Source organism: Gobius niger (genome assembly GCF_951799975.1).
Source record: "Gobius niger genome assembly, chromosome: 13".
In the NCBI taxonomy this organism is placed as follows: Eukaryota; Metazoa; Chordata; class Actinopteri; order Gobiiformes; family Gobiidae; genus Gobius; species Gobius niger.
The window spans coordinates 17,055,439-17,199,617 of NC_136864.1; the positions used below are offsets into that span (position 1 = coordinate 17,055,439).

Here is a 144,179-nt window from a genome sequence, read left to right on the forward strand (position 1 = left end):
ATTTTTGTTCATCTTTTCAGTGAAGCCCAACCATTTTTATGAGTTTTCAGCGTTTACAGAAGCATTGTACATTTAAAAAAATAAAATAAAAATAAAGTGCTTGCAATGTTATTTTTTCGGTGCTAACACTAGATGGAGACAAATGCTAATTTACGGTCAATACGCGCGCCGATCATTTTGAACCTAGATGGTGGACGAGACTATGGGGCAATGGAAATGTTATATTTTCTTTTCATACATTTTTTTTTTTTTTTTGAGCAACATGTCACTCAAGACCCTGGTCAGTGCTGTACAGTTCAAAGAAAATAATTGAAAGTAAAAGTTGCATCGTTTTTGCCAAATTATTTGGCACAACACGGACTCATTAACATGAAACACTACAATAACCCGCAGTCATTTTAAGCTTGTTGGTGTTTATAAAAGCTATAATTCACTCATGTCTAAAACAAAATATGAAGAGTAAAAGTAAATCCACACTAGTTCTTACTCAAATGCTATTTGCTGTAGAATTTCTTTTACCAGATGTCCAGTAGATGCTGCAATTACATGCAGTCTATTCTTTATTTTTCTTCCAGATTTTCCTTTGGGATTCCAGTCGTTACATGTGTTTCCTAAATGTACAGATAATTTTTACCCAACTGTGACTGTCTCACTTACACTTGCCATGAAAGTCGAACTTAAGTCAACACTCTGAGGTCATCTCATCTACCCCCTAGTGTTGTAAAATATACATGTTTTTTGTAAATTTATTGGGGACCCACAACCATTTATTGTGCCCAAATTACCTGGAGGGCTGGGAGCATATAAACAATTACATCAGCAAGACATTACCCAAGTAGGCATGAATTACCAACTTCAAGAAATGAGTAATGCAGAAATTTGCTAGAGTTACTCAACATGGGGCAGTAAAATGAAACCCATGTGTGGGCAGTAGTGCATTAGGAGCAGTTTGAGGTGACCCTAACTGTGGGGAGGTTCTGGTGTATGAGGGGCGAAGGCAAGCTAATCATAAAGGAGTGAGTGCTCGCTGAGAGATTTATGTTTTCATGCATCAGGGCCTCCTTCTTCCAGTTTTGAGGAAATCATAAAATTAACCCAACATAAAAAAGTAAAAATGTGGAAGTCAAGGGTAGCCATTATGAGCAGATAATACAACTGCATCTGGACACGCAATTAAATATGATACACTGGGAATTGGTGCTTAATGTGGGATGAATTACAGGCGAGGACTATTCTTGAAACCAAAATGTCCAAATGACACTTTTTCAAAACATTAATAACTTTGTTTCTTTTTTGTTTGTTTTGTTGTTCAAACAAAAGGAGCACATAAAATAAAGTTTCAGATTTGATCCAAACTCATTGCGAACGCCTTCCTAACATCCCAACTGTTCACAGGGATGCGTTCATAAACTTTTTTCATGACTTTCAGAGAGCAGCACAAAGCGTTTTTGTCCAAGTTAAAGTAATAGTCTGGAAGTGTAAATGTTTGACAAATTTTATAAAATGTGCCAAATCAACCACCTGGTCTTACATTTTGATGTAAAGCAATAATATATGTCCATTATTTTGTAAAGTCCCTCCTTCCCAGATCTCAGCCCCTAATCAGAGTTTAGTATCCTCCTGTGTTGACCAATGAGATGAGCTTTCCCTGTGATCCATCCTGTCAGGTCCAATCAGGAGGGAGGGGGAGGAGCTTGATAGTTTAAACCACAATCCAAAAGCTTGTTTAGTGTCAAAGACTTCAGAGTTAAATCAGTCTAAGTCCTGAGTCCTTTGTCCACAAGTGGAGCTGCTATTGAAAAAATAATAATCACGATTATTTTGGTCATAATTGAAATCCCGATTATTAAAACAATTATTTGTTGCCTTTAAAAAAAAAAAAAAGTATATCTTTATTTTATTTATTAATCAAAAAACTATGCCGAATATTTTATGTTTTTTGAACAGTCATAAAAGTACAAATGATTTCAAGAATGCCTCGATTAAGGAGAGGTCTCTGTTTCACACCTGCCCCGTGCTGGCCAGCCCTCACACCTGCGCAAGTAAACTGAGCAGTGCGGCCTGATGACATCATCACACAGCGCAGTTTGTTTTTGAGCCATGGCACATGAAATGCGAAGGGAAAATAATGAAAATAAAATTGATTCTTTTGTTGTTTAAAAAAACATACAAAAAATCAGATTATGTTATTTTAATAATCGCTTGGTGTAATAATCGAAATTGTAATCGAATTTTGATTAATTGCACAGTCCAGGTCCATGTCTTCTAGCCTGAGCCTGAGTCTCAAGTTGAGTCACTTGAGTCACGAGTCATTGCTACTCAGAAAATAACTAGTCCCAGAAATGACTTGGAAAATGAGTCACACATCTGAGTTCAGGATTCAGGTGCTACTTCTCTGACTAGAGCTTGTCCCAGCATCTATAGACTTTGGGTGGAGAATACTGGGCAAAGTCATTTGATTTGTTATAAGCGATATACAGACGCAGTAGATTTACACATGCTGCTATTGAACCAAACCAATTATTGGACTATACTTTTATTCTTGAAGTATAATTTCACTGAATACAATTTTAGTTAACATTTCGCTGTGTTTAAAGTCAAGGGTCAGAAAAACAGCATCGTAAATGAGGCCAGTAGGTCAGGAAATCCTTCAGGTTCATGAGTGCATGTGAGCGTACAGCCTCTTCTCACGTGCACAAAGCTCAGGAGAACTTACTTTGCATGTTGAGGTCAGAACGTGTGTGTGGCTGTTTGGAGCTTTTTTTTTTAATGTGTAGGTTATCGCTTCTGGCTTGAGAAGCCGAGTGAATTTTTCAAAGGTCACTGGTGACGTTTTTCCACCTTTTGTGCTTTAATAGGTCTAAAAAGTCCCAGAAGATTGATGTTGACGTCTTTGCTCCTTTTGTCATTAAGGTCAGAAAAGCTTTAACCTTTGTGTTACAGTTGTGGCCAAATGTGCTGTGGCTGAATCACAAATGACATGTGAAAGTGGATGTTGCCAAAGCATTTTTAGCCCTGGGAATGCTAGTAGTTTTACTCGATACTCTAGATCCCTTGCAGCTGGTACAAGACTCTGAAGTCACTGCAATAATAAGAACCTGCTAAAATAAACATGGTATTTCAGGTAAGTTTGTTCCATGAAAGTAATGGTAATATGTTTCTTTTAAGACAACATTATATACGCAAAATCAGCCTTACTTACATTTCAAGCTCCATGTTTTTTAATGGCTGATTGAAATATACTTGGATAGTTGTAAAAGCTTCTAGTTTATGTTTTATGGTTGTCATTTGATTGGTGGCTATATTACTACCACCCCCATCTGTTTCCAGTTATGGACCTACAGCGAAATGAAGCGACTGTAAAAAGATCTGGTATGTATGCAGAGGCCCATTTACATCCTGTAATTGTGCCGTGTTTATTCAGAGCATGACGGAGAACACAGTCTGAAGCACAGAGCGTGAGAAGCATTTGAAAAAGTCCACGAATGTATCATGACACAACCGCAATGATTTTAATACACCGTTTCCCAATTCAAACGCCAGTCCTAAGACGAAATAGACTAAAATGTATGTATTAATGCTTGACGCCTTTAGTTTAAGAGAATATTTACTGTAAATGCTCTTCACGTTTTCTTTGTGATATGCAACCACTGCTCTTATCTTTGTTTGATACTGGGGAAGCCTATTAGATGATGGAAACTTCAAGAGAGAGATATCGTATCCAAAAAGTAGAGACGTATTGGTGCTATCAGATGAGCAGCACTGAGACCTTGATTGGAAGTTTGATAGGAGGGGTCACATGAGCCTTGTAACATTCCTGTGAAACATCTCCAGGGACTGTTGTTGTGGGGAGCGACTGGGCTTAGTTCTAGTGTCTCCATTTGTTCAAGTAAAACCAAGCTGTTTCTAAGTTTAAGCCCTGGGAAATGAGTCCACAGTGGACAGTAAGGTTAAGTATATCCAAGGACTTCTGTAAGTCTTCTGCCACACAGTTTACTGCTTTCTGTGTTTGACACCAGAAAAATGTCAGGCTTTTTGGTCCATTCAGGAGGGGAGGGACCTTCAAATTTCACTCTCGTTCTCTCCTTAAAATTGAGCCCAAACAATCAATTTAAGTAGCCTATATCGCAAAAGTGTGCTGTGTATCAATCCATCCATCGATTTTCTTCCACTTATCCGTTGCCGGGTCGTGGGGCAGCAGTTGGAGCTGCCCAAATCGTATTGCACCAGCCCCCTTATGGCTCCTCCTGCAGGTGGTGGCTCCACAGAAGGTAACATTGTGTAACTAGAAATGCAATGGCTGCGCCATTGCGATTGACTGCGGAAATGCGGGAAGCGAATGCAGAAATTGCATAAACTCTTCAAATTGCATAATCAAATTTGCATAAACTGGTAAAATGCATAAAATGTCATGTTGCATAAACTGTATAAACTGCATAAAGTGGTAAAATGCATGAATGGGTTAATTTGCATAAATTATGTAAATTGCATAAAGTCTTTAAAATTCATAAATCCTAAATGTCATAAACTCTTAAGTTGCATAAACGCTTTAAAATGAATTAACTGGTTAAATCCCATAAAGTGGTTACTTTGCATAAATTGTTAATATTGCATAAACTTTTCAAACTGGTCAAACTGTTGAAATGGCCTCAGTGCTTGATTGGCAGAAGCTGCACAAATGGCTGAAAGTCCTGGAGTCTCCCGATTGGCTGGATTCCCCCCATACACACTAATGCGACAGGTCCACATACACACCAATGCAAAAATTTCAAACTCCCGTATAAAAAACTGGAAAACTGCAGAAGGCCAATTTTTTCTCAAAACCCACAAGTTGCAGAAGCTGAACATGCACAAAGTGCAGAAATTGCATAAAATGCAGAAAAAAGTGCAGAAAAGCATGGATTTGCAGCAGCCCCATTATAAGTCAATGGGAAAAATCTCCGACATTTTGGCCGATTGCGGAAAAAACGTAAGTTGCAGAAGTCCCAAAAGTAATAGCACCCTTCTCCTCAACATGCGGAACATTTTGATGCATAACTTGCATAAATTGCACAAAGCATGAAGGTGCTGAAAGCTCTAGAAAATCAGGAAAAAGATGGAAGAGGAATAATAACTAGAAATGCAATGGCTGCGCCATTGCGATTGACTGCGGAATTGCGGGAAGCGAATGCAGAAATTGCATAAACTGTTTAAATTGCATAAAATGCTTAATTTGCATAATCATATTTGCATAAACTGGTAAAATGCATAAAATGTCACGTTGCATAAACTGTATAAACTGCGTAAACTGGTAAAATGCATGAATGGGTTAATTTGCATAAATTGTGTAAATTGCATAAACTCTTTAAAATTCATGAATCCTAAATGGCATAAACTCTTAAGTTGCATAAACACTTTAAAATGCATAAACTGGTTAAATTCCATAAAGTGGTTCATTTGCATAAATTATTAATGTTGCATAAACTTTTTAAATTCCATAAACTGGTCAAACTGTTGAAATGGCCTCAGTGCTTGATTGGCAGAAGCTGCACAAATGGCTGAAAGGCCTGGAGTCTCCCCATTGGCTGGATTCCCCCCATACACACCAATGCAAAAATGTCAAACTCTCGTATAAAAAAACTGGAAAACTGCAGAAGGCCAATTTTTTCTCAAAACCCACAAGTTGCATAAGCTGAACATGCACAAAGTGCATAAATTGCATAAAATGCAGAAAAAAGTGCAGAAAAGCATGGATTTGCGGCAGCCCCATTATAAGTCAATGGGAAAAATCTCCGACATTTTGGCCGATTGCGGAAAAAACGTAAGTTGCAGAAGTCCCAAAAGTAATAGCACCCTTCTCCTCAACATGCGGAACATTTTGATGCATAACTTGAATAAATTGCACAAAGCATGAAGGTGCTGAAAGCTCTAGAAAATCGGGAAAAAGATGGAAGAGGAATAATAATAAAGAACATGAAAACCAATAATTGACTGCGGAAGAATTCCGCAGTCAATCAATAAAGAACATGAAAACCAATAATTGACTGCGGAAGAATTCCGCAGTCAATCAACTAAGTATTTTTAATGATGGTGAACTAGCAGACTGTGGACCAGATCTTGTGCCTGGCGCAAGGACAGCTTAAGCTCCAAGCGCAATGGTTATCTTCCATGTGCGCAGCTGTTGCGCTATGAGCCGGCGCCACTTGCAAGAGAGTCGCTTATAAAAAGAGAAGAGGTTGACTGTGCATTATAGGCTCTCACAGGCCCTCCACAACCCCTCTCCCTCCCCCTCGCCCCTTGCCACTAGTCTGGTTCGAGGAAAAAGGCTGTTGTATATAACATCGCCACTGGCCATGGGTTTTTCTCCACCCCACGCACTTTCCACTTAAATGCGCTAAGTCTGGAGTGGCAAGATCTCAAAGTGCGCTCCGACTAAGCGCAAAATGTTATGCCCTGTACTGCTTAAAAAACAAATCTCTGTGAAGAAATGGGACGTCAGAAATGCGAAGAGAAAGGATGGAAGGAATGAGTTTGGAGCATAACAATTCAAAATATATGTACTGTATGTGCTCCCTGTTTCAGGTATTGGGCCTTTATCAGGCAAACAACATGAAGGAATGTCTCTTATTGTAGCCTCTCTTTATCAATGAGTCAGATATGTGCCTGGTCACCAGCTCTTAAGGAATTCTCCACAACAACCCCCTGCTGTTTCACTATTGTGGCTCCATTTCTGCAGTTTAAGCACTTTGGGAGGAGGGAGATCGGACTGACCCATTCCACTGATCTGTCTGGAGCTGGTCTCGGCTCCCCCACATTCCTGCTGCTAGAGGTCAGACACCGATGAAGGAGTGAGAGGAATGACTGGATGCAATCGGCTCATTATTCCGCTCAGAGCTCCCATGATGCTTTGCCGTAAGTGAGCGTTCTCCTGAGACGTGCTTTCACTGGTATAAATGTCACGAGCCAGTGCCCAGAGACTGAAGGGACAAAGGAAAGGTCAAGAGCTGTAGGTTGGTTGGAGCTGATATTTGATCCCATCTGTAAACTGTAGCCAGTCCCGTATCATGTTCAGCAACTTGGATTATGAACGTGCTTGACGGACATTTTGAGTTAAGTGACCGTAGATTGGATTTGGCATAATGTTTGTCTTTATGTATCTAGCTTTGTCAGTGTGACAAAATGCAATGTGGACTGATAAATCCTGCACCCTGCTAAAATGGCCATGGTATGATCGTATATATGTGGCAGTGGACTAAAACTGGACAACCATTGCCTCTGTGTAATCCTGTGTAATTGGCCCATTTAAGTGTGAGCATCATTACACTTTGTAAAGAGACTTAAATCCTCTCCTATACCTGGCAAATAATCAAATACAGTGCGCGCCGGCTGCCCACTAAGCATACAGCCCACTTCAAAGTCTGTGTTTGATGAAGTCAGCCTCGGGATCTGTCAGCAGTATATTCCTCTTGGCCGTGATCCCAGGGGGCTCCTCACTCACACATGGAATTCATTTGTAGGAAATCTGTGGAGAGAGGGGTAGGAGAGTCTGGGGATTTGGGAATTGAGGGCTGGCATCGGTTTGAGATGCAGTTTGTGACTTGGGGTGATGAGCTTCATGAGGAAGCTGTGGAATATAGAGAGTAACAGGTGGAAGGTGGAGTTTCTGAGTCAAAATGCAAAATAAAAAGTCTAAACTACCACATACCACATAATATTGTCACATCAGCAGAGTGATTGGAGTAAGGCGTGCTTTTCCACGTTTTTATTTCTTTTCTTTTTTAGTATTCTAACTTTATTCTTGTACCTGTCTTCAGTTAAAGTAAAAAAAAAAAATGTTGCAGAAGCTTGTTGCGTGCCATGAGCAAATTCCAGCACAGTCCAAATAGTCGGCAAGCGCTTGGCATCACGTTAGTCTCCAGAGAGGGCAGCCATGATGATGGTGGAACATTAGACAAACACAGCGTAATGAGGTCACACTTATCAACATCGGGAGGTTAGAGTTTCACTTCCCCTCGGCTCCATCTATCTGTCAGCAGCCTGCACACAAATGACCTCAGCCAAAACAGTGCCAGTGATGTGGAGCCAGACTTCATCATGTGGACAAAACAAATTCAGCCAGACTCAGTTTAAAGTCTTGTTGTTGTGGCTGATGCTGAATGAAGTATGTCACTAAACGGTATTAGCTGCAGAGTTTTCAACTGTTGTCAAAGGGCAAGGTGTTTAATGCCAACAACAATTATAAAACATTTTAAAAGTTGAGGCTACATACTTACATAACATAGCATCTGTTCATATACAATTCATACATTGGTAACATCTGAGTGTCCATCCTGTGACGTGCACAATAAAGATTGTGGTGCAAGGGCAGGTCACAGTACGAACAGACGACATTATATCATCAATATCAATATGTACAGTTGTTATATACAAAGCAGCACCTGCGCGGGGGATCCTGACACAGTTATTAGTGTACTGTACCTATTGTAGACTTTTGTGGATAAGTTTTGAACGTGCCTATAAAGTCTTCCCTGTGAAGAGTTGGGATGCCACAAATATGTTGAGGTTGGACCACAAACCTCTTTCATTGTTTGTCATTAAAAAGCAACAACAACATATATAGGGCCTTTAATCTTTGATGTATACATCATGGTACAACTGTCACATGGCTAAAGAGGAGGAAAAAGTGTTACAACTGCTCTGTTCGGGGCCAGGTTTGTACCAATAAATGTAAGACGATTGCTCTACCACCTGAGCCGCTGTCGATATTACTACAATAGGTCCTACTCTTAGCTATTTCTACGTGATTATATGTAGGATTTTGATACGATGAGTCGAGAAACTGATTTACATTTTTTGTGTAGACGCAACAGATTTGTAAACGGAGGGGGGGGGGGGGGGGGGATATTTGAACCCGCACTGGGGCTAATTACTTCTGAAATGTGGTGGGAAACACAACAGTTTTCTGTGTGTCCAAACCACATGAAACGGATTCCTTTATTAGAACGTTAAGCCTCGCTGATCAAGAAAGCCTCTTTGGAAAATGGGTCCAGCTCGAAACGTGAACATGCAACTGCTGACAGCAATTTCTGACATGAAAGCCAAAAGTATTCACAGCATCACAACAAAATCATTTTCAATTGCAGTGTAAGATATAGAAGATATGTGTGTAAGTGTTCTGCAAGCCTCGCACCAAATACAGACAGTTTTAATGGATACACTTTTTGTCTTTTCTATCTTTGCTTATGTCATTTCTCTGTATTCAAAGTGTGACTCTGTCCCCCGCATTGTGACTGAGTGGTTCAGGGAGCATGAGACATCATTTTCACACATGGATCGGCCACCACTGAGACAGAACCTCTGGGATGTGATGGAGAAGGCTTTGAGCAGTGGTAGCCACACTCGCCCATCATCAGTACAAAATTTAAGTGAAACACTGGATAGAAATAAATCTGTTAAAGGAACAGGCCACCATTTTTCCATCCTGAGATATGTTCTTACCTTAGCTTAGACGAGTTGATGCGTACATGTCTGGTCTTTACGCGTGCGCTCAGTCACGCAAAATAGACCAAGCGTCTCCTCCTCTCCTCTATAGGCCTTATTCCACAGAGAGGCGCGTATCAGCCCAATGCCTGGTCAACCCAGTTTGGCGAGCATTTTCATAGCAGAGACCTGGGTCAAACCGGTCTGACCAGGTATAGCTTACTTTCATAGTTGGTAACAAGTACATTTCTCCATTGTGAGATCGATAAAGACGATCTACATCCCGGATTATCATCTCACTGCCCCCCACCCTGTCCCCACACACACCATAGGGAACTTGAAGTGTCTTGCCCAACGACAACCTCAAGAGCTGAGAACCTAGTCTTGCACTTGTTGGGTTTGTGACCCCCACCCCAGTTGCTAAATAATGAACCCACCTCAGGGTTAGGGTTCAAAGCATGGTGAAAGATGTGCTGTATAAGAAATTCTACTCAGACATGTAGTTTCTCCTTGCACTTTTTGAGCAAGGGCAAAGGAGGGTTGTACTATTTTTAGGAGAAAAAACATAGTTTAAAGTTGTGTCATAGGAAATAGGTGTGTACTAAACCAACAACCCATACTCAAGCCTATGTTGCACCTTCGTAAGGATTCATTTTGGTGACTTCAAATTGAACACGCCTTTCATTTCATTTGAACTTACATTTTAACACTGGACGAAAACATTTTTGAAGACAATCATTTTTTATAGAACTAGATGTCGGTGCTTCCCTGTTTTTTTTTTTTTTTCATAGAACTAGATGTCGGTGATACCCTTTTGATGTGAATCTAAACTGAACTTGATCTTCTCTCTTGGAGGTCAGAAAATGAGCACCTCACTCTGTCACGTGCGTTCATTCATGTAAAAATACTACTGTTGTTTTAGCCCAGCCTGGTCTCCATATTAAAAGTATCCGGTACAGACTATTTTAAATGTCTGTGATCTAATGATGCAGAGAAATGTTAAGGTCGAAAAACACCACATATACCTTAAGTATTCTCATATGTGAATGGGCTCCACCAGTTTGCCGTAGCCTGTATTATTTCAGAGGGCCGTAGGGGAGCAGGGTTGAAGCCAGGAATGTTCACCATTTCCCCCCAGGAAGCCACGCATGGAAGTGCCCACCGCTCCACACCCAAATCTCTCCATCGCTGCCACTAAATCATTGACAAAAAACAGACTTTCTCCTCACAGCATTCTTTTTTCTTTTACTCGTTTATTTATTAAACTTTTCAAACACCATACATGTTCTTTGTACAAAATTTGACACGGTCTTATAAAAATACAACTTTTAATGTACCAAAACTGTATGGCGCTTTATTTTGAAAGGATGAAGCCTGTGGAGCAAAGCAGCACAATGACATATACACAGGTCGAATAAACACATATTTACACAAATATAAAGCGCAAGGCTCATCAGAATGAGTACAGATCCTGCTTGGATGGAGAAACCTATAAATTGAGGTATGATGGTGCCTTCATTTGATCAGTGGTTCTCATTTGGCTGGACTTTTCATATTTCTTATCACAAAATCCACACGCCTTTTTTTTCCTGTAGGCATCCCACTATTCTGACATTTTAACATGAATGACACAGAAAATTTGCCTAGCATGTTTGGATGTCTAGTGTGGCATGGGCATTAGGAACTAGTTAATAAAACGTGTACAAAAGAGGGAGTTTATATTGTTTACAATGTCAGGGACCATTTGTGGTAAAAACAAAAATGTCACTTTCTTCTTACCTAGACATCAAAATAAAATGTTGTTGATAGACCAATTTAAAATGAACATGATCAAAATCTAATGATGCAGGAAAAAGATGTCATCTACAACTGCGCATTGGAGGCATGGACTATTGAATCAGTGTCTGGATTTGAACCTGCACCTGTTGTCAGGCTGAAGAAGGTCACAGACCATAAACATTGACATACAGAGACATGACATTAAAACTGAACGCATTGACGTAATGGACTCACACAAGTACGCACAACCCTGAAGGGTCATTGTGGTCTAACACTGGGAGCGCAGCCTGCTATACTTTAAACAGACAGACATTTCATTAAGTGGCTCAGCGGGGCCTCGTTCTAACCAGCAGAAGGAGACCCACCTTAAATACACTTCAGCACATACATACATTGTAACCGTCACCGATTCTGTAATATGCACTAAAACATACATACGGTGAGTTCAGGAAGCCTTCGCTCTATGGACACTGCGATGTTGATGTCTGCAAAGAAAATTGTTCTTTAAAAAAAAGGGACATAGCTGCAACTTTCTATATCAAGGGAGAAAACTTTCTGAACCCACAGTAAGGCCTATACTGTAACCAATGTGCATTGAAACATATACAAAAGACAACAAATAAAAGGACAAACTAATATAAAGCTTATCAAAAGCTTCACTTCAGGTCATTCAAGTGGTGACACAGCACTGAGGTTAGCGAAAATACATTTGTTACAGTTTAAAATCCTTCCTGAAATAAAGGAATTTGTTGTCTGTGATTCTTGTCACATAGCAGTAAAAACAAAAAGTGGCAGAAAATCTCACGCGTGTACGAAAACACGCATGGTTGTGTTCACAGCTGTTATTTTTTCCATAAAGTGACCTCAACAGAGATCCTCCAAAACAGAAACTTCGGTGTGGAGTAAATATATATATAAAAAGTGTGTTTTAAAATGTCTCTGAAATGTCTTAAAGTTCACAAGTGGGAGCTTTTTATCCACGTGGTTTAGCAGTGTTTGGAAATGGCACACGTCGAGTTGCCAACAGTCACTTCATGCCATTATTAGAGGGTTACTTCTTTCTCTAATGTCGGGAGGAGGAACTATATCTTTCTTCACTGGCAAAGGAGCTACTGTAGATCGTCTGCCTTTTGGTTTAAACAGATCTGAAACGTAAAACACCTGCAAGAAAGAAACAATATTACAAACACATTTCTAAAAGATCCATTATCGCCGACTATTATTGGCAACACTTACAACGCAGTACGCCACCAGCGCCCCTTGGAAAAACCCGGCCAGGACGTCTGTGGGGTGGTGCTTGTGGTCGGACACTCGGGACAGGCCCGTGTAGAAGGACATCATGATGAGGGTGAACTGGGTCAGCGGGCGCAGCAGGCGGGCCCCGTGCCAAGTGAAGCGAGACTGCAGGTAAAACTGTAAACAATACAAAAGGTTGAACTGAGAGATCAGGTCAAATATAGGTCTACCTACTCGTGCCAAGGAAAAGAAACAAATATGTTTAAGCGGATTGAAAGTGTTACCCCTAAAGCAGAGGGCCTCTTAAGTCAAGCGTTAATCTAGTTATTAGTTGACATAGTTTACCAGTTTAAAATATCACTAAAAGTGTGCGTTACAGCTGCATAATTTTGGAAACTGACAAGTATTAGAATTGACATTTTCAGCACATCCAAGAGCCTTAACATTTAACTGGTACAAAAGTGCATTGCAGACATACATAAAACCTAATGGAGACAAGAAACAGAAGTGAGAACATTCTTAAAGAGGGGGTATTATGCTTTTTTCAATCACATAGCACCAGTCAATATCACACTACAATGATGACCAAACCTTCTGTTGGTCTGTAAATGCACTAAATTAGAATAACTGCCTTGTATAAAATTGCTCTCTCAAAATGGCTGTAGCAAATGCCTTGAAATAGGCCTCTGTCTCTTTAAGAACCTCTGACCCTTTCCGACACGCCCCCTCCACACGCTGTCTGTGGCATCAGTGGGGAGGGGGTTCTGCTGAGGAGCAGTGGTTGGTTACTTGGCTGGTGACGAAAGCTCAGAGGCGTCTCCAGGAAGTGGAGGCGTTCCTAGGAGGATTCAGGCAAACCTATCCCTAAAATGGCTGCCATCAGAGTTTTTACAGATTACTCAAAAATACGTGAATGTGCCAAGGCGACACTTCAGGCATGTTTTTAATGAGGGAATGACATAATAACATGATGTAAAGCTTGAAAAAGTCCATTTTGCATAATACCCCCCTTTAATAATTAATGATTTTGATTAGATTAAAGCAACAACTTACCACCAGGTAAAGCATGGTGTACATGGAGAATGACGCATGTCCAGAGAAGAAAGACTTCCTAAAGAGAGAAAACAAACATTACTAACCGCTTCTATAACAGTTCATGTAAGCGATATTAGCGATCAAGCCGTTTTGCTGCTGTACCTGGCCTCTTGTACTTTACTCGCCGGCCCCTGACACTGGTAATCTGTGATATATCCCAGAGAGCAGTTGATGATGCTGAAGTCAGGTTTGCACACGTCCAGGAAGTGCGGCCTCATGCGTCCCACGGACACTTTGGCGATGTCGGTGAAGGACTGGCTGATGGCACAGCCGAAGATGAACACGCCCACCTGCTTGTAGAGCGCGGAGATGTATGGGTTCCCCACGAAAGACTTGGAGCCTTCGTGCAGGAAGTAGATCCTGTAGCTCTCACCAATGATGATCTGTTTTACATAATAGACATGTCAGTGAAACCATTTGGGCAGGGAAACACTTATGAGCATTGGTTGACAAAAGGTTAAAATGTATTTTTGTTGACTATACTTTGTCTAAGCTTTTAATTTTATTGTTTAACATGTGTCATTGTTTAAACTGTTCACACAGCATAGCAGCTATGCAAATAATCACTAATTTTAAAATTGACGGCAACAAGTTTAAACAAGGGACTGTGATTATAAATAAATTGTTGAGCATAAGAGTCTTCATAGGAACCTTTTTTCTTATGTTTAATGCACTGCTGTTTTGTACTATTGTTTGACGACAACAACTTGCATACTGCTTCAATTTGCAGTGTTTTAGCGCTGCATGGTTTGATTTTTTGCAGAGCAGCATCTACTTTGTTGAATCTTGCATCTCTGTTTCAGTGGATTTGTTTATCTACAACGTGAACCGAAAAAAAATCTTCTAAACATTTAAGCATAAAAATCACAATTCTGGAATAAACGTAGCCGTCTCATGTGAAGTGGGCTCCTTGATGTCTGTACTTTCCATGTCTCTGAATGAAGGAAAACAGTGAAGCGACGTGGGAGGGAACCCAAACTGTCCAGTCTGTATAGTTTTGCGCGAGTGTGTAAATAAACCACAGACTAAACCCAACGATTGACACGGCCTGTGCACTTGGGAGGGGGAGGTGTCCGGCCATAACTCATAACAGCTGTTCAGGCAAAACGCCCCAACCCCCGTCCTCGTATTGTCCACACGCTCACAAATGGTAGCAGTCAAAATAGAGAAAAGTGTGAACAAAGCACTGGAGGAATGCACAGCACAATTCTTTAGAAGTTGTTTATGTCTGTAAGCAGTGGCTCTAAATGTACTGGGATTATAAATACTATATTTCTTTGTGTTTGACACGAAGGTTTTGCCCAAACTAATGATTAGAAAGATTTCTAGAAGTGTCCCTAGGTGAGATTCACAGGAGAGTTAAGATTGAGAGTAAGCACTTCCTTTTCTGAAATAATTTGAACATTAATCCTCTAAATTGTCCCTGTCCCAACTTTGTTTGTGTTAACTTCCAAACACCAAGTAAAAAAACAACAACTTTTAAATCAATCAATCAATAACACATGCAGGTGCTGCACCCAGTGCTTTTCTTGATCCAAAACCGCATAAGACTTTTATGCCAGATTGAGATTCTTCAATCTTTCTTGGAATTAGGGCTGGGTGCTGTTAAACAATGCCAGTATGGTACTGGAAAAAAAGGTTTAGGTACTACTGGTATCCAAAAAATAAAAGCATCAAAAGCAGGTACTGAAAAGAAATATAAAATCTTTGTTCAAATTTTGATGCTGTTTGTCAAACTTTTAAAGAAACTAAAACTGAAACATAAGTTGAAAAAAAATTGAAAAAAGGGGAAAAAACAAGTGAATTTTTTAAATATATATATATATATTTTTTTTTATTTGTGAAAAATGTGGGGGGAAAACTGAGAAAATTTGTACACAAAAATAAGTACATTTCGGGAAAATTTGGGGAAAAAAAGTGGAAAAATTAGGGGGAAAATTAGGGGAAAAAATAAGAAAAAACACGTTTATGTTTTATGTAGGTGCTCAGGTATCGGTATTGGAAAGCAAGTATCGTTAAAGTACCGGTATCGGAATTTATTTCAACAATACCCAGCCCTACTTGGAATGCCTCTTGAGATGAAGCATCTGATTTTCTAGGGGATCCATTAAGAAATGAGTAAAGCAATGCATGTTATATTGTCTTTTCCTCTGTCAAACGACAAAAAAAAAGACTATTGGTAAAATATAAAGAAGACTGTGGCTTTAAAACAAGAGACGTAGAGATGGAGTGTGGATGAACTTAAGGGAGGCTGGATTTCTGTTTTCAATCAGGAAAAACGCTGAGCTGGTCTCATTCTTGGGGCCAGACTGCAGCAGGCGCACGTCAGGGGCACCGCTGTGTTTTTCGTGTCTCTTTAACTGCTCGGATTTCACAAGGGACGTCTGGCTGTTTTCAACTCTATCTCGGTTTCATCGGACATTCTTGCGAGGGGCGCAGAAATGAGCCTGATTCTCGGAAACACTTTGCAGAGAGAGGGATAACCCCAAAGGAGGTTTAACGCGCCGATAGGTTTCCACCATCCAGGCCTTTAGAGCCGGCTCCGTTCGGCCCGGTGGAATTTATGGGCGAACGAGACACATCTGGTTCTCCTTGAGTCAAACATTTCAACTTCTCACATTTAGTGCTGCTCGGAGTAGCAACGGACATGCAATAAACAGGAATCTGACAATGATATAAAATGGTGACAATTGATGCCAACTAATTTTTAAACAGTCCCTTTTTAAACAGTATTGCATTACTAGTATTTGTTTAGAAGAATACAACAAGAAAGAAACTTATTTATTAGTGCCTTTATTGTTTTTTTACAGCTTGGGTTAATGGATGTCCTTTCTCCATACTTTTCCTGAACAACCAAACTATAAATTATGGAAACATGGCCCAGCGCTGACCACTTTTTCTCACTAGGAGCAAATTTACTGTTAGTGTTTTCTGGTTGACAGAACATCAGGTTCAGCCAGGATTACACAGCTGTTAAGTCTAAGATTTTGACAGGGTAAGTGCAATGTGTGGCAAAGTCCTCTTGTTTTGGGCTTTTACCACAACTCCGCTCTTATTTGACCAAAGAGCCATTGCGTCAACCATAATTACACGCAGGGACAGGAAGCCCTCTCACTATGACGGCCAATGTGACCATACAGTACATGGAGGCTGCATGTATTGGTGAAAAGTGCAAATCGAATGTAGCAGCCTCTCTGGAGATGCTGGACACATAGAGGGTATTTGCTACTGTGTATTTTCAATGTGTGGCTGCTGGTCTTGTGAGGAAGGAGGAGGGAGGGATATCAGTCACTTGTTTGCTTCCACTCCCTCAACGAATAATTGTCCATAAGTCTCTAAGATCCAAAGTATTTGTCTAGCTGACTTTTTCATTTCGTAAAAGCTCCAAAGGCCCTTGAAATCAGCTGGCTCTGGTCTGCTGGAAGATGATAAAGCCATGTTTGACTTCTGTGCTCGAGATCAATGTTACACATCATATTAGTTTAGCTTTTTGTTGTGTTTGATAGCTGCCTTGCATTTTAGGGATTTTAAAGGGAATGCTAATGTTTTTGTTTATTTATCCAGGGGTTTCAGTCATATGACCTTTTCCAGTTATGGGTGTTATTTTGGCCAATCAAAAGATCATTGGTCCTAATTTCTACCACTTGGAAACCCATTGATATTCCGTTTGCCTATACCTGTCATTACAAAGAAATGCATCATTAAGAAACACACTTTGAATACAGACAATTAATAATGTGTTGTGGAGGCGATCATGTTAGTGCGATGAAAAGAGACAGGTGACCATCTAGACTAGAGTCGGTGCGAGGGGTGAAGGCGGCATTGAAAGGCTGTGACGATGGCATTAGTGGGTGAGGTGGCGACTTACAGACAGGATGGTGATAAGAATCCCGGCCGCGCTGAGCACACCGTCACTAATGGTGTCTCCGCGTTTGGCCGGGTACTTGATGGACTCGTCATCGCAGTAAAACCCTCTGCGGTAAGGCTGCACAGCGCTGGTTTCAATGACCAGGAAAGGCAGGCCGGCTGCAGGGTGATGAAAGCGTGAGGGGATGAGAGAGAGAGAGGAGGGGGGACAGGAGTGGGGCGGTGATGGGGAGAGAGAGAGAGATGGAGGTGCTGGGTTAATGACACACAATTTACTGAGGTCACAGGGACACGCAGGACGACCAGGGAACATCTGGGAACCGCTCAATACATTTTATGGCTGTTATCTGGGGCCAGCGCTGTTCTGGCTATCTGTTAATGTGGACGCCATTCCAGCTTGTTAACCACAGATCATGACCTTTTTGAAGAGAGAAATGCCAACGCAATCAGAGAGAACATAAGCTTTGACATTGACAAGAATTATTTATTGTAATGTACAGTATACGTGTAGATTTTTTTTCCCTTTAAGTTAGAGTTAATGCCAAATCCTAAGACTATGCTAAACAGATGGTAAGTATAAATATTCACATACATTTAAAGCAGAACTAAGCAACTCTTGCCCCTAGAGGCCATAAGTGCCACTGCAGGTGTTGTAGCATGTTGCGTTTTTGTACTATACTACGCTGACAGAAAAAACAAAGGGAGAGAGGGATATTGTACATCCAATTACACAATGGAGATCATTATTTTCACTCAAACCTGGCTGTTAATACTGTTTAAGTGGCGCTAGCCTGCAGTTAGCTTTGCCCATTAGCCTGCTAGCTTCTTCTTTGTGATTCCATTAGTGTGTATTTGTGGCTCCGACCCGGAGTCAAGCAAATTGTGGTTTTCTGGCCAGAGACACCAGAGGGAGATGAAAGACACCCCAATTGTCCCATTAACACCTGTATTACCCCGAGAGGGACTACGAAAAGGACTTACTTGTACTGCTTTAAATGGCCATTCAATATTTTCAAACTGTGTACACTTGAGTCTACAATATTCAAGATTAAATTGATAAGCTGCTTTAATGGAAATAATTGGGGGACTTTGTGGAAAGCTGACCACATTTTGGTTTTGGCCATTGCTCTGGCAGCAGAGTAGAGAGGTCATGATTTACAGTCAATGAGGCTCGGCATGTGTGTGTGAGAGAGAGAGAGAGAGGGGCTGTACAACCCCCTCAGGTCTTTTTGAAGTGCCACTAGTCGCCCGTGTGATGTATTGGGTGGTGCGGGCTGGTTCCCTGGTCCTTCTGCTGCTGTCCCTGGCAGAACTTACTGAGACCACAGGCACAGAGACGCCCACGGCCGCCAGCACTTTGGTGGACACAGTGCTGTTCTTATAGGGAAGGCTGATGCCGCTGTCACCGCAGAAGAATCCACGTTGGTAGGGCGGGAAGGGGCATTTGTGCAAAAACGCAGCGACAAGCAGCACTGTGACACACACACAAATAAACCAAACTCACCCGATATAAATATGAAATCATGCAAACATAACAAAAACCTACAGTGATCTTTTGAATCTAAGCCCATGGCAGTATTTAAAGTGTGTACAGATGAGAAACGCGTTCACAATCATTTTGACCTTCCCATTTAGCTTTAAGCACACTTCAGACAGACTCCTTGTGATGCCCGAGGGATCCGTCTGATCAACTTACTGTCTTTCAGCACTTAAAAGTGGAGCACCGATCTCATTCGTCTCTTGACAACAAACATGGATGGGTGTACACCGAAACCTCAGCCAAAATGGACACAGCGTTACTTCCTCTTATTAACCAAAGCCTCAATAGGGGACTTTGAAACTTGATCGCAGTATTCCCAGGAGAGACTTCAAATCACTGGCAGAATTTGCAAAACACACCGGGAGCCTCACTTCAAAAGCAGCATTTAGAGTCTTTCAAGTTTCCCTTTGAATGATTTTGAGATCTACAGATGAAAAGAAAAACAACATGTGAAATCTAAAAAGTACCGGGTGTCGAGGCAGGATGGTGGGAAAGGCTGGAGGTGGGATGATGGCGGGGCCGAAATGTCAACACAGTTAGTATTAAGCGCTTGCACAACACGCGCAGCTGACTTGGCTTTGAATGTCCAGCTGGGGTTGAGATCGGGTTGTGATCTGAATCTAAATCCCCGCAGCCTGATGGGAACCTTGGCCTTTCCCTCAATTCAGCACATTAACATTTTCGTTCTTTCTGTTCAAACAAATACCTGTCTGGCTCGCTGTCCGCTGGTGGGAGTGAGCACAGCAATGTAGTGATCTGAGCTCCCTGACAATGAAAATATACTGAACCTTGAGGAACCCTAAAGCCACGTTGATGCATTTGCTTAGACTGGCCCAGCAGCCAATATGAAAACATGATCACAGGATTGAGCCAGGATGTATTGACTACAAAACCAAGGTTCGAGTAGGACAGATTTGAGAACTGGATGGTAGATCAACTGTACTGCCAAACCTTACCAACACAGCTTCACCCAATCAAATGTATTTTTCTTACAGGTTTAAGATTCAAATGTAGACAGGACATAACAGGACGCTGTGAGCTCCTGTTTTCCCAAAGATCTGTCAAATCATTCCCCGCTCGACCCCATCCATCTGAACTGTGCAGCATCAGCATGGGGAATAACTGTCTGACTCTGGGGGTTTTTCCCTCCACCTCCGGCTTTCTTCCCGCCAGTAAAGCGACGGTGAAGCAACGGGGAGGGGGCATCTGGTCGGCCAATGACAACACCAGTCAGCAGGCGTGGGGCTGTGTTTTGCATTACCTCAACACGATCTCCAGGACCACAGAGAAACACATAAACATCTACTATGTGTGTATAGAAGCAGTAGGAGACATGGTGCCCACATTTCAGATGTGAAATAGAACTGTTCAATTCAGATAAATAAATATTCAAAATCGTGCAGCTCTAGTTTGAAGAGCTGTTGTATGGATATTGGACTAATGTATCTAGGAAGAGTTTTCTAAGCTTTCTGTGTAATGTCAGTGCCATTACTCTGCTGTTTATGGAAACTCAACGTAAAACATTCACGCTGTATTAAATCCACCGTATTTGGGAGGGCATCATCAGCCTAAACAGCCAAAAGTGTGACTGCAGCTAAAATAAACAGAGGCACGTTTTCCACTTGTAAGGATCTGTCTGGCAGTGCAGTCCACACTGGATTAGTCCATACACAGACGCCAATGTTTTTACTAGAAGCAGTGGACCCCCAAGAGCCGCTGGTGTTAGACTCCCCTGTCTAGTTTAAAAAACTGTGTGTGAGACTCTGACTTTGAAAGTGCGCAGGAAAGAAACGCAAAATTCTGTACGCGAAAGTAGCAGCAGCTCCTGCAGAGGTGACGCAGGCTCGAGGATCTCTCTGCTTCTCTGATCACACACATCTTTTTGTATATTCCATCAATAAAACTTTTCACATTTAGAATGTAAAGAAGAGTGAGGTGAAGAAGAGCCAATAGTGAGGTTTGGGTTTGCCTATAATCACATGATAAACTGTGGGGCATTTCATTCATCCAAACTCCAATTAAAACAAATTATTTATAGTAACCTGATAGATGTGATCTGCTTTCAGGTTCAAAGTTAAATTTGCAAGAAATGTCATGTCTGGTTATGGTAGTACTAGTAAGTTTATTAAGTAATACCATTAAGAAATTTGTTTCAGCCAAGTGGATAAAGTATGTACTATTTACCCTGATATGTAGTTTGAAACAAATTACAAAATTGACTTCATTGGTCATTTGTTTATTGTGTTTCTAGTAGGATTGACCATAATGTTCTAGAGGGATTTGTGAGTAGGCGGGATGTGTGGATTCCCTGGAGAGGGCGATCAGAGTGTGGGAAGTGAGGGGTGCCGATTACTCGAACTCGGCCCCATTTCCTCCTGTGGTCAGTGCAGTAAACCACACGGCCTGAGAACACTGTGGGTTTGTTGACAAGCATCTCCAAGGAAAGACTGTCCATATGGAGCAATTCCCTGGTAGCACCCATTAGCTACTGGAAGAAAAAGGAAAGCTGACCACAAATTGCCAGATCAGACATGGTAAGAGCCGATGAACGGTTTTTCCCACACTGATATGAGAGATCTAAGCAGAATAAGAGTAAACCTACCTTTACCTCAAGGGATTTTTGTCAAGGATATTTCTAAACTCAAATGAGATGTAAAAATAAAAGTAAAAACGTTGTGTTTTTTTAGAAGAATAAATACTTATATCAATTAACTGTTTACACATCGTTGTAGCAGGAGCAAGAACACAAGTTACAAAGAAAGTGGCCTAACTGGTGCCATAGCTGGTGTAACTAACTCGAGTCTACGCTATGAAATGTATGCAAATACCACTGGCAGTGAAGGACAGAAAGCCAACATTTGCTAGTGAAGAGAGAAGCAGTTTGCATGAAACTAAAAACAATAGTCGATACAGTCAAACTTAAAAAAAACAGTGGAGGTAATTTGAGCACTGAGATGATTAGAATGAGTCGGACAAAGCACATCAGCACATGGTTTTTCTATGTGCCAATGTGCCAGTCAGACAGGTGTTGATGGGCATTTGAATTCTGAAGACAAATGAGACAAAACGCAACTCCACTTATGTTTTATTGCTGAAAGACACATAATCGTGATGTGTCAAAGGCTTATATGTCTTCATTTTGCCTAATATCTAAAGTGATCTGCCTGTAAGTTCTGCTTTTTCCACTTCATTTTGCAGTGTTTTTACTTCGGATTGTCCATCAAAACAGATTGAGAGTTTTTTTTGATGGAGTAGTACAATAAGGGTTAAGCAACTAGTCCGGATAAACAATATTTGCCCACAATGTAACACTCGTGCTTACTGAAATTAACCTTAACCTCTAGTCCGCAGCTGTTGAATGTGACGCTGAACATCCAAACACAAGTCTGACCTTTCCACCACTGCTCTTAATTACAACACCACACCACAAATTCATCCAGCCAGATGTGGACATCAAGAGCATTCCTGCTGCCGAGGAATGGACGACTTTCTGGAAAATATAATGAGCTGAAATAAGAGGTAGAGCAGGACAGGTGTGGCTGGACAGCAAAGAATTACACACACATCGGGGGCCATCGATCAACCATTTTCCTCTTTGTAAGCACATTTTTCTGGGATAACAGCTTATTTACGCAGGCACGTGGTGAACACTTTCAAGACAAGGATTTCACCACTTGTACTGCTATTCTCACACATTCCCAAAATAACAGTTGCATCTTCTTTACACAGAAAAAAAAGGGGAATGCAACAACTTTATGAGTGTCAAATCTTCAAATAGTCTGCACACTCATCAGAAATGCAATAAGCACATTTCAAACCACAATAATCCGTATGTCCAACAGGCGAATGTAACCAGCAAAGATGGGAAACTGTTGCATTAGTTCGCAGGCTCATTTGCATATAGTGCGCGCTCGCCATGCTGCAAGTCTGATCTTACCTAAAAACAGGCAGAAGAGGTCCACACCGATCAGCAGCTTTCTCCGACTATGGTCTTTGCCATTGTTATTGTTGAGGGAACTCCCGCCGTTCCTCGTCTCGGCCATCGTCTTCTCATAGATCAGGCAGCGTTGCATTTAAAGCCTGTTGTCTTGTCTGGTTCACAAGCAGAACAAAATACTGGATCACTAAAGGCTAAACTACGAGTGACTTCGTTTTCTACAGCTACGCGTTCATTACAACTCCAGATAAGGAGCAGTCACGGTTTTGTTTTTATATTTAAACGCCGGACTCTTCCACTTCTACAGACTAACCTACTCCAGCTCACTTTCTCAGGACCTCTGACCATCCTGCAGCCGCGCTCCTGCAAGTGAGAGCCCTTAGGCCACGCCCCGAGCTCCGCCTCCATCAAAACCTCATGGGCAACTTTCGTGATTTCTATGAGCTTTAAGATACATAAATAACACTGGAGTCTGATACATTATCTTGTCATTCATCATTCTAAAAGTCACTCAATGCAAACAAATTATTTCCACTATGAGCTGTATTTAGGCAATGTATAATGTGGCCAGTGCTTCTCAAAGTGTATGATAGGCCCCCCAGCGGGTTGCGGGCACTAAGCTGGGGGGTCCCAAGATGATTTTAAGATACATAAAAATATTGATAGTGTAATATAATTGAGTGAATTGACATTAAATAACAGAGTAAACCATGTAACTTCATATTACAAAACAAGATTCAATTATTAAAGAATAACCAAAGATTACAATGTTTTGCTATGAGGGGTCAAGGATTGCTTAGATGGTTATGTTTGCAGTCCCAGCCTGAAAGGTTTGGGAACTTGCCTAACCTATTACTTCGCTCACCACCATCATTTTGGCACTGGCTCCAGGCGGATATTCAGTTCACTCTCTCTCTCTCACACACACACACACACACACACACACACACACACTTTCCACCACCAATATCATTCAATGCAAAAAAATAAATTAAAATACAACTACTGAGTATAATATGGACATAAACAATACTAAAATTGGTATTGAAAATGTAATTTTATTAAACTTAAAATTATGGCAAGATGAGCAGAGGACCAGATTGCATAAAATATATTGTATATGGAAACGAGAAGAGTATAACAAGTAAACATAGCTAATGATGTTTGTTAGTGCTTTTGGGGATGCTGCGTTCATGTTTCATTCAAGTTTAAAGCCACAAAGGCCATGGAGCAAAGAGGTACAAAAAGAATACACCCAGACTGAATGTAAGGACCCCAGTGTAAAGAATACAAAATAACATTAAAACGTCATAATTCATTGTATTTATTTGCAACATTTTCACTAAATATAACCCATATGTAACAATATTTTAAGGATATCAAACTTAGCATGTGATAAGCCTTATGTCAATGCCCTTTGTACATAACGCATAATTAAAAGACAGACGTGCCCAAACTAAGTCTCAATCAGTGATGGTGGAGAAAAATGCCCCAACAAAACAAAAGCAATATCCCAATGCACAAAACATATTTTAACAAGTCCCTAGTTGTCAAAATGTCTTTGTCGATGGATCAGAAGATGTCTGCGTATAACGGCGGAGGAGGGAGAAACTCCATTTCTGTGAAGTCGATCTCCTGCTCACTGCAAAAACATGCCACCAATGTTATTGTGCGAATGTTAGAGTAAGGTTTGAAAATGATCTCAATAAGTGCTTTAATCTTTATGAGATACTTCTTAATTCAGTGTAAATATCCTTTTTTCATTTGATTTAGGATATTCTTGAATACTAATACACAGGTTCATAGCCATTAATATCCCGCTTGACATCAAAGTCTGAAGTTTTCCTTTCTGATATGATAAGGAACACTTACGGTAACGGTGGCTCCTCGACATCACACAAGTCTGCAAGAAAAGGAGATAAAGTCGATAAATATCTTTTATCCTTCAGTTGTGTGTCTGCCGACATGTCATCAGCTGTCCTGAACAAGTGATTTTCCATCACAAACAAAGACTAAACCAGGAATGAACTCTGGGGGCCTTAAAGTGGGGTGCTTTCATCTCACTGCAACCCCTATCAGTGAATGAGTGACAGAGAGATAGAGAATGAGGGGAACTTACTAGGCGTCTCCAAGCTTAAGAAAAGGGGAAGACATGAGAAAAGCATTAGTAGAGTTTGTTCAGGGCTTTTATTCAATAGTACCTGCTGTCTTTCCATTGTGTGAAATGTACCTTGTAACAGTTTCAACACTGTCGTCATTGACCTCCTTGTTTCGCTGAAAGAAAACAGCCAATTTCTGCAATGCCTCGTGTCTTGTCCTACAAAACAAATAAATAAAAGCGCACGTCAATGTGGAAGACCTCCCTGTGCACATACTGTATTATCTAAACAATCAAACCTTTATTAAAGACATGAGGTTTAAAAGGTTAAAACGCCTGTCATGGTATCCCTCTCTCAGCTGTGTACCGTCATCTGTACAGTCTTCCCTTAACACTTGGTAAAACGCCATAAAGCCAGGCATGTGCTTTGACACCTGTGTGTAACTCACTGAGTGTGCAGGTCCTCCAGGCTGGCATCGCTCAGAGTGTGCTGGGCGCCGACATGACCACCTGCTGTCAACAAAAACAACACATGTAGAGGTACAGGAGGGCAAGATGCAGACTGAGGCAAGTTATGCAAAGTCCAAAAGACAGAGGAGGGAGGGAGGAAGTAAAAACCCCTCTGTAAAAGTAAGGATCAAAGGCTTGTTAGTCTGTCATGTTGCCCAGAATATACAACAACCAGAGGCAGAAACCCAGAAGGCTGCTCACTTCAAAAAGGAGCGGATGTAGAAATGACTTACACATCTCGGGCGGGCGGGCGGGCTGCTGTGGAAAACTTCTGCGATGAATAAACAGAAACAGAATGTAAACAGACATGTACATTCAATTGACCTTTCATGTGGGAGATCTGATGAACAGTGGGAAACATTGTAAAAAGGGTTGGGGTTATTGATCTAAGAGCTGCTTAACCACTTGGAGCAGTGCATCGCAGTCAGACTCACAGGCTCTCGGAGGGAGAAAGGGTTTCATCTTCACAGGCCCACTCCTCACTATCGTCTGTAACTGAGCAGAGGCACATTAGTTTGACTAATCCCAGAGCAGTGTTGAGAGATATGAGGCAGGCCAACATTCTCCATTTACTCAGAATCTTACAAAAATAATGGGAATTTAAAACGGGTAGTAATTTGTCCAAAGATGGAAAAGTACGCTATACCATTAGAAACTTGAAAGGAATTTTCCCATTTACTTTAGTTACTTACTTAAAGCAAGTACAGGTATAATTTGAGTCACAACGGATCAAGAACAAGTAGATTATTAGTTTGTAACAAAACGTGTCTTGTCCTTTGTATTCCACTGTAGGGCTGCTCGATCATTGAAAAAAAATAATAATCACGATTATTTTAGTCATAATTGAAATCACGATTATTTGTTGCCTTTAAAAAAAGTCTATCTTTATTTTATTTATTTGTTAGTCAAACTATGCTGAATATTTTCTGTTTTCTGAACAGTCATAAAAGTACAAATGATTTCAAGTTTGCCTTAATTGAGGAGAGGTCTCTGTTTCACACCTGCCCCCTGCTGGCCAGCCCTCAAACCTGCACATTTAAACTGTGCAGCACAGCCTGATGACATCATCACACAGTGCTGTTTGTTTTTATGTCTGGCAAAAGCATGAGCCATGGCACATGAACTGCGAAGGGAAAATAATCCCAGCGGCATGAGTCTGCTGTGCAAAAAATATTATGCTAATTTTGTAATAATTTACTGTAATAATCGAAATCATAATCAAATTTCGTTTAATTGCACAGCCCTACTGTAAATATTAGATCAGTGGACCATTTCCCCAATTTGGCTATAATAAAATAAATAAAATAGCGTTTTCTTATCTTGCACTCACAGCTGCTTGTCAGCACATGGTGACTTGAGGATCTGTAAACAAAGCAACATTGTGAGCACATTTAAAAGCATAATATACATCCAGATAGTATCAAAGTATATGCATCTAATACACATCATATATGCTTGCAACACTAACTCCATACTGATGGTATCCGCCTCAATGTTGCCTCCTTTTCCTGCTGCCTGTGCCTTCTTCCCAAGCTCCAGCATCTCTTTGATGTTCAACTCAACGTTCATGACCGAAACATAGCCATCTAATAAGAAAAGAGCTGTTACAAAAACAATATTTTGACGTTACATTTTCAGTTTTACTCACACTTATGGTTTGCGTCTCGGGCTAGCCACTTCCCTTTGGGGCAGCTGGTGGTGCGGATAATGCTGACCGTGTCCCCACTTGTTACAGGAAGATCATTTTTGCGGACTTTACTTGCCACTGTTACTTTGGCATGGTACAGGGGCTCCTCCCCACCAGTCACCTAAAAGCAGATCTCAGCAGTTAACAAAGGAAGAAGTGAAATATGTTTTTCAAACTGTGGGTGTATCCACATTTCAACATCTAAACTCACCTTAAATTTCTTTTTCATTTCATTTTCCTTCTTCTCTCGTTCCTTTAGTTCTTTTTTCTCTCTCTCGAGTCTCTGCTTCTCCCTTTTCTTCTGTTCTTTGAAGGCATAGGTGTTTGGGCTTTGGCATTCCTTACTACAAGAATGATTCGACTTTAAAACAAACTGTTATATTGTGACTTCTAAATGACAGTTTGTTGTACCTGTTGATTTGACTGTGGGACAAATAACCAGGATCTCCTGCGCTCCTACAACAAAACACTAACATTTTTATATTCATTTAGCAAACGGGATGTGCGGGAATGTTCTAAAGAGCATCTTAAAAGAACTTACCATGAACTCTTGTGCCACACGTTATGAGCGGACTCCTCCTTCTTAAAACAAAATATAACAGATTTAATCAGATTTTGAAGAGCAAAATATGTCTCTATTAATATATTCATTTAAATTACCACTAGATTGTTATCTGCATATGGATCTGCAGGGGAAAAAAAGGAAATATGCCTCAGAGGATGATGACGGCTTTGATTTCTTCACAAAAGGGATAAAAACTTACTCTTGAGTCCTTTCCATTTACGAGAGTTTTGAGTGAATGTGATTTTGCTGATGTTTTCAACATCTTCATACACATTATCACATGGCATTGGATCAATTTCTTGTTGATAGATGCTAGATAAAACAAATCTGAAAATGTTTACATCATTTTGAAAAAAGCATTTTCTAAAAAAAAATTCCAGAATAAAACTCACCCAATATCAAAGTTATTAGCGGGGTCTCCCTGGCCGGTGTCCTCTGCCAAGGAGTAACAGTCTGCAGGTTCTTCAGTGCAGGAGGAGGGGTCTGCGGTGGGCTCCTCGCTCCGACTCCATTGTTCTAATGACCCTGGGAACTCACTCAAGTTTATTGGTTCTGGAAAGCTGGGGGGATTGGGGGGCATTACGTTTGGATTACCAAGATTTACTTCCTTCTGTACAGATTTTAGGGAGTGAACGGACCAATCCGGGAGCGGTTCAACAAAGTCTGAAGGGCCAGTGTCATCCGGAGCAGGTAGATCTAGAGGCTCCAGGTCTAACGCGACGATGTCCGCAGCTTCACTCTCCACTGTTTCAATCTCAGAGGTTTCAAAGTCTGGGAATTTAGGAGCGTCTATGACTGTAGCTGAGGGAGAGTGTTCCTGTGGCGCCACATGGTCCACTGCAAATGCAAGCAAAAACACACCGAGCAAAATGGATGCACTGAGGTCAGATCATATTATTACTGTGGATGTAGAAATACAGGTGTAAATGATGATGAAAATCTTGGGACTAATACATGTCCAGAAATCTATATAAATTACTTATATTTGCTGTAATACTTTTTCTACATTCATACAAACATGTCCACCTCAGTATAAATACAAGTTCGAAGTCATTTTGGCCTTGAATTTCTGCAAGCTTAATATATGCAACTGCTGTATTTAGCTACAAGCATGTTAGCCTCCCAAATTCTGCAAATGAATGACTCACCTGGATTCATCTGTAGCATGTGACTGCTAAGGTCTACTGCAGGAGGTCTGGGGGGCTTTTGGGGTTTTGGTCTCAGAGCCCAAAGTTCTGGTAGTGCCTTCTTTTGGGGAGATGGAGGAAGGGGTTCTCCAATTCTGGCAAATGGACGATTAGCTTTGTCCTTACTGAAGTGTTTCTCTAATGGAGACTCTGGACATAAAAAAAAAAAAACACACACAAAAAAAACACAGTACAGTAATCACTCCACATATAATTAAATTGTAAAACATAAGATGAAACAGATAAAGACGTATATGAAACATACTGAATGTGGTGGCGCCTTTACAGAATGGCCTGGCTGAGATGTAAATGAAGTTGGGGAGGTTCAGTGCTGGTGGTATGGGTGGGGGCACTGGTAAATCAGTGCTGTCGGCGCTCTGAGTGCTCTTTGTGGGTGAATCCTGAGCTTTGCCTTTAGAGCCTTTCTCTGGTGAACTACACTTAGGTTTAGTGGACATGCCGTGTCGACGGGAGAACTTTTTTTTGGCTTTCTCCAGAGTGCTGAAGACTCTGCTCTCTGAGTCAGCGTGGGTCTCTGCAGAGGGAGGGCTGATGGTGACATCCAGGCTTGAGAGGGTGCACTCACTCACGCTCTCACTGTCCTGGAGCGAGGCCCTGTCGTCCGTGTTGATTCTCTCCACAGAATGCAGCTCTCCTGGTGCACTAGCTGGCCTGTAGGTTAAATCAGCATATGTAGGCTCCTCTCCATGTTCTGTGCTACTTTTTGCAGATCTAGTAGACTTGAAGGGCAGAAGCATATTTTTTTTCTTGGTTATAGTTTGTAGCAAATTTTCCCTCTCCAGTTTTTGATCTCTGCTTAAACCGTGGACAGCTTTATACTCTTTAGGTAAAACTGGAAGTACTAGTGGCATGTGTCTGTCTTTGAAACAGTGCCATGATGGGGCATCAGCATCAGCCGTCTGAGGATTAGGGGGGAAGGATATTGGCCTCTTCCCTCCTGAGGTTCTTAGTCCGTCTCTAAAGAAGACCCTGGGGACCACTGGAGTCTTGTGCTCTACAGCCATGTGAATGCTGCTGAGCACAGTGCTGCAGTGGCCTCCTGGTGGAGGAAGGTGCTTGGGTTTTCCAGCTACAGTTGGCCGGCTGGCTCTGGACTCGGCCATCAGAGCCTCCTCCTGAAACCTGGCTCTCAAAGCTTTGAAATTGATTGATGTCTCCTGCAAAGAATAACAAGTGAGCGAACAACATATAGGGCTGATAAAAGAATAGTGCAGGTTTGGAGAGACAGATAGGCCAATCCAACAGTAAAGTAGCCTCGAAGTGTGTTTTGTGCTTCCCACCAATGCACGTGAGTCAGCACTTACATTTAACTCAGACTTAGCAAGCACAGTGAACAATGCCTTGATTTTCCTAGGTAAGGATTATTGCAACAAGAAACGACATTTACCTCCTCCATTGTAACTCATTCATCACTGTTCGTGGTCTACCTGTTTAAAAGTCAGAAACGTAGCCTACTGACGACATAAACTGAGCGTTTATAACCAAACAGAGAAGAAACATTCTTCAACTCAGAGAGCTACATTCGTCTGATGCGCGTTTACAGAAGCTGGACCTAGACAAAAAACAAACGCTTTAAATCCACCGCCATCAGCCTCGAGAGCGCGCACGCGTGAGCGGATGGGGAGCGTGATCAGCGTATCTGGAGCGCCCCTCTCTGGCGGCCAGTGTCTGTGCGCTCATAGGGGGTAATGTTGGGCAAACCTTATTTACCAACTGTGTTTGGAAATGAATTGGCTCATACGGCTGGTTTTCTGTAAGCGCATGTTTACTCTTCATCAATCATTCACTTTATTGATTGGATTGCATTAGTACGCTGCACACACAGACACTTTTCTGAGCGATGGGACTTTTCAAATGGTCTGTCACAAGTTATTTTTACGATGAGATTGTTTATTCGGTTCCTCTCGAGCCTTTGCGTTCTGTTTATGTTTTTTAATGTTTTCAACTGCCAGTGGCCTGTCGATGACCCCAGGTGATGCTTTATGTTCAGACACAAGCTCTATGATGTGCTTGAGATTTGGCCAATGGAATAAGTTTTTGCAATCTTTATGATTTAAGTGAAATTGTAAAACTGTTTTTGATCAACAGCGTTTCAACGAGGCGAGCTAGAGATGCACCCAGACCTACGTCCATAAACTGCAAGCTGGGCAGATGGTCGTCTTGGAGCCCATGTACCTCCTGCACAGAAAAAAGTGTAAGTTTTATAATCATATGGCATCAGCAATGGCATCACAGCCTTGTGTGATCTAGACCTAGACTTGATATGCCTAACAGAGCGTGTGTGTGAGGCTAGTTATTTTGTTATTTACTCATCCTGGTGTTAGTTTCGTGCAAGGCGCCTGGAGAAGCCCTCACAGTTTGGGGGCAGCCAGTGCATTGAGACATTGTGGGAAAAACAAAGGTGCCCTGACAGAGATGAGCCATGTATGGTGATAGATTACTGTGGAGACAAATTTACATGCAACAGCACAGGTATGCTAGAAATATAATAAGAGTAAGCCCTAACCCGTGATTGTTTACCCTTATACTGTTTATCATCTTGCAGGGCGTTGTATCAGCCAGTCTCTTCGCTGTAATGACGTGAGAGACTGTGATGACTATTCCGATGAAGATGGCTGTGTAGAAATTCATCCAAGAGAAGACTATTGTTCTTCCTTACTGTCTATCCCTGGAGCAAAGGATGGCATTCAAGGGTAAATCAATGCTGTGGGAAGAAAGTACAAATGCCTTCTTTACTAAGAGAAAACTTTTTAAAAACTTTATCATATTTTGTTAGCTACAACATGTTGACAGGAGAATTTGTGGACCCCATACTTGACCCAACGTATTACGGGGAACCGTGTGAATATGTTTACAATGGCGAATGGAACAAATTTACATATGATGCCTTCTGTGAGAAACTGACCTACAATGCAGCAGAGAAGAACTTTCGGAAACCGTACAACTACCATACCTATCAGTTTGCGGTATTGTTTTTTTTTTCTATTAGGATTTACAACCTAATGTTTGTATCTGTGTGTGCACACAAGTTCACATATTGTATCAACTTGTGCCAGGCGGAAGCGGCGTCTGAAGGAACTCATGAGTACTACGAGGACGTGGCATCTTTACTGAGTGCAAGAAAAACAGAGATGTCTAGAAACGCTGGGGTTTCAGTGGGAATTGCGTATGTGGAAGTGGGTGTGTCTGCAAGTGTGGAGACTCAGTTTGTCAAAAACGTCTCACAGTTTAAGAGTCAGGTAAAGTGCAAAATTGCAAATATACTAATCTAACTACTATCTAACTACTGCTAACACATTCTGTATTTTTATGGATGAACATTTACAAATTGTGAACATTTTGTAAAGCTATGGTGACGAAATTGCAGCCAATGATGCATATTTACTTTATATTCATTTTGTTTTGTTTCAGGAACTTGGATTTGTTCGTCTTTTCTCCAAAATCCAAACTGCTCTGTTTAAGATGAGGAGCAGTGACTTGATGCTTCACGAGGACATGTTACTGGACCTGATGGCTCTGCCTGAGGTGTATGAGTACGGGATGTACTCACGCTTCTTTAACAATTACGGCACCCACTTCGTCACAGAGGGAACGATGGGAGGAACACTGGAGTACGTCGTGGTGATCAACAAAACCAATACCGAAAAATCAAGTAAGGCAGACTGCTTGGGTTCAGCTTCGAGAATGGATATGACTATAGTAAAAGGGGAACAACTTCCTGACATTTATTTGGTTCATTTTCGTTGTTTGGGTGTTTATTCTCTTATGTGTCAACAGTCCTAGAAAGTGAACTGATTGGAGGTTGCTTGGGAGCCTCCATTGGCATCGCGGCTCCCTTAAAAGGAGCAGGAACGCTCGGCCTAAAAGTGAAAGGCCAAAAGTGTCATAAACCAGGATCAGGTTCCCGAGGTGAAAGATTTGAAGTTCATCTTGCCGGAACATCTCGAAGAACTGTGTTGAAAAAGTGTTGTTTTTAGGAATCCATAGAGCTAAAGTGGACATTAAGGACATCATTTCTCTGGTGAAGGGTGGCGTCACGGTGACTGCTAGCGGCGTTATGGTCATCAAGGATCCAGAGACTTACAGAAAATGGGGAGCATCCCTCAAATACCATCCGGTGCTTATCGACTATGAGGTAGTCCAATTCAATTCTTGTATGTCCTGCTATGCTAGGGCTCCCTTTATTCCTCCAAATTCAGAACTCCCCCCAAGCCCTATGCTACGCCCATCCAAAATGTGTCATCTGTTAGCCTTACCTTCTCCTCTGCACAAAGCACTGTCTCCTCTTAGAAAATGCTATATGTACATACTATGAACAGAGTTACACTTTCACTTTCCTTTTGGCTCAGGTCTTGCCCATTTTTGAGCTGGTGCGTCGAAGTACCTCGGCTGAGCACGTGGGTCCGAGGATAGCCAACCTTCAGAGGGGCTTTGACGAGTACCTGCAGGAGTTTGACCCCTGTCGCTGCTCTCCTTGCCTCCATAAAGGGTTCCCCATCCTGTCCGAAATGTCCTGCACATGTCAATGCAGGTTAGGGTACGAAGGAGACGCCTGCGAACGGACTCTACGACCAGGTTGGTGTGACTTTAAATAATTAAAGGTCATATATTGTACTTTATTCAGGAATTTAAACTTCCTTTCTACTTCTAACACTGGATTGGCTCTATAAAATTATGATTGGAAGGTCAATCATTTTCAGATATTGTGTTACTGTAGTTCAGTAACAGTTGTTTTATGTGTACAGACAGGAGAACCGATGGGGCCTGGTCGTGCTGGGGTTCATGGTCTACTTGTGCATCGGGCCGGAAAACCCGCTCAAGATCTTGCAACAACCCGCCTCCAAGTGAGGGCGGAGTCACCTGTCTGGGCTCCTCCTCTCAAAGTCGACCATGTTAAAGTGAGTTGCTCATTTTAATAAATGGTCAGTGACTTTACGCCACTGAACCTCTTCAAGATTTGACAAAGAAATTGGAAGCCGCTGCGTCAGTCCCACACATGTTACAGTGTATAATCAGTTTGAATAAAGGCAGTGTGCAAAATAATTGTTGACTCATTCCTATAGCAGCTTAAATGAGAAACGCCTGGCCATATAGAAGTAATAACTAGAGATGCACCGATCCAGCTTTTTTGCTACCAATACCGATACTGGGGTATGAGTATCTGCCGATATCCGATATTTACCAATACCAGGATCACTGGACTTTTCTACACGATAATTAGTGTGGAATATGTGGGAATATGACAGGCTTTAGTTTACATTAATATAAGCAACTCACATGAAGTGATCTGATCATTGCAAGTATGTTCAGTTATTTCTTAAAATAACACTTGGCTTCAGCAATGGCCAATTGTATTTTATTAGGCTACTTTGCGTATTTCTTTCACAGTTTCTTACCCTGCCTTGATTAGTTTCCATTAGCATTAGCATGCTCCCGCTAATTCAGCGACTCAACACTCCAGGTTCTGAGCTTCAAAATGTTATACAGCATGCCCATATTCACTTAGATTTTGGTGCTATCAGATATTTGTTGCCGATACCCGACATCCGATACCAGTATTGGATCGGTGCACCTCAATAACTGAGTATAAGTGATGCGAATAAGCACTCCAGCCAGTTGTAGTGTTTTTAGTTTAGCTTTATTATAGAAAGGTACATTAAAAGCACTGAGTAGATTCTTGTGGGAGTCCCCTGCAGGCCATTCCCCCATTACCGGGCGCTGGATTGTTACACTGTCGACTCCTGGTCATCCTGGCTCCACTACAGGACGACCACGAGCCCCAGCAGCTCCAGCTTCCATCTATACCTAAAACTAACCGAGAGATAAAACTTAGAGACATAAAAGTCCAAATGGATTTTGTTTTTTAATGCAAACCTGTCGGTCGCTGGGTGATCTCACAGCCTCTTCCACTGTATCCAATTGGGCAAATACAGTCACATCTCGTCCCTAGTCACAAAGGAGTTTGATTGGACATTTTGGTTTTAGGGATGAAGAATTGTATGTTGTAGGAGGTTCAGGCTTGCTGAGATCTCTTGGATTGGAGCGTTTAACACTTACTATATACTACAAATTCTCATCTGTTATACCTTTGAGAACAGCTACTCCATTGTTGCGACAAGGGGCACATCGACATGGACTGGCCTCAGCGAGGTACTCGTACAGCGCCCTCCTCAGGTTTCTCTTCAAAACATCACTCTGGGTGAAGTCTCGGGCCGTCACAAGCTCATACAGTGGTTTGGTCTGTTTGCAAGGACAGATCATGAAGCCACATTCATTTGCTGTAAGCCATCAATCAATAACTTTATCGTCTGGGGCAAAAATATTGATCTCTCAGAATGTGCATTTTGTTAAACTTGAGTTTGTTTGTTGAGTGGGATAAATTGGTGACTAGAGAAGCACTCACTGTTCTTCGGATAAAGTCAGGGTTAAACCGCACTCCTTGACCCCAAAGCCTCATCAGGTTTGGATCGGGCAATTTCTTAGACACAAGTCCTGTTATGGATTCACTGCTTCCACCTTTTACCACAGCAACAAAATCTTCCACCATACGTCCATTCACGGTGTCCTCTAAACATAGAGACAAATTGGTTGACTTATTAAGTAAAATATAAATGGACTCATTGCTTTACACCATAAAAACGAGTAGACCAGTTACGCACCTCCCATCTCATTCAAGAGTCCATCGCAGCCTCCTGCTTCCACACCTCCTGTGACATAGATGCCATTTATGTTCGCACCTACTCTGATGCCAACCTGCACGCATGTCTTGTAGTCATCCAAGCTGTAATCTATCAAAACAGAAAACATAACTAATGCCTGTTGGGAAAGCAATTGTTGAACTATACCAACTTCATCATGTGGTGACAGTCACCTGTTTTCTCCAGCTTCTCTTTGTCTATGATGATGGTGTGTTCGTAGCTTCCTCCGAGTGCTGCCTCAGTGATGTAGTGAGTGCCGTAGTCCCTGTAAATCTGCCTGTACTCTCCATACACATAAGCCTGTGGCAAAGACCGAAGTCTGTGCAGAAACTCAGAGTGTAGCATCAGCCCTTCGGCCTTAAGGATGTACTGGGCCAGCTCTAACTCTGCTTTTGCCTTGATAAAGCTGTTGGTCTGAATGTAGAAATGACAAAATTAAAGTTCTTTTAAGGAAATGCCAACAGGACAATTATCCATTAATGTAGGGACTTACTTTAGCACTTGCCCGGCGAAATTTCCTTTCCGACTTTGAGTATTTAGATTGAGCGTAGTTAAAACCAAACTCAGCCACACCAGGGACAGCAAAGCCGATGGAGATGGATGTTTTTGAAGAGTGCTCTTTGATGGTGTGCTCCATAAACATGGCGTATGTGTCAAAATGCTCGAAGGTGAAGTCGTAAGAACCACCAGTCTACAGAAAAACATAAGTATACAAATGCAACACAGCGTGAAAGCCAAATAACACTTGTGATAAAAACAATTCAACTGGTTGTATCCATAAACTACTTAATTGATTTAACTTAAGGTGTCCCACAAGGATCCATATGTGGGCCTTTGTTGTTTCATCAATGGTACTGCGGTGAGTCATTGATTCACAAGGCGGTGTCCTGGCACTCAGCAGGATGGCCTGGCTCTCAGGAGAGTGGTCTGCTTGGCAAAAAGGATCCTGAAGATCAGTCCACCTCAAATGAAGAACATTTACATCCAGAGATTGCGATGCAGAGCCGAGAGGATCGTGAGGGACACCAGCCATAACCACCTGTTGTCCCAGCTCCCATCAGGGAGCTTCTATCCTCAGGCAATAAGAATGCTTAATAAACCTGACACCTAGCTGTCTTGCGTTATACAGTATGTTGTTGTGGCAGCTGGACGGCACAAAATAAATCTCTGTATCTGACCAATAAAGTACCATAAACAAACTAAGTCACTCCTGACCTGCTAAATGCAGTTAAAAGAAGTCATTGACTGGAATTGTGTTTTCTTTTACGCTCAGTTTACAGTGGGTGTTACCTGTAGAGTGTACTGTTGCAAGTTGTAGGGCTTCCTGAAACGGTCATTTTGGATGTAATGGGGAAGGCAGCTGCCAGCATAGTATCTGTTATCTAGCACCACCCCTTCCAGCTTGCTGTTCAAGATGTTGATCCTGCAAACAAACACAACCAAACAGTGGGCAGAAGTGGTTTGTAGAGGAGGACCTGTGTGCTTTCTGATCTAATGGACCAACCCCTTGGCCAGGTTTTCAATGCCCCAGTACTCCTCAGCATACTCCCTGCAGGGATGGATGTCCCGCCGGCAGCCCGTTTCATCTGAGTTATCCCCGCAGTCGTCCTCCCCATTGCACTGTAAGGTTCGGGGGATGCATCGACCTGAATGAGAACATATGCAGACAATACAGCATTTAAGGTATGGCTACAATAGAGATTTGAAACATAGGGTTTTCTGTGGTTTCAGCACTGGTGCCGCTGATGGTACAGCTATTTGAAATCCAACTAGAGCACATGTCAAAAACGCATACCATGGTACATCACCACATAACACTTTTGACTTTGATCTTGTCTATCGGAATGTCATCCCTATTACGTGACTTGATTCTATATATTCAGACAGAGGAAGATAACAATAAACCAAACACAAACCTGTCTGGGGGCAGAGGAAGCCCTCACACACCGGGATGTTGTTGCAGGTGTAGCGTGCTGGGACAGTGCAAGCCTCCTCCTCCTTGTCATGAAAATGACATGGCTCTCCGCCAAACTGAGAGGGCTGTGTGAGCTTAGTGAAGCGATACTGGAGACGCAGACAAACATAAACAGTAACAATATACAGCTGCTGTGGCCAATAAGGGAGGCTGAGGAGCTGCGAGGCTGCTCTGGGGGACTATAACAGCTACAATCAGATTAGCCTCCTGTTCGCACTTCGTCATGTCAAGGTTATTAATCCGGCCCAGAGTAAAGTGGATGAGATGGAGTGCAGGGAAACAGCAGAGGAGACACAGGAGGGAGTACACAAATAAAACAGCACCAACAGAGCGGCCCTTAATGGTCAAGTCTGCACTATTTAAGAGTGTAATAAAGAGTGTAAGAGTGTAATTCATGAGCGTACAGGAAAACTTACATTTGGCACTAGTCAACATTAAGGAACTCAATGCAAAGACTCACAAGTACTTGTGGAAAAAGGAAAATACTGTACTACTATATACTGTACTCTAATACTGTATACAGAATTAGATCCCAGAGATTGATACTACTTTATACTTTTTCCACCCAGACTGTTGGTAAAGGTCTTTTTCAATAAAACTATAATGTGAAGCCTCTACAGGTTACTTTTTATTTGTGGATGAGGAAATCTTAATTTATTATAGTTTTATTTAAAATGATAAAACAAGAACAATAACTACATATTTGTTGTTATTATACTTACCCTTTTTTTCTGACAGACGTCACATCTCGACCACTGGCTCCACTCGGACACAGCACAGTCCACTGGATGAACTACATTACTGGAGGGAGCTTGGCGAACAGACACATGTCCTGTTTTTGTGGCTGATGCAGCACTGGAAATACATCATTTTGAGATCTTATACAGAGCCAAGTGCTCACTAGATTTACTCGGAAAAGGAAACCAGACCCATAACATGCCAAATCAAAATTAGTTTTATATATGTGTCCTTCTTACCTCAGGATGCTGAAGCCCAGTAAGCAGAAATGCACACTGCAGGCCCAGTGTAACCCTTGGGAAAGCATGGTTGTGTATTAAACCTGACAGAGGGGCGACACTGGACTGCTGTCTGTGTCAACAAAAAACAATCGATAATGGCCCAGATATGAACTCCGTGCCGGGATTAGAAGAGGAGTTCAAACACTTGCAAGTGGTGAGGTTGCACCTTTAGTCGATGGGTTGTGATTTATTGACAAAAGATGACATCTTTGCTAAAATGTGTTCTATTGTTAGATATTGTTAGATATAGTGAATGGTCGGTCAAACGGGGGAGAAAATATAACAGAAAAATCAATCGCTCAGAGCTATGATGAAACACATTCCCGTTACGGTACCGTGACCTATTGACCTGCAAACATTTACTTTAAGCAAATTATACACTGACAGTGGAACAATTTGGTCAAAAGAGATACAGAATTTCCAGTGGTTTGATGTTACAAATCATCAAAAATAAATATTTGTAACATTCATATATTAATTTTCCATTAACTGTGTGCAATGGATGTTGTAAAAGACAGAATGCAGCACCATGCCTTTCCAAAGAACAAAAACTAGTTTTCAGATAAGTATAACTTACACAGTATTTGTTAAAGCTACAGTAAGCTTTATCTTTAGTTAGGTTACCTCAGTTTAGTTTAAATACTCTGTTATGAAGGCGTTATCATTCAATATGTAAATGAAACTGGTGCAGATGGGAATCACGTGTTATTTTATTGTGATGAACATTAGCATGGGTACAGTGAATGGGGAGGTCAAAGACGTACAAAAGTCTCCTTCATCTTTTCATGTCAGCTCTTGTTTCATAAATAAAGTGTACAAAAACATTTGGACTCATTTTCTTACACAGACAGAGCTAAAGTTGCAAGTCTTTCATTTGTTTTCTCTCTAGTCCTGGTTGATATGAAGTCATTTTCTGCTAATTACAAAGAGCTGTTTACTTTATATTGCAGCGGTCAAATAGTGAACACAAAAATAAACATGATAAGGCAATGACACTCTTTCTCTGACCTCCATATCTTCAGATAGGACTCAAACACAACTCAGAAGTCGAATGTAAACATTACAGTGGTATAAACAATAATATGCAGGAAACCCCTGCTATTTATTATAAAATATTTATTACAACAAATGAGACATGTTTTATTTCAAATGGCCATGTAACACAGATTCACAAACAGAAGAAAACTTGGAAATGGCAGCGATGCTAAAGGACATCCAGACGTCTATGGAGGTGCTGGTGGGACACACAGTAGATGGAAGAGGCAGAGAGCATATGGCACAGAGGCTCAGGGATGGGGCACTGGGACGATTCTTATTTACAAAATAAATGTTTGGCAAATCTGATTAAAGGTTGATGTCTCAAAGTCATCTGATAACGTGACTGACTTTGTGCCATCAATAATAATTCACAGCTTAGAAAATATTGAGGACAAGCTCATTTTGATTTGTTCAAATCCTTAGAGGAGACGTTCACAGTAGAGTCCATTCATGCAAATGGATGAATCAGGAGCCATGTGATGAGAGCATTTGGCAGATCCATGGTCCATTCTTCACTGGGACAGCAGGCACAGCCAACAATGTGAGGGTCAACTGTAAAGATATGGTTTCCTCACTAATCCTCCACAGGACCAGCCTTGTACTGAGCCAGGAGCACCAGCCATAGTTCAAAGGGCACTTCCTGATAGACTGGTGAATTGCGGAGGAATACAGTATGTGGCCTCTTGCGGAAAGCTGATGCAAAAAGTCCTTTTAAAGGTTGATAAACAGAACACAAGTCTGTAAAGATGGCTGCTCCAGGTGCAGCAGTTCACAGTCATTCATCTATCTCCTTTTCTCTCATTTGTAAAATGGCCTTTTCAGTGTCCTTCATCTGAAACATGAGAAAGAGACAGAATCCTGAGCTGAATGGTGCAGCCTCACACCACACCACCAGGGGGCAACATTAAGCCTCATTGCATTTCATTGAATACAGTGAGTTATAACTCTGTTCCAATTTGCAGTAAACCGAATGACTGAGGTAACGCACACATTAATCTTGTAAAATCAAGTTAATTTACCTGACTGTGCTGTACTCTAGCTGTCTTCGTCTGGACAGCCCTGATCCTTTGTTATATCTGCACAAAGCTCAGGAGACACTGACCTCAGATCAGTGGAGCCCTGTGAGGGGGAGAAATACACGTTAGCACTGGTGACTCTATACAGTTTTTATGAAATATAAGACCTTGATTTTCATGTGCTAATCCTCACTGGGTTATTTTTCTACATGCTTTTAATTAATCACAGTGCAATTTTCCCTATAGCGTATTTAACAATACAAGCAATTGTTCCAAAAAATAAATGGGGTCAGAACCAAATATTGCAAATTGAATGCAGCGGCTGACAATTTAACAGACGGATAAGAGCTGCAGTTTAGCTAAGCATAATTACATATGATCTAATCAAAACTCATAAATTATCTTTGACCTTTAACTCATAATTGACTTGACATTTTTTCTGGGCTGAAATCAATCCACATGACATTCTGCTGGGCGCATGATGTAAACTCCAGCTGAGAAGTGATGAGGCCTAAGACACTAATAGATGACAGCATTGTGCCAGTCAATTCAGTCTATGAATCCTATAGACTGAAATTAACCAGGGGAGTGCGTACCGAGTGCTCCTCTTTGCTGCTCTCAGGGTCCACAGGAGAGTGGTCCTGATGGTCGGCCAAGGGCGGGGGGCAGTCTGTGGATGTGTTCTGATGGGGGGCTGGAGTTGAGGCTGCAGACAGGGCACACAGTATTAGATCAGTATTAAATCATAACCACAGCCGAGTGACCTTTTGTGGATGCCATCTACGATTACTACAGAGAATTTATACCAAGGAAAGTCTTACCCAAAAGCACAGAATGTTTTCTTGTCTAATATACATTAAAAATATTATCATAACAAAGCATGGACGTACGTGATTCGGTGGATGGTGACGTGGATGTTCCTGGACTCAAAGTCATGCGTGACAGGTCGAGGTCGCTGCAGCTGCCCTCCTCCTCCTGCGCAGAGCTGAGCAGTTGGGAGGACGGTGAGAGCAGCTGAGTGCACACCAGAGTGTCCGGGGCGCTCATGGGGCCTGGGGTCCCACACCTGCTCACTGTCGCTGAGGTAACGCCCACGCTGGTCACCACTAAGGACGAGGGCCCTTCTCCGGCATCCAGGTCCTCCCTCAGACTCATGTGTCGCTGTAGGAGTGCGGGGTCGGCGCTGTGCTGGGGGCTGGTAATGGCAGAGGAGGGGGCAGACAGCTCACAGGCCTGAGGACACACGGCTGTGATGGGCACCAACCCCTGCAGCATAGCGGCTGGGATGGCATGGCCCCCTACCCCCACAGTCTGAGCGGGCATGTACGCTGCCATTGCAGCCCACTGCTGCTGTGTGGCAGGGAAAATGTTGGCCTGGCTCCAGATGAGCGGCTGACCACTGGGCAGGACCTGTGCTACCTGCAGAGGCCCCTGTACAGGAAAGGCAAGAGTCTGGGCCTGTCCTGCAAAGCCCTGCTGCGCCCACTGTGCTGCCTGCACTGGGCCCATAGTCATGTAGCCTGAAGTAGAATCAAATGGGTAAGTTTACTATGACATTTGTATGTGGTATTTTTTTTAACTAACTATCTATAATGGCATTATGACTGAGGAGAGTCATGTGTATGGTTACCTGATGGCACAGATGTGGGGCTGAATGGAGCGTACAACTCTGCGGCAGCAGCGTGTTGTTGATGGCGACTGCTGCGGCTCGGGTCCAGAGTGTTGGCTGGAGACGGGGGCATCTGGAGAGCACATACAAACACAGATGTCAGGCTATCAGTATCACCTTGCCAAAGGCACAGCTCATCTATCGTCAGGACTGCAATACAAGTGAATAAACGTTTCAGAAATACTAACAGTATTGTGCTAATTTCATTAACTAACACTACAGAGTTACAGCTGTTGATATTGCTGTTGCACAATGTACAAGCAGTGAAGCAGCAACTCAGAGATACTTACCGAGGGAGGAGTAGACATATCTCCGAACAGGTCAAAGTGGTTGATATTCTGTGAATTTGAAGAAGAGACAAGAGAGTGGTGATGCATCAGAACAATGAGCCAGATCCTATGGTGCTGGCATGGTTGGGCAGCCAGGTGGGGTGTGAAATCTATTCACATTGGCAGAGGGGCTGAGTGTAGCGAGAAACAACTGTCTTCTCATTTCATTATCAGAAAATGGATCTAAAATTAGACTTTCAAGGCCCTCCATTATTGAGTGTGTAAAAGGCTATTCACTTATAAAACTAGCTTTGATTAGATATTCTTGTTTCTGCCAATCAGAGAGCCCCGTGAGAGAGGGTCCACTTCATTATGCTGCCTCCAGCCTGCATCAAGATAGACACACAAAGAAGGGTATTCATTTCATAAAGTACTTGCTCCGTGAAACCACCCAACCAAAACAAAGACGCCACCTCTCCCTCTACGCCCCCGTCCTCCACTTTAAAAGGAGTGGGGTCACGGCTCTGAAAGGCACCATGAGATGGCTAAGGCGCATGAAATGTCGTTGGGGCCATGCAAAGCAGACAATGATTCACATGCAATAAAAAAAACCACACGCACACACACAGACACACACACCGACAGACACGGACAAAAAGACAACAAGAATCACCAACATTAGTGATTCAGAACAGGGTGTTATGTCCTTTCTAAAGCAGAGGCCATAACAGATTATAGGGTTTTTTGCAACAATTGAAGGAAATACGCAGAATTGTGAAAGTAAAAAAAAAAGAAAAGGTTTGTACACAGAAGGTGTCTCCCTGCAGGCACACATCAGGGGAGCTCTCCAAGGTCCTTAAATAAAGCTCCAACTGAATGAACAGACAAGCAGTAACACTTAAGATATGGAAGCACTGCCGCGTATATGGGCATGGGCTGTTCGGCTGAGATAGCGAGAGGCTGGGACAGTTTATCTGTGCTGATATGCCAAGCAACAAGCACACAACAGCAAGACTGAAAAAGGGCTATTCCCAGAAGTTGCACTGAAATCATTGTTAAGTCAAAATTGGGAAAGGTAGTATTCTACTCAGGTGGAATATAATCTAAATGAATAAATGTTGTCTTATGATTGATCTAGATGTTGGTGACTACACTTCATGCACCCACCTACAAACCTCTTCATCCTCTGAAGGAAACTGCCTTTTTTTTTTTTTTTTTTTTTTTAGACATGTCTGTACCAGCTGTAGAACATGGATCAAATTAGGGATTCGGGATCCGGAGCCTGCCTCTCTAATGTTGTGTGAAATTGCTAACGTGTCTGACTTTGGTTGCCTAATCAATTTGTCGTATCTGTTGAAGCAGGCGATGCGTGGCCAATGTGTGGATCATTGGAAGTTTCATGCCCATTCGCTAAAAAGCGTTGCACGGAAGATTCAAGTTGCTTCCTTCAATCTGATGTTAGCAGAGGTTTGCATGTGGAAGAGTTAACCAAACAAATAATGAAATCAAACACCTACAGTGAAGAAATGCCGCTTTGGGACATCATAGATCCCTTCCTTCTGCTGACTGGTTGGGACCTGCGTTGGGTTGGAGGTCAGGTCAAAGAAAGATTAGGAAACAAAAGCAACATCTTTTTCAACTTTAAGCCTAAAGGACTGAAAACAACTCTAAGTAGAAAAACCTCACTCTGTTCTACTCAATTTAGCCTCATTTTAGAGATGTAATGTTATCTTTTGGAGCCGTGGGACTATGCAGATCCCACAGTTGTGCTACAGAATCAATTCTACTTAAATCAATATTGATTTCAAACAACAGTATTAAGAGGAGCAATTGTTATGCTGCAACGGTATGACTCAACTATCTGACTATAAGAAAAACACCTCTTCCCATGCTTATTTCATTCATTTCAACACGCTGTGGCGCTCTCATCTGGTTAACTTTCCCCAAGTCTATTGATCTGGTTTGGACCTAAGATCAAATGGCATGGTGAGTGATTAATCTCTCTGCCTCTCTGCATCTTTCATCTTCAGAGGAAGGCACATACGAAAAGGCAGAGGAGAGAGGAGGAGGGGAGAGCAAAGGGGGGATTAAAACGAACGACAGGTCCCTCGTGTCCTTCAACGGCTCCTTCGACATCCAAAAGTAAAAGGTCAAAGGGGACTATATCAGAGAAGAGCCCAGTCTACCGTCTGTACAACTGACCTTGACGTTGTCAGAGGAGTTTTGCTGCTTTCACTTTAAAGACAGTATCTAGGACATTTTTCCACCCATTTCATAGAAACCACTACTACCTATTGCTACTCATACTTCAACTCCTGTAATTATATAATCAATGCTATTATCAATGTGAGCATGCCAAAAATGTCCACTACCACCGCTATAACACCCTATGAGAATTTCTATTACTGTTCGTATTGCTGGTAGTGTTTCCAGCATCACTACAACTACTGTGCAAGCACTATACTCTTGTGCTACTTCCACCACAGCTACTGCTACACATAGGCAAGATGTCACACACACTATAGGATCAGTTGGCTCTATTTTACCACTCATTGAGATTAATGCAATCTGCAATTACAAACATGCCGTAGTTCTGATTTTAGGAATAATATTTGATTTGATTTCTTTTGTGTATATTTATATTATTTTATTTTATATTTCTCAGTATTTCTGTCCTGAACTTCAAAGATTTTGTCATAGAGAAAACCTATTTCTTTTTAAGCCACACCTTGTAAAAGAGAGACAGGAAGAGTGAAGGGGAGGTTTAAGTCTTGTCTTGTACCTGATAAACGCTCTCCTCTGACTGAGGGCCACGCAGCGGCTCATGTCCAGCCTCAAACACTATGTACTACAAAACACAAGTGATGGCAATAATGAAGAGGGGCAGAGGGGGTAGAAACCATGTTATTAAAATAAAACAATGTAACGGGAAGAAACAAAAGCACAAACAAGATGGATCATGGGAAATGTAGTCGGGGCGGGGTTGAGGTGGGAGAGAGGAAAGAGCACAAGTATAATAGGTCAGGCAGTAGTTCAAGGCAATGAGATTCAAGCTTGAGGTCTACCTTAAACATCAGCGATGTGATGCTCCACCTCTTTGAAAAAAAAATACAAAATAAAAAGTAAACCCGAAGATCAGAATATTTATTTGAGATCCACTGTGTGAAACAGTTTCCGATCTGGATCTAAAATAAATATCCTGGTCACAGTTTAGAGTTTTGTCAACCAACATTAAAAGAACTGAAAACTGCAGATGAATGACTTAATGCAAATAGAGTTACAAAGTGGTCATAACCACTGAACAAAGCATTCGGAGTAAGAGTTAGTGTTGTCTGTATTCAGTGAGAGCAAACACATAGGAACAAAACACAAGTTCATCAGGAAAGGCAGGGTACAACCAGTCAGGGATAAATCACTGGAGGGAACATAGACACAGATCAACTCAAAAATATGGTTTTACAACACTGCACTGGCAAATGGTGGTTGGATGGTTGAACAAAACGGTCCACTAAGATGGTATAGAATATTACTGACATGGAGAAACATCATGATTCATTAATTTAAGCAAGTCACATGACCTGACATTGTTTTTAAAGATCCTATTTGGAACAATGTGTCACTATTCTTTACATAAGACATTAGTTGTAGAGAGTTGAGTATTGTGAGCTACAGAATATGACATTAATGTACTTAAGCTCTAAATGTTCCACATAGCATCTTTAGCGGCAAAACAGCCTAATACATGAGTGATATCAACAGAAGGCATTGTATTAGGCATAATGTAGTCAGTGCGTCCATGGCCTACCTGGTAAACAGGGTCGTCCACTTCATCCTCCAGGATGGTCTGCACAGTTCAACGACACAAGTTTTCTTTGTCAGGCAAAACCTCTTTGATAATCAAGTTATTCTTTTATTCATGATATTGCTTTACACTTGTTGTAAATATGTATCACTCCTTAGAGATCATTTGAAAGCTAATTTGAAAGCTTTTATTAAATACAGTACCATAAAGCTTACCTGATACACAGCCTGCTCACATTGCTTGTCCTTCTGTGCCTTCTTCTCCAGCTCCTCGCGCTGTTTAATGTCATATATCAGGGTAAAGAGGTCACGCAGGTCAATGATGAGAGGCTCGGCCTAAAGGGAAGAAGGAAAAGCATATGGAGGAAATCATGAAGAAGAGAATGATGGACATGCGTGTTGCACACAAGTGACATCATACAAAGTGCCGTATAGGTTAGTCTGAGATGGGAACTCACAGATTGTGCGGTCTTGATGGCAACAAACCGATGGTGGCCCTCTTTCCCACACACGTAACCAAAGGCACGGTGGTCCCTTGTGTCCTTGGCAATGTAGCTGATCTCGTGGACTGAATGGTGATGCAAAAGAACCTAAAACCACAGATATAAGCTCAATTATTAAACCTGAAACAGGGAATACAGTGCAGGGATGGATTATTTGGAACGGATTATGAAGGGCTTCTTTTTATTCCTTTTTCAGAATCATTTTTTATAAAACACTAACAATAAGGAGTCTTTCTCAAATAATGTGTTTTGTCAGCATGAGCTCTAATAGAAATGTATTGTGGCTGTAAACTAATGATTCAAGGAATATTTTTGTGTTTGACTATAGGCAATTAGTTTTCAAGCCACTGATACTGTAAAAGTCCTTGTGTGGAGACTGGTCAGATTTATTACTAAGTATGGTAGATACATGTGGTGTTTGCATATACATGTAAAAGAATCTCAGGGGCCTTAAATACACAAATGATGCTTTGACTTTGAAAAGTCAAAGCATCATTTGCTTCTCTGTTAGAAAGATATGAATCTGGCTGATGAGTGGGTTGTATAAAAACATTTCTGATCATTTAGTTTGAGAGGTTAGCTGAAATGTAGCTTCAAAATCTGGTTACAGTAGAAAACGCTAATGCTTATTATGCACCAATTAATATTCTGCCAACTTTGCATGATGAATTTACCCTCCGACTGCTTGATTGACACATGTGGCACTGCAGGGAACAAAGGGGAACATCTTAAACCCATCTACACAGAGAAACTAATTTTGCTGTCATTCTCCTGCTGCTCAGCTACGAGCACAGATAAAGCTGAAGCACTGGGGAGGAGCTTTAACTTGTATTTCATCTGATACAATCCTTAAATTGTGAGTAGAGATATTAGCAAGACCTCAGATTATTGACAAGTGGCCGGTGCAGTTATTTCATATCTGTTCTACATGAAACATTCTCTTTGCAGCTCACACTGACACTGCTCTGCTGAAGCGATCTAACCAAGTCACCGGGGTATAAGGCACAACAGGCAATTTAGTGTAGCATCATCAGTCAATAAAGCAGTATCACCAGTGGGTGACACATTTGGCTATCAAATGGGAGGTAGAAAGAGATTTTAAATTTTGAGGTTGTCTTTATACACTCAGGGGTATCTAAATGTGTTCACTGAGGTGGTCCCGGTGGCTTTTACAACAAGTGCAAATCGTAAAAGGTTTAATCCAAATTCTATCTGCGAATTTCGGGATTGTATGAATACATGTACAATGTGCTCATTTATGACCATTTCCCCATTGGTAATAACTTTTCTGTCAAATGTACTCCCTGCTTTAGCCCCTTCCAGTGGGGTGGCACAGGCCGAGCAGATTCTGGGGTGGCCTATGTGCCCTGGCCACCCCCAGACACATCCCTGCATACACCAAACCAGCATTATAAACCACATTTTTACTAATTTTACTAATTTTTACAAATTTTACACCGTCACACCGACGTGCTCCACAGTGAAATCATGGATTTCATAGAGAACAGATAAAGTAACTAAAAAAGAAATGGTCACTGCTGGGACGGCCCATAAGAAGCGGCAGGGACTCATCTCCTGATGTGGAGCCAGGCTGGTGGTCAGAATCAGCTGGCTGGAGGATTCACCTATTGTACATGTTTTTAGTGGTAGGGGAAACCGGAGTGCCCAGAGGAAACCTACGCAGATGTTCCAGCTGTGAAGCACGAACGTTACCGCTAAAGTCGCTGGTGATGTTCAATAAGGCAGATGTTTGAAGCTCATTTCAGTGCATCAGTTTTAGATAATCAATACAATATGAGAGTGGCATGTTGGTCCAGTCATGTGGTTGTGCGAATGATATTTTCAACATTCATTTGAAAATTTGAAGGAGCCAATGGGACAAATGTTACGGCATAAGGATGACTGCTGCACTGAGGGCGGCCGAGGAGCAGCCAGTGCATGATTATCATTAGCACAAATGATCATTAAGGGGTGGAACTGACTGCTAATTACGTGCTATAGCTGATGAGCAGCGCGGCCGGTACTCTGCCAACTCTCCGCCGCGGGACGGGGAAGACGGATCCTCTCTATCATGTTGTAATGGGGCAGGGAGGCTTTGATTCAGCCAGGGGGAGAGAAGGAGGCCCAGATACAAGAGGAAATAGACAGGCTCATAACATCACATAAGTATAGGTCCTGCAGCATAGCCTGGTCTACTGTAGTTTCTACTCTGGGTCAAACATTTAAGACTCACAATTTAATGCTGTCAACTTCGATTTCTATGAGCTAAAGGGCAAACGTTCTCTCGAGAGCATGTCAGCCTAGCTATGTTATTTGAGGTTTGGGATGTCTTTTGGCAAATACTGAAAGAAATAAAACTGCTGCTAATCTGAATTTATTCCCCAAAAGCCTTGTGCGGGAACGGGGTATTGATTTGTAATGTATTTTCCAAGATAGTTATGTTATACAAAGTTATGACAATGTGCATCAAGATGGAGCAGAGTACAGCGGCTTACACAGTTTTTAAACCTTTTTTAAAAATCTAATTTCATTGCAAACAGGGGACTGGTTTTAGGTTCAGCTCGTGTTCATTTCAGGGATCATATCTGTCACGCTTCAGTGAGTGCTGTTGTGTGGCATATATATTTATATATTTACACAACAATGAAAAAGTAATGATAAATTAATTGTAAAATGCAGACTTCTCAGAGGAGATTAAATCAATTAGTTCTGCTTCTGCTATCGCGGGACACATTCAGCTTTGTTTTGTAATGTTTTAAATTAAATTGGCAAACTTGAAGCGAGAAATAGTATGCAGAAATTATGTTTACGTTAGTGCAAATTCGTTCCAATTCTGCTTCATCAGTTCTTGTAATATATTAACCGCGTTATATATCAATTGATCTTATAAGATGGCTCCGGAGAACTGAGCCTTGCACGTGTCCGCCCTCTGAATGTCCCGCAGTGCACAGAGCAGCAACTGGAAAGCCACTATCTCCAGACAGGTTCCAACTCACCCCCGATCTTTCACAGTATATCTTGATTCCCCCAAAGGAGATCGTCAAGAAGACTCTCTGCTTGTGCTCCCCTTTGGAACGTGCCGAGGATGCCATTCCCTGTGAAGAGATAAGAGAACCCACGTGAGATGAAAGGACGCGCGCTTAACATCAAACATAGCTTCCCCCCTGTTCAGGTGAGTGTGACAGCTGTTACATAAGCTGCGATAGGACAAAGTGTACTTTTAAATGGGCTTTGTGAAGCCTCACTGCCACCAGAATCACTTTATTCCTGCTCCATTTTGCTCTTGTTGCATCTCCTGAGTTAACAAGTAAAAGGTGATATTTGCTGACCGACCAAGACGCCACTCTGACAACTCCACGTAGTGCTGACTGAACAACCCACCCTGGCTTTTGAAGTCCGTTTTTTCCCAGGATTGTCAGCAGCTTTCTGTCTTTGACGCTCTTAGATAATTAACATTTTAAAAGGCGCTTTAACTGAGGGGTACCTGTGCACTTGACATGTCTTTCAGGGAACAAAGCCCCCGCGCGAGAGGAGCCAACTGAGATGGGAGGAAGATGCTTGGCGTGCTGAACGTTCCTGATGAAATTGCAGCGCAGCGTTTGTTGACAAGTGATCAATCATCTCACGGTGTCAACCCCGTACGCCGAATGTAAGTCTCAGCAGATGTTCACAACAAGGTTAGTTTCACTGACAGACTGGACAGACTCGCCACAAATACGTTGTCTTTTCTTTCCTGTTGTAGTAACAGCAGTGGGTCATTGTTTGCCAACCACACCGTCACAGTGCTGGCCCCAAGGTGTTAACCCCTGTAAGCCCCTGCCACATGTGTAGGTAGAATTACATTTATCAAAACGCTGGACGTGAAGAGGCCTCATGAAGTATTGGAGATGAGGAAGAGATAAAAATGAGGGGAAAGAGGAGGGCAGTCGATGGATGCTGTCAATCAGGCATCGGCTTCTCCATTTGGGGGATTAGTCCTCAAGGCTGTAAGAGGCAGCTCAATAGAGATCCCGTCCCCTCTCTATCCCCGGACCAGATGATAGCAGGTTTGTATATTGACTGCTCCATTGACTGTAACTGGCTGCTGGCCGAACACGACTGCAGTCATATAGAGGGCAGTGCTGAAATGTCACATGGAGACGTTGGAAAATATGTTTTAATGGACATTTAGCAGGAGTGAAGAAATGATTTTCCTATACTGAGCCGCATGTATTTAATCTTAAGAAAGTCAACCAGAGATTTAGTCTTGGAACAACTATTATGCTGCAGCCCTGGAGGGATGCGTATCAGCTATGTAATTTACCATTTGTTTTTCATGGCACTTCCCAAAATGCCCTGAGTTTACCCCTCACATAGAGCGCTCGCATAAATTCAAGACAAAAACTGGACTGAAGGGGTAAGAATGTCATATGCTTCTTGACTTTTGAGTTGGTCATTTATAGAAATACAAATGTATGGCTTCTAGTGTCTCCTCACAAGTGGAGAACATGTTTTTATTGGTGGAGACTTCGTTGTCACATGTAGGCACGTCAGTCAGGACCAAAATAGCTATATAGGCTTGTTATATTCAATTCTGGTGCAGCACTGCTACTTCAGGACAGGCGATGGATTGATAACAGACCAAAATGTAATGACATTTCTCCCAAAAGAAAGTTGAGAGAGGAAAGGGAATAGAAATATACTGATATAAGATTAAAGGGTGATGGTGCTTCTCCTGTTGACTTCTAAACTGACTGTTGTTACATCATTGCTCTTCCTGGTGCTTTGTCACCACTGATACACAGTAATGTGCCTGGACTGGGCCTGTTCCGAGCGGTCAGTTTTTTTGCTGGGCCTGGCTGAGTCACAGACAGAGGACGGCCACTCTGACTCACTGATCACCAAATGTGAAGCAGCCGGCCGAATGTGAAGAGGCACACTCTCAAATGCCCACCTTGAGTTTCATCATGGAGTCCTGGCACAGCTTGTCTCCTCGCGCCGCCGTCACTTCATCCATCCCTATCAGCTTGGCCTTGTAGCGCACGCCATCTCCACGGAAACGCTTAATAAGCCCGGTCTCCGTCCGATCTTGACCTGCAGCAGGAAGAGAGAAAGAGAAAAAAGGAAATTATAGATAAACATAATATATTCAAACCCACATCTGAACTGCACAAAGCGAGAGGACGTTTATGTACGTAAAGAGGACGTTTTAGTAGTGCTTCTTTATATGTTCAGAAAAGGACTATTTTTTATGGTTGTCCTGGGGTCGACTGACATACGGGAAAACGCAAAGTGTCATGCAAAAAGACACAACAATAGTATGTGCCAGTCGGAGGTGGTCAGCTAATATTGAATCCGGATAACCACTAGCCACTGTCACTCCAAAAAAGGTTTAATGTGAGTATAAGCAAAACAATGTTCTCTGTTCTCAGGAAACTAGACCAGATGCAGATCCCCACTTAAGGCCCATAGCTGTTGGAATAGACTTTAGTCTCACTGAAACTTAACTGATTTACCAAATAAAGAGTAAATGCTATAGTAAAAAACTAGATACAAAACCAATTACCATTTAAGGAATTAATGAGCCAAAATAAATTGAACGATCCAAACATGTTCCAGTTCTATATCTGATTTATGTATTTATTTATCTTTGCAGTAACGATTTATAATAAGGTTACATGAATTCAGGCATTACTTCATAATAATTCATGCATTAATTCATCATGACTTCATGTGAGTTCATGATGATTGATGAATTCAGGCAATGAACTCATTAATGATTAATTTATCATGATCATGGTGAAATCTTGTGCAGAAGAAACAAACGGTGGCAAGGACCAAACTTTGTATAAACTAAAAATGAACTGATGATGATAAGTTGATCATGACTGATGAATGTGCCCCTTAGGCTGAAGGGGCAGCTTTGATAACTTGTATAAACAAATAGGTTGGGGGTTCAGATCAAGGCTCCCACATGTGCACAGTCATTGTGTCCGTGGGCAAGACACTTCACCCACCTTGCTTGTGAGAATGTAGTGTGAACATGTGGGGGTGGTCGGAAGGGCCGATGGTGCAATTTGGCAGACCCTCGCTTCTGTCAGTCTACCCCAGGGCAGCTGTGGCTACAACAGTAGTTTACTACCACTGAGTTTGAAGTAAATGAATGATATATTGTTAAGTGTCTTTGAGTGTCCAGAACAGCTCTACATAAATCCAATGCATTATTATTATTAATAATTATTGTTATTATGTTGGTTGAGCACACCAGCTGTAAGCTTATATTCATGTTTAAAAGTATCTAAAAATAAATATTCATTAAAAAAGTCTTGAATGTTGATTTAAGCTCGCTTCTGTGTGTAATTGCTCATCCTAAAACAGGTTCTGTATCTATTAAGTTCTCAAAGCTGCAACGCTTCAGTTTAAGGGGCACATTCATGAAGTCATGACAACAAAGAATTCATGATCATGATGAATTAATCATTATCATTCCGTTCAGTGCCTGAATGAACTGTGTTAATTCATGAGTATTCCATCATGAAGCACCATGACCTCACATGAATTCATAATGAATTAATTATTAAAGTCATGATGAAATCATGCATGAATTCATGTACCCTTATTATAAAGCGTTATCATTTTTGCATATCTTTTCCTAATTTTTAGCATGAGGTGAGTAGAAAGTGCGAGCTGAGTCCAACAAATCGCTGGACAGAGCTGGTGTGAGTTGGCCGGTCTGATATAAATATTTATGGAATAGGAAATGAAGAATGAATAGTAAATTAGCGGCAGTGGGCAAAGTCTGGAATCAAATTGAGGTTGAAGATTGAAAATGAAGTTGGATAAAGCCGGCAATTTATTAAAACAAATGATACACGGATAGGCTCTATTGGAGGGCATTCGGGCAGAACGCAGAGGTGGGAGGTTGCGCCCAGGGGTCCACCCACACCCCGGTTCCCGTGGGTGCAACCGATCCGCGGCGAAACTGCTTGAATGGCGCCTATTGAGGGGAATCATCTCGCTCCAATGCTTGCCCACAATCCTCCCCTCGGCCCTCCCAGGAGTGATGGATGTCGGGTGAGGCAGCGAACATGTATCTGTGTCTGTAGCCTCTGGGCTTCGCACCGGCAACCCCTCCCTTATCCCGCCGCTGATGATCCCGTCTGTCGACCCCTCTAACTCCTGCATCACCTCTTTTTTTGTAGCGTTTTGATTATGCGCATTCAAGCCGCAAGCACTGTCTCGTACAGCCCCGAAACTACAAACCTAAATCCATGTCGTCTGTAACTTTGTCAGCCACAACACAGGATTTCCAACAAGCAAAGATAGTAGCAAATCAAGGTCACCAGCACCTTGGAGGATTTAGCAGTTTCCTGGCACCGCGCTCACTACCGTTCTAGGTCATGAAGGCTGTATATTTAGCACACGTGTTACATCGGAGCTTATAAGGCTGCGACCAAAAGCTATTACGCTGTTGAAAATGAGGTTATTTTACACCAAGCATAAATCGATTCCTTTTTTTTTTTCTTTTTTCTTTTTTACCGCATTTGGAACCGTTCCCGGTGATAAAACTTCCTCAAAGTGGGGGACAGAAATCAAAAAGAAAGATGGCAAATTAAGTAAAAGGAGCGAAGTTAAATGGCTCGTGCAGAATGAAAAAATAAATGCGGCAGTGATTCGAGTGCCTGCTTCTAACCGTGCGCGCGCACACACACACACGCTCTCACTAATTCATGAGGGCACATTTCTCCAAAGGGGGAAGGGCCCCAATGATGCTAAAGTCATTAAAGTCTCTAAGCAAGTCAATGTCGAATCTGGGCCTAATTCAGACTTGTTTCGCTGCCAGAGGATAATGGCTCGTATATAGAGAGACGGAGTACAAGTGAACATTAAACTTGAAGCAGCTGCCGCGGAGAGAAATATCACTGACTACGCCGACGACAAGCTCGTGAACGTGATGATGAAGTGTGCGCCGTAAGAGCTGGAGGTAAAAGGCTGGGCAGTTTCAAAATGTTGAATGGGCAGAAGGATGAAAGACTACATAATTCATAACGGAGATGGAAAATTGTATTTACTCAAAACTTTATTTATATAGCACCCTTCATGCACAAGCACAACTCAAGGTGCTTCAGCTAAGAGGTAGCCTGGTTTTACCATACCCTGGACCTTCACAAGGTGGGAGGGGTGAACTCCTTTGAAACGATTGGATCTGATTTTCGCTAGCGTTTGGTTTGTGACGTATGTAATGCGCCCGAGCGAAGCAGCAATCATAGGCTAACTAGGGGGCATTCCTTGCGTATTCCAAAGTTTCAATTCTAATTTCAGGATATTAGGGAGCCGAGCCAGAAATATTTGTTTCATTTTCATCACGTTTTTATATGACTTTTTGTGGCTTCTTTGTAATTTCTTTTATAGCTTTATTTCAATACTTTTTTGTCATAGTTTCATCACGTTTTTGTGTCATTTTTTTGTTGCCTTTTCATTTCTTTTTTTCACTTCTCTTTTCTCAAGCGTTCGCCTTTAGGTTTTGGGTGAAGCCAAACTGGAGAAAATGTGCTCGGGTTCAGGTGGGGGTTAAGCCGTTAATGGGAATTGTATTGTGTAGTGTGTTTTGGAAACCATTTTGGTCCATTCCCCAAATCCATAAAGGCTCTTGGGGCGTCATCTGTACTGTATTAGTCAAAGTGTTGGGACGTTTCACCCTTCAACCAAGAAGCCTCATCAGCAGCATTGAAGGGACTATACAGAGTCTAAAAATGAAAAAAAATATATATGTATTTCCTCCCCTTACATGTTCCAGCAATGTCCTAATGTGTAGAATGAGCCCAGACATGTTCAACACAACTGCCGCTAAAATCCTGCACGTCACAAGTGCCATCATGCACGAGCTTAATATATAAGGTGCAGTTACACCTTTGACCTGAGGTGGCAGTAGTGAGTATAAAATGGCCAACTTGCATCTAGCCCCTTTAATGAAATATGGCCAACACTTCTGAACTATTGCGGTACAAATAAGCACTGGTTATAAGGTTAAAACACAAATACAGAAATACTCAACACATTCTTAGAGTAAAAGTAATATATTTCGCATTCCCTTGCTGACTACAGCCCCGTTTATGAAATCCCATGTGATATAAATGCCCCTTTGTACTGACTGTAGTTTCATTTTACCCATGATACATTGCGCCCTGGTTTTACTGACTCATACACTCTGTAATGTAATGCAAAATGTGCGATGCTCTAGTTGCATTTTAAACATGACCAGTTCCATTGGGTGCAGCCCTCTTCGATATGAGCCTTAACCAGATGCTGTGTGCCATTTATTTCTTTACATACTGCATGCCACCTCCCCCTAATAACACTTCAGGAGAGATTTAGAGCTTTATGCACTGATACACTCTCCAAAAATAGGGCCCTGCCCAATGAACGGCTCGACGCTGTGGAATATCTTGTAGGCTACGTGTTCTGAGTTCAAATGGAGTGAGCGTGCTGCGGGGCAAGTGTTTTATGTTGTTACACGGTTAGGAGGAAGACGAGCGAGCGAGGGAGGGAGAAGGTGAGACACAGATTTACTTGTAAGGTTTAGCCGTGTTCCTGGTAATATTTCGAGCTGAAAAGGCTGACGCTCATAATTTGTCTGACAGAGAGTAGCCTAAAGTGGTGTCTACATTAGGATGCGTCGAAAGCGATCATGTGTATTGCCACAACAGTGCGCCAGCGGGGCTTCCTGGTGGTCAGGGAGGCATGCGTTTTGACATGAGCTTCTTCAGGTGCATTATGTGATTTGATGTCCAATAGGCTATGATTTTGCATGGGAAACTTTCCCCCTGGGGACACTTGTATATTCTTATATACAGTGGGAGGAAAAAGTGGGTACACTTTTTTCTCACATTTCTGCCTAAATTGTACCACCCAAACATTTACATTTTATCATATTTTTATTGGCCGTAACATGTAAACATTCACAGGACAGGGAGGCATAAGTGAGTACACCGCCTGAATCTCACTGAACTGCAGCAGTTTTGTAAAGAGGAATGGTCCAAGATTCATCCTGATTGTTGTGAGTGTCTAATCTTCAACTACAGAAAAGCAGTTATTGCTGCAAAAGAAGAGTCAGCCAGCTACTTATTAAAGGGGTTCACTTCACTTGTGAATTCATTTTTCCATTGATGATAGCACATTGTCCAGGCCATGAGGCAACAAAACAGCCCACACCATGATTCTCCCTGCACCATACTTCACAGTGAGGATATGGTTTTGATGTTAGTGTGCTGTTCCATTTGTCCTCCACACATGACATTGTGTGTTCCTCTCGAACTATTCAACTTTGGGTTAATCAGTCCACAGTATATTTTAAGCCACTGTGTACTCATTCTTGTGATTTTAATAAGGATCAGACCACATTTTATGACAAATTTAGGGAAAAACCACTGTAAGTGCCTACCACTGTATACCCTCTAAACGCTGATGAAACAAATGTGTTTTTAAAACATATCATTTGGTTACTTGGTAAAAAGTACTTACTTTAATCTTTATTTAAGGGACAATGTACAAAGACATCAGGCTCATAGAGATAGAAATGTACTGCACCAGATTATACCTAAATAGCTAGTTTGCATCCGTAGTCCCTGAAGGTAAAGAACAGTAAAACATCCATCACTTGCAGCACATTGCTTTTTAGACAGATGAGTAATGCTCTCATCATTGTTCTAATCCATAAAAAAGACTGCCCCTTTCTAAACCCCATAAGAGTTCATGAAAGGCCATGAGGTGTGGCATATATGGTGGAAGAATAACTAATGCTACAAAGCTTTAAGTCTTTTTATGAACCACTAACATCTCTTAATTTCACATATTCATACTCACTTCTACTCACTTACACGTGTAAACGAACACAAGCACTGAACTTTGCTTTCTGTCAAAACATTGCTTCTTTTAGCTCTGTTTTCGCAGTAAAGGCTGTCCAGAGACAAGACAATAGTATGATGTTTTTGAGACAGGTTTGTATTTAAGGAGTAATTGATTAAAATCACACTCAGGTCTTGTGTAGATGCAATCATTTTGGATTATACCTCCATCACTCTCCAACACAGAGAATTTTGTATAAATGTATTCTTCCCTCCCAAAAAGCATCATGTAGTTCAAGGCCAGCGCTGTTCCAAAAAGTCCAGGTGGGCTTTTTGTATGAGACACTGCATGAGCGTCTGACACACTGCCTGTCCACCTCGAGGACCACTGAGAGGACAATTATTAGGCCTGCTCCTCACTGTTACCAGGCGGATCACAGCCCTGTATGGCACATAAGAATGGGGACGGGGTTCGCACAGATGGCAACAGATGGAGAGTCAGAAGTACCCCTCCAGATATGAGGACTTGGCAACGAGAAACTTTTTGTTGGCTATCCAGGCATCGGGGCAGCTTAACCTTTGAACCTTTGGAGTGTGCGGATCAGTATTGGCCTGTCTACTCCCGTCAGTGTCTGTGAGTGCCGGCGGTGCCACACGCTCACCATTCATTTGGCTGTGATAAGGAAATATGAAACTGCTGGTTTTCCGTCTTTCAACCTAGTTACATACATTACTGCGCTTGGCCCATTGCCGCAATGTGAACAATATGTTCCTTTTACCGGAAGCAGAATCGTCTTTGAACCAATAATACAAAATCAGTGTTCAAATAAAACTGATTATATTTGCTGTGAAATATACACTCTCCATCCTAATTGAGAGGTAGTATCTGCTCATGGAGCCTACAATCTGTTGCCAGCATTTCTGATGTTTTATAAGAAGAAGATGATTGATTATAAAGCACCCAGCTCTAAACATAGCCTCATATGCACGCCATTTGCTGGGTGAAATATCAGAAATGGTGTGCAATCCGAGTACAGGACCAACCAGTACATCTGCACAAGGGCGATGATGTTTGCTGGAGGTGGTGATAGGCGAGATGGTTCTGCATGGTCGTTATAACCTACGATGAAATTGTGCGATGAAATGGTTTGATAAGAGCCGCGCAAAAAAAAAATCATCATATGGTTTGTATTTGCACCAAGGTGACTGGCTGCTCTCTCCCCGTCTCTCCCTGCAGATTGTCTTTGCTTTTCAAAATACTCGTATTTTTTTGTGCAGAGATTACACAGCAACAGTTGCTATGGAGATGGAGGAGAGTGGCCCACATGTCTGTCAATGGGAATGGGCGAGTGTTGGATTGACTGTGGCAGCTACACTTTATGTATGAAAGAAAGTTTTTACTCAATGGTCGTTGGATGGAATGGGATGATGGGTCTTGTCTAATCGCTGTTTATGAAACCTGGCTGGACAACTGAGGATGTCGGGCTGGGGGAATAGTCCTCGAGAAATGTGCCATAAACTGCACTTTTCCTAACAACTTTACTAGCTTAGAAAGAAAGAATGTCGATAACATCCTGAGAGAGACTTGCATCAGGGAGGGAATCCATTGTGTGTATATGATACAACATTTTACAGGTCCCTGTTGTAAACACTGCACACTATAGACAGTAGGGCTGCTCAATTTTGGAGAAAAACAAGTAATGTATTTGCAATTTCTGCAGATTTTAAACATACCCGAGGGAAGACTGTAATATGTTTAAACAGCTAAACTAATACAAGAATTCTAGAAATAGATTTCAGAACATTTTGCAGAGGTTGAGCTTGTCTTAAACATCGCAGCTGGAGACAATATACTACTTTTTTGTGATTTGCTAATTGCAACCATTCAAATTGCATTTCACTCCGATTGCAATCAAATGTGCTGCGCTAAACGGATGATGTTTATATGATCAAAACAAGAACACACACGTTTGCCAAACGTTTGTTGTAAATGAGTTGCAGAAATATGTCAAATGTTTTCTATTTACTGCAAGTCACGAAATAAGTGGTGGTTGATGAATGCAAAATCCAAATCTCCTTGACGTCCGCTCGACTGCTCTGTCCTTCACCTGCCCCGGGCTCTGCTCACAGCTCCAGTGCTTTCACAGTCGGCCTCCATTAAAGTGGCCCATTTCCATTTATATAGATCTAAATGGCATCTTTGCTGATTGGGACAATGGGGCCAAGCGAGTGTGATTAACATGGTAGAGTCCTGACTGATAGCCGCAGCTGATGGCCCTCTCAGAGCGGCGTGACCACGTGTGTAACAGCCCCCTTCACTTAACTCAAATCGATGGGCCCTCCTCCAGCGCTGCCATTTATCTACCCCGGCCCGCAGAGCCACATAGGAGCGGTCCATCGGCCCTGGGGGAACTACATTTACCAGACAGTAACGGCGGCGGGTTTTATTCATAGACACAGACAGGAGTGATAGCACATATAAGGAAACAAGCATCATCCTATTTCCTCCACTATTTCCTCGTCGCTCCCGTCGCAGGCGAATCCATTTCAATCTCGAGCTGGACGTCGGGAATAAGCCTCATCCTATTACATCACGGGAGCTGTTCATCAAAGCGACAGGGTGTAAATTACTCCATCCATGACGCCTAAATCATGGCAGCACACGCCCCGCAGCTGCACGGGATGGCTGTTACTACATCTGGAGCTCTGGGCTGGGGGGCCTCACTGCGTGTCTCAGCAGAATTTCGCTCTGAATGAAACCTGTTACAATCAACGCTTAGCAAAGCTGACATTACCATCTGTTGCAGCTTATACTGCTAGAGAGATGGGTACTGGTGTAATATTTAGTGTTTCCTCACGGGTGCATGTGTTACAGTAATTATGAGAATTTGTGCGATGCAAGTGAATGAATGTGAGAGTATATGCATGTTTTCTTAATGTTTTCTCAGTTTCTTTCTCGGTGGACCCCAAGAAAAATTCAGTTCAACCTCTCAACTCCCACTTTAACCAAGCCCATTTTCTCCAGTTCAGCTTTACCAGAATGTAAAAGCTTCTTCTACAGCCTATAGGCCAGAGTAACGCCTCATTTGAAAGCTAAGACCTACAGAACTGATCTAAGATTTTTCCTTGCATTGTCGCCACATTTATGTCACATGGTTGCTGCGTGTTTGTCGTGTAGATGTTGTTTTTTTTGTCATGCGTCATCCTCATTTACAGAACATTTTTGTCGCTATTTTGACACTTTTTAAATGTGGGGGTTAACAGAACAGCTGGAGGAGGTGTGTGTGGGTTGGGAAGTTTGGGCATCTCTGCTGAGACTGCTGCCCCCGCGACCCGGCCCCGGATAAAGCGGAAGAAAATGGATGGATGGATGGATGGATGGATGGATGGATGGATGGATGGATGGATGGATGGATGGATGGAAGTTACTTAGTACTGCTTTAAGACACAATATATCACAATATTACTGAGGTCTTCCATCTGTGAACTATTTTTTTTTTTCAAACAACCCTAAACCTAACCAATATTGAGCTTTTAAACCTCTTAGTCTATATTTGTCCCTGATTCATAATTTTTTTAGGTTTGTTTTTTTAAGTTGTTTTGACGAAGAAAAAAAAGAGAGTATAATTAAATTTTCTTGGAACATAACATCGTAAACAGCCCTATTGGATATCTGTTTGTACATAGACTAATGGTACTGATTGTCTGTTGTGCACTTGGTTAATTACAGTCATAAGCGGTGCACTGATGTATCTAATAAAGTGGCCGGGGAGTGCCGCACTTCTGTGTGTTACTTTATAAACATGTCACGTACCCTTGATCCTCCTGGACTCCTTGCGCTGGCTGGTCTTCACACCCGGCTGTAGCTCGGCCTCAGCTGACATCCTCCTCCGCTCTGTCCCTGGCTGTGCTCACTGCAGATCCAGCATGGGGTTGTCAGCTCACCAGCTTTATCAGCCCAACTCTGTTCTTCAAATGTCCAATCCCGCCGCTGCAATCTCTCTCTCTCACAGTGCTTCAACTCTGGAGAGGATCTCTGTCAAATCCATGGCTCTGCGGCACTGGTACTCCTCAATGCATGAAGATCCAGCCCTGGACTTTCTCCCCTCCTTCACAGCTCCCCCATGGTGGCTGTAGTATCGCCAAACAACACATGAAAGGATTTATGAATGCGAGAGGGAGAGACTTCAGACCGGACTTGTCATCTTCGGAAGTGCACCTGAGGTATCACCGCAGAAGGTCAAGTTATCACATGGTCCAGCACTTGCTCTTTTCAGAATCCCGGCCACAAAGTCCGCCGTAATCCCTGCGACAATGATTGCTTCAAATATTGTTCTTCCAAGCAGGTGAGAGGTGGAGATTGTTCTTTGGTAGCACAGTGCAATGCATTGTGGTCCAGAAGTCCATCTCAGGCTCAGTTATCTGCAAGGCAAGAGGACAGGACAAACAATGTTAAAACTGGAATTGTAAGAAATGGAAGTGGAGATGTAGCACCAAAAAACTGGATCAACTGAGCTTTTGGAAGTGTAATCATTTCCTACTGAAAAACGAAGCTCTGGCGTTACATTTTCTCGCTTGTTCTGTCAGTCTCCTTCTCCAAACACGTTGCACCCTCTGATGCCAAGAAGTGGTGCATCTCTGTGTTTTCAAACTAGTCTTAACTTGTTCGGGTCATCTCCGCACTCAAATGATCTCCTCCTACTGACTGTAATGATTATTATTTAATCATTACAGTCAGTAATGATTAAATTACTGACTGTAATTTAATCATTACTCTCAGGAGTGGCCTCCTCTCTGGCCACTCCTGAGAGGAGGGTTCAAGACCCCAAAACTACACCTTCTTCTTGTTGATTAAAATAGTCTTTAGTCTATGGAATGGCTACACTACGATCCCACTAGTTTTTTTTGTTTTTTATAAGTGAAACAATTTATCAAATCAACAAAGATGGAACTGTATTCCCAATTTTATGCATTGTTAATGAGACAACAGAAAGCACTTTTGTAATTTGAATGTTTTCCAGCACTAAAATAAATCTAGGGCAATACACAACATCTGCACGAGGCCACTCTGAAAACCACTAACTGCATGGGAGGAGAACATGCCCCCAAAAGCCCTCAAAACTGGGGTGAGATGCGAGTCCCACGTTGTATTTTTAATGTCCTTGACCGGTGCCGGGGCTGGAGCCGAGCTGGCGCTGTGTCTGCTGGCATGTTGAAGGGCCGTTGTCGGAAAGAGAAGCCTGGAGCATGGCCTGGACACGGTGCGCTTTTGGAAGAGGAACACTGTCCTGGGTCACCTTGGACCGAGGACCAAGGTGTGCACTAGGGCTGGGACGATGCGCTTTAGTTGCGATACTATACGTATCCCGATACCCAGGGGCCGATACAAGACTTATTGAGATACAGTAATGTTAAATGTTTAACAAAGAACAGAGTGATGTGTCCAAAAGTTATATAACAAATGCTAACTATTGTAAAGACTGTAAAGTGTATTAGTCAGGCCAAAAATGTAGGTTTAACATTTTAAAAAGAATTGAAATTACTAACACTTTGATAAAGCATTTATACTTTTTTGCGACAAAGGCCTATTGCTTTTGGCAAACGATATTTTGTCCCAGCCCGAGTGTATACTGGCAAAATCTTTGAAAATACACCAGCCCAAACCCGCACAAACAAAGCACAAATGACTGACATTGTTTTGATACAACTTTACGTTTGCTGAGGGGCCAACTCCACAGAGTCGATGCCAACAGCTACTGTACAGCCAAACAACGCAGTAGGAAAAAAGATGAGCAGACGGCACATCCCCTGACAACTCCCATGATGCATTCCTGAGTTTCTCTCAGAACAGAGGCTTTAGATCATAATGAATGTTGCTATGAACTGGTACCTATTTATATTGGCAAATAAATGACAGTGTGACAGAACCATATCTTTAAACAGTCTACCCAACAAACTGGTCCAACTCTCCCACATAAGAATGATTTGAAAAAGTAGCTCTCCATTGCGAAGTCAAAACCCCCAAGGGACCTTGTGACCTCTTGTTCTTGAAGTATGACATATTTTATAATACTTTCTGTATATACAACAAGCGAATCATCCAGTACATTCCTATGCGACTGTGTACTGTACAGAAACGAAAGGCCTCTCTATATTTTGAGTGACACCCGTGGTTTTAAAGTTAACCTGTTGTTCTGAGGCACTTTAAAATCAGTGTAGCTACAGCATTAGGTCCTGGTGGTTTAGACGTCCTGGGCTGTCCCCAGTGCCACCCCTCACAAAGCACATAAAGCACATCCCGCATGAACCGTGTGCGGCACAGAGCGGAGACATATTTTCCATGTCACAAAGAGCCTTATCTGAATGTAATTTTCATCGCCGGCCAGGGAGATATGCCTCATTGTATTAGACAGAAGACTGATTTCATGTGATGTACGGCTGCTTTTCAAAACTATCTAGGTCACCCCGGCTCCCAATCTGCTCCGTGTTTTAACAGCTCGCGCCGTCTCTCATGATTTGGGTCAGAGTTAACAAGCGTCTTGCGTTTCTCCGGCTCCTCTCTCAGCGGTTCAGGGGTGTCAAAAAGCTCTTGACAAAAGCTAACCTTTATTTATTAATTTGCTCATTTCAGTCTCTGTCTTTCTCAAGTGCAGGGGAAACTTCCTTCGGGGAGATCAGATTGGGTCTGTCTGCATTTTTTTGCATCTTCTCTTTGTTTGCTTTTTTAACTGTATCTCGTTGTCCCCGACAATGCGCCTGCCGGCTGAGTGCATTGTATTTGTTCTATGCTTCTCGATCCTAATACATGAACACACCATGTAAAAGAATGTTGATTTAATGGCCTTTTCTGTGTTAAAAGAAACAGTGTGACATTATGCTTACAGTGCAGAGTTTGAATGTTTTATGTCTTCTGTACTCAGGTCAAGTTTCACAGTTTCATGTTTACATCTTCAATCATGCAAAGACCTGCTGATTCTGAGATCATACTCCTCCTAGTGTCACTAATACTTCCTCCTGGGTCTGCCGGGTAATAGACCTCACAATCAACCTCACATTGAGACAGCGCCTTTGTGTGTCTCCTCTGGTGAGACCCCGCTGCCATCTATCACTGGATATGCCCAATTACACACGCCTTCACTGCCACCATCCCCAGCGGAGTAACCCTGGATGCTGATTCCTAGATGCACATGTGTCTTCTCGACCAATTGGCTGTTGGTCTGGTGCTCTGTCGCTTCATGAAAGAAAACTTGGCACCTCACACTGGTCATCTTTGTTGCACAATGGCCCCTGGCTTATGGAGTGGGACTGTCGCGACTATGGGTCCTTTGAATACCCCTGTTGAGCCGCCTTCACTACTGCCAAGCCATTGTTAAAGAGGAAATTGTGCAATGTGTGACGAATTCAATCACAATGACATGTAATACATCTATCACCATAATACAAGATTAAGTATCCAACAATTATTTCAATCAGTCACCACAAATCCTACTTTTGCAACGTAATAATTCAATGAAAAGAATTAAAAGAACAATTTGTGCCCTTAATCTTATAAACGACAACTAATTCAATGCTTTACGTTCATTAAACATGAATAGAGAGGAATACAACTTTCCGCACAGTGAATTGAAAAGGATTTACATCACAGCCCGAGTTTCAAATGTTTACCTCTTAAAAGAAAACGAAGGCCACTCCAGTATTCTTCTGACAGCTCTGAGCTTTCCAATGACCCTACATTGTTGCAAATCAATGCAGCTATTTGTGTTGCAATTTGCAGAGAAGCTATGCTGTGTTTCAGTAATTGAAAGTGCACTAATGGGAGAAGCAAGTGAGTACAATGGTTCAGTGCTCTTTGTCGTTGTGTCCTTGAGCAAGAAACTTCACCCGCCTTGCTTGTGTGAATGTGGTGTGTGTGTGGGTGAGTTCACCGGGGGTAGAACTCAATGTAATACCACTGCCACCATATAATAACATAAAGCTATAGCAAACCTGTTCCTATTCATTCTGTTCACATCTTAGTTTTGTTTCTGAATCAATTTTTTTTATTGAAACCGATATCACATGTTGAAACATTACCAAAAGACAGCCACATGTATGTAATAACTTGCACATCCTAAACCTAGCTTTAACCAGTTTAACAAAAAAAATCATAGTGAACACAAGTATTACAATGACGTACACCAAAGTATTGATGGCACTTGGAACCTCCTTTGGCCATCTGCTGGAGGGACACTTTCAGACATAACTTTGGAACAGAAAGTGATAGAGACTTGCAATCTTTTGTGTTGAAAATTAGACAATTAAACCTCTCTCTCTTCAATCGGCACGGTAGCGCAACGGTTAGCGCTCTCGCTTCACAGCTAGAAGGTCCAGAGTTCGATTCCCACCTGGACGGGGCCGTTCTGTGTTCTCCCTGTGTCTGCGTAGGTTTCCTCTGGGCACTCCAGTTTCCCCTACCACTAAAAACATGTACAATAGGCCAGGATGAATGATGTGTGTGAGTGAATGTATGGTTGTGGTCAGAGGGACCGTTGGCGCAGATGTGTGCAATCGCGACAGCGCTTCTGTCAGTCTCCCCCAGGGGAAACTGAAGAGTACCAACGTAGCTTACCACGACACAGAGTATGGAGTGAATGTGCAATTGTCTCATGTAAAGCGCTTTTTTGGCTATGTCTGTGAAAGGCGCTATATAAACAAAGATCTTCTTCTTCAATCTTTCAAACGAGGCCTCTCTGGTCGCCTCCGGGGGGCTGCGCAACATCGCAATGAAAATCCGTTTACTTCAGAAGTAGAGGTTTCTCCTCCAATAGAACTGTTTCATAATGCACATGCTCTTTTTGGTTTTAATGAAAAGATAATCATAATATAACAATAATAGTCATAATCAAATTAAATAAAACTAGCCTTATCCATATCCAAAAAGTGTCCAAAAAGATTGGAGGAAAAAAACAAACAACAACTACTATAACATGCTATTTGGGTCAAGAAACATGCAGAAATATAAATAATTTTCCTCTTTTTTTTGAGGGGGGCAAAGTTCAAGCTTGCCTAGGGCGCCAAATTAGCTTGGGCCGGCCCTGATTTGAGAAAGAAAACAGTGCAAGTCATTCAGTCTTCCATTGTACCGTATGTGTTGTATTGTTAAGAGAACTTTATTGTAATTGTACAATTATACAATTGAACAAACAACATCGAACCTGGCACCTTCTAGCTGCAAGGCAAGAGCGCCCAGCCACTGCGCCGTCATAGAGGTGAACTCTTTCCCTGCTCACCTCTCCGACTGCAGCTATAGCAACAATCTCACATGGCCCTTACAAAAGACTGATAAGCCTTTACTCTCAGATAAGGTCCATTAGTCGTTGTTAGACTAATTACAGCGCTGATTAGCAAGTGCTTGACATATAACTTATATATTACTTTACTTCTCTGTGCTCATGCAGCCTGGCCTCATTAGAAATAGGCAGTTAGTGAGGGATAGTCTGTGTTAATGTGAGTGCGCAGACATGAATCTAAAGTACATGTTATATGGACATGATGTGGGCAAGAATGTAGATAGAAATGCAATGTAAAGCAGGGCGAGAATCATTTGAGCCACATTTTTTAAAGCATCGGGCAATAGGTAGTCCTGCAGTGGCTTAGTATGGTTACCTATCGTAATGTATAAACCTCATGTTTGGCTGTACTTATTATCAACTACACTTACATACCACGCATTATGACGAATGGAATGCCATACAGAGATGGTGACCTAAAATATGTAACAGGCCTGAAAACAAGACTGCAGAGAATGCCTTAATGAGGGCAAGGCATTAACATAAAATGAAAGCAAGCAAAACTGGGGCAACTGCGAGCACACACCAAAATAAACCATTCTGTTTGAGCAGAAATCATCCTCTGCAGAGATAAAGCAACGAAACAAGGCTGGGGAAATGTCTGTTGTAGGGTTTGGTCCTGTGTGCTCTCTGTCCTGTACCGGTCTTCCACAGGAGGGGACTGATATAGCCTCTGAGCTCAGGCTGTTCAGACACGGACCATTACTCCACCTCATTGTGACAAGATGGAGGGCCGCCTCAATGGAACAGTCAAGTGTGCACAAAGACGAGAAAATATAGATAGAAAAAATCACTTTCAAGCATTCTCATTCTGTGTGAGAGCGGCTCCATCGCTTCAGGTTCAACAGACCCAGCTGGTAAACTAAATAAGCGTGGACGCGGTTTCTAGGGGCTGTGTAGGTTTATGTTTTAACAGCTCATGAGCAGAGCAACGAACAGAAAGTGGAATCCTTTTTTGTTTCTTTTCTTATATTCATTCATCGTATACGTTTCGATCCATGGACCAGTTTGCATTCATTTGACTTAATGCAAACGTATGATTGCACACAGGACGCCCTTCCACACTATTAATGCTTGGGACCAGCAAATAAGGTACACTGCCTCGCCTCGATTACTTTGCCAGGACAAAATATTATAGCACCAAAATAAAAACCTGAAAACTGTCTATTCAGAGAGAAAGAGAGTTATGCTGTACATTTGTGAGGAACAGCACAAAAATGTTAATCCTGACAGAAGCCTCCTCCTCCAAAGCACTCGCATATTATCCTTTTACCGGCTCAGCTGCAGCAAAAGTGGGCCCAATTTAGACGCTCCGAGAAAAACTGGGAAGACTGTGTGTCAGAAAATGTGACAATAACGACCATATAATGGTCCCAAGCTGCAAATGTATACATGCTTTTGAAATTTAGCATTTTTCCCCTCCGCATGCGTCCCTTTAACAGACATATTGAGGCTAATAAACAGTCGCTCGCTCTTCCGTTGTGACAGTAAACAATAGCATGAAATCAGGCAAGCATCTTCCCTGCTCATACATTTCGCCATTCCAAGCCATTCTTCACATTCCCAGCTTACAGTTTCTTCCCCTTCTATTTGGCTTGATCTGGCTCGTCCCAAAAGTGGTCTAAATTCTCTCTCAATTTGATCTGTTGTTGCCGATCAAAGACAAAGTGTAACACAGGCCATTTGCAGCGCTGAGTGGGAGCCTGAACTGGGCTATTTCCAGAAACGCTGGACAAACAACAACCAATGTCCCCTGTTTTTGATTTGCTGCCGTTCTTATCACGTTTAATCTCTCCCAACAAGCCCCCCCCTGCGCGGCTTATAATTTGTTTTGCTGCTTTCTCGCACCCAAGAGAAATAAGGTTAACACGGGCTCTCGAAACAAAAGGTTGTACATCGTTTGCCTGCTATTTCATGTGGCAAGTAATTAATGAGACAATTAGTATTTTTTCAACGTCTCTGTTTCTTTGAACTGAATAAACAGTCAAAAGGTGTACTTCCTAATTGCGAATGGGTCAGAGAAGTATTATTAAATTACTTTGAAGGCATTCAGAGCACATTTAAAAAGAGGCCGTTTGTATAATTTAAACCTGTGCAGAATATAAATGACAGCATCTGTGGAACATAATAGGACAACACACCACAGCCTAAAAAAACACACGCCTTTGGCTGGGACAAAAAATGTAATTGCTATTGGAAAAGTGTTGCGGATGCAGTTCATGATTTTGTTTTAAACAAATGATTCAGTTACCTTATTGACTTTACTTAGCACACAAAGCACATTATTTAACAAGTGTTAACAGCTGGGGAAAGACTGGAATATGAACTGAAACTCAAGACAAGGGTCACATGCATTTCAGAATAAATTTGTAAAGGTTTAGTCTACAGCAGGGGTCTCAAACTCATTTGGACTGGGGGCCAAAAATGCGAACCCAGTGTTGGTCGGGGGCCGCAACATACGAAGCCTTTTATATTAAGTCAATTATGATTTAGCAACTTTTTATTGTTTGCTATAATATAACTTAAAATAGACTATACATGACCTATCTGCACATTTTTAAGCTTCCAGATGTTTCCAATCAGCCAAACATTTGCTGAGCTTCTAAATTTGAAATTACAGACTTAGACAATTAGTTTTGTGTAATTAATCCCATTTTGGTTCTGGGCATCAGTGATGTTTCAGGAGTCAGGTCCAGTTTCTCTGTGAGCCTTTTAAAGAAATGCAAAATGTACAAATGTCATTTTAATTTAATGTAGAAAAGCCCGACCAGGGACTGGAGCTGATCATGAGCACCAGCAAAAAGCATCAGCTTCAAACTTGTTTTGCTTTGTGTTAATTTTCACCCTGTCAGATAATAAATACATCGATGAATGTGTGGACTTGGACACTTTTCCAGACTCTGGTGTGTCTGAGATCAGCTCAGTGAGATTCACCTCATGTAAATAATGTGGAGTCACTGACCTCTGACCTCAGGCCTTTTTCTGACCCACAGTTAGAGAACTGATAGGGCTTATATTTTTTACTGTCAATGTTGCTGTCATTATTTGCAGTATTTTAATACATTTCCATATTCTCTATTTGTAATGTAACTATGGATCATGTGTTCCCACATGTGTCCTTAATAAAGATTAAATTCATTGACCTGATAATGTAGCTCTGAGAGAGAGATGGAGAGAAAAGGCTCCTCACTTTACTGTTGTGACGCTTTTAAACACTATGCAATGCAATGTGTTCGCTTTGCAATGTCCTAGGCTGGGTTTACATGGGCATGATGCGTTACGAAAGCCACGAATCCACATTCGTGGCCGAGGATCACGAATGTGAGTGGAATTGGTAGAGGTTTCACGCGCCACGAACTGTTGCTGCGTGTTACGATTAATGGCACGAATAATTACGCACGGTCACGAATATGCCTCCTGCACTGCTGCGTGCTGTTGCGGGTTATTGGGAATTGTCGCGTTCTGTCAAAAAATCTGTCAAGAATTGGGCGAATGTGGACAAGATCGCCTGCCGCCCACACAGGGTTGGAGGCGGAGCAGAGAGATCTCGCTCCACCGTGCGCCCCTGACTCGTTGGGCTCTCGCCAAATCGGGATAAACAAAAAGTGAATTGACCATCAGCGTTGGGCCTGTCAATATACTGGAGAATAGCAATAGTTTTTCAGTCTATGGGACAGTCACACCAGTTCAACCCCGCTCCTGTCAATGTGTAACGCGGGCAAACGCATCAACAAACGCACGCGCGAATGTCAGATAAGTCAGTGCAACAGCCGCACATTAAGGGCTGACTTTACTCCACAGAATAAGCATAAAAACACTACACTCACTGTGCTCTCGATCTTCTGAGGATCAGTCGTAGAACTTGCTGCTCTTAAACCTCTTTATCCATGATTCTCACTCGTCTGGTCAGTCCTCAGCTCCAGTTGGAAAAACTTTATAATCCACAAACACAGGCCTGTCTCCACCTGCCCCGCGCCCACCGCCGCTTGTTTTACGTGTCTAAGGTTGTAAATAAGCCTTAACTTATCCATGATGTAGCTGCTGGAACCACGCGCTGTTGTTCAGGGACAGCGGCGCATCTCCCTTCCCCTGTCTGATGTTTACATTCTCGCGTCCGCAGCAGCGTTGGCGCTACCGCGCGGTGCCTCATGGGAAATGTAGTTCTAATGTGTTTAATGTGATTTACCGGCGGGCCGCATATAATATAAATAAGTAATTATCTCGCGGGCCGCAAAAAATTACCTCGCGGGCCGCATTTGGCCCGCGGGCCGCATGTCTGAGACGCCTGGTCTACAGGGTTAGCAAGTCTTATGATCGGTAAATCCCACAATAAAGAATAAAAGCTGCGATTTATTTTTACGAAAATAAATTGACATTTCAATTCATTGTATGACCAAGTAAGGCTATGGTTTGTCACTATAGTTTTCTATCTATCAACAATGCATTATCACTTTTAGAGCAGCACAGGCGGTGGCACAAGGGTTAGTCGGTCTCTCAGTTCAATTTCCAGGCTTCTCCATGCTCTCCAACCTCAAACACACATAACAGGCGAATTGACCAGCTTCCAACATGCTTGCTCATCATCCTTTTCAAGAAACATTCCATAGATCTCTAACCCAGAATGAAATTCCAATGAGTTTTGCAATTCTTAAAGCAGAACTAAGTAACTCATGCCCTTAGAGGCCATAAGCGGCACTGCAGGTGTCGTACGTAGAATGTTGCGTTTTTTTTACTCATTCATTTTTTGTGAGAGTAAATACAGAAAAGACAAAGGGAGAGAGGGATATTGTACATCCAATTACACAATGGGGATAGTTTTTTTCACTCAAACTTGGCTGTAAATACTGTTTAAGTGGCGCTAGCCCGCAGTTAGCTTTGCCCGTTAGCCTGTTAGCTTCTTCTTCCTGACTCCATTAGTGTGTATTGCTGGCTCAGATCCAGAGGCAGGAAAGTTGCAAACATGGTTTTCTGGCCAGAGACACCAGGGGGAGATGAAAGACCCCCCAATCGTCCCATCAACACTTGTATTACCCCCAGAGGGACTATCAAAAGGATTTATTAAGGTAAACAACTTACTTAGTTCTGCTTTAATGTATTGTTATTAACACACACAACTCTTGCACAGAGTAACACTAACTGCTTAAAAAAGACATATATCAAAAACATAAAATTACGAGAAGAATCCATAAAATGTCAATGATCACTATAGATAAATATGTTCAAGCTGCATAAAACTAATACACAGCCTTCCCATGTCACTCCCATATGTGACTCAAACAGGTCAGAGATTTACTTTGGTGCTAGACGTCTACTCTCTTAGCGACAGGAGGCCAGTGCAGAGACCTGAGCACTGGACTAATATGGTCGTATTTCCTGGTTCTGGTCATGACTCGAGCAGCAGCGTTCTGTATGTACTGCACCTGTCTTACATCTCGTTTACACAGGGAACAGGCTGTTACAGTATTCTAACCTAGAATGGTTTCACTCTGTACTTTAAATGGTAAGCATTAATTGTTTTCATAAAGGGTCAATATTATAAAGAAAAGTTGAAAATAAAAGTTGATATAAAGTGATAGGAAGAGGGAATATTTCATATTTCAAGGAAAGAACTGGAACACACTTAACCCATGTGTGGTCTTTGGGCCATTTTGACCCGAAAGCCATTGAATATTTTTGTAAAAAGAAGCAGAAAAAAATATGAATATATGTTTGTTTTAATTAAAAAAAACTGAAGGATCACACGAAAGCGAGTGAAATGATAAACTTTCCAAAAAAAATCAATCCGGAGAAAACTTGGTAACATTTGAAGTAAATCTTGGTAAAAATGGATAGTCATAAGTTCTGAAAGGCAATGACAGCACTTCACATTATTATCTGCTATTCTTTTTAAAATGTGGTTCCAGTTGTTGTGTCTTGTTCCCCGCGGCAGTTTGTCAGAGTGGAGGTGTAATTAGTGCGTGTCCCAGCAGCACTCCCTGATGTTGTTCATTAATCTCACTTGAGTGATGAGGCGGCGCAGACGTATGGAGCCACTGGAGGTGTGAAACTGTGGCCGTCTCCTATGTTATCGCACTCAGGAGATGTGGCACAGCTCATTGGCAGCTAATCAAGCCCATAATGATAAGTGAAATATCCCACTGCCACTTGTTACAATGACAACACAAGGTCAGGATTTCAGAGGCTCTGCCAGTTCTACCTTTGTGCTTTGAACACTTGGCTCTGGAAATATTCTAATACTCCTCTAATCCTCTAAAGGCAGGTGTGTGGAAGTAAATGTTAAAAATCTTTTTCAGATTCTGATGCTTCCGAGAGCAAATATATTATGGTATCAGACTGTTATAATAAAAAGGAGACAATGAAAAGGTTTGTACAGTATGTATAGAATATGTTCTTGTTTGCACAGACACCATATTTGTAATTGGAGGCAAACATGACTGCAGTGTCCCAGTGTGACATGCTGATGAGGTGATGGGAGGGTGCTGTGCCAGATGCTTGTCGCTCAGCGAAACCCGACATCAAACTATACAATCTGTTCCCCAGGGCTGCAAACATCAGGGACCTTTGTTTAATTAATGACAGAGCAAAAATGCTGTTTAGCAAATCTGCAGTCGGCCTGTCTGAAACTGCCATTATATTCATTGTGACAAATAAGCTACAACAACAGACTATCAAACAAATATGCACTAAATAGAAAGAGTGTAGGCAGAATGTTTGAGTCAGCTTTTGTCCTCCAGTGTTCCATTATGACAAAGGTTTTCAAAAACTGGTCATCTACACTGGGTTGTTCCAAAATGGAAGAGAAGCTTATGTGTTTTTCACATGACATATGTCACCCAAAGCGATTTGTAAGGGACATTTTTTTTACTCAGTCCGTACTTCATCATGACAGTGGCGTAGCTGCAAAGTTCTGCACCAACAGACCTTGCCACCTCCACCAACCAACTAAGCAGTCAACCAAGCTACCTGGCAAGCCCACCTGGTCTCACGTGCAGATACTGACCAGGCCCAACCTGCTTGGCTTCAGAGCAGGTTGGGCCAGTCAACACTTACAGTCTAAAGTCTCCACCATGTGTTGCTCAGCTTTCTCTCTCACCTCAAAGATGTACAGTATGTTAGGTGTGCTGGTGATGGACTTTAAATTACCCACAATGGCTAAAGCGAGTAAACCTCAGACCCAAACTTCTACACTATACATATTGAATGAATGTGAACTAATGGGGCAGGAAAAAGTCCATTGTATTTCCCACCAAAGAATTAAATTTAAGCACTGAAATGACTTTGGCTGTCCAGAGTATACAGCCTTTTTATCACTGTTGAGTGAATTCACATTTGTTGTGACGCAACACTGGCAGAGGGAATCATTTCTCAACCTCCGGCAGTCAGACGATTCTTGAAATGAGCTAAAATTGACAGGATGGTTGGCACTGTGTGCAATTAAGATGCTGCTATCTTTGCAAATACATGTTGTTGCATATGACCTATTTTCATCATGCCATGTATAAGTTTCCAGTTGTGTGCGGGAGAAAAAGCCAGTTGTTTAATTGGCCGTTTGATCTTGGCATAGGAAACATGTAGCGCTGAGTAAAATCACAGGAGAATCAGCTCTGGATCTTCCTCTGGGCTAAAGTCGACATCACAGCTCCTTTAAGAGCTGAAACACAGCACTGAGCACTGTGCGACCTGAGCTTTACTGTATGTACAATTGCATATTTAATAGAACTTCTATTAATGTTACGGCTTGCTATTCTTATCCTGAGTCACATATGGACTTGTGTCCCGCCGTGGGGAACAGGTCGGGACAGTGGACCCGGGCCTGGCTGCTGTGAGGTGATGGATGCTGCTCTGCGTATGGAGGCTCCTGGAGTGCCTGTGTGTGAGCAGATGAATGGGAGGAGAGTCTGGTAAATGGGTCACACGGAGCAGAGGTTTGTGGGTAATGCGGTGAGTAGCTGCACGTGCATGGAAGTTTACGGGAGGTTTTTTTTGTGTTTGGTATGATAGGAAATGTTTAGGAAGTTGCTTTCCTCCTTCATTCATTCCATACCCATAAGGATGTAGCCACAGCTGTCCAGGGTAGGCTGATGAAAGAGAGGCTCTGCAACATCAACCCCTCCGACCTCCATATACTGCATCTACCTCCATTTTAATTCTCAGCTCCTTGTATTTAAATCCAACTCTCTGTGCAGTTCCCATGCTTGGATAAATGGAGAGGTTTATCCATCATTGATTTTAAGAGGTGTTTCTGGAAAGAGATCCCACTCAAACACAGTATTCATTTAAAACGATAACATTGTGGAACTGTGTTAGTGAATGTTTTGTCCGTTGTTTGTGCTTTTGTTCTGAGTGTAATATTGTGCATTAACAACCACCTCAGCTTTTGTGGAACCAATGAGATAATCCTTTAATCCTGTGTTTTACGTGATGTGACACATAAACACTGGCTTTAGCGCATTCAAACAACCTTTTTATTTTATTAACTGCATAATGCAAGTTATCAATAACTGTAATAATTCCCCTTGCACTAAGTAGAGACTTTATATTGCGTTTTCTCGGATGTAGTTTATTGCTGGGACAAGATCTGTTCTATAATTTTGCAGGTCTCACATCTAATTTTATTTAATGGTTAAAGAAAGCCTTGATGTTCAGTGTTCAGATGATGGAGTGAAGGAGTTTTTTTCTCCCCTTGGCATAGATAAGAAAACCAGATCATGGGGCAGATAGATCTTGTCGGCAGCGTGCGCCGCTTCTTGGCAAGCGTAGCAAGGTCGATATTGAGTCGGGCCTTTCTTACCTCTAAGATTTACCGTGGAGCTCTGCAGAGAGATAGATGAGTATTTCATATGGTGCCAACTGGCGCTACAAGAGAAGAGCTGAAGGTCATTGTGTCTCATTTCCAGCTCAGAACGTGTGCGACTGAGAGAGGACCTGAGCAGACTTGTTTTAAAGCTACAAAGATGCTTAAAAGCGGCAGACGGCTGGCACAGTACAGTACAGACGGTGTGATGCAGGAGACAGCAGAAACTACAGTAGTGAGGAGTGCTGCAGATTGTCCTGGAGCCTCAGGCATATGGCCGGGCGCCCCGTGCCTCCAGCTAATTGAGTCCTAATGAATCATTGTGTTGGCGTGTGACACGTCCCCGGTGATGGCGGGTGTCATTGATGCATTGAAGACCAGCGCTGTGGAAGTGAAGTCAGCCCGAACACGAGAGCCACTCTGACACCGAGCACTTCACCCACTCACCAGATGTTACAGGCCAAGGATTACTACCTCACAGCTCTGCGCAATGAAAATAATTGTGTCATGCACTGGCAATTCACTGCCCCATTTGAGTCTAGTAAACCACACAGTGCTGGGGTCGCCTCACTGTCATCTGACCACCAGGGTCAGAGCTCCACTGAACATAAGTGGAGGAAAACAGCTTGACAGAGATGCTTCAGCTGTGCACCAAATCACTCAGAGGTTTATTAACTATTGTCCGTTTAATGTTTGGCAAATAACAAAGTCCTTTATATCAATACATTACTTTATTTCAGTAGTTGTGATGAGTAATTTAGTCAAATGCGTTGTATTGGATTTCATAGGAGTGGGTGATATCACAATATCCGTAGAGCTTTATATTGCCTTAAGCGGTAACTAAAGCCTCTTGCTGCTTCTGAGGATTCACACTTGATTCACACTATGTTTGGTTGAATCAGTGTGTTACTCACTGAGAGCATGACGGAGAGGCTGACCAATAGGGCGAGTGAGTGGGTAAAGTGTCTGTGTTTGAGCATTAAGTTACATTAAAAAGAGAAACACTGAAGTCTCCACATTGGCAGATTGACACAGAAATCTGATCATATACTTTATCACCAGAATGTCCATCCTTATAATTGGTTATTCCATCACAAAACATACAACAACCGACAAACGTACTGCAACTTTAACACACAGTAAGCACTATATTCACTATTCTTAGTTTACCTCTGATATACTCGATATTGCCCTTTGTTTTCATTTATCTATTATCTACGAACAAATGTTGCATTGAAACATTTGATTCGGTGAGGTCATCTATCTATGTACGGTTCATGGTTTTTCAATTTCCTGCCACACGACTCCTGGTGCCCTCTCAACTTGAGATGCACCTGTCACGTTGATTACACCCCCAATGGAGCATGTGCCCCATTCTGCCTCCCACAATGCACCGCTATCTGAACAATCTCAGCTTTTGTTCCAGCCGTGAAACAGGCATCACCTCTGACCTGCCTCGCCGGCGCCCAAGCCCGCCGCATCCCAGCTCTCGATAAGGCGAGCCGCAAAAATGAGAACTCACAGACAATCTCGCAAGCTCATTAAGGCACTTTCATAAAAGATTCACGCCACTCAACCAATTTGCCGCATTTAATGTGGAACAGTTACATCTATGTCAGTGTTACTGCCGCCTGTTAAATGCATTATCTCAAAGCACTTGGGAAAACCTTCACGTAGTACTGCAATATGAGAATCTCAAATGTGAAATTCAGCAGTAAAAGAGGGCACGGAGTCAACAACTTCATGCTATATCTGTGTAATAACTGCTTGCATCCAAAGTGCAAACTCAGCAGCATCATAAAAGGGCATTTGGAAGCCTTCATTAGATATGTGTCATATTCTGCACACGCAAAAAATATTCAACATAACATAACCACCCTTAATTTACTATATTGTTTGTAATATCAAACGTTTAACCGTCTGATTTTATGTGGTCCCTTCTTTAATGGACCACTTTGACTTTGGCAGATTGAAGCACAATGTTGTGTTTACCTTTAACATGACAAAGAAACAACATTAAGATGCAACTGATTTGGTTGATCTTATAACTGACCTGCCTGTGTGTCTGCATGCTGTTGGCTCTGACTCCGGCCAAAGTTCAGGATGTGTTAGAATACATTCTCCATAAGAAGATTACAACAGCCAACAGAGGAGAGCTGTCAGACTTCACCAAATGTTAACACTTTGACACTTAATCCAAGCCGAAACATCAACACAACTGGGTGAGTGCTCAGTTGTGCATTGGACATTTCAGACATTTTTTCTTCAGTGATCTGTCTCCTGAAGCAGGAGCCCGTATAACTTGTGATGCTTTTCCATTTATTTCCAGGGCTTGGGTATAGCACAAGGAGAAGACTGCCTTATGGCTTTTCTTTGCTATTTCAACACTAAAAGGTGTCCAACGTTGATCACATTAGGAGTGATTGCATATACATAAAATCCTTGAATGCACCCTCATTTGAAAATGTTTAAAAGTGGCAACAAGATAGCCCTTCAAGCCATTCAAACCAAAGGCTCGTTTGGCTGGAGATGTGCATGTGCCAACAGCTCCCCTCTGATCTACATATTGCGTAAGAAACCCAAATCTTGTCAGTGCACACCGTGACGCAGAGTGACCTCGCTGTCCCCTTCGCTCTTAAAAGGATCGGTTGTTTCGTGGCTGCCAAAATAAGACCCGTGACCGGAGCGTCTTTTCATATGTGGCCGTGTTACAGCTTTTTTTTTTTTTTTTTTTTCCTTTTACGCACTGCTCTATCCATGCATCACGTCGCTGCTTGCGCGCCTCTCCGTGCGCTCCCAATCTCCATCTACAGGTTCTTGGACCCAGCAGCTAACAGCAGGACCACCACATATCCACATATCCAAACGTTTCAGAGCCACTCTCGATAAATCAAGATTCCTGTGCCGCCCCCCCACCACCACCACCACCACCACCACCACTAATTATAAGGGGGCGCAGCGTTTTCAACATGACAGGTTGCTGCAGGACGTATCATTAAAGTGCACGGGGAGAGTTGTGTGAGAAGAGCCGATATTGAACGACAGCAAGAAACACGAACATGGTTAGAGTTTGTGGGTTTAAAACGCTGTGTGTCCTTTGCCAATTCGTGCGCAGTCGTGTGAGGAGGAGAAGCGGCGGCAGCAGCAGATTTGACAGGCAACCGGCGTTTGCGCGTTATGGGAGCACTCGTTCAAAATTGCCGAAGTGTCACACGCAACTACACTCATCGATACGTTCCTATTCGCTGTGTGTCGTTCCAGCCAAATATAAACAAAATACAAACACATAGACAGATATCTCCGCAGCCAGTTCTCCTCCATCCTATCAATGCATCTTCTACATGCAGCCAACATCACGTCCAAGGAATGACTTTTACGCACGGACTCAAACGCGGCTGATATGACTTACCTTTAATCAGTGGGAGCTTCTCGTTTGGTGTCCCATTTAGGCGTTTTTTTTCTCCCCCCTCTCTCTAATCCACATCTTTCGTTTGAGTCAGAGGGAGACGGCGGTGAATCCATTTGTTAATTCCATTTGCCGGACGCGCGAGGTGAAATGACATTGCCGCGGTTTCTTTTTTTTTTTTTTTACATGTTCAACATTCTTCCATAAGATCCCGTGAAGCTGCGCAAAGGGGTTTTTCCCCCCTGTCCTCCTCCAGCTCTGAAGTTGCCTGGTTACCCCTGCTTCTCATTCAGGGCGGCTGGAGCCCTGCATGCAGCGGCCAATCATAGCGGCAGCCGAGAGAGATTAACTATTTCTTGGCTACACTATTCTAGATTCAGGCTAAAATGAGGGGGAGTGGGCGGGGAAAGTGGGCCCCCGGTGACAGAGGGAAAAATTAAAATGCACGGAGAATAATGTGGCAAGGGGAGGAGGAGGGGGATTAAACATTTCAAAAAGAGAAAGAAGAGGAGGAGGGACCGCTTCTCACAATCTATGAATAATATTCCATTTTAAGTGTGTTATGCAAACTGCAGTGGACCCCCCTCCCAACGCTCTCCACGTCTAAGGAGAAGGGATCATCGCTAAACTCGCCCCAAAAGCAATCCGTCTCCGTAATTGATCACCCCCTTTTAACCCGCCATCCGTCAAACTAAATAGCCCCTCAGCCCGCCCCGCTACGACCCTGTCCCGCTCCCTCCGCCTCATCATAGACTGTATTGATTTTAATTTCCCCCTGCAGCCAAGGTGAAAGGTACGGGCCTGTAGGGGAGAGGAGAGCCCGCGCAGGTACAAGACACATGGAGGCTTAATGAGCCCACACCTTTACGCGACTGAGTGTCCCGAAGAGGCGGGAACACACAGGTCAAGCCCCTTTTGCTTTTATTAGCCGTGTCCACTATGAGATGACATTGGCCGTAGCGACAAACGTCTTCTATGCAACATTGCAGAGATATGGAGTAAAAAGTAGGCCTATATCCAATATTTCCAAGCAACACCTGTTAATCTCATGACAATTGTTGACCCGTTTGTTAATGTCTACATATTGAAACCAACAATAAGTCCCCCCCCCCCCCCCCCCCCCCCCCCAAGGACTGGGGAAAAAATGGACACCTGCCATAAAACGTGATTTTTGCAAGATTTGGAACTTTCCCGTCTGTAACTTTTTCCTCAAGCTCTGTTTTTGGTTCATGTTCAACATGCATGTTTCTGTTTCAGATGTTGAGTAAAATGTACTGGCCTACTTGATCTGAGAGAAGAAGAAGAAGAAGAAGAAGAAGAAGAAGAAGAAGAAGAAGAAGAAGAAGAAGAAGAAGAAGAAGAAGAAGAAGAAGAAGAAGGAGGAGAAGAGAAGAAGAAGAAGAAGAAGGAGAAGAAGAAGGAGAAGGAGAAGGAGGAGAAGAGAAGAAGAAGACGGAGGAGAATAAGAAGGAGGAGAAGAGAAGAAGGAGAAGAAGAAAAAGGAGAAGAAGGAGAAGAAAAAGGAGGAGGAGAAGAAGAAGAAGAAGAAGGAGAAGGAGAATTAGAAGGAGGAGAAGAGAAGAAGGAGGAGGGGAAGGAGAAGAAAAAGGAGGAGGGGAAGGAGAAGAAGGAGGAGGAGAAGAAGGAGAAGAAGAAGAAGAAGAAGAAGAAGAAGAAGAAGAAGAAGAAGAAGAAGAAGAAGAAGAAGAAGAAGAAGAAAAAAGAAGAAAAAAAAGAAAAGTGGACAAAGGAGACGACGAAGAAGAGGTGGACGACGAAGAAGATGAAGAAGTAGAAGAATCTCATTTTAGATGTACACAAATCATATTTAACTCTTACGAGTTCTCCTAAGATTTCTTCAGTGTAATTTGCAGCGAAAAGAGCTTTGGTCAAAAACAAACTTTTCCTCTCAGTTTAGTTGCGTCCAGCTTGATGTTTGGGATGACTGATGTTAAGCTGGTCCCAGTCCAACCCTCCACAGCAGATTATAAATGAAAACAGTTGTGTGGGGTCCTCCTCCCTCCCCCCGCCCTCTGTTTGTGTGTCAGTAACTGTAGCTGGCTCTCCTATACATTTGATTGACGGGCGGTTCTTGGTTCAGGCAAGGCTTAATCCCGCAGCTTCCACAGATGGACCACTCTTTGTCTCGTCTCACTTCAAGTTTGTGGATGCTCAAAAACACAGTGTATCATACATGAAGCTTTTTTTTTTTGAAAGGGGTGAGAGAGGACACTTCACTATGTGTAAAACCCCCCGTCAGTCGCCCGGCCTTTTTAACACACACAAGCTTCTCCTGTTTGGTCATTAAAAAACAAAGGAGGTCAGTGTCGGCGCTGAAAGCAGGCAGCTGGGCTGTGTGAGGCGGCGGTTAATCCCTCTTTTTCCAAAGCAGCAGACAAAAGATGCCTCGCAGTCTTTGGAGATTTGACAAAGAACGTACAGTAGATTCTATAGACTTGAAATAATGATGCATCCATCCATACACACCTTTACTTAATGCTTAATTTGATGGTGTGTTTCTTATATTTACTTGGTTAAATGGAAAGAAGAAATGTTGACATTGCTTCTTTCTTCTATGCACTGTTTTTGACTTCCAGAGCACACGGTTATTTTTAGAGCAAATTAAAGGGGGCCCCCCTTAATTGTATTCCGCAAAAGCCTTGATTTCCATGTAGATGTAGCCGCGCTGAAAACTTCGCCGCTCTGCCCCGGAGACATGAAGCAGAGAGATAAAAGATAAGGCTATGGCAGATCCTGAACCAAACAAAAAAAACACACACACAAAGGCTGGAATCACCACCCCACATGAAGCGTAATCACTGCTCAGACCCCGGATTACCAAGGTCTAAATACTCCATGAATGATTAGTCATCTCCCAGAGGAGCCAGGCTTCACTGGTGCCCCGTCCACCCAACCCCCCCCCCCACCGGTGCATGTTGATCGATAAGTACGGCTTTGAGCGTCGAACGGACAAATGAATGGTTTTAATACTCTGTGAACAGTAAAGGGACAGCTGTTTTGGCCATGGCTCACTAAAAGCACTGTTCTAAGCCTGTTGAGCTCATCATAAGAAGCCAAAGGAGGTCACAGGCCAGGGTGCAGTGTTTCCGATGACGTTATACCGAAATTCACAGTGTTAAGGGGGACTCGCAAACATTGCTCATAAATTGACATTAGCAAAAGATTAAAATACTGGACAATGCCGTTGAACAACTCACTACTAGTAAATACAACATCCAAATGCTTTCAGGTGAAGGATGACTCTGGTATTTGAAAATCCCCAATGGTCCAGAGCCAGTATGCGCATCCAGGGTTAAATTAACCAAAAACCAGGAAAAACTATAAAGGACATCGGTGCTAACATTGATTATTGCCTATTTGTAATGTAGTGACCCCAGCAATGAAAGTCATCTGAATTTTTTTTCCACTTCACAAATGGGCACTTCTTCTTTTATAAGACTGACCCCTGAAATCCATGCAAACATGTTCAAATCAAGTCTAATCACATTACTGATGCCAGCATGTGGGTGATTAGCATTTAGCAGAGTGTGGCGGCCTGTTGTCAATACATGACATGTGACCTCTGACCTGGGCCACTGGTGCTGGTGACAACTCCCTCCTTTTATCCGGCTCACCCATGGCCTCACCACGGGCCTCGCCTCCGTGTGCTGCGGCTAATCTCGGTTTGCTTTGGCCCATCAGCTGTGTTTCTTTGGGGAACTGCCTATCATGTATGGAGCTTTTACAAAACCAATAATTAACACCAGATCGGTATATCATTTTTATTTACTGCTGCGTTGTCATTATGTGAGTTACGACTATTGCTTTGGCAAAACCTACATCTGGAGCACAACCCCGGCTCATTAATGTCTTGTTGTTTAGCCAGATGTTTTTATCAAGGTCACAGAGAAGATGATTATCCTCACAGACAGAGTAAGCTCTGTATTTGGCAAGAAACACCGTAATCTTGCTGTAATGGTGTTTTAATGAAGTGCTAATGAACTTGAACAGGAACAAAATTTTGATGTTCCCAACTTCAAATTCAAGCTGAATTGAAAGCTGACGAAAGAAATAATTGCAGGGGGCGTCTTGTTGCTCTTACAATAAACTCGCCTTAAGTGCCTGTGGGATTTCCGATAGGAATTCCAGAGATAATCTTTATGGGCACTACAATTATTGCAACAGGTTTACCTACATTATCAGCCATGGTCCCTTTATGGGATACATTATTTGCTTGATTGATGCTGGCTTTGCGTAAAACACTTACCAGACCTTGCCTGCATGAATGTGTGTGATATTTTGAGTCTTCATATTAAATGTTTAGCCAAGGTTTGACAGCTCATAGGTATCAAAATCATCAAATCAGCCAAATACACATATCTTATGGGCTACAAAGCATATTGGGCCTATACCCTTAATCATAATTATTTAAATTAGCTAAACATTAGTTTTAGATTTATAGTCAGATCTGGAATCGGTGGATGTTGCTTACTCAGCATCTCCAAACCCACCACAGCTTTAGAGGGCGTCATGGAAACACCCAGACCGCATTGATATTGTTGATGAATGCAGCTCTTTTCTTAAAGTAAATGAGCACACATTCATACACCGCGGCACGGACATGTAGAAGCTTCTGCCACATGTTGTATGGCGTACTTCCACCCACGCACTCTCCTATTGACAAGTGACAGACTGTGATTCATTCAGTCAGAGAACAGTGTCAGAATGGCTAATTGTGGGGTAAGTGCTGGAGAATAAAGTTTGCCGAGGACTCGGCACAACTTTGTCTTTCATCTCCAGACGATGATGAGTTTATTCGCGGGTGGTTGACGCTGCCAATTCAAGGACGAACACGGTATAATTATCCCATATATTTAGGTTGCAATTAATTCTAAATTTTCACTGTTTAATTAAAATATGCAAATACAAAGACATTGCTGTATGATGTTACACACTTGAAGGAGTTACAAAGTGTCACCGAAGTTCAAGCTTTCCTCCCAGAAAAAGTCTGCAAGGCCGTTATATAAGAAACAACCAAGGATAATAATAAAATAAAATCTTTATCTATAAAGCACATTTCGTACAAAAATGCAACATAGCAAAGTGCTTTAAAGGTTAAAATCAAACTGCCCTTGACCTGCATGGATTTGGAGGACTTGTTGCAGCTCCCACATGTTTACAGGTAGCTCTTAAAGTCATCAAATGCCAACACATACACACACAGAGTAGAACGGCAACCAGTGGAGCCTTGAGCACCAGAAGCAGCACATTACATTACAAACATGTCTGCATCAAGTCGTGTATGTTATAGTAATTCAAATTTTTCAAGACAAACTTAAGCGTCATAACCATTGCGTTGTTTTGAAAATTATTTACGTTTTTACAAGGTTTGAAAAGAGAAGATCAAGCAAAATGATGTTACTCGAGTAAAGTTGAATATACGACAGTCCATTTACCACATACAGTATATCGCTACATTTCCAGTGAATCCAATCTCAGCCACAACCTGGTTCGTAAAGTGGGTTGGAAATGTCACGTGTAGATATAGCACAGACGCAGACAGTTGTACGAGCCTCCCCCATCTGTGTCTGTACTACGTTTGTGCATCACTGATTTACAGAGCACATTCAGGTCCAACATCGGTGACTCAACCGGCAGGCCTTCAAAGCAGAGCATGAGGAGCGCAGCCATTACTGTTATAATTGGATTTTATTTCAAGCATGGGAGAGTAAAAAGGGACTTGTCACCGGCCTGGAGAAAATAGTGCCAAAATAAATGCATTGTATTTACTGCACCTCGTAAAAGATATGGCTGCGTATGTGGACGGCAAAACCAACACATAAAATAGGGATGATACTATGAGGGAAAAGCATTAGCCTATATCATCATGTCTGGTGTTAAATCTGATACCTCTGCATGGGGAAAATAGATAGGTTTTGTCAAGGCACAGGGGGAATGAAAGACACATGCACACAGCTATTTAAAAAAGTCAAATTAAGTTTCAAAAGCATTGACTGGTCTAGTTTGGCGTGGGTTGCAGACATTGGGTCAGAAACTTCTCTGTTGTATTTATTCATCTATTTCACATGTGTCAAGAGTATCATGAGTCAAGGCCCGTAATGAGGCCCTTTGAGGAGCATGAATTCCTGAGCATGTCAAAAAAAAAAGTAAAGTTTGCTCACTCCAACCACTAGGGGGCAGCTTAAAAAAAAATTGAAAGAATTCCACACGTGTCCACCAGAGGGCACTGACATAATAAGAGATCAGGATATAAACAGCATATTATAGCCACGTGGTAAATGGTCAGTCTGCCCCAGGGTGGCTGTGGCTACAATAGTAACTTACTGCCATTGAATGTGGACTGAATGAATAATGACTTCATGTTGCACTTTGAGAAACACACAAGTCACACAAGCTGATAAAGAGCAATAAGTGTTATTTATGAGGCCACAGTCCTTTAATATATACGGCCCTCGGCCCAAACGACTTCGACACCCCTGATCTATTTCTTTGAGTGCCCGACTTGTATTTACCATAACTACAAATTACATTTCCATCCTCTTACCATGCTATTGCTGTGCTGTCAAGTAAACCATTGTAACGTGCATTTGTCACTTTAGTAAAAGTATGCAGCATTCAGATTCCAAGACAAATTCAGTTTAAGATAATTTGCTGTCGAAAAGAAAATGGCTCACTCCTTTCGGTATAGGATCTATGTCCCATCTTCATTTTGAGTGTGATTTATTTATATTTAACTGTGTCTTCGCAAAACATGTTTTCCAGTCAAACTAGTTTGTTGTAGTCTTCCACAGTGGAGCAGACTCTTGACTGTGGGAGGCAGGTGAGCAGGTGAGGATGTGTGTACTTTACAACTCGGCACCCAGATGGAGCTTTTAGGAGCACATCAAAAGTGGAGCACCGCTGTAGGAGGGGTGAAGCCGACAAGCGTTTGATTTTCCCATCAAGAGCTTCCAAATGCCTTCAGAAACGCTGGCGCATACACCTCTCTGCACATCAGCACATCATCATTACAGCCCCGTGCACAAGTAGACTACTGCCACTGAAGGCTGCAGCTGACATACCATATATTTAACCACCCACGCTACAGTGCATGCCAACCCCAGATGCAAACGACAAGCAAGGCTGTTGACGTTGGGGTTGCCCCGTCGGATCCCCCTGAGATTTGGGTTTCGTCTTAACTGATACACAACCCAGATTAGGAGGAGCCTTTTTTTGATCGCTGAAGTCGCTGCACACCAACATGTCCCACTATACGGCTTGTTTAAGAGCTGGCGGCTGCAGCACAGACATCTGGAGTCTGCTCAGCCCATCTCCGCCTTTCTCACATATATATTTCAGCTTTATGCTAAATATGCCACGCTGTTGTTTGGAGAATTTCATCTGGTAGTAGCGCTTGACAATACACATACATGATAATGAGGCCCCTCTTCTCATAATGGGAGGCTCTGACCCAGTTTTGATTTGTTCCATGGGGGGCGTACCACTTCAGAACTCAAAAACACTGTACAATTCCAAGTAAAAGGCTTGCCAGCGCGCACACTTGGATGGAAGGATGTATGTCAGGCATTTACCTCACTGGAACAACACAGAGGAGATAAGAGGACAGATGTATTTTTAAGCTGGCACTAAATTTGAACACTGTTTGATCAAATGTTAAAAACCAAAGGAAGCAAAATTCAGATTATTCATTTAAGTAAGCCATATGTGCCTGGAAATTTGGCTTGGGACTTGTACCAGGGCCATGAAAGTTTATTCTAGTGTGTAAGGTTTTATTGGAGGATGTGGAGATGGATGAATTTATCTCTAAACAGTATGTTGTGTGTTTTTGCTAAACTTGCTTTTCCTGCACACTTTAAGAATATAAGACAAAGCAAATGAAGACTTTTGTACATGCTCACAAAGCATGGATGGATGGAAAAAAAAGGCAAAAGTGAGATCAAAATCATAGTTATATAAGAAGAAGGCTGTGGTGGAGTGGTGCTAAAAACAACAGCTCATTAGCTTGATAGCAGCACACTTTGAGGTGAAATGAATCCACCGACGAACCGCTGTGAAAAAGATACAGGGAGCACCGGCTCAGCAGACCCTGCATCATGTTAAAAACATGTCTCATTACCCAACACAAACAGCCACAAAAGCACATCAGTTACATAACAGCTGTGCTTTTACATTCTATCCATCTATCCATCTATCCATCCATCCATCCATCCATCCATCCATCCATCCATCCATCCAACCACCATCCAAATCAGGATGTCATTTTCACTATACTCTGACCCAATGCGATGACCAGAAGTGCAATGGTTATAGCATTACATCTGAAATGTCAATATGTAACTGCATCTTTCTGCCTCTCTTTGTCAGAGTCTTTCTTTAGACCTGAAGCACCTCTGGGGATGAGTGTCATCAGAAATAAAGAGATGGACTGAGCAGCAACGCAGCATGAAATATGCCCTGTATCCGCAGTGACTCAGCCGGTGAATCCAAGGTAAAACTGGAATATGTTTGGCCATCTCGCTCACTCTCTCTCTCTCTCATATAACCCGTGTGTCAGTGTCTCTCTCTCACACACGCTTCACTTGTTGTGGGGGGTGTCAGCATTAAGTGTGCATGCATCAGTCAGGTCTCATGTGCATGTGATTTCAGTCATTATACACAAACAGACTTAGGAATTCATTTATGACTGATCAAACAATTCTGTCTCGCAAACATTTCCTCCTGCCTGCATTCGTTTGGCTAATTTACTTTCCCTGGCAGTGAAAGACAAGAAGGAGCTGTTGTAAAACCTCCATCTCATCTGCATAGCAAGAGAGAGTCTACTGCAGGTTTTATATAAGTCAGTGTAAACTACAATCATGTTGCTATCCCAGGTACATACAGCAGTAGAGAGAAACACTATTAAACACATGCACTGATAGAGAAAGGCCAAGGCTTGGGTACTGGCTGTCATTGCTCCATCAATGTTGGGGAACTGAAATAGGGTTGCGTCCATTACGCTATATAATTTATACTAATGGATAATGTAAACAGGAAGTGAAGTGGGTGAGTCTCCTAGGTAACACTGATCTCAAGGTGAAAAATCTCAGTGGCGGTTGCTACAGTTGCTCTTTTTTTTTTTTAAGTTTGGAGAATTCACAGAAGGCACATATTTTTCATTAAAGTTGATATGTTCATGCGACGATAAAATGACACCTTTCATGGCATTAAACAAACTCTTAGTGATACAGCTCAGAGCTGCGGGCACAGCGCTTTACTCATCCATGGCAGACCTCTGTGCAGATGTGCTCTTGAGCTTGTTAACCTCGGATGTGGCCATGCACAGCTGTGGAGTCGGCAAAGTGCTCTACTGGACCAGACTGTGCACACTGTCTGGTACAGAGTCAACAAATCCTACTAATGCCTGGATCTGGCCATAGTGTGGATTCAGGAAGTTTTCAAACCTCTTTTAATCATTGTGTTATGTTATCTGATGCAGAAACCAAACAACACTGGTATTCGGACTGATACCACTGATATGATCGGCAAACATTTTCAGCATTATTCTTCAACATAATGCCAAAGGAATAAAAAGAGGTCCATGAATACTTCCTGAACCCCATTGTAAAACTCTCCTCCTATTCTGACTGAGCTGGCACATATTTCATCCAGTCACCTTGTCCAGCGCGGCAGAGTGCAAATAAAAGGGTAATTTATTAGCTATAGGGCAGCTCTCCGGGCTACATTCAATTACTCGTGGCGGTACACTTTTATATCTATTCTTGTAAAAGCGAGCAGAAGCGCAACAACCGCGCCGCCACCGCCCTGATACACAGTAGCCATGGCAACCGCTCAGAAAGATTTCCAAAAAGGGGAGACGGGGTCAAGGGTTGAGTACTGTTCAGTGGAGAAATCAAATCTGGTCTTTGCCTAGACAGCAGCTCTGAAGATGGATGTCCGGCGGGAGGGGGAGGCGTCTGGGGGGAGTGGCTTTCTTGGTCCATATACAACTTTGACCCAGGTTAAAGCCTAGTCCATGCCCCTCCATGACCCGTGCGATCCCCTCCCTATCTGAGTGATCCAGGGACGGGCCAAGCCTTGGATTTGAGATCTTTTTATGAATCTCCGTTTTCCTGGCTTTAGTCCAGGCTACTTTCTTGGTCAATCAGTTTGCAGTCTGGTGAGTTCTCTCTCCCCCCCCCACACACACACACACACCTTTTACATCAGAAGCAGATCCACAGGTGGTCGCTCACTTTATTGTGGCCATGGCAACCGCTTACAGAAAGCTGAAGCATTTGCAGAAAAAAGAAAAAAAAAGAGGGAAAAAGATCGGCACTTACCTTCACACGGGCAGCTCCTTGGATGAGCGTGGGCAGCGGGTTTCCCTAATGATAGACATGACTCATCCCAATAAAGCAGAACTTACAATTGTTATTCTAAAAGTCTACATCAGAAAAAGCGTTTGTCCGACTGTATCATTATATCTGAAGAGAACACAAATAGTAGTCCTTAATTATTGCAGTGATTTTTGATTACTGTTTTTGCTTCTATCCAAATTACAATCCAATGTCACCAGTGTGTCATCTTGAATATGCCCTCCACAGTGTATCCATAGGTCCAGTCAGCTCCAGGTGGGTGCACACAGTTCCCCTCAAGGCCAGACCACAGATGGGATGAACTGGCCAGTGCAGGATAATGTATGTGTGCTACTGGAGTCCTGGCACGGAGAGAACAGACCATCTGCCTGTCAACCCTGCTCCAACTCCGCTGTCCCCTCCACAGATGGACAAATAAACCGAAGATGCTCATCTACATTCAAAACATTACAGGTAACATGTTGGCCACTGTCTTTAATGCAGCCTTGTACGTTTGCAAAAAATATTACAGCAGATGTAAAGTCTTCTACATTAATACTTATAAGTGCTCAACAAATGGCTTTCATTTGTTAAATCTAAACATCTTGGTGGTATCGTCCGCAACAAAGTAAAGAGGTTTTGAGGATCTGATCTAAACTATGAGTAATATTTTCTTTGTTGAACAAAATTACTTTCTACCATTTCACTATTTCACATTTCTGAGGTATAAAATTGGATATACATATATTTTTGTCCCATTTAAAAGCCTTGTGTTGCACACTCCAGAACAGTAGGTGGCAGTGTGTCGATTTGATGTCAATGCCATCAGCTTACGACAAGAAAGGCAAGGCATGTTTATTTATACCGTGCATTTCGATTTGCGAAATTATAATCGAGTTAAGTTCAGGCAAAGCACATACTGTACATAAAAACATCAATACATGGGAAATACGCAGTACACCAGGGTAGGCGCCGGCCATTGACCAGGGTGTGGGGCTGAGGAAACGTGTTGAGGCAGACGCAGAATGACGGGGACGTGGTTCGGGGGGGTATGTGTGTGCAGTTGTTTACCTTAAAGGGACTATACGGGTTTTTTTTTTATTTTAAAACTAAGTATTTTCCTCCCCCTAGATGTTCCAGCCATGTCCTAATGTGTAGAATGAGCCCAGACCTGTTCACCACAACTGCCTCTAAAATCCTGCACTGTCACTCAAAAAGTTGTTACTTCAGGTCCGAAATGCTGTAATGCACGAGCTTAATATAGAAGTTGCAGTTACGCCTAAGACCTGAGGTGGCAGTAGTGAGCATAAAATGACCAACTTGCATCTAGTCTCTTTAAAGATGGTTTGTTCTCGTCGTGTTGCTTCACAAGTGGATGCAATCTACATGTTTTTGAAGCTGCAAAGTTATTATTGTTTATATATTTGAACCAATTTGGACGGTATTATTTAACCAGAAAAGTCCCACTGTGATTTAAGAATCCCTTTTTCTGGGTTGTCCTGGCCCAATGGAACCTATTGTACATATTGTTTTGTTACTTGTTACTGTCCTCCACTGGCTATTACAGTCACATTGCTATCATTAGGGATTGTTGTAGTGGGGAAAGTATTGCAAAATGTAGTTGTATGCTGCAAAAAATGCTCTCCCGTACTGCTTCTGTTTAACGAAAAACAAACAAGAAACTGCTTAGGAACTGGAGTAAAGGTGTAAAGGGTATGCAGATGATGTCACAACATGGCAGCAGACATCACATGAGTGTCAATGTCGAGTTATTATCATTTGTTTTGACACTCGTCTTGAGCTTTGAGGATTTTTAGAATAAAAATGATATGGGCATATACCTTAGTTCAACCAAACCACATGTTTGATGTCACTAATTCAAAATCGCGGAAGCCTGTGTGTGTTTTTATTTTTGACAGGGTTAAAAGCAGGCAGAAGAGCAGCAGAGATGTGTCTGTGATATTTGAAACATCACAACGCCTCGCTGTAACACGACGCCCACACAGCTCTTCTCTGCTTTTGTCACTGCTGTTCTGCTCTTACAGCCCTGCCTTCAGTGTCATTCTCATCTGCACCACTTTCTCCTGTGCTGCAACACAATACAAACAAATGCTACACCGTCGGACTAATCAGGTCCTTTTGTGTGGAAACGTAGCAAGCATAATTTACGCATAATATTCTGTTGATTTCTTGCTTCCAAACAACAGGGACTTTCCCTTTTCCAGCATTAGGACAATAGTCAGAGGTGAACTGGATGTGGTTAGGATCAACCAGAAAGAAGAAGCGTGATCAGGAGGTTATTTTGTCCTAATAGTGAAAGCTTACTGTATGTCACACATAAAACTCAAGTGAGAAAAGGAAAGCAACGGCCACTAAAAGATACAATATATCAGAGGCGTAGATGTTGATGAAAATCTTGAAAATTAAAAAAAAAAGCAGCATCGCACACTCAGGTACAATGTCCAAAATATATTTATTAAATCGATAACATTTCGTCAGAGCCTTCTTACTTGGCGTCATGGCGACGTTAGTTTATCAGCTAAACCCATTTGAGACCTAGAAATGTCTTCTTCTGAGACACTGAAGAGGCACAAAAGCCCCATACACCTGCAGCACAGTGCAGGTGCCACAAGAGGAGCTACAGCAAACAAGGAAGGGACAAACGAGGAGGTATCTGGCCAAGACTCACAGCTAAGCCACAAATGCCTTCTATTGTTCTGGCTAATGGAAGTTCACTGGAGAATAAAACACATTAACTGCTAAATTCTTCCCAGAAGATGGTGAAAGACAGTTGTGGAGCGGAGGGAGCTGCACAGGAGGAAGAGGAAGGAGGAGGTGGAGCTGACCAGTGCAGGACACCACGCTCTGAAACAGGGACAAACCCAGGAGGCGCTGCAACGTTTCAAAGGATCAGAGGAGACAGAAGGCAGCCAGCCAGGTTTCCTCCGGGTGCTACGGTTTCCCCGACCTCCAAAAACATGGGGGTCAGGTTGACCCACAGTGGCAGCGCGGCTCAGTTGCAACACTATTCCGTTTTGCGCTTATACAATGACAAATAAAGCACTTCAGATCATTTTTTTCTTTTGCAAAACACAGTGCAAGGTCTGAAGAAGGCTCTGCGGAAACTTTATTGATTTAATAAATATATCTTCGGTTATACCTGAGTGTGCAATGCTGCTTAAGTTGCAAGTCAGTTCTGAGGAGAGTCCAGCTTCAGTATTTTTAGAGACTTTTTGGTACAGAAATGAATGGTTGTATTTTATTCTATTTCATTCTGTGAGATGTTCCACAATACGGCTTTACCCTTAATCAACCAATTTTCTCTTTATTTACCCGTTTGTGTATCTTCCTTCTGGTGTACCACACACTCCTAATATCTCTCAGCTCCATTTGGTGGTCTCCCCGTCACTAATCCGGTGGGATGCAGTGCTCCATCTCTGCCGGGGGTGTGCGCGAGTGGATTTGTAACAGAAACACCAGTAAGCCTGCCTCTCCCCCCTGTCTTAATAGAAGATTAGAGTGGTGCTCTGGCATTAAGTCGACAAACATGTTGCTAGCAGCAGCGGTTGGATGCGGCTGCCGGGCAGGTACCGCCAAGAGGAGGAGGTGCAGCGCTCAGGGTGACACTCCACATGTGTACAATGGGAGAAAGTGGTGCAGAGGTAAAACAGGTGGGTTGTAAACATAAGCTTCTTAAGGTAATGTAATTCAATATTTCCAAGAGCAGTGGCAGTTAGTGAGGTAGTGTGTAAAGACCGTCACGAGTCACAAAGATGAACATTTACGTGAGTGAGATACAGACAGTAAATTCTGGCTTTTTTCATGATTGTGACTTGAATGGGGTTAGCAAATCCAAGAAAGCATTGAGATAAATAATGTAATTAAAATGAATATTTAAAGTGAGGGGGAGTCGTTAGCACTTTTCACTCTCACCAACATATTACAGTTATTCTCCATTGGTTTGGCTCATTTCTTGAAACAGAAATAACTCTTAAAACTCTAAGATCATTTGACAAAACAGTTTTACAGTTCAGCACAACACTATAGCTCCCTTGTAAAAGATCATAGCTCTCCCAAAACGGTTCACTCATGCTTGTTTTGTCCATGTTTCAGTCTTAGCCCAGGCCTTCATTGACAATGGTCACTGTAGCTTTTTTTGTCTAGCTAACAGAATACAATTGTGTATACAGCTGAAAAAAAACAACAACAAAGAAATAGGATTTGAGGGTAAGAGTAGCCTCTATGGTTTGACATCACACATTGCACTCATACTGCCAAGGAAATTGTAACCATTATCATTCACACAAATAAAGTAATTTCCAAACATCAGAGTAAAAAGAAAATGTATTCAGCATAACATACTGTAACATAACACACAAACAAAAAAAACAATGAAAATGATATGCAGCCTACAGTGCTGTAAATAAAGCTGGAGTTTCATAACAATTCTTCACTGGTCGCTGTCCTCACTCTCCCTCTCCTGGCCAAAGTCCTCACCCTCGTGGCCATCCACACGCTGCTGTCTGTCTGGCCAAAGATTCTCGTCCACATGACAGCGTATATTCTCCCTTGCAATGCAACGAGGGAAGAAATGGCGTGCATGTTGCAACCATCCCCTACACTGATCTCCTGTAATATCCTCACACAAACAGTGTGTTTGATGTCACCTGAGATGTGTGACACTCCTCCTTTGTTGGTCAAGTTCTACTTTCACCTGGTTCTATTTTAGTTTTAGCTTAGTTTATCAAATGTTCCATGGGATTCATATATGGTATTCATGGTATTGTGTTCTTGACTAATTTTGACAATTGAACAGACTATTGTGCATGTGATGACTTATACAAAGAAATGACGCTGACACGTTTTGGAGTGAACAACCATTAGACTGAGAATCAACAATCCGTTTAGATCAACAAGATCTATTCACTTGGAAATTGTGCTAATTGTCGGCTACATGTACTTAATCATTTGCAAAGATGCACTGAGACATTGAGACATGGACTTAGACATTTGCAATTTGACGAAATCAATGAGAAATTCAATTCTGTTGTAAACAATTCCAAAGTGGTTTGGAGATTTGTCTATGTTTTGAGAATGTAATTTCTGTTTCAGGAAAAGAGACAAACTTGTAGAAAAACTAATGTAAGTTCTCTCTCGCTACAATCAAAATTTCAAGTTGAAATTAAGTCTGTGTATCTGTATAAGCTCTCATTCGTACAGGAGTATTCAATCCTTAAAGGAACAGGCCACCATTTTTCCATTCTGAGAAATGTTCTTACCTGAGCTTAGAGGAGTTGATGCGTACCCGTCTGGTCTTTGTGCGTGTGCTCAGTCAAAAAGGCCGGACATGTTGTCAGCATTTAGCCTCTCCTCCTCTCCTCATGGACCCAAACAGGGTTGAAGTTAAAAGCGACCAAGCTCTTCCACGCTTCCCCTATTTAAAGGGAGTATAGATGCAAGTTGGTCATTTTTATACTCACTACTGCCACCCCAGGTCTTGCGCGTAACTGCAGGTTCTAACCCGAATTAAAACCTTTTTGAGTGACAGTGCAGGATTTTAGAGGCAGTTGTGGTGAATAGGTCTGGGCTCATTCTACACATTAGGACATTGCTGGAACATTTTTAAACCCCGTACAGTCCCTTTAAATACGGTTACACGAGTAGTTACACGATTATAGTTACACAAAATCAAATATGTCGATTTTCTCAGTGGATAAAAAGGGGTACTATAATAATACCTTAGGAGCACTTCGACTTTACTGTATGGACGTCGAAGTGCTACTAAGGTATTATTACGCCTTACAATATAGTAGAGCTTGGTCGCTTCTAACTTCACCCCCGTTTGGGTCCACGAGGAGAGGAGGAGAGGAGGAGAGGCTAAATGCTAACATGTTTGGTGTTTTTGCGTGACTGAGCACACACGTAAAGACAAGACAGGTACCCATCAACTCGTCAAAGCTCAGGTAAGAACATATCTCAGCATGGAAAAACGATGGCCTGTTCCTTTAACAACACTTCAGTCATCATCTGTACTCTTGAGTTGAAATGTAAGACATTTAGCCTCTCATTCAAGAACCTTTGTCAGCAACAATGAGGATCTCTAACCATAGAAGGGTTGGACTAGTACAAGCTAACCCCTCCCAGTGGTCTTTATCTAGTCTGCCCTTGGTCAGACGAAGCTGACGAAGCTTCTTGGATGAGAGGCAAAACGTCCTGCACATTAACTGCAGGGTAGAGATTTTTTATTTATTTTATTTATTTATTTACAAGGACAGTGCATGTAAACAGATGTCTCAAACGCTTTTCTATTGTATAATTTCAAGATAAGGATGAAATAATACAACTACCTATTGTCAACATCTATTTTTTTCCTTTCTTCTTTATTTATTTATTCATGTATTTCTCATTTCATGAACCTTACATTGTACAAATATATGCCAGTGGAATAGGGGCACATTGATGTTCAGCCGTGCAACTACACTGTAACTACACTGTGACTACCATCAACCACTGACCAGAATGAGCAGAAGGATGTGCATTTATGGTGTAAAAAAAGGGGGGAAAGGCCACAATTGAGATATTAAAATGTCATTTGAATCTGCTTAAACCCCAACGTTATTTATCCTAACAACAAAACTGCACTAAAACGACCGCACAAAGATTCCCTCCTACACTAAATTAAAAGAACCAAAGAATCAGACAAAAAAGTATTACCCAATGACAAGTTGGGGTAATTAGGGCTTTCTGCTTATAAAATACTAATAGCCTTCTGCATTGCTGTAGTGACAGAAATACTTAGCTGTGCAACAAATGAAATGTGTTGACACTTGTGTAGAAATAACAATGCTGTGCTGTGTAGATAAACTCTCAAATTAACATGTGCTGAGAGATGCATTGTGGGAATTCCATCTTATTAGTGCCACCCACAGAGGCTTTCCCAGACTCAACATAAACAAAAAAACTCATCTTGCGAAATAAAGAAGCAACACAATTACTTCACCAATAACTGTCAAATCCAAGCATGAAAACAATCCTATTGTTAATGCAGATATTTGTTGTAATACAGAAAGCTCTAATGTCTTGCTACTAATATAAAGGTTACCATTGTGGTTTTCCTTTTGAATATTTCCCGGGGCTGATCTGGCCGTGGAATGACGCCATCACAGAGACTAATGTGATGCTGAATGCAGGTGAAGTGAGGTGGACACAATGTCAGAGCGGTCTCTCTCCTGACCTACATAATACCGCTGTGTGGATCAGCTGCTACACCTTCAGAGGGACATGTGTGGATCACTGACACAGGAACACTGACATCACAAAGATGTCACAAAGATTTTTCTTGGATCACTGAAGGAGCATTTTCCCTCTTGGGTCATAATTAAAGAAAGCAGATTGTAGTATAGATTGTGTTCAGATCATATTTACTTTCTAAGCAAAGTGCAGTATTCAAATTTGGCAACTTTTATTTTTTGACTATAGCCAACAGGAGATAACAGGACATCCTCCCAGGTATGAAAGGTAGTTATTTGTGGCGTTGGACTGAGAAACGTGTCAACTAGATCACAATGTTGTATACAGTGAATAGTCTTTGTTATTTGTTCAACACACATACTACCTTCATGGTTCACTGTGCGTCTGCCTAGTCTGGGAACCATGACTGTGACAGCTCCACACATGCAGGGGTATGCACAGAGAAGGCATTTGCGTTAGACATAAGGGACTTATTAAAGCAGCATGTACATGTTCCCCTGTTCTGCATACCATCCTAGACATCTCAAAGAAAGCCTGTGTCCATTGTGCATTGCTGTAAACTGGAAAAATGGTATATGTGGGTTATAATATGTCCAAACCTTGGTTCTACAACATACACAGAAAACTATCACTCTCAACACTTGTCAGAAGAATCATATTTCCAAATAATATTTATGTGCCGTCGTGTATTTCCATGGGTATTTATTTCCTCCTGTTAGAAGTCATATTTTGTGAGAAAGGCCTGTGTGCATTTGTAAATAAAAGCAAAATAGTTACTGGTGGGAAAGTGTTTGAAAGGTTTCTGGAAGAACAGCATTTCTTTTCACACTTTGATCTCTGCTGCCCTTACAGCTAACAGTGTTGCTTTATTAAGGTCCTTACAGTAGTTCTTCTCTGCCCCGCTTTCAGCTCTGTCAACACTTTTTTCAGATTTCGCTGCTCAAATTAGCAATTCAAATAGGGGCTATTTGGATACGCTCGCCCGGCTTCCTCCCCTTGGCTTTCCAGGCAGTTTGACAATATTTTTGTTAAGCCCCATTTAGCCCAAACGCAACTGTAGCGCTGTGGGAGAGAGGGAGGGAGGTCTGGGGTGGAGCATGTGCAGCTTGTGTTCTGGTGTGGAAGGTCAGAGAGGAGAGTCCTCGTCATGTGGCGGGTTGGCACTGGGATAAGCTAATTCACTGAGAGATTATGGATATTGGAGGAATATCGGTTTATAACAAGGGCCAACAAATTCATGGAAAGTTGCTATGAGAATGGATGATATCTTTTTTGAGGTGGATTTGTAAATCAAACTCATAATGTTCAGAGTTGGAGTAAAGACAACATTTACTCAGCCAGCAAAAGACAATACAAAACAATACCCAAGTAAGAAAGGTACTTGGTGGAAATAGAAGGCACTGAGTCGTGGTTTGCTGCAGTGGGTTTGGTCTAGGTTCAACAACACTATGTGCTCAAAGAAAAAGATCAGTTGGACTACCTGAACATCATGAAGGACCAGGTTGTTCCATCCATCCATTTTCTTCCACTTTATCCGGGGCCGGGTCGATCTCGAAGGGTGCACCGAGTCACAGAAACTCATTTTGGCTGCTTGTATCCGCAATCTTGTCCTTTCGGTCATTACACCAGGTTATTCCATTAATGGGTTTCTTCCTTCTGATGGAGCAGAACAGGTATATTCCAAGATGACAATGCCAGGATTCATCAAGCTCACATTGTGAAATAGTGGTTCAGGGAGCATTTTCACATATGGATTGGCTGCCACAGAGACCAGATCTTAACCCCCACTGAGAATCTCTGGGATGTGCTGGAGAAGGCTTTGCGCAGTGGTCACACTCTCCCATCATCAATACAAGATATGGGCGAAAAATGAACACAACACAAGATCTTTTGACATTGCAGAAGCTTTTTGAAACAATGACATAGCGAATGCGTGCTGTAATCTATTTTGTGGTTTTGTTGATCAGGCAGTGAAGATAAGAAAATAACAGCTTGAATGGATTTTTAAGTAACTGAACATCCTAAATTGAACTGATAACTCTTTCAATGAGGCATCTTTCAAAAATAATGACACACTGTATCTGATGATCAAACAAACAGTATATATATATATATATATATATATATATATATATATAACTTTTAATTCTAATCATTGGGTCAATGCATAGCAATTATCAGCACTTGCAGATACATGGGACTCAAAGGTTATTAAAGCAATCAAAGCGCAAGTGTAATTTTCTAATAGTGTCTATTGTGTATATCACCTTCTATTCACAGACTGTGCAGTCACAAAAGCCAAAAATACAACTCACACTTTGCAAGTCCATCCAATTTTATTTCCATCTGATTGCATATTTGTTCCCATTATCCAAAACAAATGAGAGCAGACACGCTATGGGATCGCTAATTCAATGCTAATGCTAATTCAATATGGCCTGTCCTGTCAATCAGATCCAACTGATTAGAGTCCCTTGTTGATCTAAATGTATTGTTTCACCTCTTTGCCAAAATATAATGTGGTCCTTTCATGCGTGTTGCTGTGCAGTGCTAAGTCAGCGATGTAGTTAATAAGTCCTTTTCATTGAACAAGTGGGCATTAAACATTCATTCACTCGACCTCATCTGCATATCCTCATCATAAAAGCCTTCATGAAACATTTATTTATTCACTTGTTCTCATTTGCATGGGTTCATATGTAAGCAGTGGATGGCGCAGTAACGGAATGTGAGAATGCCGATGGTTATTACTCTATTTGGACAATGTCGGCCGTAAATGAAAGCTGAAATTAGATTATGTTTCCTCCTATCGTTATGTCGAAGCACCTGCATGCACACTAAGGGCATGTCACAAAAGAAAGCACTATGATCAATTCAGGAGGTGATAGAGGTTATGCAAATGACATCACAGCATGGCAAAGGTATACAAACTGGAGCTAGGTGACTGCCAGTGCTAACTGCGCAGCTAAAACAGGACACAAGGCAGTGCACAGATGTTTAAAATCAGTTATCACTGCCAAGTCTAGTTGGATCAAAAACAGGAGTCATCAAGCAACAGGATTAAAGTCTGGAATTCTAAATGCATGACACATTTTATAAAATGGACAAACAAAACCAAGCACCTGGTCTTGCATTTTGATGTAAAGTAAGTATTGAGTTTTATTTTTGTCAAGCTATTCCTTCTCGGATCTCGGAACCAACTAATCAGAGTCTTGTAGTAACTCCTCCCGCATTGACCAATGATCAGCCTTTCAGATCCAATCGGGCTCTCCTCATTTTTGCAAACTAATGTTGCATTCCAGACAACTGGTAAATTTCCCACCTTCCACTTGGGAAAATGCCTTGGAACGCCATGCCAAGTGGTAATAACAACTTGTAAACGCAGAGACATCCAGACTGCTTTAGTTAAAATGCAAGATGAAGACAGTAATGTCGGGTCCCATTGGAGGAGCAGCTAATGATAAAACTGTAAAAAAAAAAAAAACACTGCATCAGTGATGTGAACGTTACTTGGTCACTGCTTTAAACATAACGTTATGTTGCATGTATTTAATAATGGAGAAACGTTCAAATAACAAACTGTTGTAGCATTAGCGGTTTTGTGTATTCACCTGGAACGCTCCGAGGTCATAAGTCGTATTTTTCAAGTGGGAAAGAAAGATGCCAGTTAGCAGCTGCCTGGATAAGAAGGGCTTTTAGTTAAAGAGGGGAGGAATTTGATTGTTCAATTAACAATTTCACACTATCTTTCCTCACTTTGCAAACTTACAGACTATCACTTCAAGTACAATATAATGAGTCATTTCTATGAAAGATTTACAAACAATCTTACATGCTTTATCTTTAAAGCTGACTTAAGCAATGTCTTTTTGAAATGTTTTCATCAGTAGGTGGAGTAGTGAACTCTGCTACTCTGCTGCTCTGCTCCACCCTCCCTCACCTGGATTCGTCCAAGCCCCTCACTCCCCTCAACACTGTTTAGACTACACGCTGCTCTGATTGCATTCAATGAGCTACAGAAATCTCATTAATCTTGTGTGAAACACACATTCATCCACATAAAGATATGTTCAAAGTAAATATTTTGAGATTTACATTTATTTGCTAAACTGCAACTTTCATAAAAGTCTGTCATTTGTTTTGGACATTAGAATTTAGTTTACAGCACAGTGAGGGGTGTGTGGAGGGGGTGTGCTGTGAGGTGAGGACATGGATCTATTATAATAAACGGGTGAGGTGCAGCGCTGCACCAGATTGTGTGTGTGGCGCACATGGTGGCGCATCTAGAGAAGCTTGTTGGTAATGCATCAGTGCCAGACCGGCAAAACGGGATCGCTTAGAGCAACTTTAAGCTTAGTGATTGTACATGGGTACTATTCCAACAGCGAATCTTCGGTGACAGCTAATGTGGCTAACTGTTTTATTGTAGGAAATTGCACTGATCCGTCTGACAAGCTGATGAGAGGTTTGAATACATGGGCTCACTTTGTGGATTCAAATGAGGCAGGTAGTTGTGCATAATAGGCAATTTATCATAATGTTATGCTTCGTTCATATTATCTGCCAAAGTGCAGGAAATGTGCTTTACAAATCCCTACAATTCTGACATTTCGATTGCTCAAGCAAAATACTAACAAAATGGCAATGTCTGTAAGAACTCTGTTTAAAATGCCAATTAGGAATAAAGGCTGTACACAATCTATTCTCTGCAGTATGAGCAGTATACCATTTACATATAAATTGTATCCGACCATGTATATGTCATAACATGCATATTTTTATTTTCTTCCTATTTGATGTATAATGTATGAAGGCTTCCCTATGCTCACATGAAGAGGCTACAGTACACATCAAAGTCAAGTCGAGCAAATCCTCTGTGAAATAAAGCTGGCTGAGGGTGCGACTCCCACTATGCCTTGTGAATGTACAAATGTCAATGCCATGAGATGAGGACAGATGATGTGGCAAAAGATCATGCTCATCTGTGCGTAGCCCTGCGAGCGCTGTGCATCCTGTATCCTCTATGCGTTACACAGCTCTGCTTCTCTTTTAAGTGTTGCGTCGGGGGAGTCCGCAGCGTGAGTGACGTTCTGTGTGATCCGGCTCGCGGGCCTGGAGGGAGAAGGAGAGCTGTCAACATGAATATTCTTCCCAGGTTCAGAGCGGACACGCAGCCGCCCGGCCACCATGAATCTTCATCAATGAGCACAGTGGGAAGACACACACACCTACACACACACACCCCCCACACACACACACACCAGCATGCAGACAATCGGACAGGCAGCCGCTCAGAGCAGACACGACTATCAGAACTGTCCAGAGAGAGGTGGGGCCACATGTTTGGCCAATGATGACAAACGATGAGGTTCTGTGTGTCTCTCACAGTAGAGCCAATTCTTAGTTTGTCAGATAAATAGGCTCCTCTTACAAATAGCTGATGTCTTCTCTCTGATCATCGGGAAATTAAGACATCCTAGAGAGATCTTGGGCGTTATGGGGGGAGCGGCAGGGGGTCTCTAAAGCTTGTCTACACAACAAGTATATTTTTCATAAATACAAAAACGTTTGAAAAGAAGTTTATATTTATATGTATTTAACATTGACTTTATTTTAGTTATAGTTACTGCTATGTTATGTGTAATTTTGAGGTGTCAAAATACAAATTGTTGATTTCAGAGTGATGTGAATTCCCATTGGATGTTCTTCTCAGTGTCTGCGTACACTGGTGTATGAATGAGAGAGTGAATGGGTGACTGGTTCCTTACTGTAAAGCACTTTGGGCCTGATAAAAGGTAGAAAAGTGCTATATACGTTGAATCAATTTTGAACATTTACCATAAGGGAGCCACAACACTCAACATTTTGAGAAGACTGACACAATAAAGGGACAACCATGGATCTATCTTTCTGTATCACTTGCCGCTGCTTCATCTTCCTTTATATGATTATTGAGGAGAAATAGTCACACAGCTGGCTGGATGTTTTATTCCTATAAAATAAAATGTATGTTACTGCAGCTTCACAGTGAAGCTGGAGAAAAAAATAAGATAAAGATAAGCCTTTTTTGATCTGACAATGGAGAAATTTACTTATGGTGGAAAAATATTGGGTATCGCTTTAGATTAAGGTGTGCTCATGAAGTATTAATAAGCATTAGTAAACATTTTAGGGTTAGGGTTAAGGTTAGGTTAAGGGTTGGCTATGAATACATTATTCATGGCCTATTAGTATGTTAACAGATAAAAGTATAATAAGCAGTGTGTTAAAACTTTACAAGCATATTATGAATATTTTTTTAATACCTTATTAATACTTAATGAGCACACCTTAATATAAAACGCATATAAACCAAATATTGTCCCCAACTCCCCTGTTCACAACATGTCCTTGCAGGGTCACTGAGGGGCGGTTCCTCTATTCCGACTGAAGAAGGAATTGTTAGGCTGACAACAAAACCGAAGCCTCCATCATCACTACTACTGTGTCATGAATAATACACATGACATTGAATTTTGCCATTTCAAGATTACGACGCATGGTTCATGAAATCAGAAAATTATCAGGGCTTTGGTTGTCGCTCCATGCAAAACATGCATCGATCTAGTTGCATGTAATTGATGTATGATATTGTGCGCTGCTGCAGAGCTCGTGGCCTGTGAATACCAATGTGTGCGCAGAACATGCTTAACACAAAGCACTGAAATTTGCAAGTTGAGTGCGTCTACTGTATGACCAAAATAATAATAATACGCAGTGAGCGTTGTCATTCTTGTGGGAAGGAAGACAGAGGGTGTGTGCCTATCTATCAGTCTGAGGCAGGCAGCTTATCAGTGGGCTATCATTGTGTGAGCCGCAGCCCCGGACACCTGCTCTGCACAGTCACACACTGAGAGGAGAGGAGCCCACCTGCATACAGAACAGCACTGCTCCTCCAAGTGTGGGAGGGAGAGGGCGGGAGACACTGGCACACACAAGGACGAGAGGGGAGAGGGAAACAGAGAGGGAGAGGGAGAGAAAGAGCAGTTAATTAGCCCAAGCCTCTTAATGCTATCTTCACAACACATGCCCTTCACTGGAAACTTCCTTCTCGCTGACTGCGGCAGCTGGGGAAGAAACTGCAACTATAATGTGTCTCATAACTGTGGCACAACGAGGTGGCTATGATTTGTGAATGAAGAGTGAAAAGTGAGGCCTGTGTAAATAGTTCATTTGGTTGCACTTTACGATACAGCGCAGTCACTGGATGGAAACAGCATGGTAACTAACGGTGTAATAAAGGTGTAATGCTCTAATTACTAAACCGGATATATTATTCCAGCCCTGCTTAATATGACTTTAAGAATCACGACAAAGAGGTAAAGTTTAAGTTCACGGATCCTTCATAGTTAATGTATAGGACAACTTAACAATGCAGTGATTAAATGAACTCTTTTTCCACTCCCTCTCTCTAATACAGTGGCACATTATGACAGGAGCAGCCTCATAAATATGGCGTTCTGAGCAATAGCACACACACACACACACACACACACACACACACACACACACACACACACACACACACACACACACACACACACACACACACACACACGTCCACGCAGTTGGCAGCTGCTCCACTGGGAACCATAATGACCACAGCTGAGTCATAAACACCGCAAACTCCAATTAATATTTAGCCCAGTGCTCGGGCAAGGTCACAACAGCAGCCTCCAGCTCTGATCATAGGAGAGATTCCGGCAGAGAAATAAGCTCATTTATGCGGCGGGAACTGTTTCGAGCTGAGGCAATATTATTCGTTTTTGACCCCTTGTACCATCTTTAGCAGATGGGTGGAAAGGAAATACATTTAAATCTATGCCTAATAACGTTGAATGGATCGAGGGTGTGCTGACGGAGGCAAGTTGTTATGAAATATTCAATGTTCAAAAGTTCATGGTAAAATAAATTTGCATTAATTGTTCTCTAAGCTAGGACCTTATGTGAAATTACTTTCATACCAGATATAATTTAATTATATTAAGATCACACAAGTTATCTTATTACAACTATATACTAAACATGTAACTCTATTGAGTAATGTCACTAATTATGCTGCTAATTGCTATAACTTTTTGTTTAATGACTAATGCTATTTTATATTAGCAATTACACTTGCTCTGCAGTTGACCTCATGCCACTATCTGAGGTGTTAAATACATATATCTAAATTGCATGTAGACTGTTAACTTAAGTCACAAATTAACCAACATCTGAGCAATATTTACAAATTCATAAAGGATTTGGTGGGCGCAGTGATAACCAATCAGCTATAGACAGAACATTGACGACAGCAAGGGTCAATAAATCTCTTCCCTAATGTAGCAATTAGCATCTATTATTAGCATGTGGATAAGGCTAATTATGCTGGATATTAAATTTTGACCTTTGATGGACAAAATGTGACAGAACACATTAGTGTCCGTGATCAATTGAGAAGACGTCCTCAAATCCTTCAAAATATATACTGCATGTTCGCGCTTTTGTGGTGAACAATGCAGGTCTTTGCCTTTAGCGCAGTCAGTAGAGCGTTCACTCAGCCAAAGGTCAGCAGTTCGATCCAGCTCCAGCTAGTGTTGTTGTGTCCTAGGCAAGACACTTAACATGTGTTGCCTTCAGTGTCTTTGTACACTAATGTGTGTGAATGGGTGTGTATCCAGGGGATAATTGGGTCCAGAGGGTAAAGGCATTACATATAAAAAATGTGTTTACATCATATGAATGAGAGATGTTGCAAGATCAGTGCAACAAAACGCACCTTCTTCACAAGTTACCGAAAAATCACTCACTTTGAAAAAGGTGCCAATTCTTTTACAAGGCAAATTCTGTTTGTGTGGGTGCACGACTGAACAACCTGCTCATTTTTATAATTCCTCATTATTATTTTGGAGCTGAGGGTGTTCATTTCATATGAACCGGCGAGAACATGAGTAAACAAACCATTATGCACATAATCTTAAAAAATGTCACTTTCTGTTTTGTCATTGATCTGGGCTCAGAACAGGATTATGCAAATATTTGCTAATATAATAACACAACAAGTACATAATGCATACACTACATATTCCACTTCTTTATAATGGTATTATCTGCTACAGGCAAAGCATAAAGACCCAACATTAATCCCAACCAATATTCATGAACAAACGCGGTGTCACCTCCCACATATATCACAGAGACACCTACCTGCCTCACTGATGGTGTGCTATATGTATAATGCATGAGTCCAATATAAAAATGATCGATTTCGTAATGTGGATCCATCTATGTGACCAAACAGGGAGGGCTCGGGTGAATAGTACCTGGTGTGCATTTCAATATCAAAGCGTTTACAGTGGCACGCAGTCACCTGATCGCACATGTCAAATGGCAGCACGCCTCAGTGACAGCACAGCCTCGGCCCCAAGAGGAAACCTGGGCTTCCCTCGTCATCCTTTCGTCCCAGGCACTGATTTAGCATGAACCTGTGCCATCTGTCCCATGTTAATTACACATGGGCTGCTGCTATGTTAGTGTGTTGCGCTACAGAGGCACAGGCTTTAGAACGCTGTGTTTAATCATACATTTTTTACTCAAACTACCCGCTGTGTTTTGTGTTTTATTCACAAACCGGCATCAAACTGGGCATTGAAGCAGTGGTATTGAAGCCTTCAGTTTCTGTGGTTCAACCTGTCAGGAGAAGTTGGGAGTGCATTGGGCTGGGACGATACGCAACACAATATTGATACGGCACATAGCAATACAATACACAGTGGGAAGAAAAAGTATGCACAGTAGTAGAATTTCTTACATTTCTGCCTAAATTGGTCATAAAATGCGGTCTGATCTTCATCAAAATCATAAGAATGCATAAACAGTGTCTTCTTAAACTAATACCACCCACACATTTACATTTTATCATATTTTTATTGGCCATATCATGCAAACATTCACAGGACAGCGTGGAATAAGTAAGTACACCCCCGGAATCTCACTGAACTACAGCAGGTTTGTAAAGAGGAATGGTCCAAGATTCATCCTGATCGTTGTGAGCATCTAATCCGTAACTAAGATCAGACCACATTTAGTGACCAATTTAGGCAGAAATGGGAGAAATTTTAAACGGTGTACTTACTTTTTCTTCCCACTGTATCCTATGGGGGTCATTTACAAAGTGTTTGCTCATGTGCAAAGAGAGTAGCACATGCAAAAGTGGATCAGCAGCAGAGTCATTCATGCATTTTTTCACTCACATAGCAGTCTCTCGTTTGCATATCAGATTTGGGGCCCTATAATTGTAATACAGGCAACATCAAATGTTGGTTTAGTGCAACATGGCGTCAGAATAGCATATTTTATTTTTCGGCTTCCACCAGCTATTTAGCACCTGCTTTGATAAATGACCCCCTACGTATTCAATGTATGATTTGTCAAAGGTAATACTTTACCCTGGATTATTCTAATAAGAATTTGAGTTCCCAAAAGTTATAATTTAAACATAAATCAGGACATGGACTAAAACATTTTGAAAAGTGCAAATGGCAGAGGCTGGTATCAACAAAATTACGTTTATTTTTGATACAAAGTTTCCGATACGATATCCTCCAAAATGATATTTTCTCCCTGCTCTATTGGTGACCCATTTCTAGAACTGATGTAGGTTGGATCAGGGCTATCAAGCAAGAGGTGTTGGCCTATTGTGCATGTTGTAGGTTGATTGAGAGAAACGTCCACCTCCGTGAATCGAATCCAGGACTCTGTTGCTCGTTTGCATATTGGCCAAAGTGGAAGATATATGGAGCCACAATACAATCATGCTGTTCAAATGGCATTCAAAGCAACAAAACAACAACATGACAAAAGAAGTACACTCACGACAGCTAGTTCTGGTAAAATAGTGAAAATGTGTTAAATACAAATATTCAAATCCAGGGGCAATAATTGTGAGTGTGAGAAAGAAAAGGCTTATGCAACCGCGGAGGTCAAACCTAAGAGCTGCAGCTTTTGTTTGTTGATAGCCCACATCCCTCAAATTTCGCATTCAGTTTGAGAGTGGCGTCGGAGCGCGCTTTGGACTTTGTGAATAATAATCAGTGGCTGAAGGGGAGATTTAGTCAAAGTGCATTCATCTGGCTGGCTCGGCTGTCCCCTCTCCTCTCGCACTCTCTCTTCTGCTGTGAACAAGCGGCCGTTGAAAACAGCAGGGCTTGTCTCCATTGACTTAAATATTACATGGTCGAGGAGAGGGGCACGTAGGGCGACACAGTGGAGAGGATATTTTGATGTTCAATGATTAGGGACCGTCCCAGAGCTCCGAGCTGAAAGGAAGGAGGTGAAGAGGCGAGGCACGCAGATGGTGAAATAGGAGCGAAATAGATATTTAAAGAGCGTAAAAAGCCTGTGATCTTTTTTCAGTCAATCTCCAGCACACAAAGGAAACAAGGCAGACAGAACAGCGTTTCCTTGTCCTGACAGGTGTCGTGAAACGTTCGACAGAGCGAGGTGTCGGCGTTCAAAAATACAGGTGTTCTGCAGACATTTAACATACAGTAGGTGATATGATAAGATTGTTTCTGATCCATTCTGGACAATCTGTACATTTTACAAGCATTAGCATCATGTTCAGTGTCAGTCATCCAGGCATTTGCTGGCAGAGAATGATATTCTTTAAGAAAGCAGGGCCTTTACCAGAAAAAAAAGGACTTTGTAAAGCATTACTATGACATAAACAAAGCATACGTGAGAACAAAACATGGTGAATTTGTTTAATATGCAAAACTTTTTTACAATTTTAACTTAAACACATAATTTTTTGTCTGATCTATTAATGGCATTTCAACCTGGATAGACTCAAACAGACAAAAGCAGTGACTAGGAAGATTTATTGACATGTATATTAGTTTTGGCGATCAGACCCCGGCGGTAGACATCGATATATGTATGAAAGTCAGTATGGATAAACAGCTTGGAGCTAGGGATGTCTTCCCCGGAGCCTGGACACTGGTGGTGGCATGGAAGACCCGTGAAGATGCAGCAGGTAGAAGAGGTGGAGGTGGGTCGCAGCGCAGCTGGGAAGTGAACAAACCATGATGGCTGGGGCTTAAAAGCGGGACCAAGGGCGATGATTGGCTGCTACGGAGGTGCGGCTCTTGTGCTGATGGTCTGAGGTGGAGATGTGGCCCTCTTGGAAGCGATCATTGGCTGGAGGTAGGTGATGCTGAAATTAGTCTACCAGGTTGAATTGAATCGCCTAGGCTTCATGTTATACTGAATCCATAACAATAAGAAAATAAAGAGAGTGGGTGGGCCATGGTCTGGGTGGCACTATTGGCACTTGGATGGATTTTGACTGGAAATACTGGTGCATAGATTAGGGTTTTTTTTGTCCACAGACAATTTGCAAATAAAAATGGGAATTCTCTCACCTGCACTCCCTTTAAATGTCTAGTTAAGAAGTTAAAAGCGAGATTTTGCTTCTTTTTTTTAGAATCAACTCTTGTTTATCCTTTAAGGTCCTTTACAACTTGTGGCAACAACCTTCCTCCAGTCACAGATTATTGTGAAATGATTCACAGGCACACATCTGCACTGCCCACAGTTCATCACGAGGCACTTTTTTCAAATCACTTACTCATCATTGTCTTCTTTATTCCTGCGTCGGTTTTTCTTCCTATCATATCTCGTGTTAGGCGTTACATTCAAGCCAAGCACCAGTCTCCTGTAGGTTCCCAGAATGGGGACTGAGATGGAGAATCATTCCTTTCATATCTGGGACACCTTTTAAATGGTGAAAGCAGCAGTAAATAAACAAGACAGTTGGCTTCAGTTGAAATCATTTGACAATCGCACAGGCTTAGTTTGAAAATATCCTGCTGAGTGCAGTCGTTCATAAGGATGCTGTCACAAAACACAGATGAAGAGGGCTGATACATTTTATTTTGGTTTAAAGTCAGTATTACCAGTGAGATGTTTCTCCTTGGTGGGATATTGATTGCGACCTTGAAGCACAGGCATTGATGATCTAGTTAGTGTGAATTGAGATTGCGATATGCCTTTTGCATTAGACATGAGTTCAGCACGCAGTTGGCAATAAAAGGCACATATGATTGTGATTTATACATCACTCACTTTGTGTTTTGCATCAGTCGGCAGTAGAAGCCATGGTTGCGTTGCTATTGATTCCTTATGTAATAATACTGTGAATTACGTAACACATTTGGCTCTTGGGGTTGCCTGTTCCCCACAGCTGCTACCCCCTTATTCTCACCGACACACACTCACCGTCTCCGCTCTCCAGCTTCGGGATAACCTCGTTTGGACCGCTGGGTTAATTAAAGGCTCCACAAAACTCCACTGAGAGGCGGCCATATGCTCACACTGACAGTTCCTCCGCACATCACACACTGGAGCTGTTAGGGCGCAGCTAAAGTACACCACCGCCTTCTGCGCCACACGTACAATCATGAAGCCACACGAGTCCTCGGTAACTAGACAATCAAATGAGCAGGTCTCCTCGCAAGTAAGCACAGCAGCACTTGAACAAATTAAACATAAGTAGTCTACAGTGGCGCAAATGCTCAGTCATCCAGGTGCTTCATTCGATGGTACGTTTAAACGAAAAGCCCATGTTTCACTCCCCATCCCGGAAGCTTCCTCAGGGCTGGTTTTGGTGATCACAGTCTCAAGGGAATCTGTCGGGAGAGGGGATCATGGAGCAGCGCCCAGGGATTGAGTAAGACGATAAAAAAAGAAGGGCCCCTGAAAAACTTAACAACAATACTTCTTACTGTGGTAATAACTAATGGGGATCCGGAATAAAGAGCGGTTTTAACATGCTGTTGTCTTAAAGCCAGAGGGCTCCTAGCAGCAAAACTGCGGATCAGCTTTTATCTTTAGCTACAATTAAGGAATAGAGAAAGTTAAAGGATAGAGAAAGAAAAAGAGAAAGAGAAAGATTTAAGCTTGAAGGAGATTCAAGGTAGTCAAGGCAATAGGGGCTTAGTGCAAAAAATGCCAGTTTGTTGGTTTGCTGGGACGTGATTCAGTAAGACATTAAACGTGATCATTTGGATTCTTTTTCCTGTAAGTAAAGATGCAATCTCCCATCCAGGGGTCACTAAAAGGAATTGTGAATCATTGTACCATTATGAGATAGACTTTAGTTTCTTCCAGAATAACGTACTGTATATAAAAGACCTGTAAGTCCTCTGCTCTGTTGAATACTCCCTGCTGTTCATTGCTACTGCACGTTGAGTACTGTTTCTCCTCGAATGTTCATAAGATTTATGTATACAGTACATGAGAGCATGCTGTGCCAACTGACCAGTCCCCTGACTTGAACAGCATGACTGCTCCTTGTCCCCTGCAGCGCCTGAAGCCCAACATAGAATGCTGTATATGAAGTAAACAGTAATTAACTAAATGAATGGTTAATCTCTGCAACCTTCAGACCCCCTTACAGCCTATTTAACAGGCTGTCGGTGCTGGAAAGCATGCTGTCACTTTACGGCGGGGGAGTTATTGTAAAGACTAGCCAGAAATAAATAGAAAAATTGAAGGGCATAACCACGACATGGAGATTTTCCCCTCACATGTAATGAGGGTCAGAGTGCCTCAGGCCAATTCACTATACAGGGAGGCAAAGTAATGTAATTCATGGAGTAAGAGAGGGGAGGAGTGGCAACTTTACATATCAAAGGGCAGCATTTTTGTCGAAGATGCGCAATTTCAAATTCAGGGCACTCGTGAGGGAAATGTTTAGAGGACCAGCACGAGATAAGGACCCAATGAATGAAGACTTTACCCCTGAACTGGCCAATCCCTGATTTGCCTGTGTCGTGCTTTATAACTCATATAACTATAACTTTGTAAATTAGTCATTTAAAACAGGGCTGTTTTGCTTTGGAGCCCTTGGGCAAAATTGTTGCCATACGATGCCGTAATTAATGGAATTTTCTTTTATTTAGATGCAGGTGTTGCACATGTTCTCTCACTTTCATTACTTATTAATAAATAAATAAACAAACAAATGAACTGTAGAAAATAAAAGCGAACAATTTCTGCTAACTGAGGAAAATCGTTCGGCCTTGGTGGATGTGACGGCCATATCTTTTGCATAACCTGGGAAGGGCTCTGGTTGAATATGCACCCTTGTCAATAAGAATTCTTCACTCGTGCCGTGGCTCTTAGGGAGATTGGTGTGTCAAGAATCTTCCATTTAAAGAGCGATCGAGATTAGTGGGTTTTACTTCACAGCCACGAGAGCTGCGAGAGTTAAGAACAGAGGAGATCTGGAGGAAAGAGTGTCAAATAGACCTTTACACAGCAAATTCAAATGAAATGGCTGAATATTGTTGTTATTTCTGTGAAAACTTCAATTGAACCACTGTGAGAACTGACTCTGACATCAATGTAAAAGCTTACTCACTAAAGACTAAATTTGGAGCATTTCATTATTTGCGCCAAATGAAAATTATTATTCAATGAAAGGTTTAATAGATATAGCATTTCAGGAAACACTATACATTGACTATTTACTCATTTACATTTGTCTATCTGCGTGTACAAACACCTACTGGGAGGATACAATGTTAAAAAAAAAAACCCTGATAGGCCAGAGTGTGATCCTTGGAGTGTCACAGTAGCTTTAGTGTTAGCTTTAGCATGGCATCACTCGCTCCACTATCAGATCACACAGATTATAAGACGCTAATTGTCCCCCTTGGGTTGGACTCTTAATTATCTGAGCCAGTGCACAAGGCAGTTGAGCAGCGGAGAAGATGAAGGCCAATACTGACATAAACAAGCCTGGTCAGTGGATTACAAATGGGAACCAACGAACTGTAAACTGGTGGAGTATAGACAGATTACATTATGACATATACAAACATATACAATCTAATACAGGATGGATACAACAAGCGAACCACATCTATCCTTCATCTGGTGATACTCAGCATCACAGAAACATTTGAACACCTATTGAAGCCACACGACAGAACACGCTCCTAGCGATTAACCAGACACTGTCGATGTTGTGATGGACATTTTGAATATAGGACCTACTATGTTTGGCTAACTCTGGCCAAACCCGCTCATCACTTACTGGACACCAACACCGACGTGCAGTGATTCTTTACCGTAAGTGTCTGCCCTTCTTCCTGACTGTACAACCTGCTGGCAAAAAAATATTCAAATTCGCTTGTCTCTTGAGTAATAAATTCTGCAAAAGGTACAAGCTGCATTAAGGCTCTTCTTTGCCCCGAGGAAAGCAAGAGTTTGTAAATGCGCAGCCTCTTGTTCACATTATGCCTACACACTTTATTATTCTTTAAAGTGCATTGAATTTTAAAGGGCAAAATACCTCACATTTTATATTCAAAGAAGATGAAATGCCGCAATGTACTGGCAACAACAGACACTGCCCGTTTTTTTTTCTGAACAAATAGCTGGTCTCTTAGTATCCACCATGTGCCATTATTTCCTCACACAATTGAGTTATGACGGGATTAGCTATTGTGTGTACAGCTGCAGTCACAGGATTAGGGAGGACTAGGGATGATGGCAGAGAAAACACTATTTACAAGCACAATGCCAGGTGCACCTGCTGCAAATGTTAGGCTCAGAAAGGAGGACCTATAGATGTTGGCAGGAGAATTAGCAACACCGGAGATTACATTAGTGTTGCTTATGGAAATGTGCAGTAGGTGTTTGTCAAAGATTTGAATGAGGAAGAAAGGAAAGCCCTGTCGGCAGAGAATCGTCCTTTTATTGCCTTGTAGAAGTGCTTTGTTCTTGCAGAAAAGACATGATTTATGTTGGATTGCATTGACTACAAACGATGCCTGGGTTTGCACTCGTCTGAACATTACAATAGAAAAATGTTTGTACTGTCTGAAATAACTACTTCAGTATCAAGAAACAAACTCGATCAGACATATTTTTTTTAGTACTTCTCAGTTTGAGTCTTCCAAACAGCTTTTGCGTGATACTTCCATCAGTTTATCCATGATATGTTGGTCAACATGTCAAAACCTTACTACATTCTCACTCTCCTCTATTTTAAGATTTTCAGGGGAACAACAGTCTATTTCTCAATACCTTTTTAAAAATAGGTGTAAAAGATGAATGAAGTCTGCGAATGTCAAAGTTGTGTCATATTGTTTACTTTATGTGCTTCCTGACTTTTGGGATGTGCTGTATGTGCGAATGAAACAGCCTTTCATGAGAAGATGAGATGATCCCTCTGTCTGTAATTACTCACAGTGTGACAGGGTGTATGTCTCTCTGGGGGCAGTGGCTCACACAGACGAGCTGCTGTGACACTGACACATGATGACTGGCTTCACAACACACACCATCATCACTGCGAGGCAAGCCCAAGTAATGATCAAAGAGTTTAGGGAGGGGTGGAAGAACAAGTCCAAATCTGTATTCACGCAGAAGCCCTGATGGGGGTTGCAAATATATTATTGAAGTAAAATATTTAGGCTGTAAAGTGTACTTGACTTGACTGCTACCTTCACCGCTATCAAAAATGTATTGGATTTGCATTGAGCTTTACCAGCTTCGCAAAACACTGTAGTGGAGTTTTAGTCATTCACTCCTCACATACAGTGCCCGCCAGCGACAAATCGCCACAAAAACAAAGGTCACAGGCTGAAATCTATCTTTGGAGCGACTTTAGCTTCGACTACAGCGCGCATTCCCTGTGGCAATGTTTCAAAGAACTTCTGCAATGTCAAAAGATCCAGATCTGGACTCTGTTGTGGCCAATCTACGAGTGAAAATGATTTATCATACTCCCTGAACCACCAAGAAGAAATCCATTGATGGATTGGAATGGAATCTGGTCATTCAAGATGTTCAGGTCCTCAGCTGATCTCATTGTTTGGGCACATAGTGTTGCTGAACCTAGAAATGACCAACTGCAGCAACCCCAGGTCATAACTAGGGCTCGATATTTATTGTCTGTAAATTTATTTGCATTTCACCTCTATTTTTTCTTTGTAAAACTTTGATTTCTAACTGAAGCAAATTGAGTTTCATTATATTTCATGTTTATTGCAGCTTGTGTGGTGTTTTAGGACAGGGGTTCCCAAACTTTTTGGGCTGGGACCCCAAAATTGATATGTAAACAACTCGGGAGCCCCATTAAGTAAAGTTATTCGTTCTTATGCTACTTTAGGGCAGAAAAATACATTTTAAAATCAAGTTAATATGTATTTAAACTGTTTATTTTTGAAATTTCAATGGATGTCACAAATCATATGCTGTTGTACACTCAAAAAGCAGTAGCATTTTTCCTTTTATTTCATCTTGAAATCATCTGGGGACCCCCACCCAAGGCCTCGCAACCACTTTGGGAACCACTGTTTTAGGATATGATGATGCACTTTGAGAACAAAGATTTACTGTCATTTTTATGCCTGAGAGTTGACAGTATCTAGTGTCGTAAGAGTCAATAACATCGTTTATCGCGATACTTTCCTGCCTCAAAATATATCGAACACACACACACACACACACACACACACACACACACACATGCAGACGCACTACAGTCAAGCTTGTGCAAGTGGGATTTCGAACCACCAACTTTCCGCTAACAAAGCTGATTTTATTTGAGGAGCACATATACAAGACATAAACTCAATGTGCTTAAGAGGCGACTCACTCTACCATCTGAGCCACTGTCATTGTTTTTACACAAGTAGAAAGTAGCCTACCTTTTCTTGGGAAAACGTTCCTTCCTAGGTTTGTTGCGTGTTTGAGGGACAGAACTGACAAGAGAGAGACTACCGGCGGCGCCATGGGAACAGTGTCCATCAAAACAGCTATTACACCTCACAACAAACTGGTAATTTAGTGTGATTCCAGTCAGTGTCACAACAACACAGCGCTTACATGCCTTTTACAGCTGTCATCCTTTTCGGGAGAGTGTTTTTGGGGAGGGGAAGGGGGGGAAGGGGGGGTCCTGTCTTAGTCGTCTATAACTGCCACCCCGCCAATCCAATCCCCTGTGGGCCAGACTCACACTGAGAAGCAAACACAAATCAGACTGAGGCGGGGATCAGCGGGACAGGGTGCATCCGTCCCGTGCCGGTTTTGCACACTGTCATGCCATGGGGGAGACGCCAGGGGGAGGGGCAGTGGGTGGATGGACTCTTCATCACGTGAGTCCTCATCCTCCTCTCGCTCATTAGACTAAACTGTGATTATGTTTGCACACAGATACACACAAGGGCACTTAAGGGACACCATCACATCGACTTTGATGGCTCGTTTTTGAGCCCTACCGCAGAGAATCGTAACAGGATTAAGACGTCTTAAAGAAGTGTAAAATCCTGCCGGCAATTTTCAGTAATATACAGAGTGTGCTGATGTGCCATTTACATCTTCGCATGTGGGACAACATCAGGGGTTTTGCCCCCAGAACGCTTTCAGCAATTAGGTATGACAGACAAGCAACCATTCACCCTCAAACTAATTTACCTCGAGCCTTGTGGAATTATCCGTTCATTATTTTATTTTTTTTGCGAAAATGAGAAGCAGTTGGATAACACAGGGCCATCGATAGACCAGTTGGAGCCTGGGACAAGAACATGACATCCCAACAGTGCTATGTTACAGGGACCCTATATGAAGTGGGCACACAAGCCCTTAGCAGAGGGCTCGATCAGGAGTGTCCAAACATGTTTTTGAAGTGTGTGAAGGGCCACAGACGCAGTCACACTTTGAACTGGGTGCATTTAGGGGAGGTTTAAATCGTTTCCCCATACCTTTAGGCTTGTAACCAGAGTGAAGGCTAGTCTAGCACAATAAAATGCATGTTTTTGAGGTTTTAATAGCGTAGAATAATGAAACTTGCAGTAAAAAGAAGTACAAGAAGCTAATGTGCCTATTTAAAGGCACACTGCGTAACATTTTGGAAATACTATTACTCTAGTGGGTAATCAAAGAATGGATTTCGATGAGCACCTAACATATTTAAATCTCAAATTCTGCAGACTTTAGTCCACATCTCCATGGAGACTGGAGCTGGAGACGTACCCACTCCCTGTACAGTTACAGTCATGTCTTAGAAGAGCTGAGCCACTCACAGCAAAGGCACATGTTTGTTTGTATATTGTATGAGTTTGTTTGTTTGTTTGTTATTTATTTGTTTGTTTGTTTATTTGTTTATTTATTTATTTATTTATTTATCAGGACAGTGTACAATTACATTATGCTCGAGAGCAAAGATGACCGTACCAGACTGTAGCTTCTCAAGCTAATTTCCATCTGTAGTCCTTGGGGGAAAGTGTCATAAATATACAGTGCAGTAAGGGGTCATTCATCAGCATCACATCAATAACTGATCACTCAGTCTCTTGTTACATTTCATCCTCATCATCATCATCCTCATCATCCTCATCATCCTCATCATCACCATCATCCCCATCATCCCCATCAAAAATAATAAAAATAATAAAATTCTACGCAGTGTGGCTTTAATAAAAATCCTGAGGACTACCCAAAATTGCTCTGATTTAAAAGTGAAGAGTACTGACATCCTATTATCGAAAATAAGTTATGGAAACACTTTGAGATGTGCATGCAAGTGGTGTGCAAAACCAAAGGAATAGTTTGGCCGCTGTTTTTATTTATTATTATTAAAAAATGAACATTTGGGCATAAACGGTCTGCAACTTACGTTTTATTTACATCAGTTACAATATTAAACCAACTTCTTTCTTCCAAGGGAGCTACATGGCCGACATTTATCGTGGAGAATCCTCGCGTACCCCATTGCCCACACTGACACATGTTTCCTTATGGCACATGAACAGAGTATCTTCTACAGGAGTGAGTCAGAGCTGCTTATCCATTATGGGCACCGCATCAAGCACTTATCCAGACCAGCCATCCTCCATAGCACCACTCACACACATTCACAAAGTGCTTAAAAGCTTGAGCAAATTATCATGTTCCTTTCTCTTCAGCGACAGGGCCCAGCATGCAGCAGCGAGCGATTTGCATTTAACTGATTGCTCCGGAAAAAAAAAAGTGATTTTTCTGGAAATTTAAAATGGGTCACATTGTTACCCATCCAAGCGTGAAGAGTTGCAAATGGCTGTAAGGTGCAAAAAAACATTGTAATTATTCTTTTCCCAACACATAACCTGACTCCATTACCAGTGTTTTGTTTTGACACTTCAACAAAGATGCGGAAAAAATATATAAATACAAATAATGTTCGCAAGCAATTACTGAATTAGTCAATTAATTTCAAGCCAGTGGGCTGACACAGAAGTGCACTGAACTGCTAATCTGGGAGCACGGAGGCTAAAAATCTTGTGGAATTTAAAGTTTAATGGATTAATGATGTCAGGGCTCTCATGTGGATAGGGCCGTAACACAGAGTAACTCCGGAGGAATTAAAATGCTTATGGGAAATGTCAGAGAGCGAGCACAGGCAGGAACAAGGCTTGTAGTAATGTACTATGTAGGAGCAGGATGGTGATGTAGGACGAGGGTGGATGGTGTTTCTCATCATTGTTGTCTCACTGGTATTTGTCATTATTTAAAAGAGACGGTTTTCTCGAAGAAAACATAACATTAGAAGAAAAATAATAAGAAGGAATTTAATGAATACTTTGTTAAAATTGATCTGGAACTTGCTAAGACATTTATAACACAAGACGCTGCCTTAGATGGAACATGGAAATGACAATAACCCAGTAGATGAATTGGAGATTTTGCAAGTTGTTGTACTGTTCAAAAACAAAAAATCACCCGACTGCAATGGCTTGGATATGAGCCTGATTAAAAATGTTATGAAGGAAATAATAAAACCAGCAACACATTTGTAATGTGTGCTTCTCCACCGCTACATTTCCATCTCTTATGAAGATGAAAAAAGTAATACCAATTCATAAAATGGAGATAAACAATTTCTTTGTAATTATTGACCCCAATCATTGTTGCCACAAAATGCTTGAGAAACTTCCACAGCATTGGCACTGATGGACTTGGTTGAGGAGGTAAGTAACTGCATTGAAAACAAAGACTATTCTATAGCCATTTTGATTGACTTGACAAAAGCTTTTGAGACGATTAATCATAGTATCTTAATTCAAAAGTTATAAAATAATGATATCAGCAGTTGCCTATTACAGTGGCTGAAATCTTATCTATCCAATAGACAATAGATTGTTCAGATAAACGAATACAAATCCACCATGAAATACATTTCGTGTGGGGTACCACAGGGTTCAGTGCTGGGCCCAATTCTCTTTTTACTGTACATCAATGTCTCTGACAAATTTAAGTTAGTTAGTATGCAGATTTTGTTTTCTGAAAAGAACTTGGAACAATTGCTTTCCGAGATCTCAACAGAAATGGCTAAATTAAAGAAATGGTTTAACTGTAATAAATTGTCATTGAATTTGAAAAAAAAAAAAAGTATATTTTTGGTAACAAGAGAAATGATACTGAACTGAAAATTACACTAACAATTAAACAATAGATTTATGATGAATGTAATTTCCTTGGCGTCATCCTTGACCGCAAACTAAACTGTTTACTACACATTAATCCTACCTTACTCTGATTACTATAAGATACGGGGTAATACCTATAAAACCAATCTAAATCCAGCTCTGCAGAAAAAGGCTGTCAGGATAATATGCAGCGCTGGGAAGAAGGAACATTCTAACCCAATATTTTTAAAATAAAAAATCAGAACAATTCATGATTTGGTCAAATTTAAATTCTTACAAATAATGTATAAAGTAAGGTATTGATTGCTTCCAAACAATATCCAAAAAATGTTTAGATGTTTAGAGACGGCAAATATAATCTGCGAGGTCAAATGAACTTTAAGAAACAAACTACAAAGAAAAGGTATTTAAAAACTTGGCTAAAGAAGATTAAGAACTGTAGATTAATAAAAAAAAAATCTGTTCTTCTGCTTTGCTAGACATTTGTATTTATTTTATTTTATTTCTGTCTTTTGCTAGATATGTTTTGCTTCGTTCTCTTTTGTGTAATTTTCCTGTTGTTTGTTTTCCTTTTGTACAGGCATGTTCTACGGTGTATGCAGACTTAACATTGTCAAGATCTGTATTTAATTTGTACTTTAACCAGTAGGGGTAAGCGTAAACAAGTTTTATACTTCAGCTTACTCCTTTTTGAGCTTTTGTGTGCCTTGCTTACTCATTGTATACGACGCAAATTATGCCTGTTTATTTTTTTCTACACAAACAGCTCAAATAAGCAAAATTAAATGAAAAATGTGAAAAATTATGCATCAGTTTTCTATAGCGCTTTTCTGGACATTCAAAGACGCTTTACATTGCATTATTCATCCATACTTGGTGGTGGTAAGCTACTATTGTAGCCACAGCTGCCCTGGGGTAGACTGACGGAAGCGAGGCAATCAGTCTGCGCCATCGGCACCTCCGACCAACCACTCACTTACTCACTACATTCACCCCAGGCTTCCTGGTGTTTCTAAATGGTCCAAACCGTCTCCCATCCAAGTACCGACCAGGCCCTTCCCTGCTTAGCTTTCCAGGTCATCTTAATTTAAAGGCAATAGTAAAACTAAACAAAAAATCATTAAAACAGAAGGACGCATCTTTAATACAAAACCTGCAGTCTCGTTTGACCAATTTGAACACATAGCTCATTGATCATTTGCACTGGCTTATATGATCGAGTCATTCAACAGCGGAAAGTAAGCAGCCAGGGACATTCAGTGAAGAAATTTACTCTAAACCTTCAATCTGGCGTCTTTTTCTAACTCACACACTCAGGAAAGATGTATTATGTGGAAAAGTTCACTTGCGGTGAGTTTGAGAATAAATCAGCCTGGTGCCATAATGGTGATGAGCCATGGCAAAAGTCCTCACTGATGGCTGATGGGAGACTGCCAACGCAGAGACGGAGCGTTAATGTTTCAAGGTGACTTTGTGCCTGAGTTTATCACTAAGTGACACTATGATCTGTAGCTCTGCCCTGCTAAAAGTGCAAATAAAACACCGTGAGAGCGCTGGTCTTTTTACAGGATGGATTCGGGCCAAAATGGTGTGAATTGTTCCTTGTAAATCTGTTCCTTGCACTCGGCGAACATCACTACTGTTAGATAGGCCTATGTTTATTTACTGTATGCCTTTGTCACAAAATGTAAATTTAAATAAACACATTATAAATACAAACATACATACAATGCACTAAAGTATCATCAGAGTTAACAATTCTTTAAAGCAGGGTGACCAAATTCAACCCTCCAACTAATCTGGTCTGCAGTGGCTAATCTTTCCATTAAAAATATATCTTTTTTCATTTCTATTATTGCACACAAGCAGTATAAATATTCACACATCACCAGGTGCACGGCTTCTACAATAAACAGTGAAAAAGCCAGAACACTTACTCCAACAAAACTATTGAGTCATATGTTGAGGGGTTTTCATGTGATACAAAAAGGTGTCAAAAAGTGGTGGCTTTTGTTCCCTGAACTATGCCCTCGGCCCATAGTTCTGAAAAATATAGGCCTACACAAAACTGATTAGACCTTTGAGTAATCTCCTGCAAAGGTATCCGTTATGTTCTATGAAAGGAACATTAGCTCATGTTGCTGGAGGTGGTGCTTTCGAACACAAAGGTCAGTCGCACAGCCCGCACCGCGCTCCTTTCTCTGGGGCGCTGTGGCTCCTCTGATTCAGCCGCTTTGACTCTCACCTGGACAGAGCTCCCCCAGGGAAGGGCACTAAGGTCTCCATGTGATGTGGAGATGTGAAAAAAAAAACACACACACACAGTGCCCCCGGGGGCCAAACCGCGACAAACCACACCGCCACCGTCCTGCTCGTATCTTCATCTGCGTAACCATGGCAACAATTGCAGTAGCCCCGAGGTTACGGCGCTGAACAGGGTCAGCTGTCTGGCCTTCAAATGGTTTCAGAATTAATAAAGGCTGCAAAAAAATATGAAAGTACTTTGATAACACACAGACAGGTCTATTCCAAATGAACAATACTCACACCTAACTTTTGTGTAAGCACTCGGGACGTCTCCATCACAGAGGGTATTGCAGGTAATGTTAGCTACACAGCAGAAGAATGTCAATGTTGAGTTATAAACTTAATTTATTAGGACTCTTTCAGGGTTCTTATTAGAATTGAAAGTAAATGCATCTCCCCACGCAAAGGCTGTCAAAAAGTTTAAAAAACCTGCAACCTGCAATTCTATACTTAGAACTACTCAGTTCAGTGATTTGTCATACCAATTTATTCTTCATCTATAGGAATGGTATAGTATACTTCACATTTAAAAGGGATATTTCAGGATTTTTGACATAGGGCCTCATTTCCTAGTTATCTAGAGTTTTGTTGATTTCTGGAGATTTTTTGTTTGTTTTTTAGTTCATGCAGTCTTTATATTTGAAGGGTTTAGTGGTGCTAGGCTAATGCTAGGCCAGTGCATGTCTATGGTAACTAGTAGCCTGTATTAAAAACCTATTTTCAAAATCGTCGGTAGTCCTCCAAACGTTGCCATATTTGATTTGTAGAAAGCTCCTTTGTGAATTCCACGTGTACCTGTAGTATTGCCGGCCGCAGGTAAACAAACTATTGTAGATCAGGTAACCCAGCAGATCACTCCGCCGCTGCGTAGCTTATACAACCAGCTGGTGTTGGTCAAATATAAGTTCTTTTAAATGCAAAATGGTTATATTAAAAAAAATATTCAGTCAACACAGGCATTTATATCGGTAGTCTGGTGTTATAAGTGATTTGCCTCAGGTGCACTGTGCTTGGGTCAGACTGTTTCTAATGCAGGCTACTAGTTACCATAGACATGCACTAGCCTAGCACTAGCCTGGCACCACTAAACTCTTCATATAAGGACTGCATGAATTAAAAATAAATTAAACTCCAGAAATCACCAACACTCTGGATAACTAGGAAATGAGGCCCTATGAAAAAAAAAAATGGAAATATCCCTTTAAACATTATGCATTGAAACTAATCAAATTAATAATGATAAGGCAACAATTATACATGAAGTTTTACTGGCGCCACTTCTGTTGTTTATTAATCACTTTTTCTATTTAAAACACAAAATGTCTGATACGAACATCAGACAGGCATGACTTACCTCAGCAAAAATTGACCCTGGATGGCTTCCTTGTTTTGTTTTATAAAGCTGGATTACATAATAAACCCTCATTTCTGCCAGCCCCAAAAAAACATGAATCACAATTAAAAAGGCAGTTGCACCAGAGAGCCATATTATTTAAATACTAATGAGCTCATTAGAGAACCACATGGGGCTTTGCTGTACTGGAGCGGCATGGATTTACTTTGCAACAATGCAAACACAATCAACAAAGTCGTTATTTTTGCCGCAACGTTGATGTCAACCTTTTCTATTTGCATTTTTGCATATTCAAACGTTCATATTTAAAGCACACATACAAAGTAATTACTGTTATGTAAGAGGATTTGCAAATGAGTAGCTCCGTTGTGGAATAGGACGTCCTCAAAATCGGAAACAGGGAAATTGGTGAGATTAGACTTTCGCTGTGACCGTGCTGGAACGTGCATAAAACATGTGGTACTTTATTTAAATACTTTAGGTATGGGTGTTATTCATTTGGGAGTATGAGTGATCTTCTATAATTCTATAATTGGCCCAAATATTCTTATGGTTTAAAGCCCTGCCAACAAAAAGCAAATTTGTGCCTAAATGGGAATAAATACCACCATTTCTTATGAGAATTTGGGACAGTTTGTATTTCATGTAAATAGAGCCATTCATTACAGAAATATCACCCATGAATCAAGCCAAAACATCTGCGGTTTGGGAGTTTGAGCGCAGATTGTACCAAAGATATTAATATCAAACTCTAAAAAAAAAGGCATCACGTGATTCTGTACTTTGGGGGTGGATTATGAGCATCATCTCAGTGTTTAGACAACATGTCACGTCTCATCTGTGACAGTCACAGCTCGGATTCTTCCACACGAACTGCTGTGAATGAGTAGCAGGGTGATCCACTGGGCTAAATGTCCCATCATTAACAACTCTCGTGTGCTAACAGGTTTTAAAATGCTTCATTTAAAATGCTGGAATCAGGCCGACGCTCTTTTGCATTTTCAGGAAGTCTAACAATGAATCAATTCTATTTGCACAAAAACGATAAATGCATTCAGTCATTGCAGTGCATAAAGGTCTCAGCACCAAAACCCTCTTGATGTCCACATTATTTTCCCAAGCTAGAGTGTGGGAAACTCTTTTTATGAACACTGGGTTTTCCCTTGTCTCCTACGCAAATAGTCTTCCTTCTAATTTTGCTGCATTTGGAGTAAAAAGCTTGGCAAGTTTCTCTTGTATTTCAGCAAAAAAGTGGTGTGGTGGTGGGAGAAGAATTTTAGAAGTCAGTCTTCAAATTGGCAGACTCCTGACTTTTCACTGTTGGACCCCTGCACACGGATGGGTTGATTTGGAGTTTCTGCCAGCATTATTTCTTGGCCCCCTGCGAAGCACCCTGGTATACAGCTCTGTCAGATGGCTTTGTATCCTGTCCATGAAGAACAGCTTTAACCGCCTCTATATCTTCCGTGGTGATGACCAGTGGCTGCACAGTGCGAGAAATCATTAGGGGTTTTAGACCTTCTAAATGGAGCGGCTCAGAAGAAGGAAATTACCAGTCGGATCGCCGGCTCAAGGAAGGGAAGGGGGAAAATCTATGACAGGAATTGTAAATCCGTGGTAAATGCTGTGGTCTCAAATGGTATCCGCAGAACATCAAAGAGCCCCCAACGCCCACCGCTCCATAATACTGCAAAAAAATCAAGAGAAAGCAAAAGGACTCTGAGGATTTTTCTCCTCCAATCATATACTGGGTGTGCAGGCAGGATCCTTCCACTGCCGTAAACCTCAAACACATAGCATTTCCGACAGAGGAAAAATAAGGCTTTGTGTGCTCAATGTGCACATGAAAAGGAATGACAATGTTGGTTAAAATTGTATTAAACCAAGAGTAACTATTTTTAGGACAGGTTTGTTTGTTTGTTTGTTTGTTTGTTTTACATATGCCTGTCCCAACAATAGTTACTTAAAACCAGTCAGACTGATATATCTCCAACTAATATCTTACTCCCAATATCTTATCAAGATGTTGCTCATTTTGTATTTGATAGTACTTCCAAATAAAGAACAGCTGTAGCTATAACATGGAAGCTGTGACTTACTTATATCACCAATAAATATCTTCATAAACCGTTTCCTTGCATCTTACATGGTCCCGAGTTTCAAAGCAGACCTAACATAAGCCCGAACACTGCTATGGGCAATTCTAAAAAAACACCCATTCACTCCATGACAGCCACAGATGAAAAAAGTGCCCGGGAAAAGAGGATTGTAGCCCTGCATTTACAGATAATCTTTGAAATGGGAAGAGCAAGGGGAAACCCAGGAATAATGTTAGTAAGAGGGGGGGATAGGCATGAGGCATCACGCTTATCTCAGAGTGGCTCCTGCTCGCAGCCAGGCCACATAAATAAAGAGGTTTAACCTAATTTTTCAGCCACATCTCTGCTCTGACCCATGCGTGACCACGGTGACTAAGAGGCGGTGGAAGAGTAATAGAATTAATCCAGATTTTTCAAACTTGAAAAATGCAGCTGCAGCCATATGATGCTATTCTTGTCCAGGCGGCACAACAGGGGACAGTGGGCTGTGGTCAGTGCTGCCTGGAACACAAGTGTAAGTTCCAGATTTTTTCTTAGATTTGTCCTTTTAAAGTAATCAGTACATAAAAGAGACAATTACGTTTTGTGCCCTTGAGCTTATTTACTGCAACCCAGAGCAATGACTCATCAACAGAGAGCATGGAGAGGGAGAACAAAATGCAGATATTCTACTGAGTTCTTCATAGGTTGCACTGCCCTCTGCTGGATGTGTAAACTGTAATGAGTAGCTGGTCACCTTGGCTATTGTATTATTTCTGAAATGAATAGATTCAATTTGACTGGGCCTTGAAACAAGAGCTAAACAAATAATTAATAGGATCTGAGCGTGAATGATCCGACCGCGGGTTTGTCACAAATCCACTGAAAATAAAGAGCAGTTGGGAAGACCATTTTACAGTGTGTCATTTTGGATGTTTCCATTTAATAGCACATTCAAAAATAGGAAAAATCTATGACTTGGAAGACTTTACTTGTTGTTACAAATATAGACGTCTGGCATGAAATGATCATAAGCATTAACAGCAGGGGATTGTTCAAAGTTAAAGCTTGAGGCTACCTGTCTACAACAACAAAAAATCAACAGTTTAGCTGCAAGTGAAACGTTTAAAGTCCAACTGGACCTGAAAGGTGCATATTGACTCCATATGAGCTCTGCTCCTGCCGCTCCATAATGTCATGTATGGTGTAAATAGGCAGCGAGTTCCTCTTGTGTCGGCTGGGGGCTTTAAGGTAGTCCACCACAGCATCGGGCCTTGGACGCCTGCGCCTCAGGGCCCTCTTCTCTGCGCGGGATTTTGAAGGGAGTCCGTCACAGATGCGGTTACAGGCCGCGGTAATGCCACAGAACGAAGGGTCGTCTGAATGAGATGAGCCCTCAGAGCTGCCCTCTGACGGAGAGTCTCTAAAAGGGGGTTCAAGTAACCGCTGTGTGAGAGCAGTGGGCTCATCCAGGACAGACACGCCGTTACAGAAAACAGGTGCTTTGTTCTGCAGCGGCTCAGCAACCTGAAGAGACGGCTTTAGAGTCTCCACTTTGTCCAAGGATTTCACCTTTCTGCGTCTCCTCTGAAACAGAAATACACATTAATTATTATTATTATTATCCATCTTGAATAGGTGATTTCTACAGTTTAATTATTATTATTTATTTTGACAGCTCAATGGAGGAAGAAAAGTGTCATTATTCACCTTTTTACTGGCTGGACAAAGACTCTGTGTCTCTTCGTGTTGCAAAACCTCTGGACCTACACGAAAAAGAACAGCACCATTGTTATTTCCTCAAAGATGTGTTGTAATATTATCTCAAGGAAAAAAAAATATTAAGGGGCATTACCCATAGTGGAGGCTAACTGGAATGACTCTGAATGGATGAGTGGATAAGATGCGCTCCTCTTCAGTGCCGCCTCATCACGGGAAAACTGCCTATTAAGAGAATGGTAATGGCTTTAAGAAAATACTGCAGAAAGCACCTTATTAACACAGAAGCCTCGGCCGAGTAATTTCTCCCCATCCCATCTGTTCCTGATGAATAATTGCATTTACAAATTGCTTTGATGAGGACAATTCATCCATGCTCCCATAACCATGACCATTATGTGTAAAAGCAACACGGAAATGTATTCAAGCCTTTCCCAGTATGTGTTATGACCCAGTTTATCAATAACATTTCATTCTATATAGACTACCTCTCAGGACAGCAGAAGGTGTAGCTCTCAGGGAGTGGTGGTTCAGACTCTGGACAGGAAGAGGAGGACATTCGGCAGCGCTTTATGTAGAGCAGCAGGCCCAGAAAGAGACACAGAAACAGGGAGAGGAGCAGGTAGCTTTCCCTGTCGGACACCTGGCGCACAACGTGGAAAAGGAATATGCAAATTAATCGTCAAAGAGTCCATTCATTTAAAGATGTAACTTTTTCCCCACTCACCTCACTCTGCAGTTGAATGACTTGGACAGACAGATTGAGAACCAGCTGAGTGACATTTTCCAACTGGCCCTGCAGCTGCTGTATGGACTCAGTCTGACGCAGGTCCTTAACAAAAAAACAAAAAAACGTTTGCAATGTTTTTGTTTCCTTAAGTATGAACCATTTGTTAATATGAAAGACACCTAAATTTGACTGACCTGTTCCTCTGCTACCCTGGAGGTATTTTGGAGCTTGATTATAGTTTTGTTAAAAGCCTTTTGCATCTCCTCCATTTGCTTCCGGTACCTACAATTGGATTTAAAATTAGCACATATTTTCAACTTTAGCGACCTTTCCTCTGCGTTTCTTCTTCACCTTTGACTGAGCTGCTCCAGGTAGCGCCCGCTCAGTGACATGTTCATCTCCAGAGCTTTGATTCGATTGTTCAGCCTCATAAACACAGACTCCTTCTGACTAGAGCTGTGCACCGGGCTGCCGTTCTGCTCCGTACCATTAGGGGGATCCGCGTAAATATCCGAGAGGGACGGCGGCGGGGCCAGTGAGGGGCGGGAGATGCCAGCTGATGCGGCCATGTCCTCTGCCAAGTCCTCCATTTTTGAATCGACGCTGACAACTTCAGAGGGCAGAGAGTCTGGGATGGGCTCCGTTTGGGGCGGATTCTCGTCTGGGACAGGTGATGGCTCTGGCTCTGAGTGCGGGGGTTTGGGGACTAGGTTTGGATCAGTCTCATCCTCATTTTTGACTTCTGGAGAAAGTTCTAGGTTTGTCTTCTGCTGCGAATCCTCCACTGTTGGGCTGATGGCGGGTGTGGCATCGAGAGCGCTGCTAAGGGTCCCTGTAGGTTCAATTTCTATCTCCTTAGAAGAATCTAGGTTACTTTCAAGATCTGGGGTATTGATTGGCACTTCAGTCTCTAACTGCGGCATCTCTACAACAGGTGGCTCTTTGTCAACGGCAGAATCACTGGCTTTGCCGACGTCTGAAGCCTGACTAGGCTCAATGGGCTGTGGTTCAGATTGGGTCACCTTATTAGCCAGTTGTGATTCCTCTGTGGAGCTGGCTTTGCTCTCACGCTCCGAAACGGGATTTTCTCTTTCAGGAGCTTCAAGGGTTTCCTTTTGTGGAGGAGAAGGGGGCTGGTATATCACCCAATTCGGCACATCCTCTCGCATTTTCTCTGCAGTTTGGCATAAAGTGCAATTTTGAGGCAAGCGTAGCAAGCACCGTTGCAGCAAATAGTCGTGCAGGGAAGCGGCGCAGGTGCAGGCAGGGGAGAGAGGAAACCGCGCACAGCGAGCGTGATTCTGTTGTTGTTGCTCCTGGTCTTCATCCACGTCCTCTTCCTCACCCAGATGGATGATGATGGAGCTAATGCTAGGCTCATCCTCGTCACTTTCTAAAGGAGTAACAATCTGTTCTGGTGTGGCTGCAAGTTCGTCAATGTTGGAGTCGGCGGTAGGAGTCTCGGTGCCTGAAGCGGCAGGTTCAAGTAGATCTTCCTCTTCTACCCTAGACACAGAGAAAGCAGATCGTATTACAGTGAGCGGTGCATCACCAAAAACAACAACACAATGGATATGATTCAAAACATTTACATACTCTGACTGGATGTCTGGTTTTGTTGTCTGAGATGTTGTTTCAAGTTGCTCCGGTGTCTCAGTCATGTTGATGTCCTGGGATGTTTTATTGCCTGTATCAAATAATATGTAGTGAACAACTGTGTTAAAGGTGCATTATGCAACTTTTATGCGGGAAAAAAAGCTAATATTTGTGCGTATTTGACCTTGTAGTGACCCAGCAGCTGTATGAGTGGTCAGCATGGCGCCCTTACTTTCCCACACGGTGGACTCTGCAACACTCCAGGATCAATTGTTTAGTAAGTTTTCTCGTCAGCAGTGAAAACCTTCCAAGCAAATTATCCTGGAGTGTTGTAGAGAACACTGCGGTCAAAAGTACAACGCTATAAGTCACTATAAGGTCAAATACACATAAATACCAACTTTTTTTCCCATTGAAAAGTTGCATAATGCCTCTTTAAATAAATAAATTAGATTATAGAGTACCTGACATCTCATCGCTTCTTCCCAAGACAACAGCGATATCTTTAACAATGTTGAAAATGGCATCTGCAGAGACAAATTCACAAGTAACGTATGGCACACAAAATGTAAAAGACAATCTGAGGCGCTTCCAGTCTGTAGTGGCAATCGTCAAACAAAACGGACATTGAAACATGGAGAGGCGGAACAGTCAACCGTAGGCAAATTATATAGCTATATTATTGTTTGCACTGAAATGTATCAGAACACACACAGTACTGCACAGCACACTCAGTTTATGCCGATCACATGGATTGTTGCACTCACATTCTGACCACCAAAATTAGACATGGCATCAATTTCATGATTAGGTCAAAGGGCTTTATGTTCCGTCTGTTCACAGTGATTACATGACACTTGGCCACCTCCTTTGAGCAAATATTCTCACCCTTTGCCGATCCAATCAAGTTTTTGGAATCCCCATCACCGGGGGCATGACCAGCTGGATAATCTGTTGAGAACAGCATTTACAGCATTACCTGGCTTAAATTGATTCTATTTTTTGGTTCATGAGAAAGATTTATTCGACACAGCTGTGGCGAGGCTCAAGAACTTACCCATGTCATCATCCTGCTCCTCTAATCGTTCAGAGGGATCCGCTATCTCCTCGTACTCTTCCACCATGCTGGTGCCAAAGACCCTGGAAGAAAAAATGCATTGATATCATTCTATTCCTGGACTCCTGTTACAGTGGCAAGCAGGGAGCTATATTACACATAGCACAACTGATCACAATCTGACTCGAATCCCAATTTTAATGCTGGCATATCAAAAATAGCTAAAATCTCAATCATTTATGTAGTATCATGTCCTCAACAAAAAACTGTCTCCAGAAGTATTTAATATGTATAAAAACCTGCTTAGCCTGTAGTTTAAAATGCCCTCTGTGAACTCAATATTGATTTGAAAACATGAATTGCAATCCCAGTACTTCAGAGCACTAACAAACACCGTTTCATCTTCTATTAAGTGACATCACGGTGAGTTTCTATTACGCACTAGTTCAGCACATTATCCACATTAGCAGGGGTGTACTAGTTTTATTCCTGCCACTGTGCTCTACATCTGTGACCCACATAAATACTGCAGACACGAGCAACACAGCTGCTAACATTTCACATCACATGGTTCACAGAGCTTGTGTGCTCAGGAGGAAATGCAAGTTTAAACATGACATAATATTCTGAAATATCATTAGCCATGACACGGATTAAATTTAAATGTTCAGAAGAAGTCGAACGATATACAGTACAACAGCCCTCAAAATTAATGTTAATGGGTGACCTTAGAGATTAAGCTTAATGCTCCTTCTTATGATGTTAGACTTTTATGACTACATACCGTATGAGACTGAGGGGGCAGAAATGTTCCGACCCAAAGTGAGAGACCAGCTCCACCTGCAAGAAACAAAACTTGTCAAGACAGAAGGCATAAAATAGGATCACAAGGGGTAGTGGTTGTGCATGTGGATGATATTAATATTGGCTAAAACAGAAACATTTCTGTATATTTCTATGCATCAATTAAAAGTAGAAAAAAAAAATTTATATACTTTTTTTTAATATACATTTGTAAAAACAGATTTGTACTGCATTTGTTAATCAAGATCACTAAATGTGTGTGATTTGTTACATGAATGAGTTGTAGCACTGGCAACACTATGCACAGTGTCGATGATTGTTTATGTAAGATAACATTATAATATAAGGTATTTTTAAAATCACACGACAGAACCCGCAAACGAGCAAAAATAGGCTAACCTTTATGTACTTGGTGAACATCTGAGGTAAGGGAAAGAGAAAAAATAGAAACAATTAAAGACAGGTACACATGCATTTAAACAAGACCCAAGAAAACGCTTTTCCCTGCAACAGAAGGATGCACAACAGTAGATACATGCAGTGCACTTATTTTAACTTAACTACTGCCACATGCAACGAACATTCAATATGCAGCATGAAACGTAATATCAGAGGCAGCAAACACTACAGAACAAAATAGAAATGTAACTGTAAAACTTAAGTGGGAATAAAAGACAATGGTAGTAAAACGAGCCACTATAACAGAGTTACAAATGAGTGGTAAAGTCATGAAACTCTCCTATGGGGTCACCTTGACATATTTTGCATAAAGATGTTCATCCAGTGGGAAACTCTGCACATTGCGCTCATCGCGGGCATGGAAAGTTCCCAGCTTCAACCACTTGTTTGTTGGGTATCTGAAAAGAGAATTTACACAGGAGCCTTGTAGTTTAAACGTGGGTACATACGTTCAAATGTACCATAATGTTCTAAATGCACTGTCACACTTTTGCAATGAGCGCATACCTGTCACTGATTGAGACAAGAAACTCTTTGGGGGTGGAGGAAAATAGTTCAAAGTTTGCAATATCCAGTTGCTTCACCTGGATGGGCTCACAGAGCTCAATAATAAACCTGAAGATACAGAATGGAACAATGCTAGAATAATGCACAAATCAAAAGAAGTTGAGTAGGGCATACAGTGTGTTACCTACCATATTTTGTTACTACAAGGATTTAACATGTATAAATCCATGTTCTCCTTCAATATGGATGAGGTGCTCTGTTTAAAACAATTACATTACTTAATGTACAAGTTTTTTGTTCATTTGGGGGTGCAATATACATTTCTACTGCCCTTACCTTAGCCTCGGGGTTAGCGCCTAAGATTTTGGCTCCACACTCCACAGACGCGTAGTTGTTGAAGTTTTTCTGGGCTTTCTTGACTGGATGAGCTGCTCCATTGGTGGAAGTATGAGTGGTCACAGCTGGAGGACATTCATGGATTTGTTTGTAAAAAGGATGGGATATGTCACAATAACTCTGTATCAGACTCATGAACGTAGTAACCGTTGCAAACATTTGCACGGCTCTATTGCACTATGTGGTATGTCCACCCTCATATCTGCGGCCATCACTGAATGCACCTGCGCATCTGTGAATACACTGTTGTTCTGTGTCAAATTTTTCTTTTTATAGTTTATTATTTATCCAAGTTATACGTTATATGCTTCATGTTGCACCATTGAACGGAATAAAAATACGTACAACATTGTCACTATTTTCAGCATCACACACCATAATAACATAGTCATAAATAGTAAACTGTAGACCTACTTTTCTCCTTTTCCACCTCCATCACTTTCCTTTTCCACTCATCAAACGTGGGGATGTCCTCTGGGTCTTTGCTGCCCACGCTGGAGTCTATCTCTGAGGGGACAGAGGAGTCCTGGTCCTGTGAAGATAATGGCTAAGATGAAGCTGGAACAGTTCCTATAACGGGCAGATGGAGCAGGCAGAAATAGCTCTGTACTTGTGCTGGGAGCATGTGGGAGACATTGGCCTCCAGGTGCGGTGTGCTGGGAGCAGCTGGAGAACTCACAGGAAGGTCGGTGTGGGTCTTTGTGCCCGTGGTGTGAGCGTTAGAGGTGTTCTCCAGAACCACCGGCGGGCTGCTGCCAAGTCGGACACCATTACATCAATATCGCCATCGAGTGCAGGCACATGGTAAAGGCTATGTTTTAACTGACCTGTCAAAGGGGTTGGGATCCACCTCACAATCCACAAGGTCAGAATGATCGACTTCAGCTACATCAGGGTCACGGTCTGAAACGCTGTTAACAAAAGGTCAGTAATGTCAAACTTTAGGATGACGCCGATAATTGGAAGGTGATAAAAATAACTTGCCGATCTGAGATTTCCTCCTGAATGTGCAGCACAGACCCATCCTGAAACTCAGCAGGCAAACTGGAGTATTGCTCAGAGGAAAGAGGAGTGGATTGAGTGCCCAGGTCATTTAGAGGGTTTTGGTCAGGTTTGTCTACTTTTGGATCCTCTCCAACAAACTTTTCTACAGCAGGCACTTCCAAATCCAGGATCTATGGAAAGGCAGTCCAAACATACAGCAATACAACTATTTGGTGCTGGTCTGATATGTTTTTTATGGTGCATAATATACAGTAAATGGGAGACATTTGCAATGTATCTGAATATATATTTTGTACCAACTGTATTTTTACCTGTACATGAGGTTGTCTTTTATCTTTGCTTTTTATGACAGGTGCTTCTTTTTCCTGCTCCTCCTCTTCATCTTTAAGGCCCTCATTGTCAGAAAATGATTGTGACGAATCATGCTGAAAAACCTTCAGTCAGATAAATGTTTTGAAAGTAAGGCTTTGGTGCTTAAGAATGTTGCAACTATCGTTTCTGACTCAATAAGTCAACTTAAAGAGTGTTATAGGAGTGTGCCATGTGGTTCTACCTGATCACTGTGAGTCATTTGGCCATGCTCTTTCTCCGGACGTGTGTCCTGTGGGTTTTTAGGCCTCTTGGCCTCTTCCTGAGGCTCTGCACAACCAACATGGGAATTAAGACATCTAAAAGGAAAAAGTCAAGTTCAAGTTGGTGTTTAGACTTCACTTTTTAGCAAAATTTATGAAATACTGGGTAGAATATGGTGACATATATTAAGAGTCCCTTACACCCCCACCCTTACATCTGTTATCATGTCTGTACTTTGCCTGGGACACACCTCTTCCACATAATCAGATGATGATTTTATTTTTCTTACGAGCATAAATCTCCAGTCTCCAGTGAAAAAATGCCAAAAGATCAAGAAGCAATGCTCCTTTGACTGGATAAATGAGTTTTGGGTCCAAGACCATGATGTGAGCCAATCACAAATTTACTGTACATTCAAATCAAATCAAACATTGAATACAATGGGAATTGAATTGAACCCACAACAGGCTTCTTTCTTTACAAACGGTAAAAATAGAGGACTCACTGAAACAATCACTGGAGCTACAAGCTAAAACAATGAGTAAATACTTATGATGACTCTAAATGTTTAGCCTAATCCTGCAGACAGCAGCACCAGTACCAAAGGGGCATAATTCAGTGGTCTTCCTATTTAAATATCACATATAGGCTACATACATACATTATATTTACAGTCTATGCTACATACCCACATTATACTCCGTATGTTAAATATATAATACTTCAGTAAGGCTTAGTTTAGTTTCACATAAGGGCAGGCGAGTGCAGTCAGAATCATGATCATCCCTCCAAGCAGAGCGTGCCACTGTTCACGACCCAGATCAGCTTAATCCCGTCAAGAGCTGACAAAGCTGTGTCATGACGATCCTTCAGCAGCACATGACACGACCCTGATGTTCCCCACACTGAGGTTTGACCACATACAAAGCCAATGCAGTATTTCCCAGCGTCCGTCCATGGGAAGATGCCAGTAAATGATTCAGAATATGGACTATTGGTGTAAACAGAGCTATTGGTCATTACAACCATAACTGGTGCACATAAAGCTACGGTGTGTGGTCGTGCACCTGTGATGTTGACAGGTCAGTGTGCGCCAGGTGCCACATCACAGCTAGCTAGCTAAATGTTATATATGCTAATGTGAGAAAACAACAAACCAGATATAATGCCATCAGAAGCCCTGAAATGAACACTACTTAACTGGTATTGTACACATAATTCAGCAACGTTTAAATTGTAAGACAGTGACCCCACTTACACAAAAATAACAGCTACACATAGCCACACAGACGTGGATCGCCATAACAGAAATGTCATCTTCATCCGTCTCCAGCCGGTAGAGTCATCCTCGCCGTGGTCAAATAGCCTTACATCCTAAAGTGCAGTTTCTCCTCATGTGTTATACGACTCGAGATCACAGGCAGAACTTGGCCAAAAACTTGGCGTTTCGCTCTGTATTTGAGATGCTCGGCTCGGTTACTGGACCTGCCGAAAGTGAGACTGCGCAGTGGAGCCGTTGCGCAGGACGGAGTGAGAGGGAGCGCTTGTTTTTCACACCGCTGTTACTACGTCTATGGCGCTGTTAAATCAAATTAAAATAAGTACTGTTTTGAATTCCTGTGATTTTTCTCGTTGATTTGATGTTTTTGTAAATTGTTTTCTATTGTTTTAGTGCTGAAAATAGTGTAATGGATTGAAAACAGCAGATCGTGAAACTGAACTGAATGTTCCGTACAGTAACTTGCATGTTGGTGTTTTCGCCAGAAGAGGGCGCGCTTTTCTTAGTTTTGCAGCCTGAATGTGTTATTTCTTGAGTTTGCTTTGTTTTGCTGGGTTTCTATCCATAGTTGTGTGTATTTAAATGACACTACTATGTAATACAATTCAAAAGTAGTGCAACTTTAATGACCAATGAATACAACACAGTGGTATAATAGGATTTTTTTTTCTTTATTGATGGTCAATACAGAGACACAGAAAATAACAACCGATGCAATTCCCCCATTTAACATTATATGCTCTAAATGCCATTTTTAACTACAGTTGGAACCATTTCACTATTGGTCTTCAGCTGTCTTTTATAACACTTATTTTAAATTAGTCTGACTACAATACGCTTTGGCAATACATAATTTATATTTATGCCATTTAAGGCAGCCTAAATTAGAGACCATTTAGTGAATAGAGACAGAACAATTAAAGCGCAAAGGTCCTTGATGAGGTCTTTATGATCCACATGTCTCTTATATCATTACCTATATACATTAGAACACAGTTTAGGCTCACATACACAATAACAGACAGACAGAGAAGCACTTGAAAACTTACAATGCTGCCTATGGCTTTAAGGCAGACACTGACTGACTGCTTTCACTGTGATAAAAAAAAAAAAAAAAGATAAAGTAATTGACTGATTATGGTGTGCATGGAGTTGCAAACCTGAGAGAAGGCTTAATGGGACATTTTAATAAAACATTGTTCTCTACATATCAGTCAGCATCTGAATCAAAGCTTAAGGTTATAAAGGGTCAGATTTGGACCACAGATACAGCACAGGTGGACACGGAGTTTTGGTTATATGTATTATTACTGATGCTGTTTCCATGTACATAATACTATAGGTGCTCCCCAGCCTTGCTATGTGTATGGCTGCTACTAAAACACAGGAACAACTCACAAAAGTCCAACATATATATATTTTTTTTACCTCGAAGGTCTTATCGATAACAGCGTCGACCATGAAAACAGTCACAACTGAAACGGCAACGAACGTGCAAACGGACAGCACATGCACCCAGGTCTTGCACACTCACACTCACTCATACATTGTAGTTGGCATAGATATAATACAGGAGATACCACATTCTGACAACCTGCATTTACACAGCTGCCATATTGAGGAAAACATCAACTATGTTTCTGGGGGAATTGTTTTTTTGTTGCTTTTTTTTTACTGCTAATTAAGATACTATTTCAGGAAAAAAAATTATTATGGCACAAGACTAATAAAATTCATTGAGCAGTAATTCGAACATAGTTGAATGTTCTAACCAGCATCCCACATAATAAAAAGAAAAAAGATATGAGCTCTGATTAATTCCAAATTGAGTAGTTTATTTGGGTTGGACCTCAGCGGACTTTCCATGTAAAACCACCTTCTTAGTGGTCACTGGGATTTATTCAGTAAACTAGTATGGGCCTAAGACAAGGTAAAACTTGGAACTGGCTGGCTTGTCACATAAGGGTGGCATACACAGACATTCACAGACATCTATCTCTGTTACATCCATTCATTATGGCCATCAATTCATCCACACACTTGTGTCTTTGGAGGAAGCTGGGAAAAACCTATGGTAATGCACTGGAGGACTGCTCCTCTGTGTGTTGGTGGGTCCAGAACCTTGTCTTCTAGAGGGAAGAAAGGTGTGTTACCCAAATACTGCTGTTCCTACATGATTTCTTATAATGACTCTCCCTAATATGGATGCAACGTCTTTGAACACTTATCAAGCTGAACTAGTGAATGTAGCATCTGACTGTCTTATATCTACGGAAGTGGTCACATACACATATACTGTATATACACTCACATACTAAGTTACAACTTGTGTTCCTAGGAGAACATTAGACGGATCATCAACACTTATGGGTGATATACAATAAATTAATACAATACTAAATCAATTCCAGCTTATATATAGGCAAATGCATCCCTCCCCTTTATACATACACACAAACACATACACACTCTACATACACACACTTCCATGCAATAAAAGCAGCGTATGTGCCATGCTGCATTTGGAATGAGGGGGGCAGTGCGACTGCTGAGCATATTTTTGTGGAGGAGCAGCAAGTGGAGTGGAGGTGACGGTCTTGGTAAAGGGGCAAGGGCTGGAGGAGGATCCGGGGTCTGATACTGGGTCAGCTAAGCAAACCTGGACCACAGGTGAGCAACAAGCGCAACAAACATATACACCACAAGACAAGTACCATACTGTACATAGATATATGGACATCGTCACCTGGCAGGAAACTGAGGGTCTGTGGGGTAAAGACTTGAGTGTCTGCACTAAGGAAAGACACGGACAGCAGAGCCATGGCTAAGATAGAGGGGTACAGATAGGATGAGCACAAGATAAGGAATAGGCCATCCCTTCAGGAGTTTAAGAAGGAGGAACTTGTCTTGTCGGAGATGGAGGGGGCCGCCGACTGGAAAAGAGAATAAATACAGATAAAATTGTCACAGAGGGAAGAGAAAGATTAGACAAGAAAACTATATAAACAGAGAAGTAGTGTTTTTATAAAAAGAAAAAAAAGAAAAAAGTACTGCGCGTAAGATTAAGATATTGAAGAAATTGATGAAGTCTTTTTTTTTATTTTTCATTTAAAGAGGAAATTACTTTCGGAATCTCTCATTCAGGGCAGTCCTGGAATCAGTGGGGTGCCTAATGTACATGTTTTAGTGTTAGGGGAACTGGAGCACAAGGCACATTATTGTTTACATATAAGATTATAGATGAAAAGAATTATGGTAGGTTATATTGATATCTATACAGATAAAATATACATCATAAAACTAAATTTCATGTTTGGATTTAAACCCTCCTACACCACAAAATCTACTCACCTAGGGATGCTAGGGGGTGCCCTGTTGGGGCGGCTGGGTGCTTGAGGACTTTCAGCACTATTATTGAATGGTCCGAGAGGTCCAGGGCGGTTTGGTGGAGGGGGAGCCCCTCGAGGAGCGGGACGCTGGCCTGAGGACATCCTTCGGGGGGCAGTAGGACTGGGAGGAGGAGACCTGGGAAAAGATACAAATCAGCCTCGGTTTTCCACAAGGTTTTATTCGCACACCGCTTGCCAACAGTTAGAAAAGCACCTGCGATTGCCACCCATCCATGAGGTGTCCACAGGCGGTGGCATCGGCGTGGTGAATGTGGTGGTGGAGATGTCGCCAATAATGGCCAGAGCCTCCTTCAGGGCCTGGTGGGTCCGCAGCACCTCGTCCCTCCTCTGAGCCTGCTCCTGAGACTCATCCATGAGAGTATTCTGGTCACCAGCCGAATACAGCTGCGCCAAGAGCTCTGCGTTTATGAAGTCTTTCACCTGTTACAGCAGCGGTTTGTAGCTTAAGTTAAACAAATGCATCAATTACAGTATATTCATTACATTTCATCAAATGAGTTTACATTATTGATCATGAGATGCATGATAGCCTTTGGCATCAGGTCACGGATGCATTTGTTTACAATCGCCATGTAGGAGTCCACAAGGTTGCGAATGGTTTCCACTTTACGCTCTAGTTGAGGGTCCATGGAGAAATTATCTGAGGTGCTGGTGGAGCTCTCACTCTCAACCTGGAAAAACAGAAGAAAAGGCCCGATTTGAGAGGTTTTGCATAGAAGACTTCAATGTCAATACTTTAACATCGCATGTGTCCAACTGCAGGTGAGAGAAACAAACAATCAGTGTACTAACAGTGACAGTCTTCTCAGGATAGACGCCAGCACGTAGGAGTGAGGACTTCCAGCTGTCAACATCATCTTGAGAATCACAGGCCAACTCCAAAGTGCGATTGTCTTTGTAGACATTCCTAAAAACACAGAAAAAGACATCATCGCATTATGTGTCCAATTAAGAATACCTTTCCCCTGAATACTGATGAAGTCCAATGCACGATGCATTCATATAAAATGACAACAAACTCTGACCTTGACTCAGTGTTAAAGATGCAGAATATGTGTTTGCTGGACATGAAGCTCTTCTCCACATCTCGGACCTTGAGGTTGTCCAGGGGCAGCATGTACTTCTTCTCTTTCTCCTGAGAAAAACAGAAACAAAGGATGTATGACCACAATGACTCAAAGGGCGGGATACAACTGGATTGTCCTGCTCAAGCACATTTTTGTATTTTTGTGGCACTGATAAAGGTGAAGTCAAAGTTAGAACTGAGGGGTGACATGGAGGGAGGTGGAATGGGGGAGAAAGAGCGTGTGTGTGTGGGGGGGGGGGGGGGCAATGGGAGGAGAAGAATGAGAAACAGAGAGGGTGAACACATGTGGAAGTCATTAAAGAGCGGGTCAAGACACAAGTCCTTCTTCACGGTGTGTTTTGCAGGAGAGTGCTGGTAGCTCGGGGTTGAGGAAACGCTTCGGATGTTATGGAAATAGAGAAGATGTGAACAAACGCTTCACGACAAAAAAAGTTGACATTGAATCACGCTATAAGGCTCAAAGATGCATCTACAGGACTAACGTTTTTGTCCTATGTCTAACCTTCATCACTACGTCTGTCTTTTATATCCCTCCCCCTCAATATTTTTTTTAAAATATTTTTTCTTTCCATTCCAGAGGGGCCCACTTCCTGCCTAATTTTTTGAAGAAGGAGAGAGAGAGCGGGAGAGAGAGAGATTAAATGACAGCCTGGCGTTAAAACTCAACATCTGGTAGTGCTTAGCTGCACACAGAGAACCAAGGAAAGGAGGGAGACCTAAGGATGGCGGAAAAAAGACTAACACCAAAGCGGATTTCCATACGCTTTACAAATGAAAGCGAGTAAATGTTTGTTTGAATTTGGTAGAAGATCGACAAAGGTAAAGATTAAGGTTCATGAGGAAGAGGGGAAAGTCTGCAAATCTGTCTGAGTTGTATTTCCCCAAGGGGTCACTCCATCCCATATATGGTCAGGCATGGTCCCCTCCCTCTTCCTCCTGTTCCCTCGTTTTTTTGTAATATCCCCTCCCTGAACGTGCAGCCCAGTCTCTCCCAGTCAGTCGTATGAGAGAATATGCCACGTCAAGGCTGGATACTGCTGATGGCCGGCGTGATCAACCGGACGGCGGGGGGACCACCACTGTCCAAACTTCCACCAAAACAAACAAACAAGAGGTCCTCGCTCCTTGTCCTGCAGAGCAAATGAAGGCGTAAAGTATTTTTAAAGGCGCTGCAATGAAGGGAATCCTGGCGAAGCGGAGCGGGCACAAGGCGAGCGCGCGCATCTGGATTGGCAGCAGACAGCACAAGGCCTGGCTCTAAACTCCGGCTCCGTCCACCCAGTGTTCAGACTACCTGTTCATTATCATACTGGTGTACAGTAGTCTGCACATTGGTTAGACTGGGCATGGATCCTCTTCTGTCAGTCTGTCTTTATGTGTGCCCTGTCTCTATCGTCGTTGCTTTTGTCACTCCATGTCCAAAAATGTGTTTGCCATTGTATCTAATACATCTAATCTAATCTGTCCTCCTTCACCTCTGCTAATTTAACATCTTAGGGCAGATGCTCATTTGTACATTGTGCAGTCTAATCTTCACTACTTCCTCTTCACCCATTATTAGAATAAACATAGGCGTTGATTCTCACCACTAACCGTGCACTGGACAAATGGCTGTGAATACACTTCATTAAAAGAATGCTACATTCCATTTTTAGAAAACATTTAACATTGAAATACACAGGCAGTAATCCTGGTGCCCTGGTGAAGCTGTGGTCCACTGCAGTGGGAGGAGCCACAGTGGCTGCAAAGCATCAAGCACACACTGAACGAAGCAGGGCCAATCAATCAAGTGGAGTTTGAAAATACAGTCAGACGCCTCCGAAGAAGTATGTCAGTGGGTGGCCAAAGGGATTTCATAAAAAGGACACTGACATACGGGAGACGGTATACAGTGGATAGAAATGCAGCTGTGACAATAAAAAGCCTTTGTTCTTTGGGGGATTTTTATGAAGTGTTGTGGTGGAAGTTTAAAATTGGCAAAAAATAGTTTGGGCTTTGCGTGTTTACACATGGAACAAAACATACTTTACAGAATAGTCATTAATAATGAACATATGCAGCTATTTGGGCTCTTGTCAAAAACAATGCAGTGATCTTGATATTTAATAGAGTGGGCTCCCTTGTACTAAAATATTGGACGCCAATGTTTGGATTATAAACTTGTGATTTTGCTGCCAAGAATGTGAGCAGTTCCAAACTTACTGCCAGCTCCACTCAGAGGAGGAACATGTATGTGTGTGTGCGTGTGGACTTTGCATGTGACTATAGAAAGTTCGGTTGAAATATATAATAAGCCACGGCAGTCTATAATTTGCTCCATCACCACACTTACGTATCAAATGGCAGCGTGTGGACCCAGTGCTGTGCAGCCCATGTGTGCTGTCTGAGTGCCTCTGAGCGTCTATGGGGAACATTTGGTTAAGATTGGGACAGCTCCAAATGCACAATGAGAAAACAAAGGCCCAAAGTCTCAGTTGAAAGAAAAGGGAGCAGAATAAACAATCATATGACTGTAAAGATGAATGGAACGAAAGGGAAAAGGAGAAATGTGCAAAGCAGATTTCTACGCTGGTTTGACCTCTAAACCTATACATTAATCACTAAATGCATGTGGCCTGGCAAGTATTAACAGACACAAACAGCTCTGTTGCTATAAACATTAACCCACTAACCCTGAGGTTGCTGGTTTGATCTTACTACCACCAGTCAATATGAGAGCATGTGATTGGTTATTGTCGGCCATAGAATGACAAAGGATGACTGAGTAATTAATCACAAATGCACCATATTGTGAACCTTTGAGTGTTAGCCTTATCTAAGTCAATGAATGGTTATTTGTTTTGTTAGCATGTATGTTTGGTCATAAAGTTGCAGTGTGTCTGCCTATCTACACTTGCTGTGCAGAATATCCTCCAGCCTGTACAGCAGGCACAGACAGGCAGATATCAGTCTGACAATACAAGCGCCGCTGAGACAGAGAAAGTGCTACTGCCCTCAGATCTACTGTTGATTTCTGCATTGGATGTGTACAAATTAAATTGAATAGATCATCATGAATGTATGACCCTGAATTGTTTTGGACATTTCTTTCTCACCTCATCATCTTTGAACCAGGACAGGCTCTCAGCGGTCAGCACGAACCAGTACTCTTTGGCTCCCCCCTTCATGATGCTGATGTTGTTGATGGTCAGCCAGCCTTTGCGGATGACCTAAGAGCAAAGGTCAAAAGTTAAAAACCTAAATATGATCAAAAATAAGAGAACTTTTTTTTTTTTTTTTTCAATGATACATGTGTGAGGTTAGACGTGTTCAAGTGTCTTCAGATGATCAGTGCAGTGTCAGTGTCCCAGGCTGGCGTTAACATGTTAAGTGAACGTTGTGTTAAGGGCGACCGCGTGTGTTAGCCTGTGGGCAAAGTGCCAAGTGATCATTATTGAGTTAGATTGTTGTCAGTCTTTCACCACCTAGGACTCACAAAAAAACCCAATCAATAGGGCAAGACACTACATGCATATGCAAAACAAATGCTAGAATGCACAGCATGTGTACAAAACTTAAGTGTCTGAATCATTGGAGGCCAATTTATAAATGTTTTTTTGCATATTATCAATAATCAATCTCACAACAGTATTTTATTATCTTGTCTCAAATATGATCAAGTGTGGGAACCTCGCCTAGTGTCTGGCCCTAAAGCATTTAACATTTTTGTGAGCACATTATTGACTACCCTTTAGTCAAAGGTGGGGGTGGGAGTTAGGAGCAAAGGACCAGAGAATAAGTTCTTACAATCAGACCTGAAGCGGGAGGAGAGGACGCCTGAAAATAGGAAGGAACCATAAGACTCCCTGTGGTGCTAAAGACACAAGGCAATCTGTGCCCCTGTCCAGCACTGCCTGGTATACACAAGCATATTAAGAGCGGGAATCCAAGATAATACCACACCAGAATGCAGGAAGAAGAAAAAGTAGTGGTAGTAGTAGTAGGTAGTGCAACAGAGCACCACACAATGGAAAATGTTACTGCATCCATTAATAATAGCAAACCAGAACCCATAACGAGCCATACTCACCACCAGACAACCATTAGGGGGCAGTAGAGAACCTCACTAAGGAATGGGGATGAAATGTGGCACCTTAATGACACAGGAGGGTTCAAACACATAGGGAAATGTCTCAAAACAACAGTGATGATGGTGGCACTGAAGATTTATATTCACAAACTTAAAATAAAACAATGAGTAAAATATGAGCAAAAATATTCTTAACAATAAGACATGTAGAGGGTTGAACACAGGTGTTTTTCGATGTATTTCACAGTTTGAGAAATTATGTGTAAAGTGAAAGATAAGCCCAATCAGGTTTGTCATGTTTTAAACTTGTATTTATA

At 41.9% G+C, this 144,179-nt stretch overlaps 6 protein-coding genes across 8 annotated transcripts in view; 1 reads left to right on the plus strand and 5 right to left on the minus strand.

Annotated features, from left to right (window-relative positions):
- Positions 1-11,340: 11,340 nt before the first annotated feature.
- LOC306973328 (phospholipid phosphatase 3-like) lies at positions 11,341-23,241 on the minus strand. 2 transcript variants are annotated; one of them, XM_079570233.1, is made up of 6 exons: positions 22,914-23,241; positions 17,438-17,595; positions 13,672-13,952; positions 13,528-13,585; positions 12,475-12,651; positions 11,341-12,399 (listed from the first exon to the last, which is right to left on the minus strand). In XM_079570233.1, exons 1-6 carry the CDS (start codon positions 23,047-23,049, stop codon positions 12,271-12,273), a joined length of 939 nt encoding a protein of 312 aa, XP_079426359.1. In that variant the 5' UTR covers positions 23,050-23,241; the 3' UTR covers positions 11,341-12,270. The 2 variants fall into 2 exon arrangements, with proteins under 2 accessions (XP_079426359.1, XP_079426360.1); XM_079570234.1 differs by lacking the exon at positions 17,438-17,595 and adding an exon at positions 18,754-18,908.
- Positions 23,242-30,831: 7,590 nt separating this feature from the next.
- c8a (complement component 8, alpha polypeptide) lies at positions 30,832-34,031 on the plus strand. The gene is made up of 11 exons (XM_079568962.1): positions 30,832-30,953; positions 31,070-31,175; positions 31,306-31,453; positions 31,527-31,674; positions 31,758-31,947; positions 32,038-32,220; positions 32,393-32,633; positions 32,759-32,890; positions 32,959-33,116; positions 33,331-33,556; positions 33,727-34,031. The coding sequence occupies exons 1-11, from the start codon at positions 30,862-30,864 to the stop codon at positions 33,876-33,878; spliced, it is 1,776 nt and encodes a 591-aa protein (XP_079425088.1). The 5' UTR covers positions 30,832-30,861; the 3' UTR covers positions 33,879-34,031.
- A 591-nt stretch (positions 34,032-34,622) lies between these two features.
- On the minus strand, positions 34,623-39,257 carry c8b (complement component 8, beta polypeptide). The gene is made up of 12 exons (XM_079568637.1): positions 38,632-39,257; positions 38,377-38,509; positions 37,596-37,743; positions 37,184-37,325; positions 36,970-37,102; positions 36,173-36,370; positions 35,853-36,093; positions 35,641-35,769; positions 35,385-35,548; positions 35,068-35,221; positions 34,856-34,927; positions 34,623-34,792 (listed from the first exon to the last, which is right to left on the minus strand). Exons 1-12 carry the CDS (start codon positions 38,697-38,699, stop codon positions 34,638-34,640), a joined length of 1,737 nt encoding a protein of 578 aa, XP_079424763.1. The 5' UTR covers positions 38,700-39,257; the 3' UTR covers positions 34,623-34,637.
- A 108-nt stretch (positions 39,258-39,365) lies between these two features.
- dab1b (DAB adaptor protein 1b) lies at positions 39,366-79,683 on the minus strand. Of its 2 annotated transcripts, XM_079568638.1 has the most exons (15): positions 79,325-79,683; positions 61,607-62,214; positions 51,903-52,042; positions 49,966-50,064; positions 46,925-47,056; positions 46,683-46,802; positions 46,471-46,509; positions 45,448-45,513; positions 44,183-44,242; positions 42,687-42,734; positions 42,358-42,469; positions 41,618-42,247; positions 41,324-41,433; positions 40,731-40,830; positions 39,366-40,543 (listed from the first exon to the last, which is right to left on the minus strand). In XM_079568638.1, the coding sequence occupies exons 2-14, from the start codon at positions 61,674-61,676 to the stop codon at positions 40,747-40,749; spliced, it is 1,710 nt and encodes a 569-aa protein (XP_079424764.1). In that variant the 5' UTR covers positions 61,677-62,214; positions 79,325-79,683; the 3' UTR covers positions 39,366-40,543; positions 40,731-40,746. The 2 variants fall into 2 exon arrangements, with proteins under 2 accessions (XP_079424764.1, XP_079424765.1); XM_079568639.1 differs by lacking the exons at positions 44,183-44,242; positions 45,448-45,513.
- Positions 79,684-126,106: 46,423 nt separating this feature from the next.
- Positions 126,107-135,510, minus strand: LOC306972211 (SUN domain-containing ossification factor). Its single transcript, XM_079568755.1, has 24 exons — positions 135,276-135,510; positions 133,998-134,112; positions 133,756-133,869; positions 133,424-133,614; positions 133,267-133,350; positions 133,050-133,191; positions 132,854-132,971; positions 132,380-132,504; positions 132,232-132,299; positions 132,044-132,151; positions 131,829-131,934; positions 131,477-131,497; positions 131,058-131,113; positions 130,274-130,356; positions 130,105-130,167; positions 129,681-129,743; positions 129,217-129,307; positions 127,972-129,126; positions 127,815-127,902; positions 127,618-127,722; positions 127,379-127,533; positions 127,027-127,115; positions 126,882-126,937; positions 126,107-126,758 (listed from the first exon to the last, which is right to left on the minus strand). Exons 1-24 carry the CDS (start codon positions 135,338-135,340, stop codon positions 126,297-126,299), a joined length of 3,723 nt encoding a protein of 1,240 aa, XP_079424881.1. The 5' UTR covers positions 135,341-135,510; the 3' UTR covers positions 126,107-126,296.
- An 888-nt stretch (positions 135,511-136,398) lies between these two features.
- Positions 136,399-144,179, minus strand: part of dnm3b (dynamin 3b) — a 16,288-nt gene continuing 8,507 nt past the window's right edge. The window contains exons 15-21 of the mRNA XM_079568950.1: positions 142,889-143,002; positions 139,732-139,841; positions 139,499-139,613; positions 139,210-139,377; positions 138,900-139,126; positions 138,648-138,821; positions 136,399-138,229 (exon numbers count right to left, since the gene is read on the minus strand). Of these exons, the coding sequence (XP_079425076.1) occupies positions 138,184-138,229; positions 138,648-138,821; positions 138,900-139,126; positions 139,210-139,377; positions 139,499-139,613; positions 139,732-139,841; positions 142,889-143,002 (954 nt within the window). The 3' untranslated portion in view covers positions 136,399-138,183. The remainder of the gene's footprint in view (positions 138,230-138,647; positions 138,822-138,899; positions 139,127-139,209; positions 139,378-139,498; positions 139,614-139,731; positions 139,842-142,888; positions 143,003-144,179) is intronic.

Bases quoted from the DNA above. Each gene is read 5' to 3' on its own strand.
- LOC306973328 (XM_079570233.1), bottom strand. From the start codon at position 23,049: ATGCAACGCTGCCTGATCTATGAGAAGACGATGGCCGAGACGAGGAAC. The intron at 17,596-22,913 runs GTAAGATCAGAC...ATCACCCTGCAG, and splicing joins CCTCTTCTGCCTGTTTTTAG to CCGGCCTGCCTTTCCTGGTC. The intron at 13,586-13,671 runs GTACAGCAGCAA...TTCTCTCTTTAG, and splicing joins AGTAAAGTACAAGAGGCCAG to GAAGTCTTTCTTCTCTGGAC.
- c8a (XM_079568962.1), top strand. From the start codon at position 30,862: ATGAGATTGTTTATTCGGTTCCTCTCGAGCCTTTGCGTTCTGTTTATG. The intron at 31,176-31,305 runs GTAAGTTTTATA...TCCTGGTGTTAG, and splicing joins CCTCCTGCACAGAAAAAAGT to TTTCGTGCAAGGCGCCTGGA. The intron at 32,891-32,958 runs GTGAAAGATTTG...TGTTGTTTTTAG, and splicing joins ACCAGGATCAGGTTCCCGAG to GAATCCATAGAGCTAAAGTG.
- c8b (XM_079568637.1), bottom strand. From the start codon at position 38,699: ATGCTTTCCCAAGGGTTACACTGGGCCTGCAGTGTGCATTTCTGCTTA. The intron at 37,326-37,595 runs GTTTGTGTTTGG...GTTCTCATTCAG, and splicing joins CTTCCTCTGCCCCCAGACAG to GTCGATGCATCCCCCGAACC. The intron at 36,371-36,969 runs GTAACACCCACT...GTTTTTCTGTAG, and splicing joins TGCAACAGTACACTCTACAG to ACTGGTGGTTCTTACGACTT.
- dab1b (XM_079568638.1), bottom strand. From the start codon at position 61,676: ATGTCAGCTGAGGCCGAGCTACAGCCGGGTGTGAAGACCAGCCAGCGC. The intron at 46,803-46,924 runs GTGAGTTCCCAT...TCTTCCCTTTAG, and splicing joins CCATCAAGACCGCACAATCT to GCCGAGCCTCTCATCATTGA. The intron at 42,248-42,357 runs GTAACCATACAC...ATTCTACTTCAG, and splicing joins CCCCACATCTGTGCCATCAG to GCTACATGACTATGGGCCCA.
- LOC306972211 (XM_079568755.1), bottom strand. From the start codon at position 135,340: ATGAAGATGACATTTCTGTTATGGCGATCCACGTCTGTGTGGCTATGT. The intron at 130,168-130,273 runs GTAAGTTCTTGA...TGTTCTCAACAG, and splicing joins GGAGCAGGATGATGACATGG to ATTATCCAGCTGGTCATGCC. The intron at 129,744-130,104 runs GTGAGAATATTT...TTGTCTCTGCAG, and splicing joins CTTGATTGGATCGGCAAAGG to ATGCCATTTTCAACATTGTT.